The 131,956-nt window shown below is 46.8% G+C and overlaps 1 long non-coding RNA gene across 1 annotated transcript; it reads right to left on the bottom strand.

The window, feature by feature from the left end:
- Positions 1-25,419: 25,419 nt before the first annotated feature.
- On the bottom strand, positions 25,420-115,739 carry LOC137419181 (uncharacterized). Its single transcript, XR_013622026.1, has 3 exons — positions 115,690-115,739; positions 35,460-35,532; positions 25,420-25,488 (listed from the first exon to the last, which is right to left on the bottom strand). It is a non-coding gene; the product is annotated as an uncharacterized LOC137419181 (long non-coding RNA).
- Positions 115,740-131,956: the final 16,217 nt, after the last annotated feature.

The raw sequence follows: 131,956 nt of genomic DNA, 5'->3' as shown, positions 1-131,956 counted from the left end.
TACCCCACGCACGTGAAAAGCGGGGTTCAGCAATGGGTTCATGCCCATCAGTCCGTCTGTCCATCTGCAAACGTCAGTTTATGATCGAGGAAGAACATGAGTTTGAGATTGAATGTTTCATTTATAAAAACTAGAACGGTACTCAGTAGAAAGCATACCTCCACCTGGTTGGCCATATCACTCAATGGTGAAGAATCACTTTAAAAATTCTACTAGCTGGATCCGGATCTTCACCAAAATCGAATGGATTCTTCCTTGTCACACACACAACCTGTCCAACAAGTTTCGTCCAAATTCATCCATAACTTTTTGAGATATCCTGCTATGTATCGTTTTTGGCCCGATCTCCCAATGGTGAAGAATCACTTAAAAAATTAAATAATTCTCCGATCCGAATCCATATTCAGATCTTCACCAAAATCGAATGGATTCTTCCTTGTCACACACCCAACCTGTCCACCAAGTTTCGTCCAAATCCACATACAACTTTTTGAGACATCCTGCTATGCATAGTTTTTGGCCCGCTCTCCCAATGGTGAAGAATCACTTAAAATTCTACGAGCCGAATCCGAATCCTGATCTTCACCAACATCTAACCATTTCGTCCTTGTCACATGCGCTACATCTCTGCCAAATTTCGTATGAATCCGTCCACAACTTTTTGAGATATCTTGTTCACAAACAAACAAACAGACAGACAGGTGTGAAAACATAACATCCATCCACTTTTGGTGCGGAGGTAATGAATAGGAGCACGAATCGGAAAACAAACTGGCCATTGAACAGTATATTGTCTGAATTCATCCCGATCGCGCATGCGTAGACAGGAGTGAGATCACTGTTTTACTCTGTCTGGCAGTGAAACAAAATTGAAAATCATTCCAAACAGGAAACTTAATGTGTTTACGGATGTTATAAAGGACACAAAGAACAGGCACCAATAACTAATGTAATATGTTGTTGTTGTATATCCCCGGACAGTTCTCTCGAACAAGCCCGCGGCACGGAGACAGCCTATCGATCTCCCAGGAGCGAACCAGAGATCCCGCACATCCAGGATGCTGTACCCCCGCCTTCACGAAGTCAGGGCCACTACTTCGTGAAAGAGAGAAAGAGAGAGAGAGAGAACGAGACAACGAGAGAAAGAGAGAAAGAGAGAACGACAGAAAAAGAGAGAGAACGAGAGAGAACGAGAGAGAACGAGAGAGAACGAGAGAGAAAGAGAGAGAGAGACTTTGACTTTTAAGCTCTTTTTATTATAAAAGTATAAAACAAGAGTACCACCAAAAGCAATTCATCCAGGAAAATCAGTAAACTCATAGCAATCCCGGAAGGAAAAAACAATCGGTGCACTGCAAACCAAGCGACAGAAAAGGTGCAAATACCAAAAAAAACACACGAGGAGAAAATGTAGGCATAATTTCTAAACTAGGCATAATTATATATGTACAAATTTACAATCGCATCTGCAACCCTGAGGAGAGACTTAAGAAAGAAAGAGTAGGTCAAGACCAGGGGGGGGGGGGGGGGGGGGAAACGCCGGCAAGGAGAAGCATGGAACAGTGTATAAGAAACACCCGCACTGTATTATACAGAAATTAACAATTTGTTATCTTGGACCTCACAAATCCCTCCAACACACCAGGTCGCAACAAAATTTGCAAGGTCGTTTGCAGTTTGGACACAGCCAAATTCAAGCTTGAGCCTTGCTGACACCAACGAACTAAAAAACACCATAATACTGCATTCCTGCATGGGTCTGCCGCCCAGCTTCGCCTTCCGCGACAGGTATACGGCCAGTTTAGCAGTAGCGGTTAGGAACCCGAATACAATAGATGTGGTTCCCTTTTTGGGAGGAAAGCCAAAGATGTAAGCTTTCAAAGAAAAGGTAACCTGCAATCTATGGGAAATAAAATTTAACCAATGAAACAAAGGAGAAAGTCTTTCACAATTAATGAAAGCATGAAACAAATCTTCCCTCACCGGACAAAAGGGGCAACAGCCGGAAATGGGGGGAAAAAAAACGAATGACAGCATTGGAAGGAACAATCCAGTGGGCCAAACGCCACTGAAGGTCACCTGTTCTTTTAGAAATAAGTCCAGCATACATTGTATCCCATAAAGGCTCAGAGGGGGGACCGGGAGGCAAGAGTCCTTTCCACCGGGTAACCCCAGCTAGAGGTGGGTCCCCAAGAAGAAGTTTCACACAAGACCTATAAATACTCTTGCTGCTCATAACATGGAAGGGGGGTGACCCTGCGCTCATGGGGGGCAGCTCGTTTGGGGTAAAAGCGACACCTAATTTTGGGACTGTGGGCTCAACCTCTGCGTCCTGCGTCCAATGTAGGCCTAGCTGGTGGCCCCTTCGGATCACCGCTCTTAGTATGTTCCCGATTTGCCTCCTGGACCGAACACCTGTTAGGTCCGCCAGCTCGTTCGCAGGCTTCCATCCCTGTCCAGAGTCGTGTCGGAGATGACACACTTTCAGGATGTTGGCCACTATAAAATGCTGGCAGAAGTCGCGACTCCTCGGGATATCGGGGAAAAGTGGGTTGAAAAATAAAGGCTCGTGTGCATACATGTTAGTGCCATACGAGTCTGTTTGGCGACTTATCGAAACGCCCTGCCAGGCATTCAAGAGGCTCTGATAAAAGACTGGGAGCAGAGATGTATCGACGTGTTGAAGGTTGGTCAGGAAAAGTTCCTGTCCGTATCCGAGCCTCCCAGCTCGTTGAAGAATGGAGCAGGCTAAGGGCTTTCCTGGTAGGTGTTCTGCATAAAGCAAGCGTTGGATGGAGCGGAGCCGGAAGGCCAACAGGCTGCATTTCACATCGACTAGGCCATGACCACCCTCGGCCAAGGGACAACATATGGCGCTGGGTCGAAGCCAGTGGTAGCCTCCCCAAAAAAAATCCACCAGTTTCCTCTGGATAGCTTGGAGCAAAACCTCCGGTGGTTGCAGGCAGATGAACCGGTGCCACAAAAGGGTAGTGACGAGGTTGTTGACAACTAGCGTGCGACCCTTATAGGAAAGGTGGGGTAGAGCTCTTTTCCATCGGCTCAAACGCCCATCTACCTGGTCAATGATCCTGTCCCAATTGTTCTGGGCATACTGAGGAGGACCGAGGAAGACGCCCAAATACTTGATGCCATCGTTTGCCCATACTAGCTCTGCAGGAAGGGGAGGTGGTGGTAATAACGGTGGCATAGGTAAGTCATTTTTTGGAAAGGGGATCCACAGAGCCTTGCTTTTCCCCCAATTACACCTTAATGATGAGGCAAGGTTGAAGTCCGACAAACACTTTGCCATGGCGTCACTGTCGCATTTTCTTTTTATAATGACACAAAGGTCGTCGGCATAAGCTGACAGGGTCAAAGGTGGGTGTCCTGGAGAAAGGACAAGTCCAGGGATATCCTTTCTGAGGGCGATTAAGAGGGGCTCCAAGGCGAGGGCAAATAATAGACCTGAAAGTGGACAACCTTGCCTTACCCCTCTCTGAACCTTTATGGGTGGGCAAAATTCGTTGTTAACTTTGATCAAGCTGGAGATGTTTGCATATAACAAAGCTATGTAGGCTCTAAAATTAGTGCCAAGCCCGCAAGCTTGTAACACATGACACAAAAACTCATGATCAATGCTATCAAAGGCCTTTGCAAGGTCAAGAAACACCAATCCAAAATCCTCTTTGACACATTTACCAGTTAACAAATCTCTGACTAGGAATATGTTGTCATAGATGGATCTGCCAGGGATGCCGCAACTTTGATCAGGTGACACCAGGTCCCCAATAACTGTCTTCAACCGGTTCGCAAGGACCTTGGAAAACAGTTTGTAATCCGTGCACAACAAAGAGATCGGACGCCAGTTTGACAGGTGTCGGAGATCGCCAGTCTTGGGTAGCAGGCAGAGTACTGCTCTTCTAAAACTGAGCGGTAATTCTCTGGATAAAAGAGATGCATCCAGAACATTGAGCAGCTCTGGGCCCAAAATGTCCCAGAATGCCGAAAGAAATTCGGCCGGTAGGCCATCGATGCCAGGGGCTTTTCCCGACTCCATCTCAGCGAGTGCACCGGTTAGCTCTGGAAGGGTAATTGGAGCATCCAGTTCCAGACGTTGGGCCTCAGCCACGGAAGGAAGATGAGAGGTCAAAACATTCATCATTTCGTGAGAAACTGTTTTGGCCTTGAAAAGTTCAGAAAAGAAATCGATTACATTTAATCTTATATCACTCGGATTTGTTAGGATGTTCCCCCCTGGGTCCAAAACCGAAGATATAAGTCGTGCTGGTTTCTCTACAGTTTCTAGGTGAAAGAAAGCCTTAGTTGGGGTATCTGAAACCTTTATATTTTGTATTCTTAGCCGAACTAGTGTGCCCGCTGCTTTTTCATGGATCAAATCCCTTAATTGGGCCTTCTTCTCGAGTAGCAACCGATAGTTCACTGGGTTGCTCTCATTGGCCAACTTGCTCTCTAACCTTAAGATGTCTGCTTCCAAGCAAGCCATCGTGATATGTTTTACATTGGTACAGTGCGAATTAAATTGTTGACAAAATACTCGAATTTGGGCCTTTAGGTTATCCCACCAGAGACTAATTGAGGAGAAAGAAGATTTTTTAGTACTCATTTCAGCCCAGAAATCACGAAAGGAGTCTGTAAATAAACTATCTTCTAAAAGTTTAACGTTAAACTTCCAGTAACTATTTCTGCATGTGGGTCGAGGAAAAGAAAGATCTAAGGTTACCATATGGTGGTCTGAAAACAATGACGGAAAACAACCTGAAGAGGCCGCGACGTTCCTAAAGGGTACATTAATGTACCAGCGGTCGAGTCTTGCCGAAGACACCCGGCCATTGGCACATCGACACCAGGTAAACTGGACTATGTTGGGGTGATGCAATCGCCAAACATCCAGTAGACCGGCCGTCTTAAAGAAACGGGATAGGTCCGCTTGGGACTCGGGGTGGGGTTCTGCCGAGTTTCTATCCTTCGAAGGGTCAAAGGTGCAATTAAAGTCACCACCAATGCACACACATTGGTCGAGATCAACTGATTTCAGGTGGTTTACCATGGAGGTGAAGAAGGCCTTTCGGTCCCTGCTCTCACTAGGTGCGTACACATTGAAAATGGTACAGCGGAAGTTTTGATGTGCAAGCTGAAGGGAAATAAGCCGGCCTTTTATGACTTCCTGAAAATGACAAGACTCAAAAGCTAGACCTGGCTTTAGAAAAAACCCAACCCCAGCAGATGAGGCTGACAGATTGCTAAAATAGCATTGCCCTTTGAAAGTTTGGCACCAGTCATGTTCCACGTTAGGTGTGATGTGGGTCTCTTGTAGTAAAAGAACATTTGCCTTTTTACGGTCAAACAAGTTTTTGACTTGGGCCTGACGGAGGTGACTTGCACCCCCACCATTCATGTTTAAGGTCGCAAAGGAAATGTTTTTCATTCCGTGGTAATGAAATCGCCCTGTGCTTGGGAACACTCTGCACCTGCTCGGGTAACAAACTTTCTTAACCTGTGGAATTGAGATTTCGTCAGGTCAAAATCCTCACGCGCTTTGATTATTGACTTTGCGGTGCACATGAATGCAGCCAAGTCAGGGAAATAGTCTTTAATGACAATGTTGCGGTGACGATACGTTTCGTTAAGGAAGGTAAGAATGAGTTGAGGGGATACCTGCGAGTGACCTGTCATCGCTTGTGACAGCGCGGTTGCCTCAATGTCATCTTCGGACTCAGACATGTCAGATAACATGTCGTCAGGATCTGGGGTATTACCCGCTGCCCCCGCGGTCTTGTCTGGAGGCACCTTCACAAGTTTCCCAAGGTGTTCCCGAGAGCACTCGTTAACACTTTGGTGGATATTTGTATCTGGGGTCGGAGCTTGGGTTTGAGATCCCAGCAAACTCAGATTTGCTGGCCCCGTTTGTACAGTGGGAACGTTTATTGAATCCTTAGTCTGCTCGGTATTTAAAGGGGGGACAAGCGGAAAAACATTTCCCAGCTCGGAAATGGTAATACTTTCACTGGAGGTTTCGCACTCGGAAACTTCCAGGTGAGAGGTACAAATTTTATTTTTCGGCTCATTTACATAACTAGGGCGTGCCCGCACGTGGGTGCAAAAAAACATGCGTGCAAACAACAACAACAAAAAAAAACTTTGAAACCACGTGGCAGTAACGACCACAGAACCCCCCCCCCTCTATTTACATGAAATGGTTTGGTCCATTCGCAAAGCCAAAGCGAACGGCTTGCGAGTACGGTAGAACCCCCCCCCCCTCTATTTACATGAAATGGTTTGGTCCATTCGCAAAGCCAAAGCGAACGGCTTGCGTTACTTTTACTAATAGCTCGGTAACTACTTCTCCGATTAATATGAAACCTTGAAAAGGCACATCCTCAGGTCCCCAGCAATATACCTGGCAAGTTTCAAGTATATCGGACCCGTGGTTGTCGAGAAACAGCGGTCACAGACAAACAAACACACAGACACACACACAGAGATTACTGGAATTATAGATAGACTAGGGCGTGCCCGTACGTGGGTGCAAAAAAACATGCGTGCAAACAACAACAACAAAAAAAAAACTTTGAAACCACGTGGCAGTAACGACCACAGAACCCCCCCCCTCTATTTACATGAAATGGTTTGGTCCATTCGCAAAGCCAAAGCGAACGGCTTGCGAGTACGGTAGAACCCCCCCCCCCCCTCTATTTACATGAAATGGTTTGGTCCATTCGCAAAGCCAAAGCGAACGGCTTGCGAGTACGGTGACCATACCTTGGGAACCACTTGTCCGATTAATTTCAAACCTTGAAAAGGCACATCCTCGGGTCCCCAGCAATATACCTGGCAAGTTTCAAGTATATCGGACCCGTGGTTGTCGAGAAACAGCTGTCACAGACACACAGACATACACACAGAGATTACTGGAATTATAGATAGACTAGGGCGTGCCCGTACTATATATATATCTAAAATTATATCCCCCCCCTCTATTTACATGAAATGGTTTGGTTCATTCGCAAAGCCAAAGCGAACGGCTTGCGAGTACGGTGACAATCCCCCCCCCCCCCCCTCTATTTACATGAAATGGTTTGGTCCATTCGCAAAGCCAAAGCGAACGGCTTGCGAGTACGGTGACAATCCCCCCCCCTCTATTTACATGAAATGGTTTGGTCCAAAGCGAACGGCTTGCGGAGTTTGGTAAATAAATCGCCATAGCTCGGTAACTACTTCTCCGATTAATATGAAACCTTGAAAAGGCACATCCTCGGGTCCCCAGCAATATACCTGGCAAGTTTCAAGTATATCGGACCCGTGGTTGTCGAGAAACAGCGGTCACAGACAGACAAACACACACACACACACACACACACACACACACACACACACACACACACACACACACACACACACACACACACACACACACACACACACACACACACACACACACACACACACAGACATACACACAGAGATTACTGGAATTATAGATAGATGAGACTCACTGGTGTCATTTACAACGGTATTCATGTACTCAGTTAGTGAGGGAATGTCAGAGGGACACTCGGACACATGTGCACCGGAAATGGTGCCGCCCATGACCGCCTTCTTTGCAGCACCAGCGAAACTGCTTGGCGCTGGTGCTCTTCGCTTTTTAGCAAACACTATGGATTCTTCGTTCATGGGTTCGGGAAAGGGGGCAATGCTAGTTGTGTCAGTCACATCGGTGGGTGTCATCACATTGGAATAGAAAAGCACCGGTGTGACAGACGACTCAGTCGGGGTGTCAGAAGGTACGGTCGGGGTGTCAGAAGGTACGGTCGGGGTGTCAGAAGGTACGGTCGGGGTGTCAGAAGGTACGGTCGGGGAGTCAGAAGGTACGGTCGGGGTGTCAGAAGGTACGGTCGGGGTGTCAGAAGGTACGGTCTGGGTGTCAGAGGGTACGGTCGGGGGGTCAAAGAGTACGGTCGGGGTGTCAGAAAGTACGGTCGGGGTGTCAGAAGGTACGGTCGGGGTGTCAGAAGGTACGGTCGGGGTGTCAGAAGGTACGGTCGGGGTGTCAGAAGGTACGGTCGGGGCGTCCGAAGGTGCGGTCGGGGTGTCAGAGGGTACGGTCCGGGTGACGGAAGGTACGGTAGGGGTGACAGGAGATACGGTCCGGGTGACGGAAGGTACGGTAGGGGTAACAGGGGATACGGTCCGGGTGTCAGCGAGCATGGTCGGGGTGTCACAAGGCGCGGTGGTGGGATTGGCCTTTTTACAAACCCTTTCGTTATGTCCCGGTTCACCACACTTCGGACAAGAGGCCCTAGGACAGAATCTTTTAACGTGTCCGAATTCTCCACAATTAAAGCAAGTTAAGGAGGCTGAGGAAGCATACATGTGGTATTCCCGATCATCCAACGATACTTTAAAGGATATATTTAAACCTGTATCGGCTCCGCGATCCGGGAGAATCATGTACACCTGCCTCCTAAAGCTCATTACGTGTTTAACACGATCGCTGCGACACCCGAGCGGAATCATTGAGATTCGGGAAACAATTTTACCATAACGAGACAGAACGGATAGGAGTTTCTCGCCTGGCATAAACGGTGGTACGTTGGATATTGTTATCTTGGTCGCCGGCGTATCCATAGGGGATACCGTAATATAATGACCCCCTTTTATGGTTAGACCGGTACTAACGACGTCATGAACGAGTTTTTCTTCTGACACGAAGACAACAAATTTCTGGTTCATTCGTGACGCCGCTCAAACATTACCGTCTCCTATGATGGATCCCACGGCAAGGATAATGTCCTCAGCCGGAGCTCCTTCAGGCGGAACACATGCGAATGCAGGCTTACGCGTTAAATTTTCGAACGCCTCGTAACGAGAGCGTATATTCGCCATACCAGCGAAATCCCCCCCCCCCCCCCTTGTCCGAACCGGACAAGAAGGTATCAAACCTAAATAATCGAACTAAAGTAAATAATAAACGTGCATTATAAGCACAAAAAAGGCTTACAAAGCGTCGTCAAAGCCAGTAGGCCTAGGCCGCACCCAAAATGGGCTCGCTCTCAATCCTCTCTCTCTCGAAGACAAGGGTGCAGAACGGATGAAAACACAATGCCGAAGCACACAGGATGGAAAAGGAGAGGGAGGGGGGGCAGGGGAGGGCAGGAGAGGGGGGAAAACTCACAACGGACTCACCAAAACACCGAGCAGTTGCTCACAGCCGCCATGACGCTACACCCAACGCACCGACAGCCGATAGGTGGCGCCAGAGAGAGAGAGATAGAGAGAGAAGAAAGAAAGGGCCGGTACATGGGGACCGATCGGTACATGGGCACAGATTGGCTCTCAAACCATGACCACGTTGCCCTGACGAATCCAGGCAGCAGGGAAAAATGGGGACGATTTGGCCCCCTACTAGCATTGGGGGTACAACCAACGTGAAGAGGTGCCCCAATATTTGTCTGATGTAACATGTTAGATAGGGTGCTGTAATAGACACCGCATAAACAGCGGTAAATTCTGGAATATTATTTTTTTATACCGGTACGATTTTTACAATATTTATTTTAATTTAAATTTACTTGTATACTTTAACACTGTAGATACACAAATCACCTTGTTACATCACTTCTAAGAGACTCCAGTTTAGCAGTAATTTTACATGTTAAATAAGGTGGTGTATAAGACTGCCTCAATAATGCTAAACTTCAAGAATTTTCTTTAAATTATCTTTACAATCATTTTTCTAATTACTGCAGATTGAAGAATTGATTTGAACACTGCTTAGGGTAACGTGTTCTATGAACTCTCGAGTTAGAGCTGTAAACACTTCAGTTAACAACAATTTTTACTGCTGTACATAAACCACAACAGTGTAACTTAACCTATCGTAATTCTAAAGTTACCTTAAACTGCCAGGAAATGTATGAGAGCATAACTGCAGTTCTGACGACGCCATTTTTGCCTGTGCATGCTGCACACATTTGTTGATCAAATATCACGTGCTGTTTCATATTTGCATGCAAATCGTTTTTTTGCTGTTGCATAAAACATACATTGCATGCGATTCCTTTTAAATGTGCAGGTGGAAGCTCGTGTAGTTTCATGCTGTGAAGTTGGAGGAATCGAGGCCACAGCTTGGAAACTGCAGTTTTGAAATGAGTCTGTGTTATTCGTTTCATCGCACTTTTGTTTGAGCCACGTCTAATACGATTAAATAATAATGTTATTTAAATTGCAACAATTAATTTGCTCCCCGAGTGACAAGATTAAAATAGGCCCCTCTGTATTGTGTGCGTGCGAAAACACAGCTTCTCAGATTTGGCAGTAAATTCAAAGACTTGCAATGCGTGTTTGACTACTGTGTGTGTGTGTGTGTGTGTGTGTGTGTGTGTGTGTGTGTGTGTGTGTATGTGTGTGTGTATGTGTGTGTGTGTGTGTGTGTGTGTGTGTGTATATATATATATATATATATATATATATATATATATATATATATATATATATATATATATATATATATATATATATATATATATATATATATACATATATATATATATACAGACTTGGCATTTAATATGGAATATTTCTTTTTTCTTGACTTGGGTTTACTTTCTTAACTCAGTATATCAATCTGGTGAGTTTCTTTTACCCTTCGGTGATGTCTTTGTTGAAAGAACCATGTCACTGTCTTTCGCAGCAAGAAGTCAATAACAGGATTATATCACAGGTGGCGTGACAAAATGTAAGGACAGGTACATTTGACGATTGGCTTCACAATCGGGTATATAAGGGTTGTTGCGTTCTGTATTAGTGGAAAACAACTGCTGCACATCTAGAAAAGTTATTGCCGCTTCCTCTGGAGATGGTCCGTCAACTTGATAATGCTGTTTGTCATGGAGTGGTGGCATTACGAAATTCTGGCATGAAACAGCGTACTATTGCTCAGCAGTATGGCATCACTCAAGGTCAGGTGTCAAAGATCCTGAAACGAAATGCTCAGAGGGGTGTCCCTACTCCAATACCGAGGCCAGGACGTCCACGCAGAACCACAAGGAGAGATGATCGCCAGCTGCACCGGTTAGTCTGCAATGGCCGTACCAAGTCAGCTAATCGTCTTCGCGCTGAGTGGCAGCAACTGACAAATGTGCCTGTATCCAGAAGGCTAGTCAACCAACGACTGGTTCAAGCAGGCTATCGTGCCAGGCATCCCCTGAGAAAGCCACGCCTGACCAGACAACACAGCCAGCGCCGATTGCAGTGGGCCAGAGAGCACCGTCAATGGCAGCCAGGACACTGGAATCACGTTACCTTCAGTGACAAGTCTAGATTTCTGGTGTATCGTCAAGATGGCCATGTCCGAGTGCGCAGACAAGTGCATGAAGCCCACAACGAAGATTGTATAGTGCCAAGAGTCCAAGCTGGAGGTGGTCGGGTGACCGTTTGGGCTGCTTTTCATGCAGGGGGAAAAACTGACCTGGTTGTACTGCATGGAAACCTGAACCAGTTCAAGTACAGGGTCATTCTGGAAGAAACATTGCTTCCATTTGCTCGTGCAGCCTTTCGAGGAAACTTTGTCTTCCAAGATGACAATGCACGGCCTCATCGTGCTCGCATGATCCAACACTTTCTTGCTGACCGTGGTGTAGAGCATATGGAGTGGCCTGCCATGTCCCCGGATATGAATCCGATAGAGAACTTGTGGGCAGAATTAACGTGTCAAATCGACAACTTGGACCAGCAGCCTACCACTGTGCGTGAATTGCAGCAGATTATTGTCACTGCATGGCAAGCGATTCCTGTCCAAACCTTGGCAAATCTCGTGAACCGCATGCCTCGACGTGTACGTGCTCTCCTGAATGCTCGTGGGGGTTACACGAAGTACTGAACTGTAATTTTACTGTCTGTAATCCCAGTCATAATTTAGCTTTTGTTTTTGTTGAAATTTTTTTTGGCTAATGTGCAAAATAAAGAGATACTTCTGGAAAATGTACCGAAGTTTAACACACTACTGTCCGTGATTTGAGTTCGATATCAGTTTACATCACTTTCAAGGATCAATTTATTTGCTTCGAAATGTCAAATAATAATAATAATAATAATAATAATAATAATACATTTATTTTGAATAGCGCTTTTCAAGAAACCCAAAGACGCTTTGACATAGTACATAAAACAAAGACAAAAAAGACAAAAATACATAATTAAATAACCAAACAGAAAGGAAGGAGAAGGAGAAGAGACGGTCAGGGGTTGAATGTGTTGTTGAACAGGTGGGTCTTGAGTGATGATTTGAATGTGGTGAGTGAGGACGAGTCTCTGATGGTTTGAGGTAGTGAGTTCCAGAGTGTGGGAGCAGCGATGGAGAAGGCCCTGTCCCCCCAGGATCTGAGTTTGGTGCGGATGGAGGGGTGGGGGGGGGGGGGGGGGGGGGGACAGGAGGTTGGCAGCAGCAGAGCGGAGGGTGCGGGTGAGAGTGTGTCTGGGGAGGAGGTCAGTCAGGTAGGATGGGGCCAGGTTATGGAGGGCTTTGTAGGTCAGGAGGAGGATTTTGTACTGGATTCTCTGGGAGATGGGGAGCCAGTGGAGATTGTGAAGGACGGGGGTGATGTGGTCCCGGGCCCGGGAGTGGGTGAGTAGACGGGCAGCGGAGTTCTGAATGTATTGAAGTTTATTGATGATATTTGAGGGTGAACAATAGAGGAGGCTGTTGCAGTAGTCCAGACGGGAAGTGATGAAGGCGTGGATGAGGGTTTCTGCAGCTGCAGCAAGAGGGATGGACGGAGACGGGCGATGTTTTTCAGATGAAAGAAGGCTGTCTTGGTGATCTGTTTAGTGTGTTTGTCGAAGGAGAGGGTTTGGTCAAAGATGATGCCAAGATTCCGGATGTGAGGGGAGGTGGATACTGGGATACCGTCGATGTTGAGGGTCAAGTTGTGGGTGGATTTGGTGAGCGTTTTTGGTCCAATAATGATTATTTCGGATTTATCACAGTTTAGTTTGAGGAAGCTGATTTGAAGCCAGGATTTAATTTCAGTGATGCAGTTTATCAGGATAGAGTGGGTGACGGTGGAAATTGACTTGGCGGAAATGAAAAGCTGGATGTCATCGGCAAAGCAGTGGAATTCGAGACCATGATGACCAAATGTGGTTTTTGTTTCTTTTAAAGGTCACATTAACAAAATCTAGAATAATTTCAACATAATTCCAATGAACTTTTGGTTCTAAGTCATCTTGAAAAGTAAGTTCACCCCCACAAAAAAAAATCCATATTAAATGCCAAGTCTGTATATATATATATATATATATATATATATATATATATATATATATATATATTGTTACAGACGCGGTTTTTAGATGTTACGATGGGCCGAGCAGATGGTCCAACCGCGACCGAACAGTTACTCCCCGATTAGAACCCGATTCCACCCGACGTTGACCAGATCGCACCGCAGATATTCAATCGGGAAACCTCTAAAGCGACCGAAAGAGAAGGAAAAGAGAAGAAGACAGAGTACGGAGGAAGAACAGATTTATTATACACACACAAGCAAAAAGGAAGCGCGACCAAAATTATTTACAAGCAATGGATGGAGAAAGCAGTCACACAGTGCATCGTTAGCTTATTCTATTCAATTTACTTAACCCCAAGACAACGAGTAGGACAGACGACGTTCACACTTACACGGGGGATATTGCAGGCAGGTAGGGCTTGAGGTGGATTGCCGGAGAGGGAGGCAGGGTCGGAGGCAGCAGCTCTCAATTCCTCGCGGTTTTTGGCGGGAAAACCCTTCGTCGCGTATCCGCTGCCGATGCTGTAGACGTCACGCGCTGGCTCGGGCACACCTGCTCCTCTCCTTCTGGTGGAGCCGTCTCCCTCCTTTCAGCGCGTCTCTCCAAAGCTGGTTTCCTTTCCGAGTACCTCTCCTCTTTGGCTTGGAGCGTTTCGCATCTCACCGCTCCTCTTGGTGTCGCCTCTTCGCTCATCTCCCAGGTCATCTCTTGAAGCAGTCCCTTCCAGTCGCTTTTATAACTCGGGGCGGAATCAAGCCGCCGGCTGCGAGGGCACGCCTACAGGGTCGCTCACCGCGGTGCTGATTGGCCATGCGACCCTCTGGCTCACTCCTCCCCTCTATGACGAGGTGGAGACACGCCTTTCTTCTCCGAGATTAGCACATGGGCAATGGCGGCTTGCGGGATTGAACACCACTCGCACCGCTTTTGAAAGGAACCTTGGAGAGCGGAGATGATTGGGGAATTGAAAGGGCCTACGCTTATTTTGTTTGATACAATGCAAAGTCAATCTAGTGGGAAACACATATTTAGCCTACATAGAATAAGGAAATACACTATTTAAAAAGATATATCGTGGCCTGCGTGTAAGTTTCATGGAATTAACTAGGAGGACGGCTGCGACCATTATTTACATTACCAGGGTGTTACCATACTTTTGTAACGTTCACATTGTAACGTTTTCACATTCGTTACACTTCCTCCAAAATTGTTACACTTCTCAAAAACCGTTACCTTCTCAAAAAAACCGTTACACTTCTCAAAACCGTAACACTGCACCCTCCTTTCTTCAGGCCCGCGCTCGGGCCTACAAAACTTTAACTTAGTGTGACACGTAGGTGTAATTCCCTCTACAATTAACCTGACCCTGAGTGTGACAATCTTAAAACACAAATAAGTATGTCCCCCTATTGCATTGCACCCTGTCTAACAGACTCAAGCCCACAGCTAACCGAATTACGGAATTATTCTCAAACTATACATTTACGGTGGGGAGCATTATTTACAATGACGTGATTTCTTATTTACAATGCAACCCAGGACCTGTGTTTTTCTTTTTTCTTTTTAGGGAACAAGAAAAGGAAATTCCTGTTGGGAGGGAGGAGACAGCACGCATTGCATCGATGCACCAGTACCAATACCACCAAAGCACCCAAAAGCACCAAAAGCACCACAAAGCACCAAAAGCACCACAACGCATCAAAAGCACCACTCGGTGCACAGTCACCACGGTTTATAATAAACACAACAAAACAACTGGTGGTGGTCTTCTCTTTCTCTGCTGGGCCGATGTTCTTCCCGACGTCTTCTGGCTTCATGCGGCCTACTTGGAAATAAATAAAAAAAGCACAACTTGTGTTCATTTTTTATTTAGGGCCTCAGGGGCCAACTAAGGGTGGTCCACCTGTTTGGCATAGGTGCCACCTTACCGAGGTCCGCAAGCAAGATTCCCTGGCCACTATGGCCGGTCTCCAACAGAGGTGCCCTGCCCCAGAACCTGGGGTCCATCAAGTGGTACTTGGCCGCAGAACAGCGGTCCATAAAGTGGTACATCAACGCAATGCATGCTGGTTCTGGGAATCTCGTGCGCACAATGGCCACCTCACGCACGCTCCCCTCGGCACCCAATGGCGCACAGGTCCTCAAGTGGGAGACAAAAGGGGGGAAGACAATTGAGCGAGGGGTAAGGTCACAAGGGTACACATCAATAAGGTATTGCAAGGCGAAATGCGTACGGAGGGCGAAGTGAGAAAGCTCGTCCCTACCGTACGTCACCCCCCTGTCACCTACACTACCCTTGCCCTTACCCCATATGTACAAAATCTACCCATTTACAAATTCGTCACTACTGTCACGTCTTCCCCATATTTCCCCTATACCAAATTCGTCTCCACAATCCCTCGACTTCAAAATTTGCCATCACCAATTCATCATCAATCCTCATAAGGAGGGAGAGATGGAATTACGCACAATGTCACACCCACGTCATGATGCGTCTCACAATCCAAAACATTTGCATCAAAAATAATTAAACATGGCATGGTGCGGAGTACCTGTCACCTCAGGTGAGTGGATGCAGATGGTGCGAGGAGATCCTTCATCCTAACTATCCTCTAAATGACTTTAACACACTTTACACTACCCGGGGTCTTTCCCTGCCAATCCATTGGCCACTTACACTATGGGTTCTAAAAACCAATTCCCATTGACCAAACTGTGGTGCTTCTCAATTTGGGGTCTCACTCCCCCGATTCATCTCCCGGTGCCTTCGCACAATTTCTGGGCTGCGACGTGTAGCTCTCCCAGCAGGTCTACCCACCTGCACACCTCCACCACTGCAGTTGCCACCCGAGCTTACCTAGCTCCTCACCCTAACCTAACTAACTGGGGAAGGCCCTCTCCTGGCTCTGTCACCCCTTGGTGCCCTCTGGCACTGGGCTACCCGGGTCCGTCCTCCGGATCTTCGGGCCCCATCCACAACTACCGGCTCCCAGAGCCCACCTGCGGCCTCACCTGGCCGACATCCTCACAGTGGTGGAGTGCCCAACCAACTACACACACTAACAGGCTACACGCCCAGCCATTTCCACAACACTAATGCACCCATCCAAAGACCATTCTTTCACCCGCACCACAGATGCCAATATCCAACCACAATTTACCTGTACCCTCTACCTAACACTTACACTACCCGCCCCGGGTATCCGTGATGGGGGTCCACTCTTCCCCCATTCACACCTTCGCACCATCCACTCCACTCCACAATTTCCACCATACTCACTCCACGACCATCCATTCCAATACTCCATTTATTCCACACTACCATTCTCCATACCTGCTGTTGCACACCTGTGCCCTCACACCTGGTGCCACCTGCACCCTCCTTTCTTCCTGGACCATTTGGTCATCACAATACCCATCATCATCACTCACTCATACACTGCTCCATTCACCTGTTCAGTTGCACACCTGTGCAATCACACCTGTTCAATCCTCAAACACACGGCATCATCTCAGCTAACTACTCCCCTCTGAAACTTGCGCTTCCCAGTCGTCCCTTTAAACTATTGCGCTCCCACGTCATTATCATCCATACTAATCTACCTGCGTCCCCACTACAGGTATCAGTCACTAATTAAACTTAACGTTACCTAATGTCATCTTCGCTAGATCCCTACACACGATATATCCTAACCCACCCGGGCTAGTTTTCACTGCCATACACCCCATAATCTATAGCGCATTTGCCCCCACTCTGTGAGGGATGGTGGATTTGCCATCCCACCACATCGGGGGTCTCTCCACTATCAATTTTGCTCGTCCAAATTCCAACCAATTCAAAAATTTTCCATTTACTGCCAATTCTACCCACTATTATAAATTTCGTATCAAATCACGATCACTATCACTATCACCATCATCACAGTCCACTATATCCTAGCCTCGGTGCGTCGTGACATCATTAAACTCGGTTCGTAAAGCCGAGCAATGAATTCGGGTGGTTTGGTCGCCTGCAGGTTGAATCCGTCCGGCTTTCGGTTCAAGGGAGGTGGTTTGGTTGGGCCGAGATTCCACGCACCATCTCGGCGTGGCACCTTGCGGTCCCGGGCCCGATGGCTCAATCTCCCCCGGTCGGAACCCCGTCCCCACGAGGGGGCACCGTTCCGCTTCCTCCCACTCGCCCTTGAACCGGACCGGTCGCCTCGCCCGACAAAGCCCGGACTCGACCGTGCGGGGCGGGGCCAAGCCCGAATCGGCAATGACGCTTCGAAGAGAAGCGACGCAGCATCGATGCGCGCCGGGCCTCGCACCCAACAAAGCACCCCGCGCCCCGAGTGCTCGCATCGGCTATCCGTCGCCCTAACCGCTAACCCGGTTACCGTCGATGCTTCACTTGCATGCTCACACGCATACGCTACCCCTTTCACCCTCACAAAACCCGGCGTTCCAACGCCGTCCGTACAATCCACCAACGCTCTCCCTGTTACACACCACACCTCTCGCGCACACTCTTGCGCACACTTTGGTCCACACCTCTCCTCCGTTACGTCCTCCGTAACACTCACCATGGGCGTGCACTCTTGCATCCACCCACTAACGCGCTCACATGGGCTCTCCCACACCCGCGCTACCCCCAATTCAGGTGTGCTTTCTCGCACACGTTCCACCACCACCTTACTCTCCGTGTCACACTCCGTACACCCCGACGTGCATTCTCGCTCGCACTCGGTTTCACACTCGCGCTCCGATGTGCCCTCTCGCACCTGCGCCATCACCAACTCACTATTCGTGTCACACTCCGTACACCCCGACGTGTATTCTCGCTCGCACTCGGTTTCACACTCGCGCTCCGATGTGCCCTCTCGCACCTGCGCCATCACCAACTCACTATTCGTGTCACACTCCGTACACCCCGACGTGCATTGTCGCTCGCACTCGGGTTCACACTCGCGCTCCGATGTGCCCTCTCGCACCTGCGCCATCACCAACTCACTATTCGTGTCACACTCCGTACACCCCGACGTGCATTCTCGCTCGCACTCGGTTTCACACTCGCGCTCCGATGTACCCTCTCGCACCTGCGCCATCACCAACTCACTATTCGTGTCACACTCCGTACACACCGACGTGCATTCTCGCTCGCACTCGGTTTCACACTCGCGCTCCGATGTGCCCTCTCGCACCTGCGCCATCACCAACTCACTATTCGTGTCACACTCCGTACACCCCGACGTGCATTCTCGCTCGCACTCGGTTTCACACTCGCACTTTATAACACGCCCACTCGCCGACGCACACTTTTTCCTCACATGCGTGCCATTTCCACTCACACGGGACCCTTCACCAACGCCCGGATGCCTCCTCGATCCCAAGCGCGCGAAAATTCTTTTGTCGCCAAACATCCTCTTACAAAATCTCCCCGCACAATACACAACAGCACGACTCACCTGGGGGATCCTTTTCTCCACGCGAACCTGCAAACTTCCATTCGGGTTAAGCACAGCATCGTGATGTGAGCAGGGACTTTGTACATAATCCATTTCTCCCTGCAATTCCCGGGCTACCTCCGTCATCTCTTCAATTTTAATTCCCAGCACTGCTTTTTCTTTATTAATCTCGGCAACCGCTGGCTTTAATAAAACACCCTCCTCTACCTCAGCGGTCGCCGGCTTTTCCAAACCCCGTGTCGCGATTTCTACCCCCGTCATTGTACCCGTGCTTTCCTCCGCTTCGCTCAACCGGCGCTTCTCGACCCGCGTTACTTCCTTGTGCACCCCTGGGACCCTTTCGCCCAACTTGCGGTCTCTGTCCCTCTGCTCCCTTGCCTCTCTATCGGCCCTCATTCCGTTCGTTGTTTCTTCAGTTCTTTCTTTAAGTTCCTTAGTCATTTGAACACCCATGTTGTTAATTTCCCTGTTGGATATGAGCCCCTGGGCATACATTTTGTTTTCTTCATCCCACTGGGTCAAAAATTTCAACAAATTTGCAAGAAATGGATCCCAGGCCGTTGGCACCGCGGGCTCGGCTGCCGCGCGCTCGTACGAGGCGCCTTTTTGCGCGCCTGATACCTCGTGCGCGAGAGCGCCATTTTGTGCACCTGATACCCCCTCAACCACACCTTCTTTACTCTCCTCCACCATTTTCCCGAGGTCCTGGGTCGATCCCACCCTGTCTATCTCTCCCACCGACATCCGATCGCCTTGATTGTCCATGGCGCGATCTCAAAATTCGGTTTTGCTTTAAAACAACACAAATTTCCAGCAGCTCCAAATTTTGACCAAAATTTTTTTTCTACACGTTTTAAAAATTTGGTTCGGGCCTCGAATCCCACTCCCAGACACCAATTGTTACTTAATAACACAATTGGTGTTCCAAAATTTGGGCCTAACAAATTTAGTCCCAGGTCCGAATCCAACTCCTGACAACCAATTGTTACAGACGCGGTTTTGATGTTATTTTACCGAGCGGTTGGTATTACCGCGTCCGAACAGTTACTCCCCGATTAGAACCCGATTCCACCCTAAGTTGATCAGATCGCACCGCAGATATTCAATCGGGAAACCTCTAAAGCGACCGAAAGAGAAGGAAAAGAGAAGAAGACAGAGTACGGAGGAAGAACAGATTTATTATACACACACAAGCAAAAAGGAAGAGCGACCAAAATTATTTACAAGCAATGGATGGAGAAAGCAGTCACACAGTGCATCGTTAGCTTATTCTATTCAATTTACTTAACCCCAAGACAACGAGTAGGACAGACGACGTTCACACTTACACGGGGGATATTGCAGGCAGGTAGGGCTTGAGGTGGATTGCCGGAGAGGGAGGCAGGGTCGGAGGCAGCAGCTCTCAATTCCTCGCGGTTTTTGGCGGGAAAACCCTTCGTCGCGTATCCGCTGCCGATGCTGTAGATGTCACGCGCTGGCTCGGGCACACCTGCTCCTCTCCTTCTGGTGGAGCCGTCTCCCTCCTTTCAGCGCGTCTCTCCAAAGCTGGTTTCCTTTCCGAGTACCTCTCCTCTTTGGCTTGGAGCATTTCGCATCTCACCGCTCCTCTTGGTGTCGCCTCTTCGCTCATCTCCCAGGTCATCTCTTGAAGCAGTCCCTTCCAGTCGCTTTTATAACTCGGGGCGGAATCAAGCCGCCGGCTGCGAGGGCACGCCTACCGGGTCGCTCACCGCGGTGCTGATTGGCCATGCGACCCTCTGGCTCACTCCTCCCCTCTATGACGAGGTGGAGACACGCCTTTCTTCTCTGAGATTAGCACATGGGCAATGGCGGCTTGCGGGATTGAACACCACTCGCACCGCTTTTGAAAGGAACCTTGGAGAGCGGAGATGATTGGGGAATTGAAAGGGCCTACGCTTATTTTGTTTGATACAATGCAAAGTCAATCTAGTGGGAAACACATATTTAGCCTACATAGAATAAGGAAATACACTATTTAAAAAGATATATCGTGGCCTGCGTGTAAGTTTCATTGAATTAACTAGGAGGACGGCTGCGACCATTATTTACATTACCAGGGTGTTACCATACTTTTGTAACGTTCACATTGTAACGTTTTCACATTCGTTACACTTCCTCCAAAATTGTTACACTTCTCAAAAACCGTTACCTTCTCAAAAAAACCGTTACACTTCTCAAAACCGTTACAATATATATATATATATATATATATATATATATATATATATATATATATATATATATATATATATTGTAACGGATTTGAGAATCCTGTGATTTTTGTAAATACCAACCTTTGTAAATGGCATGATCTGTGTAAATACCTCCATAATTGTAAAGGTCAAAGGTCGTCCCCTTAGTTAAGTCATCGCATACACCTAGCCAATCTTAGAACCTCTAAATAGTTATTCTCTTATTCTATGTAGTTTAAGGCTCTGTTGCCCAGTAATTGACACTCCATTGCACCGAATCAAATAAGGATAGCTCCCCTTCAATAATTACATTTCCCAGCCAAACTCTCCCTCTCTGGGTAAAGCAGCTTGACAAGCGTGGGGTGCGCGCCCTCTCAACTGGCCTGGGTTTGGAAGCGGCGTTCGCTGCTATGATGAATATGTGCTCCATATTCTGTTTGGACAGGAAGGGTGGGGTCGCCGAAAAGAGGCAAGCCCAGGGCGTGCCACGAGGAGCGGGGCTGAACCGAGGTAAAGCGAGGTGAGGAGCATATGGAGAAAGAGGTGAGAAATAGGACGGCTATGTTACAGGGGGGCATAGAGGATCTGACGAGGGGAGTGGAACAGCTGACAGTGGGACAAAAGGAATTAGTGGAGCAAGTGGAGAAGAACACTGCGGTAATAGTGGGGTTAAAGGCGACACAGAAAGAGATAAAAAGAGAACTCGTAGCGACGAAGCGGGAATGTGTCAGATGGTACATGAGGGGTTGACAAAGAGGTGGGAAGAGGTGACAGAAGTAATGGAGACGAAAGAACGGGGGGGTGAGGACGCACATAGAAACGATCAAGGGTGGCCTTCGAGGACGAAATTGAGGGGGCGCACCGGGAAATGAAAGAGGTGAAGCAAAAGTTAGAGGAAGTGGAAGAGGGGGTGAGTGAAATTAAGAAGAGACAGAGGGAAACGAAGAGAGAGATAAAGGAGGAGGTGAAGGAATTGGTGCAAGGTCTGTGCTCAAATCGTGATGATGTGCTTACTAACCAAATAAAGGGTTTGCAGGTGGCGGAGGAGGAGCGAAGACGAGGTGCCGAGGTGAGTGGCGATATACTCGGAAATGTATATGGTGTGAGGGGAGATTCAGTCGGCTTGGGTGTTGGTTTAGACCCGGGTGTTTGTGAGAGGCCGCTGGTAAGGTGTGCGACAGGTACAGAGTGTGAAGGAGGAGGTGTGCGAGGATGTCCGACTATGGGGTGTGTGAGGAAAAAGTGCGCGCCGAGGAGTGAGTGTGCTGTCGAGAGTGAGTTGGTCGTGGCGCAGGTGCGGGGGAGGGCACATGGAAGCGCGTGATGGGGAGTGTTACAGGGGATGTAACGGAAGAGTGCACACCCGTGGTGAGTGTTACGGAGGACGTAACGGGAGAGTGTGCACAAGAGGATGCACGAGAAAGGTGTGTAACAGGCGGGTGCATGATTACAGAGTGTGCTGTCGAGAGTAAGGGTGAATGCGCGACCGAGTGTGGTGGGGAGAGTAATGAGAGTGACACGGAGCATGAGTTGGTTGTGGCAGGTGAGAGAGAATGTACACCTGGAATGGAAGGATGCACACCTGGAATGGTCGAGCGTGTGTGGGAATGCACCCTTGAGTTGGTAGTGAAGCACGTGATTGGGTGTGCAGGTGAGTGCACACCCGTGGTTGTCACAGAGGATGTGACCGAGGAGTGGGCGCGAAGAGGTGTGTTGGTGAGGTGTACGAACAACGAGTGTGTGCCAAGGTGTGTGGTGGTCAGGTGTGTGACGAAGTCTATGAGTGTACCTGGGGTGTGTGTAAGACAAGGTGCAATGACGAAGTGTATGGAGACACCTGGATGTGTGAGCAAGGAACGGAACGCGTGGTGTGAGCATGCAAGTGAAGCATCGACGTTAAACGGAGCAGCGGTTAGATCGACTTTTAGCCGAAGCGAGCCCTCGGTTCGTGCCGGGCTTTGTGTGCAGCGGGAACCAGCGGGGATCGTAACCACGGCGGTTTCGAAAGAACTGCCGTACGGGATCCCCGCTGGGCCTCGCTCTGCACGGTCGCATCCATGCTCCGCTAAGCGGGGCGGGCGGCCCGGTTCGAGGACAGGTGGGAAGGGTTGGCGCGGCGACCCCTTGTGGTCGCGGCATTCCGGCCGGCCAAGATTGGGGCATCGGACGGTTCCGTGCCGAGATGGTGCATGGAATCTCGGCCCGAGTAAACCTCCTTCCCCGCACCGAATGCCGGACGGACCCAACCGCCGGCAACAAACCACCCGCATTCATTGCTCGGCCCCGCGAAGCCGGGCTTTGAAAATGTAAAGACGCACCAAGGCTCAAGTTAATGGACATTTGGTAGGGATAGGGAATTTGTGATTTGCAAAATTTGATTGGCAGATTGATGATTGGTAAAATGATTGGCAGTGATTGGCAAAATTTTTGATTGGCTGGAATTGGATGGGCCAAATTGTTAGTGGGAGATTCCCGATGTGGTGGGATGGCAACTCTGCCATCCCTCACATAGGGGGCACATGAGCACTAGCTATGGGGTTTATGGCAGTGTAAGCTCGCCGAGGGAGGGTTAGGATAATGTGTAGGGACCGAGAGATGACCATAGGTAACTGTAGATTTAAGTAGCAACATTGGACAGGTAGTCAGGGACATAGAGAGGTTAGAATGGATGATAATGACGAGGGAGCGCAATAATGTAAGGGGCGACGGGGAAGCGCGTGTTTTAGCATGGCACCAGGTAGATAAGATGAGGCCGTGTGTTTGAGAATTGAAAGTGTATTTAGAAGTGTATTGTGGAAATTGTGAGGTGGTTGTGTATTGTATTGAATGAAGAAGCCTGGGAGGAAGGAGGGTGCAGGAAGCACCAGGTGTAGGAGTGATGGCACAGGTGTGCAAATACAGGTGTATGGAGAATGATTGTGTGGAATACATGGAGTATGGAATGGATGGTGTGGAGTGAGTATGGTGGAGACTGTGGAGTGGAGTGGATGGTGCGAAGGTGTGTATGGGGAGGATGGACCCCATCACGAATACCCGGGGAGGGTAGTTTAAGAGTTAGGTAGAGGGAGTAGGTAAATTGTGGTTGGATATTGGCATCTGTGGTGCGTGTGGAAGAATGGTGTTTGGATGGGTGAGTTAGTGTCATGAAAATGGCTGGGCGTGTGGCCTGTTAGTGTGTGTAGTTAAATGGGCACTCCGCCACTGTGAGGATGTCGGCCAGGTGAGGCCGCAGGTGGGCTCTGGGAGCCGTTAGAGTTGTGGATGGGGCCCGGGGATCCAGAGGACGGACCCGGGTAGCCCAGTGCCAGAGAGGGCACCGAGTGGGGAGAGCGCCAGAGGGCCTTCCCCAGGTAGATAGGTTAGGGTAAGGAGCAGGTAAGCTCGGAGGCAACTACAGTGGTGGAGGTGTGCAGGTGGGTAGACCTGCTGGGAGAGCCACACGACCCAGTCCTGAAATTGTGCAAAGGCACAGGGAGGTGAATCGGGGGAGTGAGACCCCAAATTGATGAAGCACCACAGCTTGGTCAATGGGAATTTGGTTCTTAAAACCGCATAGAGTGTAAGACGGCCAATGGATTGGCAGGGAAAGACCCCAGGTAGTGTAAAGTGTGTTAATGTCATTTAGGAAGTAGTTAGGATTGAAATCTCCTCGCACCATCTACATCCACTCACCTGAGGTGACAAAACTCCACACCATGCCATGTTTTTATTATTTTTGTGCAAATGTTTGGATTGTGAGACGCATAATGACGTGGGTGTGACATTGTGTTGATGTTCCATCTCTCCCTCCTTATGAGGATTGATGATGAATTTGGATGATGGCAAATTTGGTTCGACAATGGGATTGTGACGAATTTGGTATAGGGGAGATATGGGGAAGATGTGACGGTAGCGACGGATTTGTAAATTGTAGTGTAATGTGTAGATTTTGTAAATACGGGGGTAAGGGGCGAGGGTAGAACAGGTGACGGGTGGGGTGACGTACGATAGGGACGAGCCTTTCTCCGCTCAGTCTCCAGGCGCACCTCACCTTGCATTGCCTTCATTGATGTGTACCCTTGTGACCTTACCCCTCGCTCACCTGTCTTCTCTGTCTTCCTTACCCGACCCGAGGATCGTGCTCTCTGGGCATTGAGGGGGAGCGTGCGGGGGGCCGTGTCTGTGCGCCCGAAACTCTCGCAACCACACCTGCCTGCATACACGCACCACTTATGGACCACGGTCTGTGGCCAAGCACCACTTATGGACCCCACGGGTTGGGGCATGGCCCCTCTGCTGGGACCGGACACGATGGCCCAAGAAGATCACAAAGAATTGAAAGACAACATCAGGAAGAACAACGGCCAGCAGAGGGAGCCGAAGAACAAGACCACCAGTGTTGTTTTTATTTGAACTGTGATGACTGTGCACTGATTGGTGCTTTATGGTGCTTTGGTGTTTTGGTGCTCTTTATTGGTGCTGGTGCATCGATGCAGTGCATGCTGTCTCCTCCCCTCCCACAGGAATTTCTTTTTGTTTCCCTAAAAAAAAAAAATCACAGGTCCTGGGTTGCGTTTTGTAAATAGTCCAATTAACGTCACTTGTAAATAATGCTCCCCACCATTCATGTTTAGTTTGAAAATAATTCCGCAATTCGGTTATCCTGTGGGCGCGAATCTGTTAGGTAGGGTGCAATGCAGCAGAGGGACATACTTATTTGTGTTTTAAAATTGTCGCACTCAGGGTCAGGTTAATTGTAGAGGGAATTACACCTACGTGCCACATTAAGCTAAATTTTTATAGGCCCGGGCCGTGCCTGAAGGAAGGAGGGTGCAGTGTAACGGATTTGAGAATCCTGTGATTTTTGTAAATACCACCCTTTGTAAATGGCATGATCTGTGTAAATACCTCCATAATTGCAAAGGTCAAAGGTCGTCCCCTTAGTTAAGTCATCGCATACACCTAGCCAATCTTAGAACCTCTAAATAGTTATTCTCTTATTCTATGTAGTTTAAGGCTCTGTTGCCCAGTAATTGACACTCCATTGCACCGAATCAAATAAGGATAGCTCCCCTTCAATAATTACATTTCCCAGCCAAACTCTCCCTCTCTGGGTAAAGCAGCTTGACAAGCATGGGGTGCGCGCCCTCTCAACTGGCCTGGGTTTGGAAGCGGCGTTCGCTGCTATGATGAATATGTGCTCCGTGCTCTGTTTGGACAGGAAGGGCGGGGTCGCCGAAAAGAGGCAAGCCCAGGGTGCGCCACGAGGGGCGGGGCTGTTCAGCCCCATGCCCAAATAAGGATAAAAGCCCGTGGCTCGCCACGAGGGGCACGCTGTTCGACTCCATGCCCAAATAAGGTAGCAAGCCCGTGGCATTGCCATATAAGGTCACGAAACAGAGCACGGGGGAGGGCGGTACCCAAACGGACGAGGGCGTGACACACCCGCGCTTGATATATGCGTGCGACAAATCACGCAAGAAGAAGGAGAGCAAGAGAGGAGATACCAGAGCACATGAGAGAGGTACCAGAGAGGAAAACCAGAGGACACACGAGAAGAGAACGTGCTGCTGAACGGGTACGAGAGCTGGGTTCGAGGCTGGAGAGGAGAATCCCAGCACGACCGACAAAGAGAGAGAGAGAGAGAGTCGTGGGTCGGGACGCAACCTCTTATCATCATTCTTATCATCATTCCCCGTGTAAGTCTGATTGTCATCCGTCCTTGATGTTGTCTGGGTTATAAGTAAGACTGTATAGATAAGCTAGAAATTGCACTGTGTCCTTCTGATCCTTCCATTTCCCTGTAAATTACATTTCATTTCTTTTCTGCTTTGGTTGTGTGTAAATAATAATAAATCCTGTTCTTCCTACCTTGCCTTCTTTCCTTCACATCCGTTCGTCCTTGTCTTTTCCATCTTTGAATACCTGTGGCACGATTTGGCCAACGTTTCGGAATCGGGTTAGTAAATGCTAATGGTTCGTGCCGCGGCTGCTAATCCGCTCGGCAATTAACATCTTGTCGGCGGTCGCGAACGAGGTTGCTCACCTGCCTTCCCTGGAGGGAGCTGAGCAGCTTCAGGAGCGGAGACGGCCAGTGAAAATAGAAGGGGGACTAACCTCCCCCCCCCTAAGGGGAGTGCCCTACTCCATTTCCGCAACAATATATATATATATATATATATATATATATATATATATATATATATATATACATATATATATATATACATATATATATATATATACATATATATATATATATATATATATATATATATATATATATATATATATTGTTGTGGTTTTGTGTTTTACAAATAAAGGTTAATTTCCCCTCATAGTTTAGTCACACTACAACACGTAGCCTCGCGATAGTTCAGTTATTTCATAGTAAATGTAAGCGTAGTCCTTTTCCTGTGTTAGTTTTGCGTTGAGTAGAATAATGAGAGTTAGGTTTCCTTCCAATGCTTTATGCTGCCTCGATGCTTTGAGTTTTGGCACAAAGTACCACGAGGCCGGCCTGAACAAGTCGATCCAGGCCGAAGGAAGGCGGGGCAGGAGAAGTGGGAGTGACCGGTAAGCACGAGCCGCAAATCAGGGCTCGAGGGGAGTGGCTTAGCACTGCGGCAAAAGGCGTGGTTTGGAACATTCGATACAGGCCAGGGTGTGGCAATATAACCCTGTGCCCGAAGCCCCCACCTCAGTAGTTGTGAGAGTCGGTTCGTAGCGCCAAGTTGTGGGAAGGGGGGCAGACGAGTAACAAGTTGAGTTCGCGGTTGAGCTTGAGTGAGATCCTCCGTTGAGTTACGAGAGTGAAAGCGTGCCATTGTATTAATCGCGCTGTGAAGGACCGCCGTGCCAGGCGAGAGACGTGCATCTTTTCCTGCCTGCCTTGGTTCGAGATACGCGCTGCGAGGATCCCTCCCGCCGCCTGCCTGCCTTCGTCGGGGGACGTGCTGTGGCCGCAAGAGGGCCACGCTGGGTGAGCTGTTCCTGAACGACCAAGCCGGCATGTTCAGCGCATGAACATTTCCTTCCTTCATCCCCCTGTGAGTGTGAACGGGCCCATTGTCTGGGTAATAAGTTAAGACTGACTAAGTTCTGCCCTGTGTCTCTGCTTCTTCTACCAATTATTGTTTAAATAATAATTATTAAACCTGTTATTTCTTTGATTCGATCGCTTTTGTCTCTCCACCTCTCCGCCGTGTCGGAATTCACCACGGACATCCGGCACGTCGCCGGCAAAGACAACGCCGTGGCCGACTGTCTTTCTCGGGCCAGCGCGAACGCGGTCCACCTCGGCGTAGACTTCGTGCTCATGGCGGCCAACCAGACCACCGACGCCTCGGTGCAGGCCCTCCGGGCGGCGGACACGGGCCTCCGCCTGGCCGACATCCCCTTCGTGGGCACCGTCCTGCTCTACGACGTCTCCCAGGGCCAGCCTCGCCCCATCGTGCCCGTTTCCTGGCAGCGCCGCATCTTCGCCTCCATCCACGGCCTTTCTCACCCTGGCCGGAAAGCTTCTCAGAAGCTGGTGTCGGCGCGTTTCGTCTGGCACGGCCTTCGACGGAACGTCCGCGACTGGGCCAACGCCTGCATGGCCTGCCAGCGGGCCAAGGTCCACCGCCACACCCAGGCCCCGCTAGCACCTTTCACCGTGCCTGCACGGCATTTCGACCACGTCCACGTGGACCTGGTGGGTCCCCTGCCCCCATCGCGGGGGTTCACCCACCTGCTCACCATGGTGGACAGGACCACCAGGTGGCCGGAGGCCGTACCCCTCACCTCCACCACCACCGCCGACGTGGCGCAGGCGTTCATCGCCACCTGGGTCGCGCGCTTCGGCGCACCGGCGGACATCTCGTCTGACCGCGGCCCACAGTTCACGTCCGAACTTTGGGGCGCGGTCGCCCGCTCGTTGGGGGTCATGCTGCACCGCACCACGGCCTACCACCCCCAAGCCAACGGGTTGTGCGTGCGGTTTCACCGCTCCATGAAGGCCGCACTCATGGCCGGCCTTCAGGACGACGGTTGGACCGACCGGCTGCCGTGGGTCCTTTTGGGCCTCCGCACGGCCCCCAAGGAGGACCTCCAGGCGTCCGCCGCTGAGCTCGTCTAAGGCCAGCCGCTCCGCGTCCCGGGCGAGTTCGTGCCCGACGCTACCAGTCCCTGGTCCGCCGCACACCAGCGCTCGGACCTCCAGGAGGCCGCCCGACGATTTGCCCCCGTGCCAACGTCCCACCACGGTGGCCCCCAGTCCTACGTCCCCCCGGCGCTTCGCACAGCGGAGTACGTCTTTGTGCGTCATGACGCGCACCGGGGGCCACTCCGGCCACCATACGACGGGCCCTTCCGGGTCCTGTGACGAGGCGACAAGTCCTTCGTCGTCGACGTCGGCGGCCGGTCGGACCGGATCTCTGTGGACCGCCTCAAACCGGCGCACGTGGACGTCGACCGACCACCACGGTTGGCCCTTCCTCCGCGGCGAGGCCGCCCCCCCATCCACAGTTCCCCCCGCTCGACCACCCACCACCGGATCGCACCCCCCCCCCCCCCCCACGGCCCTCCAGGGGTCGCTTCGGCCGGGTCATCCGGACCCCCCTTAAATTGACCCTGCCAGTGCAGGTCGATTCTGGAGGGGCGTGTGTAGCGGTTCCCGCTGAATGCACACAATCGCCTTGCACCTGCCAGGACGCGGCCAGGGCGCGATCGCCATGCCGGGCTCGTCCGGACGGGCCCAGACGCGCCTCTCCTGGGCATGCCCGGACTCGCTGTTCCCGGGCACGCCCGAACCTCCCGGGCACGCCCGGTCTCGTCTTTCCCGGGCATGCCCGCTCTCGCCTTTCCAGGGCTCGCCCAGAGTGCCCGGGCACGCCCAGCCTCGACTTGCCAGGCCGCGTCCAGGATGCCCGGGCATGTCCAGACTCGCCTTTCCAGGGCTCGCCCAGAGCGTCCGGGCATGCCCGCTCTCGCCTTTCCAGGGCTCGCCCAGAGTGCTCGGGCACGCCCAGCCTCGACTTGCCAGGCCGCGTCCAGGACGCCCGGGCATGTCCAGACTCGCCTTTCCAGGACTCGCCCTTGACACCCGGGCATGCCCGGTCTCGGTTTTCCCGGGCATGCCCGTACTCGGTTTTCCCGGGCAAACGCCCCGGCATAAATGTGTATATATATTGCTGCCCGATAAACGGGCTTGGGAGAATACCTGAGCTGTTTTGTTTCAATAAAGCAACTCGGACGAATTCCGTCTTTGGTCGCGTCAATTCTTTCGACTCGCGTTGGAGCGCAGATCCTTCAATATATATATGTATATATATATATATATATATATATATATATATATATATATATATATATATACATATATATATATATATATATATATATATATATATATATATATATATATATATATATATATATATATATATATATATATATATATATATATAGATAGATATATATATATAGATAGATATATATATATATATATTCATGATAAACATTTGTCGACATCATTGTACTTTTACATGAATTACAAGGACATTAGTAGAAAATGGACAAACATATGGGATGTGGCATTTGAACCTGGTTTCCATGCATCATGATCCAGGTTCAGATGGGAATGATATTTTGCCAACTGGCGGTATTTTATTCAGACGATCAGGATCTTGGGCGAGACCGTTCCTCTGCCACCCAGGTAACTGTCACTACATGTCAGCACCTGATGTTTTGGATTGATTGATGTCCAGAAATTCTACTTTGGTGTTATGTCGTCAACGTCCGTGATCAGCACGACCGGCAGGTCGTATGATAAACATACAAAGCATGAATGGGAATGAACGAGGGCAGCTAAAGGAAATTGAAAGGATACGGAACATTGTCAAAAATCCATTCGAGAAAATGAATAATGGTGTTTTGAGAGCTTATCAAACCTCTATAATGGTGCGAAATGGTCTCATGTTGTTCGGGAGGGAGCCGAGAGCTGCCTCATCCTCCAGGCCTGGATTATTGATTCGCTGTATGTATCCCATAGCAACGGTTACCATGGCGACGATGCAATAAAACGAGGCTCAGATTGGAGAAAGAGAGGGTCATGAAGCTACCTTTTTCATGTGCCTTGACTCCGGAGCCTTGCGGTACCCCACTCTAAGGACACCTGTTTTCAGTGGAAATGGATGTTCTTGTTTGATTTACAGAAGCCAAGAAACAATGTGGACCTCGAATTATATAATATGTGCTCATTAACTAAGTTATAATATGCTTTGCTCCCTTAACGTGGAAACTACATTAACTGGCAATAATTGCTTTCAGGAGAGTCGATTCTTAACCCAGCATTGTCAGAGAAACGTCTGTGTGGTTTAATTGCGAAAGAAGAGAAAACTAGAGCTATTGTACATGAACACATTCATATAGGAGTCGTGTAGGACTGCAATACGATGGTATACAATGTCCATTTATGCTCGGATATTGAAAACGTGTTGTTTTATCAAATGTTGGAATAAGCTCGATGATGATCTGGTTCATCCTACGTTTTACCCACACATACTTGCCACCCATGGAGCCCAGCGGTACAGCTCATTGTTAAAGGGTTTCAAGTGCGCATGAACGGCCCGATGCACACAGTATGAATAACGATTGAACGAACCAAAGTGCTTTCACAAGAATGCTCAAGCGAGATGCTGGCCTCAGGAGTTGCGAGAAACTCGTTAAAATATCAGCTATCTTCTGGAGCATGGGCAACAAAATAAATATCTTCTGGAACATGGGCAACATCCTCATAGAATCACATATATATATATGTATAATGTATATACAGTATGTGTGTTGGTGTTGATACTTGATATAGGCTTATGCATGGTGAACGAGCTTTGTTGCAACTGGTCTCGTTGTCCGACCAGAAATGATACCACTGACTGAGTGAGCAGCACATTTCCATTGCCTTCACAGCCTGGTGTTGGCTTAGTGGTTAGGGTGCCGGCTTAGGATCCTGGGTTAGCATCCCGGTCGATCACTGAATTAACGCCAGGGGGGTTGACTTCGCCTGTCATCCTTCCGAGGTCCGCAAATTGAGTACCAGTTCACTGGTAATTCCTTTTCTATATATATATTTTATATAATGCGCACAGTATATAATATTATTATTTTTATTACGAGTACACCCGCACACTACGGGAGTAGCAAGAGTCATTCCTCTTTGGGGTATATAGATTACAGCCGACCTATGGTCGGGTCTCAAGAACATTGGGTGTGTTCATTTACCAAGTTTCTTGTGGAGAGATCGCCAAGTGGTTTAAGCATTCGAGCAAGCACTCCATTCAAAACAGTTAAGGAGCAGCTGGCTTGGCTGCTTGGTAAAGGAGCACAACCCAAGCTTCTCCCTTTCAGTTTTGTATTAAACAGCAGGAGCGAGTTTCAAAAGTTCGCTACAAAAAACGCCACAGTGGCAGCAGAAAGGGCCATGTTATTAACCCAAAATTTGTGGGTTATATAGAGTCCCGTAGATCTTGGCTCAGTTCTGTAAGTAAACCTTACTTCACGCATGTAGGGATTCCTCCACATTTCTTTATTTAGTGTTATAAAGAGCCTTAGCGACTGTTTAAAAAGCTAAGCATACGTGTTTGTGGTTTATAATATTTTTACTTCCTGTGGAAGCCGTTGCTCACACGGAAACGCCATTATAACTGTAAGCTATTTATACACGTTATCACTGCAGGAAACACGCTTTGGGGAAGCGGGACATTATTGATGTTAATATTGTTTTGCAATAACATTAATAATATGCGATTATCATTAATTTTGTTATTCAAAGCGTCTTTGGAAAAACGCCACAATAAATCTTCTTATTTGGACAAACGCCATGATAAAGCTAACTTAATATGGCTATACACCTCAACACGCAACGCCATTGACGGCAATGGTGGGGAAAACCCACTCAGGGGAGAAAACCCCCTTGGGGAGGGGGGCAAATGAATGCGCTACAACCTTCATTATGTGACCTTTGGTCATCGTGTCATGTTTGGTTGAGATTGGATAAGTGAGGACGGAATGTATTGGCGTCAGAAATTCATCAGACAGACGGACAGACACAAATGGCGTATTTTAGTGCGATTATTATTATACTAGCTGAAACTCGTGGAACATCCACGGAAGGGAGGATGTGGTGTATGGATAGAGTGTACCATTATGGATGGCATAGGGGATTTGCTTGTCCGAGTAAGAGTTAGGAAGAAAGATGAGAATGAAGAGTGCGTATATGAACAACGATCGCCGACACCGGCACAAATGCATGCTCTGGATTGTCCACTCAGTGGACGGCTTGCTTTCGCCTTCGCCTGTCCAATCAGTGGACGGCTTGCTTCGCCTTTGCCCAGCAGACGCCAATACGATGGCGTCGTAAGATGGCGTCGTATCGGCAGTTAATCGGATGCTTTTGGGCCCCAACATCGGCTAATTCAGATTTTTCGAGTAAGGCTGTACGTGATAAACAAAGAGCGCGGTTCGTATATCATAAATCCATTAGTGCCGTGGGCATCGGGTCCCTGGGTGCGGCATAAAAGGGATAACAAAGTCGAGTCCTTACGCTATTATTATATAGACTAGCCGAAACCCGTGGAACATCCACGGAAGGGAGGATGTGGTGTATGGATAGAGTGTACCATTATGGATGGCATAGGGTATTTGCTTGTCCGAGTAAGAGTTAGGAAGAAAGATGAGAATGAAGAGTGCGTATATGAACAACGATCGCCGACACCGGCACAAATGCATGCTCTGGATTGTCCACTAAGTGGACGGCTTGCTTCGCCTTCGCCCAGCAGACGCCAATACGATGGCGTCGTAAGATGGCGTCGTATCGGCAGTTAATCGGATGCTTTTGGGCCCCAACGTCAGCTAATTCAGATTTTTCGAGTAAGGCTGTACGTGATAAACAAAGAGCGCGGTTCGTATATCGTACATCCATTAGTGCCGTGGGCATCGGGTCCCTGGGTGCGGCATAAAAGGGATAACAAAGTCGAGTCCTTACGCTATTATTATATAGACTAGCCGAAACCCGTGGAACATCCACGGAAGGGAGGATGTGGTGTATGGATAGAGTGGACCATTATGGATGGCATAGGGGATTTGCTTGTCCGAGTAAGAGTTAGGAAGAAAGATGAGAATGAAGAGTGCGTATATGAACAACGTATTTATTGCAATCTACTTAAATGACAACGCTACGATATACTTTTGAAAATATCACGTACTGTCTCGAAGTCAATGGCATCCTTTTATCTCTTTGTATACAACTCTGATTTCTACCTTATCGTGAACAGGGTAAAGCCTAATTTGATAATCATGAACGGTGGCAGATGCAGGAGTTGGTGAAACGAAAGGGGGGGGGGGGGTGATCATGACCTACCCTATGCCAATATGACTCAGCCAGCTGATTCAGAGACAACGCAGGAATTGCAAAGTTACCATCATATTGAGTCAACTTACACACTGGCTAGCACGTAGCAGCCAGTCTTTGAGGAACAATAAACTGCTCTATTCACGGTGCTTAGGTTAATCCTTCAAATCATTTCAAAACAACCCAATGTTGACGAAGCATGGCATACGAGGCCCGTTCAAAAATCATGAACGGTGGCAGATGCAGGAGTTGGTGAGACGAAAGGGGGGGGAGGGGCTGATCATGACCTACCCGACGCCACATGGCCTACGCCATTTGTTGAGATCATGGCCACAACGGAAACACAACAACTGGATAGGTAGTGCCTCGGCCTACGCATACGTTTCGTCACTCGGCGAAGTACACTTTGTTTTAAGCTTTCAGAAGCTGAAGCCTTGGTGCGCCTTCGCCCAGCAGACGCCAATACGATGGAGTCGTAAGATGGCGTCGTATGGGCCGTTAATCGAATGCTTTTGGGCCCCAACGTCGGCTAATTCAGATTTTTCGAGTATGGCTGCAGGTGATAAACAAAGAGCGCGGTTCGTAGATCGTAAATCCATTAGTGCCGTGGGCATCGGGTCACTGGGTGCGGCGTAAAAGGGATAACAAAGTCGAGTCCTTACTGTATTATTATATAGACTAGCCGAAACCGGTGGAACATCCACGGGAGGATGTGGTGTATGGATAGAGTGTACCATTATGGATGGCATAGGGGATTTGCTTGTCCGAGTAAGAGTTAGGAAGAAAGATGAGAATGAAGAGTGCGTATATGAACAACGTATTTATTGCAATCTACATAAATGACAACGCTACGATATACTTTTGAAAAATGAATGGATTCGTAATAGGAATCGGCATAGCACCACTTTGGCCATTTTTTATGAGACTATATGGTGTGGGTTGGATTTGTGTGAACAAAATCAAGAAAAAGGCGACACTTTGTAGAATCCAACTTACACTGTGTATAAAGTGTCACCTCCTGACTTTGTATTTTATATTGTTAGAGACAAAACAAACACTAAATAACATAGCCACATACCAAAAACGTGTATTTTCAATTTTCACTTGTGCAAAAATGCTACTCACAATTACATCGCCTGTGCGTCGGCCTGTGATTGAGCCAGAGAGTTGGCCTGTGAGTCAACTTCCTTTCCAATGTCTGCAAGAGTTGAAATACTGATTGTGCATGTGTAAAATTATATGAAAGAAGAACATGCATATCAATAGACTTTGCCATTGAAAAGGAGCGCAGCTGTCAATAGAAAAGGATGTCTGACATCAATTTGACATTATTGCACAGGAAATGACAAACAAAGAAACAGTTCATTTCCATCGGGTAATATTACGATGAGAGATCAGCCGATACCTTTATTATTTCCATCAGCATCCATGGCACTTAGGGGAAAAAAAAACGTGGCATCAGCCAGCCGCAGCCAACTATCACGTACCGTCTCAAAGTCAATGCCATCCTTTTATCTCTTCGTATACACCTCACTGATTTCTACCTTATCGTGAACAGGGTAAAGCCTACTTTGATAATCATGAACGGTGGCAGATGCAGGAGCGAAACGTAAGCGTAGGCCTCGGCCCTACCTATCCAGTTGTTGTTTCCGTTGTGTAAGGGGGGAAAAAAACAAACATTTTGGCCTCAGACCTTTGAGAGTACGTCGTTCCGTGAACTTTTTGAACGGGCCTCGTATGCCATGCTTCATCAACGTTGGGTTGTTTTTAAATGATTTGAAGGATTAACTTAAGCACCGTGAATAGAGCAGATACTGATGGGCTGCTGATCGGTTTCACTTCGTTGTTATCACAGTATATGGAAGAAATTATGGTAAACCCACCTGATGAGGTTAGCGTACACCGCCATCGATGACACCGGCACAAATGACGGAACAGATGGATTCTTCTTCATCGCATTGCATCGCATTCTCTTCCTGTGAAACTGTTTCATAGAACTGTGTCGTTTATGTACATTTTTAGCCGCGTCGCAGACGCTGCTCATAGAGTGCACTCTGCTGTTGTTGTTGTTACCACGTCTTCTTCTTCTTCTTCTTCTTCTTCTTCTTGTTGTTGTTCTTGCAGAGAAGACAAAACCTCAAAGCTCCACCCATTCTGGGAACCATAGCTCCACCCATTCTGGGAGAGCCTTCATATAAACAAATATCCACCATTTTATTAACTCGCATAGCTTTGAGGCCTGTTTTGTAGGCCCGTGGTGTCTTCCTCTCTCACACAGTTTTCTTTCAAATCAAATTCGATATATCATTTCATTTTTCACAGTCGCTAACATAGTTTTAGACTCGGTTGAAAAAAAACGGGAAGAAAATGCGATGAAAGTTGCCCTTTATAGAACGAAATGAATTCTCAAAGGCCTGTAACTTCAAGTCCATTGACATATTATTTTTTTTAATCGCGGCATGCTCAGTCATACACCGCCCGAAATAAGAGACGGGAAATTGCCGAGATATATATTTTTTTACATCGCGGCATGGTCAGTCATACACCGCCTGAAATAACAGACGGGAAAATGCCGAGATATATTAAAAATTCGTCCATTTGATGACAATCGTCACGATGAAATATTTAATTTATACGTCGTCACAATAATGTGGAGAGAGGAGCATAGCTTCGTTCACGTGTCGCCACACACGGGAAATTGCCGAGATATATATTTTTTTCAATCGCGGCATGGTCAGTCATACACCGCCTGAAATAACAGACGGGAAAATGCCGAGATATATTAAAAATTCGTCGCCACACACGGGAAATTGCCGAGATATATTTTCACTTTGCACAAAAATAACATCAAGTAATCGAATCAATAGGAATGTCCTGTGCTTATAACATCGACGTTATAGGCACAGCTGCATCTAGGCATTGTGTAACATCGACGTTATAGGCACAGCTGCATCTAGGCATTGTGTAACATCGACGCGGCTTTTGTTTTAATTAAAACTTTTTGTACTTGTTATTTTATTACATTCACGTAGTTTCACTTTCTTGACTTCGTGGAGCTTCAATCTTTTGTGGTTCAAAAAAATAAAATAAAGATGGATTCTTCTTCATCGCATCTAGTGTATGCGGTTATGTTGCAATTAACAGGGGAGTGAAACTTTCATATAGAATCTTGAAACTGGTACTTATTGACTTCTTTAGATCACATAGGACTCAAAACCACCTGTTTCCAATTTTTTCCAGCATGGATACGCACTAAATCCAAGATGGCGGCCATTTAACACGATAATCGCTTAATTGCCAACTATTTTGGACATTTGTAATGGATATAGTTGTCCAGTATATCGTTTTATAGGTTTTTTTGGTCACTGAATTCATTGAAGTACTTCTATTGTAGCGGCTACCGCTGGGTTTTCACAATCGCCTTGCACCTATCAAGGACGCGGAGCGATCACCATGCCGGGCTCGTCCAGGACGCCCAGGCAGGCCCGCGCTCAACTTGCCAGGCCTCGGTCGGGACGCCCGGGCAGGCTCGCCCTCAACTTGCCAGGCCGCAGCCAGGACGCTGGGCCACGCCCCCTCTCGCCTTTCCTGGGCAAACGCTCCGGGATAATATGTATATATTGTTGCGGATATGGGACTTGGCCTCAATATCCGCTTGTAAATACTCCCCTATTTCCCCAATACTCCCCAACTATCCCCAATCCCCCATTCCCTAGTCCCATTGCCTGTAAATAACACTCTGTAGAACCGACCTTCCCCTTTTTCCCCCATTAAATGTCGTGCCCAGGTCCACCGCATCTCACGTAGACAACTTTCGGACATCTTGCTAGTTATTCTTAGTCTATGTCAGTTAAGGACTCGTTTCCATTAATTCTGACTCTTCGTTGCACCAGAATGTGATTATATGGCACCAGTAGTGAGTTTAGGACCTTCCCATACCTCCTCCCATCTTCTTCCCCAAACAACAACTACAACAACAACTACAACAACAACTACAACAACTACAACAACGGCGCGCGGGGAGTGTGCGTCCTCACTCCGGCTCGGTTAGCCGCCATTACCCATGCGCTCCGACGGGGTTACCACGAAGGGGCTCCTTGTCAGCCCCTCGTCAAGGGCGGAGCCGGTAACCCCCCCGCACGCACCCAATGAGAAGCAACGGGCCGATTCCATCTGGGGTGGAGCTAACGAGCCGAGGGCGTGTCACTCCCCACCGGATATACGCAGCGACTTACCGGATGTGAGGTCAGATGCGCCCCGAGCTTGAAGAAGAGACAAGTCGCGACCTCCAAGCGCTGAGCGAGCTCCACGCATCGACCCGGTATTGCAGTACCTCCGAGAACGGTGCACCTTGAGCCATCGACTGCCCGCTTTCCTTGCCATCAATCCCCGTGTGAGTCAGCCTTTGTCCTGTTTATCTGTCGTCTGTCGGGGCTAATATGAGAGTGTGTCTAAGTGCCTGCCTTTCTATGCTGTCCCTCTTGTCGTTGTAATCTGACCTTCCGCCATAATATAACCTCCTCCGGAGGTCTTGAGAACCGTATCCCTGGTGTCGTGTCATTTTAATCCCAGCCGTTGTGTCCTTTTCCTTCATTGAATTAGCGTAGCGCGACTCGGCAACGTTCGAGTATAATCGGGTAACTTGTGCAGACACGGCGGCCATTCCGCTCGGCCCACCATAACATCAAAGTCGTGTCTGTAACAATTGGTGTCAGGAGTGTCGGATTCGGACCTGGGACTAAATTTGTTAGGCCCAAATTTTGGGAAGTAGAATTCGATCCGGAGCGCGTTTTACGCGCTCGACATTATAACAGCGAAATTTGATTTGTTTTACGGAAATAAAAACCCGAATTTTGAAAGTCGCGCTATGGCGGATCAAGACAGCTGGGGTCCGGTAGAGGAGAGTGAGGCAGGGTCGGTCCAGGACCAAATTGAGGGACGCGAGGAGAGCGAAGCAGCGAGGGTAGCAGACGCACAAAATGGAGCCTCGCTGGTCACGGCGACCGCGCCCGCGACCGTGGTAGCGCCGCCGATGGATTGGGGCCTATTTATGGAACAAATAAAGGCCTTTATGGTTAAGTCGGGTGAAGAAATGAAGGACGAGATGAGGGCTAATAGTCAGCAATTGGGAAACCAAATTGTGGGATTGAGGGCTGATAGTGAGCGATTAGAGGGCCAAATGGGGGCAATGAGGGACGAAGCGAGGGGTACCGGTGAGGGGTTAGACAATAATTTTAAGGGATTAGACAAGAAATTTGAGGGGTTAGACAATAATTTTAAGGGATTAGACAAGAAATTTGGGAAGTTAGACAATAATTTTGAGGAGTTAGACAAGAAATTTGGGAAGTTAGACAATAATTTTGAGGAGTTAGACAAGAAATTTGGGAAGTTAGATAATAATTTTGAGGAGTTAGACAAGAAATTTGGGAAGTTAGACAATAATTTTGAGGGGTTAGACAACGGGATAAAAGAGGTGAGAAATGGGTTAATGGGGGTAGAAAACAGAATGGCCGCTCAAGAGAATCAAATGGAAGGGATGCAAAAAGGGTTAGAGGGGTTAGAAAACACCATGGAAGGCAAATTGAGGGACATGAGGGACCAAGCGGAAAGGGAAGTTAAACAAATGGGGCAGCAGATAGAGGGGGTCAGAATGGGGGTAGAAACCAAACTGGATGCTCACAGGGAGGAAATGGAGCAGGTGAAGGTGGCATCTGGGCAGGAGATGCAAGTGATGGGAGAGGAGATCAGAAGAGGAGTGAGTGAGGAGGTCGGAGGAGTGCGCGAGGAGGTGAGGCACTGTAAGGAGCACATGGAGAAGGAGGTGAGAAAGGGGACTGTAAAGTTACAAGGGGGCATAGAGGACCTGACGCAGGAGGTGGAGCAGCTGACGGTGGGACAGACGGAGTTAGTGGAGCAGGTTCAAAGGAACACTGCGGTATTAGGAGGTTTAAAAGCGACACAGAAAGAACTAAAAGATGACTTGGTAGCGACGAAGAGGGAATGTCAGATGGTACGTGAGGGACTGACAACGAGGCTGGACGAGGTGATAGAGGTAATGGAGACGAAGGACCGGCAGGTGAGGACGCACATGGAAACGGTCAAGGTAGCCTTGGAGGACGAGCTTGAGGAGACGTACCGGGGAATAAAAGAGGTGAAGCAGAAATTAGAAGAAGTGGAAGAAGGGGTGAGCGAAATTAAGAAGCGACGGAGAGGGGATAAGAAAGAGATAAAAGAGGAAGTAAAAGAATTGGTCCAAAGTCTGTGTTTGGATCGTGATGATGTGCTCATTAACCGGATGAGGGATTCGCAGGTGATGGAGGAGAAGCGAAGAGGAAGAGGACCCGGTGTAAGTGGTGACCAATATGGTCGTGCGTATGATGCGCCAGGGGATTTAAGAAGCTTGGGGGTCGAGATGGACCCGGGTGTTCGTGAGAGGCCATTGGTGAAGTGTGCGACAGGTCTGGTGTGCGAAAAAGAAGGTGTGCGAGAAAGTCCGACTCTGGGGTGTGTGAGGAAAAAGTGCGTGCCAAGGAGTGAGGGTGCTGGCGAGAGTGAGTCGGTCATAGCGCGTGTGCGAGGGGGCACATGGAAGCGCGGTGTGGTAAGTGTTACAGAGGGTGTAACGGGAGAGTGTGCGCGAGAAAGGTGTGTGACGGACAGGTGCATGAGGAAAGAGTGCGCTGTCAAGAGTAAGGGTGAGTGCGCTGTCAAGAATGGAGGTGAGAGTGGTGAGAGTGACACGGAGCGTGAGTTGGTGGTGACAGGTGAGAAAGGAAGCACACCTGGAATGGTAGAGCGTGAGTGGGAATGCACGCTGGAGTTGGTGGTGAGGCACGTGGTTGGGTGTGCGAATGAGAGCACACCTGTGATTGTCACAGAGGAGGGGGTGCGAAGAGGTGTGTTGGTGAGGTGTGCGACCAACGAATGTGTGCCAAAGTGTTCGGTGGTCAGGTGTGTGACCAAGGCTGTGAGTGGAATGAGCGTACCTGGGTGTGTTAGAGAAGGTATGACGAGGAGCATGGAAACGGCTGCATGTATGAGCAAGAAAGGGGTAGCGTATGCGTATAAGCATGCAGGGAAGGCATCGACGTTAAACGGAGCAGCGGTTAGGTCGACTTTTAGCCGAAGCGGGCCCTCGGTGCGTGCCGGGCCTCGCTTTGAACGGCCGCGTCCGTGCTCCACTAGGCGGAGCTGGCAGCCCGATAGAAAGGGTCGTCATGGCGACCACTTTTTGGTGAGACGTGTCGGCAGGTCGAGAGCGGGACATTGGATGGCTCCGTGCCGAGATGGTGCGTGGGATCTCGGCACGGGTAAGCCCCCGTCCCTGCACCGAATGCCGGACGCATCCAGCCGCTGCCACGAAACAACCCGCATTCATTGCTCGGCTTTACGAAGCCGGGCTTTGGACAGGAATTGGTGCACCGAGAGGCATTAGTGAGTAGACTGGGTGATGAGGTTAGTGTTTTGGACCCAAAATTAGAGAAAAACAAAATTTGATGATTGGCAAAGGATTGGCAGTAGTGATTGGCAGATGATGGGTAGTGATTGGCAAATTTTTGATTTGTGGAAATTTGATGTGCAAAATTGGTAGTGAGCGATGGGCCCGGTGGGTAAGGCTGGCATCCCTGCCGCCCTTCCCATGTGGGGCAAATGCGCAATAGCTTATGGGGTGTATGGCAGTGAAAACTAGCCCGGGTGGGTTAGGATATATCGTGGATAGGGCCCTAGAAGATGACATTAGGTGACGTTAAGATTAGATAGTGACTGATACCTGTAGTGGGGACGCAGGTAGATTAGTGTGGATGATAATGACGAGGGAGCGCAATAGTTTAAAGGGACGACTGGGAAGCGCAAGTTTCAGAAGGGAGTAGTTAGCTGAGATGATGCCGTGTGTGTGAGGATGGAACAGGTGTGATTGCACAGGTGTGCAACTGGACAGGTGTGGGGAGCAGTGTATGAGTAGTGAGTGTTGTGGATCAGCGCGAATGCGCTTGGGGAGAGAAGGGTGCAGGTGGCACCAGGTGTGAGAGCACAGGCGTGCAAGTACAGGTGTGTGGAGAGAGTTGGAGTAAGTGGTACGGAGTGGTGTGCATGGTGCGAAGGTGTGGATGGGGGAAGAGTGGACCCCTTTCACGAGTACCCGGGGCGGGTAGTGTAAGTGTTAGGTAGAGGGTATAGGTAAATTGTGGGTGGATATTGGCATCTGTGGTGCGGTTGCAGAATGGTGTTGTGAATGGGTGCATTAGTGTTGTGGAAATGGCTGGGCGTGTAGCCTGTTAGTGTGTGTAGTTGGTTGGGCACTCCACCACTGTGAGGATGTCGGCCAGGTGAGGCCGCAGGTGGGCTCTGGGAGCCGGTAGTTGTGAGTGGGTGCCTGAGGATCCCGGGTGTGGATCGGGCAGCCCAGTGCCAGAGAGGGCACCGAGTGGGGAGAGCGCCAGAGGGCCTTCCCCAGGTAGTTAGGTTAGGGTAAGGAGCAGGTAAGCTCGGAGGCAACTGCAGTGGTGGAGGTGTGCAGGTGGGTAGACCCGCTGGGAGAGGTACACGCCACAGCCCAGAAATTGTGCGAGGGCACCGGGAGATGAATCGGGGGAGTGAGACCCCAAATTGAAAAGCACCACAGTTTGGCCAATGGGAATTGGTTTTTAGAACCCATAGTGTAAGAGGGCCAATGGTTTGGCAGGAGAAAGACCCCGGGTAGTGTAAAGTTGTTAAAGTCATTTAGGAAATAGTTAGGATTGATGAACCTGTCGCACCATACGCAGCCACTTACCTGAGGTGATGATGATGACTCCACACCTGTGTTTTCTTTGTTCTGTTGCAGGAAGTAAGGACTGCTGTTGGATTGGTGAGACGCATCACGACGTGGATGAGACATTGGGGTGATTCCATCTCTCCCTCCTTAGGAGGGACTGATGATGAATTGGTAATGGCAAATTTTGATGTTCAGTTGGAGATGGCAAATTTTGATGTTGAGTTGAAAATGGCAAATTTGATTGGTTAGGAGGGAGAGAAGACGAATTTGGTTTATGGGATGAACGGGGAAGACAGTAGGGACATTTGTTGATTGGTAAAATAGATGTTTATGGGTAGTGTTGTGTTTTGTGGATACAGTAAGGGGTAAGGGAGGGGCCATGTAGGTTACCTGGTGGGGGGGGGGGCGTACGGTAGGAACGTACCTGTCTCACCTGGTTCCCATGTGCCCCCAGTGTGCATCATCTTATATTGCATGCACTTTTGCGCCCTTACCACCTTACTCACTTGTCTGCTTCTTTTGTCTCCCACCTCCGAGGATCTGGCTTTGGGGCAGAGAGAGAGGAGAGAGAGGTGCTGGCTACGCAGTTGTGGGCCTGCACTTTCGCTGCTTGCTGCCTGGATCGATACACCATATGGACCGCAATGTTGTGGCCACCCACAATGGACCGCAGTTCTTTTGCGGCCAAGCACCACCCATGGATGGACCTATGGGTCAACGTGGCACCTATGCCATACAAGGTGAACCACTAACAGTTGGCCCCCTGACGGCCACAATAGAGAAATGGACGCGGTTGGCGCCTTTCTTTATTTTTTTTGAAAGAGGCAAGAACACCAAGTGCACCACATGAAGGCAAGACCAGCGGCAGAACATCGGCCGGCTGCGACACCACCGGTGATTTATAAACACTTTATTGGTGCACCGGATGGTGCTGACTGTGTGATGGGGTGGTGCTTTTGGTGCTGGGAAGGGGTGCTCTGCACATTATTAAAGGCCGTAAGGCCACAGAGCACTCGTGGGTTGGTGTATCGATGCTGGCATGCGTGCTCTCTCTATGCATAACATCTGCATGTGTTCCTCCAAAAACAGGTCCTGGATCGTAGTGTAAATAGCAGCGTAGTCTTGTAAATAATGCTCCCTACCGGCTGTATGTTTAGTTTGCGAATTCTTTCCGGATTCGGTTATCCTGTGGGTGTGTTTCCGTGAGGAGAAGGGTGCAACGTCGCAGGGGGACATATTTACTCATTTGTGAATATCTGTAAAACTGTCGCACTCAGGGTAGAGTTAATAGTAGAGGGAACTACATCTGAGTGCAAACTAAAATAGGTAAAAATTTATCGGGTCGGGATGCCCCGAGGGTAGAGAAGGGTGCAATGTTGCGGATATGGGACTTGGCCTCAATATCCGCTTGTAAATACTCCCCTATTTCCCCAATACTCCCCAACTATCCCCAATCCCCCATTCCCTAGTCCCATTGCCTGTAAATAACACTCTGTAGAACCGACCTTCCCCTTTTTCCCCCATTAAATGTCGTGCCCAGGTCCACCGCATCTCACGTAGACAACTTTCGGACATCTTGCTAGTTATTCTTAGTCTATGTCAGTTAAGGACTCGTTTCCATTAATTCTGACTCTTCGTTGCACCAGAATGTGATTATATGGCACCAGTAGTGAGTTTAGGACCTTCCCATACCTCCTCCCATCTTCTTCCCCAAACAACAACTACAACAACAACTACAACAACAACTACAACAACAACTACAACAATGGCGCGCGGGGAGTGTGCGTCCTCACTCCGGCTCGGTTAGCCGCCATTACCCATGCGCTCCGACGGGGTTACCACGAAGGGGCTCCTTGTCAGCCCCTCGTCAAGGGCGGAGCCGGTAACCCCCCCGCACGCACCCAATGAGAAGCAACGGGCCGATTCCATCTGGGGCAGAGCTAACGAGCCGAGGGCGTGTCACTCCCCGCCGGATATACGCAGCGACTTACCGGATGTGAGGTCAGATGCGCCCCGAGCTTGAAGAAGAGACAAGTCGCGACCTCCAAGCGCTGAGCGAGCTCCACGCATCGACCCGATATTGCAGTACCTCCGAGAACGGTGCACCTTGAGCCATCGACTGCCCGCTTTCCTTGCCATCAATCCCCGTGTGAGTCAGCCTTTGTCCTGTTTATCTGTCGTCTGTCGGGGCTAATATAAGAGTGTGTCTAAGTGCCTGCCTTTCTATGCTGTCCCTCTTGTCGTTGTAATCTGACCTTCCGCCCTAATATAACCTCCTCCGGAGGTCTTGAGAACCGTATCCCTGGTGTCGTGTCATTTTAATCCCAGCCGTTGTGTCCTTTTCCTTCATTGAATTAGCGTAGCGCGACTCGGCAACGTTCGAGTATAATCGGGTAACTTGTGCGGACACAGCGGCCATTCCGCTCGGCCCACCATAACATCAAAGTCGTGTCTGTAACAATATATTGCTGCCCGATAAACGGGCTTTTCAGAGTGCCTGAGTGTTTGGTTTGATTAAAGCAACTCGGATGAATTCCAGCTTTTTGTTGCGTCCATTCTTCCGATCGACGTGGGAGCCCCAGCTCCTTCATTGGTGACCTACCGACATGGACACGGCAGTCGCCCTTAAACTGCCTACCTTCTGGGAGGCTCACGCGGCGGTTTGGTTCGCACAGGCGGATTCCCTGTTCGCCCTGCGAGGCATCACGGCCGACGACACCCGCTTCCACCATGTGGTAGCAGCGCTCGGTTCGGCCACCGCGGCCCGCGCCCTGAGCCTCCTCGAGAGCCCGCCAGCCGCTGACAAATACGGCGCGATTAAGAAGCTTCTCCTCGACGCTTTCGCCCTCCCATCGGCGGAACGCGCACGGCGCCTGCTCGACCTGCCCGAGCTCGGTGACACGCGCCCTTCCGAGCGAATGGACTACATGCTTTCACTGCTTGGCGAGCACTCTCCGGCATTCCTGTTCCGGGAGCTGTTCCTCCGTCAGCTGCCTAACCCGGTACGCCTCGCCCTGGCAAGCACGACGATCACAGATCCCCGGGCCCTTGCCAGAGAAGCCGACAAGATCTCCGCCGCAGGTCAGCGCATCGCAGCGGCGACATGGGACCCACCGCCGTCCGACGCAACACCCATGGCGCCCGAGCACCCGGCACGGTCGACGACCGAACTGCCGACGCAATTGGCGGCCGCTACACCGAGCCGACCACCTCCAGCACGACGACCGGGGCCTCCACCTGACCAAGCGTGGTGTTACTATCATGCCAGGTTCGGACAGAAGGCCCGGACATGCCGACCCCCGTGCACCTTCGGCAGGCCGGGAAACGGCCGGGCCGGCGTTCATTACCAGCCATGAGCGCCGGCCACACGGGCAACTTACTGTTCATCACGGATAAAGCGTCCGGACGGCGCTTCCTGTGCGACACCGGCGCCCAACTGAGCGTCATACCCGCCTCTGACCAGGACAGGCAGTCCGCGGTTTGCGGCCCCTCCTTGGTTGCGGCCAACGGATCGACCATCCGCACCTTCGGCCCGCGCAACGTCACCCTCTGCTTCGGCGGCCAATGCTTTGCTTGGACATTTGTAACCGCAAACGTGCCCATGGCTCTGCTGGGCGCCGACTTCCTCTGCGCACACGGACTGCTGGTGGACGTCCAACGGCGTCGTTTAATCAACGCTGAAACCTTCAGCTCCCTGGTATGCACATTGAGCAGCTCCGCGCCGACCGAGCTGGCATGCGCCGTCCCGGCGGCGAACGAGTTTGCTCGCCTGCTCACGGAGTTCCCGGCCCTCACGCGGCCGACGTTTTCGGCCGTCGCAGTACGGCATGGGATCGAGCACCACATACCAACCACGGGCCCGCCGGTCTACGCCAGGGCCTGCCGCCTCGACCCAGCCAAGCTCGCCGTGGCGAAGGCCGAATTCGACGCGTTGGAGCACCTCGGCATCGTGCGGCGCTCCGATAGCGCGTGGGCCTCGCCACTGCACATCGTGCCAAAGCCGGGGGGTGGATGGCGCCCGTGTGGCGACTACCGCCGTCTCAATGACGCTACCACCCCCGACAGGTACCCGATCCCGCATATCCAAGACTTCTCCGCCCGTCTGGCGGGACGGGTCATTTTTTCGAAAATTGATCTCATACGGGGATATCACCAGGTACCTGTCAGGGCGGCCGACGTCCCTAAAACGGCAGTCATCACGTCGTTTGGCTTATTCGAATTCTTGCGGATGCCGTTTGGTCTCAAGAACGCGGCTCAGGCGTTCCAGCGCTTGATGGATGGCGTGCTGCGTGACCTGCCGTTCCTTTTCGTTTACCTGGACGACATCCTCGTCGCCAGCACGTCCCGGGCCGAGCACCTCCTCCACCTCCGAACACTGTTCGGGCGCCTCAGCGAGCACGGCCTCATCGTCAACCCGGCCAAATGCCACTTCGGCACGACGGCCGTTGATTTTTTGGGCCACCACATCACCAAGAACGGGGCCGTGCCGCTGCCAACCAAGGTCGAGGCCATCACCACGTTCCCGCGTCCCCGCACCATAAAGGCCCTGCAGGAATTCCTGGGAATGGTGAATTTTTATCACCGCTTCGTGCCCCGCGCTGCTCAACTCATGCGGCCCCTCTACGAAGCCCTCCGGGGCAAGCCGGCCAAGCACGACATCGCCTGGTCCGCAGCAATGGATGCGGCCTTCCAAAGCTCAAAGCGCGCCCTCGCCGACACAACACTGCTCGCTCACCCGGTGCTCAACGCTCCCATCGCCCTCACCACGGATGCCTCCGACTACGCGGTGGGCGCCGTACATGAGCAATGGGTGAACAGGGTTTGGCAGCCACTCGCTTTTTTCAGCCGGCAGCTCCGGCCGAACGAGCTCAAATACAGCACTTTGACCGGGAGCTCCTCGGTCTACACCTGGCCGTCCGCCATTTCCGCCACCTCCTGGAGGGCCGACCTTTCACAGCGTTCGTCGACCACAAGCCGTTGGTTTACGCCATGGCCAAGGTCACGGAGCCGTGGTCGGCCCGCCAACAGCGCCACCTCTCCGCCGTGTCGGAGTTTACCACAGACATCCGGCACGTCGCCGGCAAAAACAACGCCGTGGCCGACTGTCTTTCCCGGGCCAGCGCGAACGCGGTCCACCTGGGCGTGGACTTTGCGCTTATGGCGGCGGACCAAACCACCAACACCACGGTGCAAGCCCTCCGGGCGGCGGACACGGGCCTCCGCCTGGCCGACATCCCCTTCGCGGACACTGTCCTGCTCTGCGACGTCTCCCAAGGCCAGCCTCGCCCCATCGTGCCCGTCACCTGGCAACGCCGCATCTTCGCCTCCCTCCACGGCCTTTCCCACCCGGGCCGGAAAGCTTCCCAGAAGCTGGTGTCGGCGCGATTCGTCTGGCACGGCCTTCGTCGGGACGTCCGCGATTGGACCAGCACCTGCACGGCCTGCCAACGGGCCAAGGTCCACCGACACACCCAGGCCCCGCTGGCACCTTTCACCGTGCCCGAACGACGTTTCGACCACGTCAACGTGGATCTGGTGGGCCACCTCCCCCTGTCACGGGGGTTCACACACCTGCTCACCATGGTGGACAGGACCACCAGGTGGCCGGAGGCCGTTCCCCTCGTCTCCACCACCACCGCCGACGTGGCGCAGGCTTTCATCGCCACCTGGGTCGCCCGCTTCGGCGCACCGGCGGACATCTCGTCAGACCGCGGACCACAGTTCACCTCCGAGCTGTGGGGCACGGTCGCCCGCAACCTGGGGGTCAAGCTCCACCGTACTACGGCCTACCACCCCCAAGCAAACGGGTTGTGCGAGCGATTCCACCGCTCCATGAAGGCCGCGCTCATGGCCGGCCTTCAAGACGGCGGTTGGGCCGACCGGCTGCCGTGGGTCCTTTTGGGCCTCCGCACGGCCCCCAAGGAGGACCTCCAGGCATCCACCGCCGAACTGGTCTATGGCCAGGCGCTACGCGTCCCGGGCGAATTCGTGCCTGACGCTACCAGTCCCTGGTCCGCAGCTCACCAGCGCTCGGAACTCCAGGAGGCCGCCTGACGGTTTGCCCCCGTGCCAACATCCCACCACGGTGACCCCCAGTCCTACGTCCCCCCAGCACTTCGCACAGCGGAGTATGTTTTTGTGCATCACGACGCACATCGGGGGCCACTCCGGCCGCCGTACGACGGGCCCTTCCGGGTGCTGCGACGGGACGACAAGTCGTTCGTCATCGACATCGGCGGCAGGTCGGACCGGATTGCGGTGGACCGCCTCAAGCCGGCGCACGTGGACGTCGACCACCCACCACGGGTGGCCCTTCCGCCGTGGCGAGACCGCCCCCCGTCCACGGTGCCCCCCACTCGACCGCCCACCACCACACCGGACCCCCTCCCACGACCCGCCAGGGGTCGCTTCGGCCGGGTCATCAGGACCCCCCTCAAATTGACCCTGCCGGTGCAAGTCGATTCTGGGGGGACGTGTGTAGCGGCTACCGCTGGGTTTTCACAATCGCCTTGCACCTATCAAGGACGCGGAGCGATCACCATGCCGGGCTCGTCCAGGACGCCCGGGCAGGCCCGCGCTCAACTTGCCAGGCCTCGGTCGGGACGCCCGGGCATGCCCGGGCATGCCCGGGCAGGCTCGCCCTCAACTTGCCAGGCCGCAGCCAGGACGCTGGGCCACGCCCCCTCTCGCCTTTCCTGGGCAAACGCTCCGGGATAATATGTATATATATTGCTGCCCGATAAACAAGCTTTTCAGAGTGCCTGAGTGTTTGGTTTGATTAAAGCAACTCGGATGAATTCCAGCTTTTTGTCGCGTCCATTCTTCCGATCGACGTGGGAGCCCCAGCTCCTTCAGTGCCACAGGAGCTCCACAGCATGGTGCTTTGGATCATGAAAGGTACAACTACAGTTAAAACTGAAGCTCGTGCACAAGAGTTTAATAGATCTGCGTCAATCGTCTCTCGGCAAATAGTACAAGCCCACAAATCTAATCGGCAACTCCTGTATGACCCAAAATCACCAGTGGCTGCGTCGTAATAGATGGCATGGCTCTCGTGCAGGAGATGGTTGTTCGGAAGGATGGTATAAAGTGTTGCCGAGACCCGTCAGGCTGTTATTCATTCAACATTCGAAGTGTTGACAACAAGTCGCGAGGCTACAGTGACATACGTAGTATACTTATTATTCGATAACTACACTGTTACAAACTCCATGAAGGACAGAACGAGACAGCTCCGAACAGCAGGAAGAGCACAAGACAAGGGATACAAAATAGAAGATTCCACACCGATCAAAGACTTTAAGGTATTCCAAGGAACCAAGGAAACCAAAGCCAACCTCGTGCTATACCTTGCACAAAAATCTGTCCAGCTGTGCAAACTGCCGATCACTACCCACACACACAAAGGTGTTATGTCTTCCCAATCAAACATGGTGAACATCACAAGTACACAGGAGGAAGCCGACACGTTACTGGTCATGTATGCAGTAGCAGTGAGTAGTTTGGGTAATACACCACATATATACTCCTCTGACACAGATGTGTTGGTGCTCGCTCTGCGCAGGGTCCCAAACCTCAACACAGAGAGTCTCATCATCATGGGCTCTGGTGATCGACGACGGAAGATTAAACTCAAACCTATCTACATGGCCATCGGCGCAGAACGTGCAGCAGCTTTGCCAGGATTCCACGCGCTCACTGGATGTGATACCACTGGCCACATCCAGGGAAAGGGAAAGCCTACTTGCTTCAAATCCTTCATGAAGGCTAGTGATGACGTAATCCATGCACTAGCTGGGCTTGGTGTTGGTGTGTATCCATCTCCGGAGGTGTTGGCTGGTTGTGAAAAGTTCGTGTGTCAGCTCTTCAAACCTGGTTATGAATCAGCTAAAGCACTCCGATGGCATATGTTCAAGCAACTCAAGGGCAACCAGGGTGTAGAGAAACTACCTCCAACTCAAGGATCCATAACTGAACACATTCTGCGAGCACACTTCCAAGCTAACATTTGGGTGCAGGACACAGTAGCTGTTCCAAGTCTTCTAGATCCAGTATCGTTGGGATGGAAACAACTAGATGACGGACGTTGTGTTCCTGTGACGTCGAAAGTTCCACCGGTACCAGAGGCTGTCGTCGGCCTCGTGAAGTGTTCATGTATTGCCAGCAAATGCAGTGGACGGTGTTCTTGCAAGACCAATAATCTGTCATGCACAGAGCTTTGCAAGTGTGAAGGTGCTGAAGGATCATGCACTAATGTTGCAAATGAGGAGACAGAGAGTGATGATGATGATGACAGCGACAGTGATGACTAATAACGTGGCAGTAATAACTAGCATCCGGATACATGTATAATTGAGCATCCAATTTGATATGTGTATGAACACCATTTTGTTTTCCCCATGATTGTTAGATACATAACATGCCTAGGTAAATTTCCATAACACAAGTATGTTGATAAATGGTTTGATTTTTCTGTATATGGTGGCCACCATCTTGGACTTATTCTACGACATTAATGAAAACATTGAAAACTTCTTAAAGAAGTAACATACTTGGTAGAAAATAATATATTGTAATCACAAAAATGTCCTCAGCTTATCATTATACATGTACGTAAATAAATGGTTCAGATATAAAAATATCGTATTTTTTCGAAATTTGGTGGACGCCATCTTGGATGTTGTCAATGGATATGAATGAAAACATTGAAGACAGTCTATTTCATACAACCATATGTAGATACAAATATATTGTAATCAAAAGCATGTCCATAATAAACTTATCATTGTGCATATATTGAATACGTTGGTTCAAATATAACGATTTATTGCTTTTTCGGTATATGCTGGCGGCCATCTTGAATTTTGCCACTGGACATAAATTAAAAAATTGGAAACAGGTTGTTTTGTGTTCAGTGTGATCATAGAAAGTAAAAAATCACAAGTTTGCAGATTCTATATGAACCGTTCACTAAATAACACAACGACCTACACTAATCGCATTCTCTTCCTGTGAAACTGTTTCTCCATTTAACGTTTCCAAAATCAAAACTTCAAAAACTTCTTCACTTCGATTCGAAAAAACTTCAAACTTCAAAAAACGTTTCCAAAACGTCACTCCATTTAACTTTATTAAAATGACGATAAAGACCATTTGACCATCGCCTTCGCCCAGCAGACGCCAATACGATGGTGTCGTAAGATGGCGTCGTATCGGCCGATAATCGGATGCTTTTGGGTCCCAAAGTCGGCGAATTCAGATTTTTCGAGTATGGCTGTACGTGATAAACAAAGAGCGCGGTTCGTGGATGGAAAATGCATTAGTGCCGTGGGCATCGGGTCACTGGGTGCGGCGTAAAAGGGATAACAAAGTCGAGTCCTTACGGTATTATTATATAGATATTGATATATATGTATATATATAGGTATGTATGTATATAGCTACTAGTGTGGTATGTATTGCGTAGGCAATAACAAACCGTGCTTCATACGTAGGTACATAAAACGAGCAAATGAAAGCTTTATGCTTATACTTATCGGCAAGCATCACCGACCTCCTGATGCACATCAATTTAGTTGTATTTATTTTAGAGACGCATTTACGGTTTTAACGTAAATTTTAAATGAGGTTTTTATTTCACAGCTTACAGTTACAGAAATTACAATTTTCAAATGCTCGATATTGATTGAGGTTTTTCTTTTTTTTTAAGGACGCGTTTGCGGTTTTATACATAAATTTTATTTTATGGACGCTTTTCTTTTTTTCGTTTACAGACATTATTATCATGTTTATTTCACAGTTTTAGTTAAATAACTTACAATTTTCAAATGCTCGATTTTAATTGAGGTTTTTTTTAACGTAAATTTGCAATTTACAGACGCTTTCCGACATTTCTGTGATGTTTCTTGATGTCCATCAGCACGCTACATTTCAGCTTTCCACTACACCCGGAAGGTACCAAACATTAATACAGTATGCATACTGTTGTATCCTGCTGGAAAAAAATCCTTCTGGAAAAATCCATCAGTCAGTGGTTAGAAAGAGCTTTATATATTTTTCATACACACACACATATATATATATATATATTATTATTATTATTATTATTATTGTTATTTACTAAATATATACACACTAGCAAGTGTGTGAGTGTGTCCCTGTGTGTGTGTGTGTGTGCCCGTGTGTGTGTGTGTGTGTGTGTGTGTGTGTGTGTGTGTGTGTCCGTGTGTGTGTGGTTTTTTAGATCTAAAGCTCAAAGGTCAAGGCTGCATAAAATCATCAATTTTCATTTTGTATTTTTTAAAAACTATTTTCGTTATTTTGACCACATGGAAGAAGAAGAAGAAGATCTCTGAATACAAACGGACGCGGACCGACTTTGCATTTTGAGACACTTTCTGGTTTAGCAGTTGCGACTGGTATTGTGATACTGATATAGTGCGACCCCCACAATGTGATAAGCCACAATGTGATACATATACCACACTGTGATAAGCTCCACAATGCCACAAAGTTGGAAGCACACAATTATTGTCAATAATTATTTCATTGTATGCTGTAGCATCAAGATTTCCCTTCACTGGAACTAAGGGGCCTAGCCCAAACCATGAAAAACAGCCCCAGACCATTATTCCTCCTCCACCAAATTTTACAGTTGGCACTATGCATTTGGGCAGGTAGCGTTCCCTGGCATCCGCCAAACCCAGATTCGTCCGTCGAACTGCCAGATGGTGAAGCGTGATTCATTAATCCAGAGAACGTGATTCCACTGCTCCAGAGTCCAATGGCGGCGAGCTTTACACCACTCCAGCTGACGCCTGGCATTGCTCATGGTGATCATAGGCTTGTATGCAGCTGCTTGGCTATAGAAACCCATTTCATGAAGCTCCAGACGAACAGTTGTTGTGCTGTCGTTGCTTCCAGAGGCAGTTTGGAACTCGACAGTGAGTGATGCAACCAAGGACAGATGATTTTTATGCATTAAGCGCTTCAGCACTCGGCGGTCTTGTTCTGTGTGCTAGTGTGGCCTACCACTTCGTGGCTGAGCTGTTGTTGCTCCTAGACGTTTCCACTTCACAATAGCCAAACTTACAGTTCACAGGGGCTGCTCTAGCAGGGCAGAAATTTGTTGAACTGACTTGTTGGAAAGGTGGCATCCTATGACGGTGCCACATTGAAAGTCACTGAGCTCTTCAGTACGACCCGTTCTAATGCCATAGTTTGTCTATGGAGATTGCATGGCTGTGTGCTTGATTATATATACCTGTCAGCAATGGGTGTGGCTGAAATAGGCGAATCCACGAATTAGAAGGGGTGTCCACATACTTTTGGGCATGTAGTGTATATACAGTCATGTGAAAAAGTAAGTACACCCCATAGTCAGGTTCACTATGTAATTTCGCTGGAATTTTTGGGGGATTTGGAAAACTATATATTTTTGGAAACTATATTGTACAATCAGTCAGAAAACCAATGTTGCTATTTGCACAGACTCCTGTATGGCGGCCATCTTGGATTTTCAAAATTGCTGCCGTAGAACTAATTTTTCTCAATATCTCAGCTTCTAAATAACATAGAGCTTTGATTCTAATGGCTAAACATACATTTTCAAGGGCCCCGAATCCAATGGTAACAAGTTCGATAAGCTAGACATGACCATAGATCTCCTATGTGGCGGCCATCTTGGATTTTTCAAACTGACCGCCATAAACTTGATGTTTCTCAATATCTCAGCTTCTAAACAACATAAAGCTTTGATTCTAACGGCTAAACATACATTTTCAAGGGCCCCGAATCCAATGGTAACAAGTTCGATAAGCTAGACATGACCATAGAGCTCCTATGTGGCGGCCATCTTGGATTTTTCAAACTGGCCGCCGTAAAACTTATGTAACTCACCTTCTAAAGAGCACAGAGCTTTGATTCATCATTGAGTAAAGTCATCATCATCCTCATCATCGCTTTCGTTCATCACATCTTGAGAGTCCTCATCATTTTGGCACTGGATGTCACACTGACAAAGGTCTGTACAAGCCAAGTTGTTTGTTCTGCAGGAACATCTAGATGAAGAACAGTCTGTTTTGCACTGACATCTAACCATTTGAATGATGGCCTTGGGGGCTGGAGGCTCCTCAGTTGTCGTTGGTTTCACTTGTCCATCCGTGTCTTTGTAAAAGCCGTTTTGCAGGGGATTCAGCTGAGGATCCTGTTGAGCAATGCTTGCCTGACCCCACACTCTGGCTTGGATATGGACTCTAAGGATGTGCTGCTTGAGAGCTCCAAGAGTATGAGGAAGCCTGTCACTTTCTGCCATGTGTTTGCAAAAGAGATACCATCGTAGTTCGGGGATGCTGTCGATGTGGATGCCATTTGGAGAGTAAGCAGCGCATACAAAGTTAGCTAGTGTGGACAACATGTCCTCCATCACTTCAGTTGCATCTGAAAGCATTCGCACGGTGTCTATGACATCTTCACTTGCTTTGAGGTAGACATGCAGCCAGGTTGCTTTGCCTATTCGAGAGAACCTCCCAGTGTTGTCTGCCCCTGTGAAAGCATGAAAGGCTGGCAACGCCTTTGCTCTTTCGACCCCTAGAGCAGTCCACAGTGGCTCTATTTGAAGTATTCCAGAGGCCATGGAAATGGATGTATTCCTCAGCAGTAGGTCATAGTTTGCTATGACTAGTACCAGGACATCTGTGTCGGGAGAGAAGAACACAAACTGCGCATCATGTGGGTTTCGCTGGGATGCCAGCACGGCCTGGTGGATCAACAGGGTGTCAGCTTCTTCATGGTTGTTGTCCTCGAAGAGCAGGTCACTGTTGCTCCTAGTACGCCCTGAAGCAGACGTGATGATCAACTTGGATGAGTGACTGTTGTATTCTAGAGTTTTCGCTGCCAGATAGTCAGTCAGATCAGCCTTTGTTTTGTCATGAGAAAGGAATCTGCTCATTGGGATGTGTTTGATGTTGGTGTCATCTCTGACTTGATACTGTACTGCATCCTTTCCTTGCCTTCTTTTAGCCCTGGTAGCACTCTTCAGAGAATCGTTTTTGTATGTGTCAAAGACCAGTATGATCTCATCACAATCTTTTGTTAGAGACATGAGTCTGTCATTGAAGCATTCACCCAGATCGTTGACTTTCACTACAGTGGCTGGTTTCTTTGTCAGCTTATGCACAAGTACCATCCCATCCACCAGTGCAATCTTCCGACTTGTAGGTTTACTAGATGTGGATGCCATAGTTCTTGTGTCCATTGGATCTTCTTGTAGAACACTTGCAGCTGGTGTCTGCTGCTGATCTTCGGGGTGAATTTCTGCTCTTGCTAACTTGTCGAGGAGATGAATTAACTTCGACTTGTCAGTGCATGGAAGAATTGTCCCATCTGGAGCGAACAGTGCTCTTGGTGTCACAGTGAACTCGTAATTTCCGATGGCATATTTCTGGTTGACGTCTCTGTTTGACTTGGCAAGGACCATGAGCCTTCCGTACAGTTCCTTAGTCTCCTTCAGATCCACCGTCCTGTCTCTGAGTTTCACTGTGGTTCTCTTGTTCCCAGACGTGAACATCTTGTTGTTCTCCTTCTTGACTGGTGCCCAGAGGCTAACATCTCCATCTCCATTGTGGTGGTGGACGACACGTAGTCTTCATACAACTTCTGACCAGTGACATCAATGTTCAAGATCTGTGGTACATACTCGTCTGGGATGAAAGCATTCGTTATCACATTGTGCAGCTTGTCACCTTCAGTGTCAAATGGATTCCTGTGACTCAGTATCGCAGCCTTGATCTTGTTGATTGCTTCATGCTCCCTCTTGACTGCACTTGGACCAAGGTCATGATGTTCTGTGATCTTGTCACCTTCCAGGCCAAACTGACTCTTGAAGTCTTTTGACAGGCGTGATAATTCTGGTGTAACCATGAAGAATCTCTGTCTAGCATTGGCATTGTTAGAGATGCCAATCAGTCCAGAGTGAATCTTCATCAGCTTATTCAGATGTTCACATGCATGATCTGGTCCAATGGATACAAATGGGATGTCATTCTTGGTTACTGATAGATTGCCAGCTCCTAGTTCTTCCCAGGTCCTAGGGTGATTGGTTCTTAGGTCATACATGTCTGCGATGTATCGGGGCCAGAGCCGCTTGTATTTGATCCGGTCCATGGCAAAGAATAACTTGATCAGTTCTTCTCCAGCTTGGAGGTGAAGCACCAGGTCAGCACTCCGTGATGCTGCCATGAATAACAGGATTGTCTCCACCCGATGTAGATAGTTCATCATTGACTTGAACATTGCATTCTTGGATCTCCGTGCTTCCCACTCCTCGAGTGCCGTCACCACCCCATCAGATGTCAAGACTTGAAGGAGTTTGGTGTTTGCTTGTTTTACAGATTCAGCTTTCGTGCACTTGTTCGTCTCAGCACAGGCCGCTTCTACTCCCTCTGTTGCCTCGAAACACACATCCTTTACTTGTGGGTTGTCTTTCAAGAACTCCTCCAGAACCATTTCATAAAGTGCTACATATGAATATATATGGGCACGGAGAGACCGCTTGTAGTGGGTACATTTCAGGATTTGCCGCGTCGTGGCTGGACCATAGACATCAGCTTCTACCCAAGCATCATCAATGCCTGAGTTCTCCATGGAGGCTCCGAGGGCTCGGAGAGCCGCCATGACAACATGCAGCTCACCCAGTCTGGGGACGACTGTGCGTTTCAAGACAGGTCTTGCATCCAGCAGTTGCACCACCGTTTCGTAGAGGGCCATGTCAAATGAAATTACAGTGGGATGATCTTCACCAACTGCCAACATCTGCCAACAACATAGTATTTCTCATTACAGTCAACACAGTCAGGTTCAGCATGTCCAGATTTTAGATTTCGTTGGATTGTTTTTGGGATTTAGAAAAATCAAAGCTCCGTCTTATTTAGAAGATGAGATCCTGAGAAACATCAATTTTACGGCGGCCAGTTTGAAAAGTCCAAGATGGCCGCCACATAGGAGCTCTATGGTCATGTCTAGCTTATCGAACTTGTTACCATTGGATTCGGGGCCCTTGAAAATGTATGTTTAGCCGTTAGAATCAAAGCTTTATGTTGTTTAGAAGGTGAGATATTGAGAAACATCAATTTTACGGCGGCCAGTTTGAAAAATCCAAGATGGCCGCCACATAGGAGCTCTATGGTCATGTCTAGCTTATCGAACTTGTTACCATTGGATTCGGGGCCCTTGAAAATGTATGTTTAGCCGTTAGAATCAAAGCTATATGTTATTTAGAAGCTGAGATATTGAGAAAAATTAGTTCTACGGCGGCAATTTTGAAAATCCAAGATGGCCGCCATACAGGAGTCTGTGCAAATAGCAACATTGGTTTTCTGAGTGACTATACAATATAGTTTCCAAAAATATATAGTTTTCCAAATCCCCCAAAACATCCAACGAAACTTTAAATCTGGACATGCTGAACCTGACTACCATGTAAAGTTTTGACTTTTTCAACATATTTCAACATACAGCTATTTGATCTTCATTGTAACAATATTGATAGATAAAGGTGATATAATATAACAAATATCATGAAACATTTACATTTTTTCGTCCATTGTATAATTTAAATAAACATAAAGGCAAATTTCACATGTGGAAAAAGTAAGTGCACCCCTAAATTTATCACTACTTCAAATACATAAAATTATAATCAGGTGCACCAGCTCAGGTGCAAATGATTAGAACATCGTTAGAGAGGATCTTGGAGGAACCTGTCTTATTTAAACCTCAGACATTTAGTTTGGTTTGCTCTTTGTTGTTGAAGTGTGCGGCGTCACCATGCCTAGATCAAAAGAGCTCTCTGAGGCCTTCAGAAAGAAGGTTATAGATGCCTACGAGTCTGGGAAGGGATTTAAAAAGATCTCCAAACAATTTGAAATCAATCATTCGACTGTCCGGAAGCTCATCTACAAGTGGAGAGGATTCCAAACAACTGCCAACTTGTTCAGGCCAGGCCACCCCAGCAAGTTCAGCCCGAGAGCAGATCGCAAGATGCTGAAAGAGGTCTTTAAGAACCCCAAAATGTCATCACGGGACCTACAGGTAGCTCTTGCCACTGTTGATGTCAAAGAGCACGAGTCTACCATTAGAAAGAGGCTGCACAAATTTGATCTACATGGGAGGTGTGCCAGGAGGAAACCTTTGCTGTCCAGAAAGAACATCAGGGCAAGACTAAAGTTTGCCAATGAACACCTCGGCAAAGTCCAGCACTTCTGGAACAATGTGCTCTGGACAAATGAGTCAAAGGTAGAGCTATTTAGCCACAGTACCAGAAGACATGTTTGGCGAAAACCAAAGACAGCATTTGACCACAAGAACCTGATACCAACTGTAAAATATGGTGGTGGAAATATTATGGTTTGGGGCAGGGCCTGGGCAGCTCACCATCATAGAATCCACGATGAATTATTCATTGTACCAGAGGGTGCTTGAGGATAATGTGAGGCCATCTGTCGGAAAGTTGAAGCTCAACCGAAGGTGGACCTTGCAGCATGACAATGACCCTAAACATACCAGTAAATCCACCAAGGAATGGCTGAAAAGAAAGAAATGGAGGGATCTGGAATGGCCAAGTCAAAGCCCGGATCTAAATCTCATCGAGATGTTGTGGGGGGATTTGAAACGAGCTGTGCATGCAAGAAACCCCTCAAACATCGCACAGCTGAAAGAATTCTGCATGGAGGATTGGGCAAAAACTTATCCCAGTCGATGTCAGAGACTGGTAGACAGTTATAAGAAACCCCTACTTGAGGTTGTTTCTGCCAAAGGGGGCAATACCACCTATTAGAGCCAAGGGTGTACTTACTTTTTCTACATGCGAAATTTGCATTTATGTTTATTTAAATTACACAATGGACACAAAATGTAAATGTTTCATGATATTTGTTGTATTATATCACCTTTATCTATCAATATTGTTGAAATGAAGATCAAATAGCTGTATGTTGAAATATATTGAAAAAGTCAAAACTTTTCCTGGGGTGTACTTAGGGTTGCAAAATTCCCGGGAATTTTGAATGCGGTAAATTTCCACTGGGAATATTTGGAATTTTGCGGGAATATTGGGAATTTTCGGAAACTTTCGGAAACTTTGAGAATTTTCACACAATTTGAAATTTTGATGTGAGAAAAAGATGAGGGATATTGGATTAAGGTTCTCTGGTTAACTCAATAATGTTTTAAGAAAAAAGAAACATGCTTCAATAGTTTTATCACTAAAACCACTGATTGTAAGTGATCTAAACATTTTTATTACTTACTGAACTGTGGAACATATCATTACACATTTTTTACGACATGTGTAAAAACAACACACATAATGCCCATGAGTCAACAAGCACTGGAATAGTATTATACCCCAAATCACATGTGATTAAATCTTTTTCTTGAAGATCACATTTGTTAAAAGTTACAAACATTTTGAAGTCTTATTCTTGAAAGTTTTTATCAGTGTTACAAACATTTTTATCTCAACTGTTTGGGTAAAATGTTCACCTACACAAACAAGGTTAAAATTTGATTGGTCAGTAGAATAATAGATGTTGTTTTCAAAATTACCCAGGGTAAATTATTGGCATTCATTAATATATATTAAATAGTTAAAGAGCATATGTTTTGTTTTGCAATAATTAGCAGCAAGATTCTTGAATAAAGAATTAGCTGACATAATGAACAACTTGTGAACATGTATCATGGATACATACTTTATATGTGCAATAGATTTACTTGATATATGAAACAACCATGTCCATGAATTGCATCTAATACTATCACGATGGAAACTTGTTTAACACAAACATTGTTAACACAAAATTCCTGATAACACAACATATTTTAAAAGTCCCATGCATGTATCGTTATGCATTGTAATAACCTGATAACACAAATTTCTGTTAATACAAACTAAAATTGGTGACCCTGCCAACTTTGATAGAACTTACAAAATGATAGATGAGAAGGGGGTATACCAAAATGACACATTCATATTCTTTAAGACAGAGACTTTCCAGACAAATCACAAAGTAAATTTTGGAGCAGGTCACATTACCAGTCATGACATCATCATTTGAAACAAATGTTACCCTGTATACATTGTGTATATAGTGGTACATCATTCGCACATATCCTATATTTGAGCCAATTAAGCTATATGATTAAGCTATATTCTCTAGCCAGCCCACAAAGCATGTGAAAACTCTTTTATTTATGTGAAGAGTAGTATAGAACACAATAATGTTGTTGCTTTCTAACAAAAATAACATTATTTTTCCATTTCTAAGATAAAATGAAAATTCCCAAAATTCCAAAAATTTCCAACCCATTCAAAATTCCCGAAACTTTCCATGGAATTTTCCAAAATTTCCGGAAAGTTTCCGACCCTTTGCAACCCTAGGTGTACTTACTTTTTCACGTGATTGTATATATGTATTGTTACGGATTTGTCACTTCCGCCTTTGTTGTTATTATATACTTGTAAGATTTTTTTTCGTTTCAGGTAATATTCTTGTTAAGATTTTTGTGTGAAATGGAGATGATTTTAGTAAAAGGTAAAAATAAATGTTTGTGAAGGAAAAAGGAAAACGTGGCAAAGAAACCGGAAGGGGAGAGAGGAGGAGATCAGCAGGGAGATGAGTCGGCCATGAGAGAGACAGCCGTGAGTCGCATCGAAGCTGCGAGCGGACTTTTTTTAAATATTGGACGCAATGAGTTGAGGCTACCCGTGAAAGGGATTGCCCACGACATTGTCCTATATTGCGATTGCAATTAAACCTGCATCTCAGGTTTTATTACCAAGCGTGAGCTATTGATGGTGGGAAAGCAAGAGCCTCCATTACAGGCCGATTGGCCATTTTTTCCTCGAAGAGGCCGTCTGCCTGGTGCTTTGTGTTTTGTCATTGGGATTCCCATATCAACATCATCGCGTGGATCGCTGTTGACTCCCATATCGGGTCAAATCCCATTTCGACCTCTCACCTCGTAACTCGTCGTTTACAGCCACGCAGATAACTGCCTGTTTTTGTCGTTCTGCACGACTTCGACCTTCACCCCGCATGGGGATTCATGCACGGACTTTGGGGAATGTTACATTCTACTCACGTTTGGTGTATTGTGAGTTTATTGCTTTGATAGCATTGGGGAATGATAGTACCATCATATGGATTGTTCATTTTATGCAAGTGTTATTTTTATGGTACTTTCTTTAAGAGTGTTATTATTGTGTATGTGAGAGTTCTTAATACAATTATTTGTTTTGTTCTGCAATTGCATTGGTGTGCTTTTACCATGGTTTATTAGAACACTCAAAATAACTAATCTTTCTGCCGCGTTCCCTCTCGAGACTCTGAGGGGCACCGTAACCGGGGTTTTGGGAGGTAACACATAACATAAATTGGGGGATCGACTGAGATTTAATCCCATGACATTCCCAAATTTGACATTCCCAAAATTGAATTCCCTAACATTCCCAAATTTGATAATTTTTGTGTGAAGGTTAACAGGCTTGCTAACTAATAGTCACAATGGTATTTGACGTGGAAAATTTTGTGACGTCCCTTAACGAGGCACAGTTCCAGGTGTTAAAATGATCGGAACTTCGGTCGTTGGCCAAATACTGTAACTTGGAGGTCTGAGTCAATATTAAGAAGACAGAGATTCAGACGTTGGTGGTAGAATCTTTAGTGGGGAGAGAAAATGGGAAGAGGTAGCATTGGATTGGTTACCAGAGGAAAAAGGAAATATGGAGCTCTGGAAAATGGAGATGCAACTGCAGAGCCAGGAAAGATGAAAAGAGTTGGAATTTGAAGAGAGGAGTCAGCAACAAGAGGAAAGAAAAGCAGAAAAGGAACGAGAACTCGAGGAGAAAAGTGCAGAAAAGGAATGATAACTTGAGAAAAGAGCAGAGGATAGGAAAGCTGAAAGGGACTTAAAGGAATGGGACATGGAGTATCAGAGGGAAATTAAACTCAAGGAGCTTGAATTACTGGGAGGATGGAGAGAAATCTTATCCGTGCCGGCTAGTTCGACAACAAGTCAGAATTCTTGGGATATTGGTCGGCATGTAAGACTGGTTCCACCCTTCAATGAAAAGGAGGTAGGCAAGTTATTTTTGTCCCCCGTCGCACCGCGGAGCGAAAGGGGGACTATGGTTTTCCCCTCCGTCTGTGTGTCCATCCGTCCATCCATACGTCTGTCCGTCCGTCCGTGCATGCGGGCGTGCGTGTGGGCGTGCGTGCGTGCGTACATGCGTGAGCGAAGGACCGAATTCTAATTTGGTGTGTGGGTGCAACCTACGTCAAAATCAAAGATGGCCGCCGCCAGTTATGTCTGACGCCATGTATGTCTTATCCTTGTGAGCAGAATATCTTGAAAAATAAGCGAAGTACCAACTTCTAATCTGGTGTGTGGGTGTATATAGGCATAAGGAAGAAAGCTATTGAAAATTGGGTCGCCACGTCAAAATCCAAGATGGCCGCCTTGCGTCTTCCACTTTGTCAACTCGCATCACTTCACCGATGAGGGCCTAGGCGTAACGCTTGTTACACTTTGAAAAGGTGGCTCAGATGTTAAAATGGCCTGTGGAGTCATGGACTATGTTAGTACAAATTGTTCTGGTGGGTAAAGCTCAAGATATCTATTCGGCTTTACCGATTGACCAATGTGCAGATGATGAGACAGTTAAGAAAGCCATTCTCAAAGCTGATGAATTGGTCACTGAAGCTTACCGACAAAAATTTAGGAGTACCAGGAAGCGGGACAATGACACCCATGTGGAGTTTGCCAGAGAGAGGGAAACTATGTTTGATAGGTGGTGTGACTCGAAAGAGATTGGGGAAGACTTTTACTGTTTACGACAATTGATATTGGTGGAAGAATTTAAACAGTGTGTCCACGCGGACATTAAAGCTCATTTGCAAGTAAATAAAAGTACCTGAGTTGTATGAGGCAGCAACAGTGGCAGATGACTGTGCCTTGACACACAGGATGGGGTTTCACAAACCTAACTTCCCACCTAGAGTTAGCCAGGGGAGTTACATGAAATCAGGTTTGGAGAGCAAATTCTCATGGAGGCGGCCCAGAGAGGAGTATCGGGAAAACTCTGGTACCTCAAATTTTAGTAATCAAAAGACTGACTGTCCAAGTCAGACCAACCTTCCAGGGGGGCCGAGGCAGACAATGGGATTTTCCTCCGGGCCTACTTGCGCTTTTTGTAAGAAACCTGGGCATTTGATGTCCCAATGTTACGCTCTGAAAAGGATAAATCAGCATCGGAGTCAGGCTAGTTCAACTCCGAATGCATTGGCCAGTGTGAGAAATCGTCCTTGGAGGACAGTGACTTGTGAAGGTCTCCATGCCAAACTTACTGCATCAGAGAATGACCTTGTCCAAGAGGGTTACAAACCTTTCATTTCTGAGGGGTTTATGTCACTGGATGGGGGATTATCTAACGGATTCTAACCAGAGACCTATTAGGGTATTGAGGGACACGGGAGCACATCAATCTTTGATGCTCGAGGGCATTTTACCATTGTCTGAAAAAACTGCAACTGGGGTTAGTGTCCTCTTAGAGGGGGTTGGTGGCTTCGTTAAAGCTCCTCTTCATGTGATCCATTTGATGTCTGAGTTGGTGTCAGGACCAGTCACCGTAGGTTTACAAGCCACTCTTCATGTGGAGGGAATTTTTTTTTATTATCGGGAACGATTTGGCTGGTGGTCGAGTTTCAGGTAACCCGATGTTGGTTGAAAAGCCCAGTATGGAAGATAACACAGCACAGATAGAACAGGAGTTTCTGGGTATCTTTCCATCATGTGCAGTGACTCATGTTATTGTAGTGCAGCGGCATAGCAAACCAATTGTGCATTTTGTGATGGAAGCACCAAATTTGGCAGAATGATAGAATATTATATGGAGAACATTTTCAGATATGGAACCACTTTGTAATTCACCCCAATGTGGCCGCCATATTGGATTTCAAAATGGCGGCTTAAAAATCTTTAATTACAAATATTTCTGGTTCTATACCAGCTACAGCCTTGATTTTAGTGTCTGGATGTACAAACTTGAGGTCAAGGAATTGAATGGTTCTACTTAGAAGTTGATTTACTGACGCCATATTGGATTCCAAGATGGCGGCTTCCGAAAATCTGCTGACCGATATCTCTGGTTCTATGCCAGCTAGATACTTGATTCTGGTGTCTAGATGTACATTTCTGAGGTCAATGAATTGAATGGTTGTATTGAAATATGTTTTAATGCACATAAGCAACTGATAATCCCATATTACGTACATTGTATACACACGTTCAGCAAGAGAACTAGCGAGCGTATTGCATCAAGCCATGCCAAGTGTCACAGTTCCAACTCAATGTGAGCAGTCACCATCACAGGCACACAGTGCTGTGCATTTCAGAGCCGCTTTCTTGCACTTGCATCTCCCACTGCAACCGTTTTCGCACCCACAACAGATGAGTTCATAGCAGGATTTGGCAGCTTCTGGTAGTGTTGTCCACAGAGGATCGAACTGTCCGTCATTGTCCACCCACCCCCAGTCGCATGGTGATGGGAGATAGCAGTGTGGGACAAGAGACTGTCCCCAACAATGTCCACCCTGGTAAGTTGCTCTCTTCACATGTTGTACTAGGGCGGCCTGTGTTGGAGGTATTGCTTCAATGGATCGAGATTTCTTTGCAAAGAGTTTCTTTCTTGCCAGATTCACCTCAGAACATGTGCATGTGCGGTCGTACAGAAGCACTACGTATCTCTCCAGGGTTGCCAGTGTATCCTCAGAGATCTCACTTGGTGCAGATGCCAGGTCCAGGAATGCATTGGTCACTTCTGGAAAAGTTTCCCATACTGCCCATGCTGTTTTCTTGCCACGACCTGCAAAGTTCGAGACGGTATCACACCCTGTGATTGCATGGAAGATTGGCAGTGCCTTGGCTTTGTCTGGTCCCAGGGTAGCAGACAGCTCGTGTGCTGCTATGTAGCGGAAGTTCTTTCCGGTTCCAAGCGCTAACCAGAGTTCGTCCACTACCTCATTAAGCTCCTGGGCCATCCACACAGCGAGAACCACCACATCTGTGTCCACGGTGCGGATGAGTACTCTGCGGTGTCCAGATTTCATAGCAGCTGCTGCGTGGAGCATCATGCGCGTGTCTGCTTCCTCGTGATTGCACGGGGCCAAAGCGGCTGTGTCTGCACATGGTGGTACAGCAATGACCTGTTGGTGTAAGCATGAACAATACCGTGATGTAAATTAAATGTGAATTCCTTTGGTGTAGGTGGTCACGAATAAAACTTTCACTAACACACACTAACATACATCATGCACATTACCCGTTCACCGTCAGTAGCAATCAGCTGTTTGTCTGGCACATTGATGGACTCCGTGACCTGCTTAGACAGAAAGCTGAAGAGTTCCTCCTTGTTCTCGTCGACACGGAGGAAACTGTGCCAGTTGCCTGGTAGGAGGGCAGAGCCAGTGACACGTCTGCGTATTCCCTTGCCTCTGTTGGTCCTTGCAGTTGCCTTCAGGCTGCCTGACTTTGCATAGCGGTCCCACACTAGATCGAGACGAGATCGATGTTGAAGCTGTGACATAATGTATGGAACGAATACTTTTGTGGCATAGTCAAGAAATGTTTTGGTCTGGCCTGGGCTCAGCATTTGAACTATTACAGCTCCATCGAGGATCACAGAAGATACTTGTGGTGGGTCCGACTTTGTTTCGACAAGCTGTTCTAAGGGCTGCAACAAGTCAGCTTTGGAACCAAAGCGGAGCTGTCCATTTTGCGAGAGTGCTGGCGGATGTGCGCTGTTCTCATGTTTGAAGAACTGCTCGAGACCCCCATCTCTGGTTTGGCATGCGATGTATAGTCTGGAGAAGAGCTCTGAATCACACTTTGCAGAGGCTACTTGTTGTTTGCTCTTCTGGGCAGCTTTGACCTTGATGGATGAAAACAACGGGAGTTTGTTGCGTTTGATGACATCATTGAGTGGCTTGGATCTGTCTGCCAGACGTTCCTTCTCAAATGAATGGAACTGATCTCTCCCAATCTGTACAGCTGTACGCACAGTATCTACAACAGCTGGGCCCAAGATCTCCAGTGTGCCCAGGACCAGCAAATCTGTGCTTTCTTCTTCAAAGGGGCTGCCCATCTCTTCGATGACTGTTGTCAGTGCACGGACATCTTGGACGAACTTCTTCTGCACACTGTCGGTTTGCTCATGGTGGTGGGTGTGCTCTCCCCTTTGGCGCAGTTGCTGTGAGGTCTCAAATTCTGTGATGACCCGAGCAACTTCGGGGCCAGCCACCATCCACCGTCGAAGGGCACTTGGATTTTCAGTTAGGCCCACTGCCCCGCCATCGCCTTTGACCGTGGCATTGTTTTGTTCATGAGCCTGGTCTAGGGAGATGGCGGAGAAAGCATGCCTAGTCTTCTTGGATGTGAAGTGCCCCGCATGGAACTTGGCAGCAACATCTGGGTGTTTCTCTGCAATGCCAACCATGTCCCTGATGTGGACTGGTAACCAGCGAGCATAGTGGATATGGTCCAATGCAGCGAACCATGTAGCTAGCTCTGGTAGGGTGTCCATGTACAGCGTGAAGTTGGACTCTCTCAGTGAACGTATGTAGAGGAATATACAGAGCTCCAGGTTAAGTACAGTGGCCCAGTACTGAAACTGTGGACATGCTGCTGCTCTCTGGTCACACCATGCCTCGAACTCCAATGGTTCCTCATCTCTTGCAGTTGCTCTTTCGTTGTATATGTCATATGCACGATGCTGCAGTATGTGTAGGGCAGCAACAGTTACTTGGTGGGCGCGTCTTGTACGGCTGACGTGAGCTGCACGCAAGAAGGAGTCTGCTGTGCCAGCTGTTGCTATCTCTGCCTGAACCAATGCCTGTGTCCAACCGCTGTCTTGCAGCCAGTCTCCTGCTGTCTTCAAAGCTGCCATCTCTGTGTGTAGACCACCCAGCATGACCACAAAGAGATCTTCACCATGTGTGTCTGGCCAGTTCCATTGCACCTGCTTGGCGATCGCATAAAGTGGTTGGTCCAGTGTGACGACGGGTATCTGTCCAGGGTTTAGCTCATTGATCGCTGCTTTCACGACATCCATGGCATGGCGGATCATTGGCACTGAGTGGGCTTGGTCATGGAAGAGGGGAAGCAAGGCAGTGGGTGTGATTGTGATACTAGTATCCTTGGCCGATTGGTTCTCTGCGTGATGTGCAGCCCAAGAAATGTTTCCTGGATTCTGTGTGTCACCACTGTCACATGCATCCTTCACAGTCTGGAGCCACCTCTTCTCTTTATCCAGTTCAGCTTGTGCAGGATTCCTCTGCAGCGACGCCTGGGTTCCAGCTGGTACAGGGTGGCTTTTGGCAAGTGAACTAACTGGTTGTACATCTGTGTAATACCGTGGAAGGTCCTCCACAGTCTTGACATTTGAGACACCCCCGATGATGACAATACCTCGGTCTGTGCCTTGATTGTCATAGTCTGGATGTTGTATCAATGAAATACCAGTTCCGTGGAAGGAGTCGTGTGCTGTCGTGGAACTGGGATTGTGGTCTATATTATCCACAGCTGATGTGGTGAACACTCCACCGCGGAGCTTTGGGGGACAGACCACCTTCTCCGCCCGAAAGCGCTGACAGACCCCGTTCCCCAGCTCTGCAGAGATCCGTAGCACTCTATCATAGGCAATGCTGATCCCTAGTCCAGATAATGTGTCAACCAGTTCCCTCTTTCTCGTATGGGCTTGAAGCATCAAGCCAAGATATTGTCGCGCAACCGTGATTAACACCACAGTTACGGATGACCGATTTGCGAGACTTTAACTCCCGAGGCGGAAACTCAATGGTGGATTCAAGCTCAACACGAAGTTAAACGCGCGGGATGGCGGACGCGGCGAAGCTCCCCCTCCGCCGCCTTATCTATTAAAATCAAACACCCAGGAAAACTGCGTTCAGATATTATGTACAAAAAGTAATATAAGGGTTTATTAAGAAAAGTAAAGACAGTGAAAAAGCCCGCCGGTAAATCTAATAACTCTAATCGGGACGTCCCCACACGACAGATATCAAACACAAACGAGGGAGATTAATCACGAAAATAACACGGCTCGTCGTTCAAAATGTACGCGGAGATCGGGCTTATCTGGCTCCTGTCGTCTTTGTGTCGGCCGTCCAACACCGCTCCTTCCGGCCCGATCGCACACCACGAGGTCCCTCGCTCCAAGCACCACGCGTCCGACGCAGGCCAGCGGCTCCACTTGACCAGGGACAGGAAGGACTCCTTTTAACTCCACTCGACTCGACGCGGGAGTGCTGGCAGCCAAGTGCCAACGAACTGCTGCCTCTGCTGAGTGCCAACTGTTCAGTCCAACTGTTCAACGAACTGCTCAGTGCCAACTGGGTGTGCTCTCGTGTGTCTCCTGCGACTCTCTACAACCCGAACTGCACTCGAACCGCGACTGGAACTGCACTCTCAACTCCACCACGAACTGCACTGCGACTGCCCGAAATGGCGTGTCCTCTCCAACTCGTACTGGCGAACTGCCGAAATGGCGTCCGACCGTCGCCTATATTGGTGGCCGATGACGTCACATTGGCGCACTCCTCAGCCAATCAAAGCCTCCCGCGACTCCTGACATCTCCCCCCTCCGCCACCCTGCGGTCCCGGCATAACACGTGCCGGCCAGGTTTGTAGGCCTTTGGAGGTGTACACGGTGGCGGCCAATTGTGGCGGTGTTTTTGACCTGGTTTCCTGTCAATTTATTACGAAGTCCTTGTCAGGGAAAGGGGGATTATTTAATGTTGCGCTAAGGACCTAACTAATGTTTATGTGGTTTGCAGTGCCATAATGGACAAAGGTTTGATTACTAGGTGATACTCACAGGGGCGTTACCTTTAATCCCTCACTATTTAACACTCGAATCTCCAGGTAGATCCACACTCATACATCTTACCCCGACAACGCCTGAACATCAAGAACTTATTACATGTAGAGTCCCTGTCACGACAGCCGAATACCTACCTATTCAGATCTACCTAGCTCTAGATGTTGCTCTACCAAATTCATAACAATATATTGGTAAAGGAGTCTCTTGACTAATGCTGTGTCGTACGTCTGTGCCTGCACCTCTCCTCTCATGCTTCACACTGTTGTATTTGAGAAGTTGAGCTATTGTCACAGATGCCGATGCCGATGACTGACATGCCTGATCTTTGATGCCTGCGCCCTCTAAAATCATGGAGACCATTGTCAGCAGCAGTTGTGGCACAGACTCTTCTTGACATTTGTTTGAGAAGGACCCATTGAAAGGCTGAGATGACTGGAACATATCCTTCCTTATAATCCCTGCAGCTCGTGCCAGGTGCACAACATCACTGTCAATATCATGTTGACATGCCTTGGCTAATGCACTGCCAATGTCTTCCTGAAACACCAGCAGGACATCTCTTCCCTGCCTGTGCTCCTGCAGATCAGGGAAGTGTGCCAGGATACGCTCCTTGAGTCTGGTTGTATGGACTCGTGTTTCCAGCACAACTCCGAACTGTTCCATTCTCATTGTGTAGAGCTTGGTGAGGTCTGCCATCTTGAATACAGGAGCAGTGTCTTCTTCTTTAGCAGTTTCCTCTATGTACGTTACCAGTTCAGCAAGGACTATTGCTGAAATGACATGACATCTACCGTGCTCTGGCTTTGCTCAGCAAGCTTTTTTGCTGCCCTCACGCGGTTGTATAGGGATGTCAAACATTTCTTATGGTACTTGGCCTCTCTTGCGACCATGTCCCCGGCACTCAGTTGGGCTAACAAAGTGGTATCCTGAAGAAACTCTGCAGCCTTGCGAACGTGTTTATCTCGTTCCAATGTCGCTGCTTGATGAAACTCCAAACCAAGCTCTTGCTGGCAGAAGAAGCACAAATTGTCGCATATGCTATCAACATAAGCTGCCTGAGACCTAGTAAGCTTGTACTTATCTGTGATTGTACTGGGGATAGGGCTTCCCTCTGAATGACTTCTCTTCTGTACCCGCTGTAGCTTGGTAGTGTTATATTTCACCCTGCATGACTTGTGCCACTTGGCTTGGTGGGCAGCTAGAGTGGCAGCTATCCCTTGGCCTTCATCCAGTCGTTGCAAGTCCACGTCTTGTGGCAGCTTGCCTAGTTTATTGAATGCTGATAGATTGTCTTCAAGTGTCTTGTATCCAGCACCTGCATCAGTTCTTTTCGTGACAGCAGGACACTGTAGGGACTCTCCTATATCAACTTGACACAGAACACAGAGTTCCCAGTCCAGTGGCGTCTTTGGCGTTGAAGTTACATGCTTGGTAACATGAACTAACTTGAACTGCTTCGACATGATTGAAACCTGGATGGAGCAAACAAACAAAAAAGTCGTTTAATTAGGGGTTAATCAACGGACCAGCATGTTTTATCTACAGGACAATACACGACCCCCCCCTGATTTTTTTTTTTTTTTTTTTTTTTTTGTATACAAGATCGAGGCTCGTGAAAGAGCGAACATTAATCACACAGAAAGACAAACAGACACATAAAACAAATAACATCGGGAGCGGTAGACAAGATGGGGAGAGAGGGGGAAGGACACAAACACAACATTTGAGAGCAGGCACCGAGAGACATGGAGACATCGAGAGATCTGTGGGAGGGAGAGGGCTTTGGGGGGGAGGCATGTGAAGGGGGGGGAAGCATGTGAAGGCGGGGGGGGGGGGGGGTGGGAGAGGTATAAACATATGGACACTGCCAGGATTTCCAGGAAAGAAGTTGGAATTTCAAACAAGGTGGATCTGGGGTGAATTAGTGGGGGTAGAAAAGATCAAGGTTATGGATCGGGGAAGATAAGAGATGGTGGTGAACAGCTGTTTTAAAGACCTGGAGGGAGGAGAGGGATTGAAGGGAGTGTGGGAGTTTGTTCCACAGGCGGGAGAAAAGAGGAATGAAAGAGTGAAGGTGAGCAGAGAGCCGAGATTTCGGCAGTTTAACCATCAGAGGGTTGCTGGCAGATCTTGTGCGACCTGTAGGAATATTTGGGGGACAGAGCACAGAGAGAGCTGGGGGAGCAAGGCCGGAGAGGAGTCGGCAGAAGACAGAAAGGCCACCTACCTGCCTGCGGTGAGTGAGTGAAAGGCCCTCAGAGATAGCTTCATCGCGGGAGATTCCAATGATTTTGAAAGCTTTGGATTCAACAGCGTGAAGCCGAGCCAGGTGTGAGGCAGGAGCACCAGCCCATAGGGGAGAACAGTATTCCATTGAGCTGCGGATGAAAGCCTTGTATGTGGTGAGGAGCTCAGGTGTGCCGAGGAAGGACTTCGCACGACGGAGGATGCCCAGTCGGCGACTGGCTTTGGAGGCCAGCTTGGAAATGTGGTTTTCCCAAGAAAGATCATGGCAGATAGTGAGACCCAAAAGCTTGAGTGACAGAACTTCTTGGAGAGGATTGTTGAGAAAGTAGATGGGAGGGTTGTCCAGTCGATCTTTTCGGAGAGACATAGTAAGAGAGTGAGATTTGTCAGGATTGAAAGACATGTTCCACTTGTTTGACCAGTCTGTGATTTTGTCCAGGTCTTCAGAGAGTGAGGAGGCTGCAGACTGCCGATCTGAGGGAAGAGGAATGGAGCGGCAGAGAGTGGAGTCATCAGCAAAGAGATAGAGAGGATTTTCCAGAGAGTCAGAGAGATCATTGATAAAGACCAGAAAAAGCACAGGGCCCAGCACACTTCCTTGGGGAACTCCAGCCTGAACAGGAAGGGGAGATGAGAGAAATCCATTCAGGGCCACACGTTGACTACGACCAGAGAGGAAGTCCGCAAGCCATGCATGGAGATTTCCATGGATACCATAGGAGGAGAGTTTGGTGAGCAGAGCTGGGTGCCAGACCGTATCAAAGGCCCTTGATATGTCAAGGGAGACAGCTCTGATTTCCTGTTTGGCATTGAGGACCTCCATCCATTGTTGAGACAGCAGAAGCAGCATGTCCAGAGTAGAGTGACCTGGTCTGAAACCAAATTGATGATCAGAGATCAAGCCATTGGAGAAGAGGAAAGATTTCATATCCGAAGCAATGATGGATTCCATGACTTTGCTGATAATTGGGAGCAGGCTGATTGGTCTGTAGTTGCAAGGATCTGTTTTTGCACCTTTTTTGTGTAAAGCGGTAATGTTAGCTGATTTCCAGGATGCTGGCAGATGACCTTGAGCAAAAGATAGGGTGAAAAGAACAGAGAGAGGGCGAGATAGAGCGGCAGAGCAGGATTTTAGGACCCGTGGGCTGATGCCGTCTGGTCCAGTTGCAGAATCAGAGTCGAGGTTTGACAAAAACTCCTCCACCTTGTCAGGAGAGAAGGACACAGAGTCCAGGAGCAGTTGGGTTCGACTGGGAAAGGTGGGAACAGAGAGAGATGGGTTTGGGACTAAGGATTTCGAGGCGAACACAGAGTTGAGGCATTCGGCTTTGTCACGTGCGATGTCAACTGTGTGGCCATATCTGAAAATGTTCTAAATATAACATTCTATCATTGTGCCAAATTTGGTGCTTCCATCACAAATTTGACACCAAATGACCTCTTTTAGGGGTATTTTTGGCCGAAATTTTCAAATTTTTCACTCCGCAGACCCCTAGATGTTCCCTTGAGCTCAGAATCGCCGCTGTAATGTGTCTACTGATGTTAGAAAAGATATAGGGTGAATGGGGCAATAATTGTGCCTGTAGGATTTGTTTCCGCCACCCCCCCGAAGGGTTACAGATTTTTAAAGCCGCCATTTTGAAATCCAATATGGCGGCGACCTTGGGTGAATTTCAAAGTGGTTCCATATCTGAAAATGTTCTAAATATAACATTCTATCATTGTGCCAAATTTGGTGCTTCCATCACAAAATGCACAATTCTTCTTAAATTTTTGCTATGCCGCTGCACTATTGGTAGGAAGCGCTCTGAAGAGAATGAGAAGGAAGGTGATGTGGATTTGGGTTCCATAGATATATTGGGGGAAAGGTCTGGGAGACATGGTAGGAAAGGGAGTGACACCAAGGAACCTAATGATAAGGTTTCATCTGGACCAGGGGATAAAATGGAGTGTCCGTCGGAGACATCTGGGAACAAGGTTGAACAAACGGTGCTTGTCCGAAAGAGACTTGATGAAGAGCAACACAGAGATTCTGAACTCCGGAGTCTGATTGGTAAAGCCATTACAGAGGAAGAGGCGATGAAGGTACCTGTTGGTTACTTCATGAAAGGAGAAATACTTATGAGAAAATGGAGACCACCAGAGGTACCAGCGAATATCGAGTGGAAAGTCCATTACCAAATTGTGGTGCCACAACCGTACCGGAAGGAGATATTGAGTTTGGAACATGAAACACCTTTGGCTGTGCATCTTGGAGTGAACAAGACGTGTGAAAGAATTCTGGCGCATTTTTTCTGGCTAGGATTGCGACGTGATGTGGCGGAATTCTGTAAATCTCGTCATTCTTGTCAGCTGGTTGGCAAACCTAATCAAAAAACCCCTTCAGTGCCTTTAAAACCGATTACAGCTTTTGGAGAACCATTCAGCCACGTCATTATTGACTTTGTAGGTCCTTTACCTAAAACTAAGGCTGGACATCAGTATCTGCTGACCATCATGTGCACTTCCACCAGGTTCCCAAAAGGGATGCCTCTTAGGAAATTACTGCGACAGTTATTGCAAAGGCCTTGATTAACCTACCTAAGGTCATCTAGTCTGATCAGGGTTCCAACTTCATGTCAAAGCTTTTTCAGCAAGTGATACACCTGTTGGGAGTGGAGCAAGTGAGGTCAAGTACTTATCATCCCGAGAGCCAAGGGGCCTTGGAAAGATTTCACCAGACATTAAAGAATATGATCAGAACTTACTGCTTTTAAAGAGACAAGGATTGGGACGAGGGAATACCCTTATTGCTGTTTGCTACGAGGGAGTCTGTTCAGGAGTCATCGGGATATGGGTATGGCTGTCCTTTTGAACTCGTGTTTGGACACACAGTTCGAGGACCGTTGAAACTGGTGAAGGAACAGTGGCTACAGGAGGAGCCGCAGTCAACAGTGTTGGGGTATGTGACAACTGTTAGGCACATATTGGCTAAGGCCTGTGAAGTAGCTAGAGGAAACTTGAAAGTAGCACAGGACAAAATGAACGTGAGACATGACAAGACTTCTCAGATAAGAAATTTCAGTCCTGAGGACCGAGTGTTAGTGTTGCTTCCAGATCCATGTCAGCCACTACAGGCGAGGTATTTTTGTCCCTGTGCCATCGAAAGGAGGGTCAATGAAACGGATTATGTGGTGACAACTTCCTACCGAAGGAAAAAGCGGCAGCTGTGTCACGTGAACCGACTCAATAAATATTATGAGAGGAAGCCTGTGGAAAAAATGGCTCCTGTCTCAGCTGTCGTACCTGTAGTTGGTGTGCAAGAGAATCGAGATTTTGAGGCCAGTGTGAAGTTCGATAGCATTGATGACCAGGCTGGCCCCAGATTGACGAACACTGAAGTGTTAAGGAACCTAGACCAGAAATTAGGTCATTTGATGAGGGAACAACAAGGACAATTATTGAACCTCATTTCTGAGTTTGCACATTTGTTCACAGATGTACCTAGTTGTACCGACCTGGTATATCATGATATTGCTGTGGGGGGAGGCCATTCCCATGCAACAACACCCCTACTGGATGAACCCTGTTAAGATGGATTATCTCCAGAAGGAGGTTCAGCATATGTTGAGGAACGACATCATCGAACCAAGCAGCAGTGAATGGAGCTCCCCATGTGTGTTGGTTCCAAAACGCGATGGCAGTTTTTGCTGTTGTACAGATTTTAAAAGGGTTAATGCAGTGACCAAGACCGACTCGTATCCCATCCATAGGATTGATGACTGTATTGATAGAATAGGCCCAGCTAAATTTGTAAGCAAATTTGACTTGCTAAGGTGTAATGGCAGATTGCTCTTACCGATTGGGCAAATAAAATTTCGGCCTTAGTCACACCAAATGGATTGTATCAGTACAAGGTTCTTCCCTTCGGATTGAAAAACGGGCCTGCTACATTTCAACGGCTGATGAATAAGCTTATTGCAGACCTTGAGGGGGTGGCGGCTTATTTGGATGATGTTAGCATCCACACCATGACAATGGAAGATCATCTTAAACAAATTCATGCATTCTTCAATAAATTGACCGAGGCAAGGTTGACCATCAACTTACCTAAGAGTGAGCTTGTAAAAGCACAGGTGGTGTTCCTGGGCCATGTAGTTGGTCAGGGTCAGGTGCAACCAATGACAGCCAAGATAGAAGCCATTGATCGCTTCCAAATTCCAAAATGAAAAAAGGAGTTTATGAGATTCTTGGTTATGGCTGGTTGGTGCTGGCGGTTCTGTATGAATTTTTCTGACGTGGGAATTTTGCGCAAAAATTTTGTGGACAACATAGCCCTTTAATGAATTTGCTGAGGAAAGAGACCAAGTTTGTTTGGGATGACCAATGCCAGGCTGCCTGTGCCCAAGTCAAAGCGACATTGATGAGCTCTCCTGTCCTAGCAGCGCCGGATTTTCGAAAACCTTTCAAGTTGGCCATCGATTCAACTGATGTGGGGGCTGCGGAAGTTCTAATGCAGGAAGGTGATGATGGCATTGATTAAAGATGATTCAATTGATGATGATTGATTTCAATTGATGAGGATTGATTTCAATTGATTCAATTGATTGATGATGGCATTGAAGGAGTGTTACTATTCGAGGAAGTTTGACAGACATCAGAAAAATGATGCCACTGTGGAAAAAGAGACCCTTGCTCTCCTCCTAGCTCTACAGCATTATGAGGTGTATCTGGGAACTACTACCTCTCCGATAAAGGTTTTCACTGATCACAACCCCTTAACCTTCATGCAAAAAATGAAAAATAAAAATCAGAGGTTGATGAGATAGAGCTTGTCTTTGCAAGAGTTCAACTTGGAAATTAGGCATGTAAAGGGCAGAGACAATGTAGTCGCCGATGCTTTAACCAGAGTGAATTAACCTTGAGGATTCCTGTGCGTTGTTTGGAATTTTTGTTGCGTACGGGTCTTTATCAGCCATAGTTTTGATTTGTAGCTTTATGGGGGTGAGTGTTGCTTCTGGTTGTTAAAGATACTTTTTGTATGGAAAGAAAGTTTTCACCGTGTTCAATCTTTCTTCCTTGAAGGTGGGGAGTGTTATGGATTCGTCACTTCTGCCTTTGTTGTTATTATATACTTGTAGGATTTGTTTTAGTTTCAGGTAATATTGTTAAGATTTTTGTGTGAAATGGAGATGACTTTAGTAAAAGGTAAAAATAAATGTTTGTAAAGGAAAAAGGAAAACGTGGCAAAGAATCCAGAAGAGGAGAGAGGAGGAGATCGGCAGGGAGAGGAAACGGCCATGAGAGAGACAGCCATGAGTCTCATCGAGGCTGCGAGCGAACCTTTTTGATATTAGTCGCAAATGAGTTGAGGTTTCCAGTGAAATGGATTGCCCACGACATCGTCCGAAATTGCGATTGCAATTGCAATTCAACCTGCGTCTCAGGTTTTATTACAGAGCATGAGCTATTGTTGGCGGGAAAGCAAGAGCCTCCATTGCAGGCCAATCGGCCATTTTTCCCTGGAGAGGCCGTCCACCTGGTGCTTTGTGTTTTGTCATTGGGATTCCCATATCGACATCATCGTGTGGACCACCATTGGTTCCCATATCGGCTCAGTTCCCATATCAACCTCGTAACTCCTCATCGCAGCCACGCCGATAACTGCCTGTTCTTGTCGTTCTTCATGACTTCGACCTTCACTTTGCATGGGGATTCATGCACGGACTTTGGGGAATGTTACATTCCACTCACGTTTGGTGTATCATGAGTTTATTGCTTTGAGAGCATTGGGGAATGATGGTACTATCATATGGATTGTTCATTTTATGCAAGTGATATTTTTATGGTACTTTCTTTAAGAGTGTTATTATTGTGTATGAGAGAGTTTTTAATGCAATTACTTGTTTTGTTCTACACAATTGCATTGGTGTGGTTTTACCATGGTTTATTAGAACACTCAAAATAACAAATCGTTCTGCTGCGTTCCCTCTCGAGACTCTGAGGGGCACGGTAACCGGGGTTTGGGGAGGTAACACGTAACAATATATATTGTGGATATGAGAATGTTTTTTTTTTGTTGTTGTTATTGTGTAAATTGTTGTTAAAATATCGCCCTCCTTACTCCAGTGTTGTATAAAGGTCAAAGGGCGTTCCCGTAGTTAGTTCCATAAAGCATACATGAAGGACACCATAATATCCCTGTTCAGTAGTTTATTTCCTTATTATGTGTATTAGGGTAAGGCCTTGTCTTCCATTAAGATGACACTCCATTGCACCAAGTGAAATAAGCGTAGATTCCGTTCACATTCCCCTATAGTCAATTGCCAACTACAATTGCCGCCATTAAGCATGTGCTCAGCTCGGGGAAGAAGGGCGTGCCCGCCCATCGTCATCAAGGGTGGAGTCAGAGGGCCTGTGCCCACCAATCAGGGCCGAAGTGAGCTCACCGAGGGGCGTGTCCTGAAGGCCGGCGGCTTGATCGCCTGAGGTGCTATAAAAGCGCGCGCGCAAGAGCCGAGTGTGTGGTTGGACCAAGAGAGACGTGCAAAGAGAGGTGCGTCAGAGAGTTGGCAGTACACAAGCAAGCATTGAGAGAGAGTCCTGAGAGCAAGCAAGAGGAGTACCACGAGCAGTACCAGCAGCTTTAAACTCCACCAAGCAGCGTTGGCTCCACCAGGCAGCTTTAACTCGACCGGTGGAGCTCGTCCCGCGGCAGCTCGCACGACCGCAGCTTGGGCGTTGACGGCGGTGCCGACCGTGGCCGCGGAGGAACGGAGCTGCCGCTCCCGGCCCGACCGTGACCCAGTTCCAGTGGACCTTCCTCTCCCTCCAGCCATCCACCTCCTGCCATTCCTATCATCATTCCCCGCGTGAGTCTGTCTTTTGTTTGTTCTGTCCTGGGTTTAATTAAGACTGTAGGTAAGCTAGCGTTGCACTGTCTCTTATATCTTTTGTAAATTGTTTTATTATCCTTCCTTCTCCTTGGTTACTTTGGGCCTGTAAATAGCAAATAAATTATATTCGTATTCCCTATTTCTCCTTCTTCTTCTTCGCATCCGTGTCGCCTTAGTCTTTTCCCCATTGAATATCTGTGGCGCGATTCGGCCAATGTTCAGGAATCGGGTTAGTCGGGGTAACTCTTAGGGCCGCGGTGCCATCCGCTCGGCAAACCAACATCTTATCCGCGGTCCGTAACAATTGGTGTCAGGAGTGGGATTCGAACCCACGCCTCCAATGGGGGAGCAGATAGACAGCAAACATGAGGGGTTGACAACGAGGTTGGACGAGGTGACAGAAGTAATGGAGACAAAGGACCGTGAGGTGAGGACGCACATAGAAACGGTTAAAGTGGCATTGGAGGAAGAGATAGAGGGGGCGCACCGGGAGATGAAGGAGGTAAAGGAAAAATTAGAGGAGGTGGAAGAAGGGGTGATTGAAATTAAGAAGAGACGAAGGGAAGCTGAGAAATAGATAAAGGAGGAAGTAATGGAATTGGTACAAGGTCTGTGCTCTAATCATGATGGTGTGCTCGCTAACCAAATAAAGAGTTTGCAGGTGGCAGAGGAGGTGCGACGACGAGGTACCGAGGTGAGTGGCGATATACGTGGAAATGTATATGATGTTAGGGGAGCTTCAGTCGGCTTGGGGGTTGATTTGGATCTGGGTGTTCGTGAGAGGCCGTTGGTGAAGTGTGCGACAGGTACGGAGTGCGAAGGAGGAGGTGTGCGAGAATGTCCGACTCTGGGGTGTGTGAGGAAAAAGTGCGCGCCGAGGAGTGAGTGTGCTGTCGAGAGTGAGTTGGTCGTAGCGCGTGTGCGAGGGGGCACATGGAAGCGCAGAGTGCGGAGTGTTACAGAGGATGTAACGAGAGAGTGTACACCTGTGGTGAGTGTTACGGAGGGAGTAACGAGAGAGTGTGCGCAAGAGGATGCATGAGAAATGTGTGTAACGGATGGGTGCATGAGGAAAGAGTGCGCTGTCAAAAGTAAGGGTGAGTGCGTGACCGAGTGTGGAGGTGAGAGTAGTGAGAGTGACACGGAGCGTGAGTTGGTTGTGGCAGGTGAGAGAGGATGTACACCTGGAATGGAAGGATGCACACCTGGAATGGTAGAGCGTGTGTGGGAATGCACACTTGAATTGGTAGTGAGGCACGTGATTGGCTGTGCAAGTGAGAGCACACCTGTGGTTGTCACAGAGGAGGTGACCGAGGAGGGGGCGCGAAGAGGTGTGTTGGTGAGGTGTGCGAACGATGAGTGTGTGCAAAGGTGTGCGGTGGTTAGGTGTGTGACCAAGTCTGTAAGCAGATTTAAGTGTACCTGGGTGTGTCAGGGAAGGTGCAATGACAAAGAGCATGGAGACAGTTGGATGTATGAGCAAGGAACGGGCTGCGGGGTGTGAGCATGCAAGTGGAGCATCGACGGTGACCGGGTTAGCGGTTAGAGCAACGTATAGCCGAATCGGGCCTTCGGTGCGAACCGGGCAGCTTTGCGTGCCGCGGGGATCCGCGGCGGTTTCAAAAGAACCGCCGTGCGGGATTCACGCCGGGCCGCGCTTTGAACGGCCGCGTCCGTGCTCCACTAGGCGGAGCGGGCAGCCCGATAGGAAGGGTCGTCATGGCGACCCCTTTTGGTTGAGGCGTTCCAGCAGGTCGAGATCGGGCCATTGGATGGCTCTGTGCCGAGATGGTGCGTGGGATCTCGGCCCGGGTAAGCGTCCTTCCCTGCACCGAATGCCGGACGTATCCAACCGCCGGCACCAAGCAACCCGCATTCATTGCTCGGCTTTACGAAGCCGGGCTTTGGAGATGAATTGGCGCACCGAGAGGCTCTAGTGAGTAGACTGTGGTGATGAGGATAGTGTTTTGGACCCGAAATTGAAAAGCAAAATTTGATGATTGGCAAAGGATTGGCAGAGTGATGATTGGCAGATGATTGGTAGTGATTGGCAAATTTTTGATTGACTGAAATTTGGTGTGCAAAATTGGTAGTGGAAGATGCCCGATGTGGTGGGATGGCAACTCTGCCATCTCTCACAACGGGGGCAAAGGAGCACTAGTTTATGGGGTTTGGCAGTGAAAACTAGCCCGGGAGGGTTAGGATATAATGATAGGGATCTAGAGAAGATGACAATAGGTAACGTTAAGATTAGGTAGTGACAATGATACCTGTAGTGGGGACGCAGGTAGATTAGTGTGGATGATAATGACGTGGTATGTGCTTAGTTTAAAGGGAAGACGGGGAGCACTAAGTTAGCAGGGCAACAGGTAGATTAGATGATGCCGTGTGAGTGTTGGAGGTGTATTCAGAAGTGTATTGTGAAAAGTGTGTGAGGAACAGGTGTGATTGCACAGGTGTGCAACTGGACAGGTGGATGGAGCAGTGTATGAGAGTGATAGTGATGCGTTGTGCTGACCAAATGGTCCAGGAAGGAAGGAGGGTGCAGGTGGCACCAGGTGTGGTTGCACAGGTGTGCAACGACAGGTGTATGGAGAATGGTTGTATGGAATAAATGGTCTGGTATATGGAGTATTGGAATGGATGGTCGTGGAGTGAGTATGGTGGAAACTGTGGAGTGGAGTGAATGGTGCGAAGGTGTGAATGGGGGAAGGATGGACCCCCATCACGAATACCCGGGGAGGGTAGTGTAAGTGTTAGGTAGAGGGTACAGGTAAATTGTGGTTGGATATTGGCATCTGTGGTGCGAGGTGAAAGAATGGTATTTGGATGGGTGCATTAGTGTTGTGGAAATGGCTGGGCGTGTAGCCTGTTAGTGTGTGTAGTTGGTTTGGGCACTCCACCACTGTGAGGATGTCGGCCAGGTGAGGCCGCAGGTGGGCTCTGGGAGCCCGTAGAGTTGTTGTGGATGGGGCCCGAGGATCCGGAGGACGGACCCGGGTAGCCCAGTGCCAGAGGGCACCAAGGGGTGACAGAGCCAGGAGGGGCCTTCCCCAATTAGATAGGTTAGGGTGAGGAGCTAGGTAAGCTCGGGTGGCAACTGCAGTGGTGGAGGTGTGCAGGTGGGTAGGCCTGCTGGGAGAGCTACACGCCCCAGTCCTGAAATTGTGCAAGGGCACAGGGAGTTGCATCGGGGGAGTGAGACCCCAAATTAAGGAAGCACCACAGTTTGGTCAATGGGAATTGGTTTTTAGAACCCATAGTGTAAGTTGGCCAATGGATTGGCAGGGAAAGACCCCGGGTAGTGTAAAGTGTGTTAATGTCATTTAGAGGATAGTTAGGATTAGGAATCTCCTCGCACCATCTACATCCACTCACCTGAGGTGACGTATCTCCACACCATGCCATGTTTTATTATTTTTATGATGCAAATGTTTGGAATGTGAGACGCATCATGACGTGGGTGTGACATTGTGTTGATGTTCCATCTCTTCCTCCTTATGAGGATTGATGATGAATTGGGTGATGGCAAATTTTGGTTAGAGGGATTGTGGAGACGAATTTGGTATAGGGGAAATATGGGGAAGACGTGACATTAGCGACGAATTTGTAAAGGTGTAGATTTTGTAAATATGGGGTAAGGGCAAGGGTAGGGGTAGAGTAGGTGATGGGGGGGGGGGGGTGACGTAGGGTAGGGACGAGCTTTCTCACTTCGCTCTCCGTACGCACTTCGCCTTGCATTGCCTTGATTGATGTGTACCCTTGAGACCTTACCCCTCGCTCATCTGTCTTTCCCCCCCTTTGTCTCCCACCTGAGGACCTGTGCGCCACTGGGCGCCGAGGGGAGCGTGCGTGAGTCCGCCATTGGGCGCCCGGAACTCCCAGAACCAGCTGTCTGCATCGATGCACCACATTATGGACCACATGTCTGTGGCTGAGCACCACTTATGGACCCCATGGGTTGGGGCATGGCCCCTCTGCTGGAACCGGCCATGAAGGCCCGAGATCTTGCTGGCGGACCTTGGCCACAGTGCACTGATGCCCCACAGGTGAACCACACTAGTCGGCCCTGTGGGCCATAAATAAATAAAAATGGACTCGTTGGGTGCAGGTTTTATTGCAAATAGGCCGCCAGCAAAGAAGATGACAACATCTGGAAGAAAGCAAATAGCCAGCAGAGGGAGCCGAAGAGCAAGAGACCACCAGCAGGATTAGGGGTTGTTGGTTTATTTTTATTGATGAACAGTGATGACTGTGCACCGATTGGTGCTTGAGGGTGTGTTGGTGCGTTTTGGGTGCTTTCATGGTGTGTCGATGCAGAGCAGACCGTCTCCCCCCCCCAGAAAGAACAATCACAGGTCCTGGGTTAGTTTTGTAAATAAAGTAACGTCATTGTAAATAATGCTCCCCACCGTCAATGTGTAGTTTGAAGACCAATCCGCAATTCAGTTAGCTGTGGGCGTGATTCTGTTAGGCATGGTGCAATGGAGCAGCGGGACATAGTTATTTATGTTTTAAAACTGTCGCACTCAGGGTCAGGTTAAATGTAGAGGGAACTACACCTACGTGCCACACTAAAAGTTAATATTATAGGCCCGGGATGTGCCTAAGAGGAGGAGGGTGCAGTGTTGTGGATATGAGAATGGTTTTTTTTTGTTTTGTTGTTATTGTGTAAATTGTTGTTAAAATATCGCCCTCCTTACTCCAGTGTTGTATAAAGGTCAAAGGGCATTCCCATAGTTAGTTCCATAAAGCATACATGAAGGACACCATAATATCCCTGTTCAGTAGTTTATTTCCTTATTATGTGTATAAGGGTAAGGCCTTGTCTTCCATTAAGATGACACTCCATTGCACCAAGTGAAATAAGAGTAGATTCCGTTCACATTCCCCTATAGTCAATTGCCAACTACAATTGCCGCCATTAAGCATGTGCTCAGCTCGGGGAATAAGGGCGTGCCTGCCCATCGTCATCAAGGGTGGAGTCAGAGGGCCTGTGCCCACCAATCAGGGCCGAAGCGAGCTCACCGAGGGGCGTGTCCTGAAGGCCGGCGGCTTGATCGCCTGAGGCGCTATAAAAGCGCGCGCGCAAGAGCCGAGTGTGTGGTTGGACCAAGAGAGATGTGCAGAGAGACGTGCAGAGAGACGTGCAGAGAGACGTGCAAAGAGAGGTGCATCAGAGAGTTGGCAGTACACAAGCAAGCATTGAGAGAGAGTCCTGAGAGCAAGCAAGAGGAGTACCACGAGCAGTACCAGCAGCTTTAAACTCCACCAAGCAGCGTTGGCTCCACCAGGCAGCTTTAACTCGACCGGTGGAGCTCGTCCCGCAGCAGCTCGCACGACCGCAGCTTGGGCGTTGACGGCGGTGCCAACCGTGGCCGCGGAGGAACGGAGCTGCCGCTCCCGGCCCGACCGTGACCCAGTTCCAGTGGAGCTTCCTCTCCCTCCAGCCATCCACCTCCTGCCATTCCTATCATCATTCCCCGCGTGAGTCTGTCTTTTGTTTGTTCTGTCCTGGGTTTAATTAAGACTGTAGGTAAGCTAGCATTGCACTGTGCCTCTAATATCTTCTGTAAATTGTTTTATTATCCTTCCTTCTCCTTGGTTACTTTGGGCCTGTAAATAGCAAATAAATTTTATTCGTATTCCCTATTTCTCCTTCTTCTTCTTCACATCCGTGTCGCCTTAGTCTTTTCCCCATTGAATATCTGTGGCGCGATTCGGCCAACGTTCAGGAATCGGGTTAGTCGGGGTAACTGTTAGGGTCGCGGTGCCATCCGCTCGGCAAACCAACATCTTATCCGCGGTCCGTAACAATATATATATATATATATATATATATATATATATATGTATATGTATGTATATATATATATATATATATATATATATATATATATATATATATATATATATATTGTTGCGGTTGTGCCATATAGGCAAACCCCCTATGGTTCATCACACGACAGCATGTAGCTTGCATTAGTCAATTATGTCTTATTGAATGTAAAGATTAGCCCTTTCCATTGTATCGTAAAAAAGATCAAATATGAGTTAGGCAGGATGGGCCAAATGGCCTCTTGTGAAAGTTTAATAATCGGGCGTGGCCAGAAGCACAGGCCCACGTGACCAGTGAGGGGGCGGCAACCCGTCGCCATGATGCGACAAGCGTCAGCCAATGGGAGGCTGTGGAACATTTTGAGGGGCATGGGCGGATCTGGTAAAAGCCACGCGGATTGCAATTTCACTCTCTTTTGCCTTGGATTTCGCCACGCCATGACCTCTCTTGTTATTACGCCGCGCACACGAGGATAGTGCTCTTACCTTGGATTTCGCAACGTGGACGACACCCTGCTCTGAACTCTTGTTTTGGCTCTACCAGACGACACGTGTTTTGGCTTTGTTCAACGCCCGACACCCATCGCGCTTTGCCGATCTTTTGCGCCAGCTGGCTGACCCGCAAGCATTGGCAATTTCAGCTCATCCCACCTGCGCTGAATTTACCTCATCCAGGCTGCACGTCTCATGATCGAACTACGAGCCACGCACACCCAGACCACGTGGGCACCAGCGAGGAATCTCAGCACGTACATCGGTATGCCCTTAACCAGAGTGTTATTCCCAGTGTGTGTGTGTGTGTGTGTGTGTGTGCCAGTGTGTGTGTGTGCCAGAGTGTGAAGGCGCCAAGTCGGGGTTATTATTAGGTAATATTTGGTAAGCTGAATCTTAGTCTCTGTTTCTCTGTGCCTTCTGAACAAAAGGCTGTACATTTTGTTTCTTTCCAACCTGTTCGGTATGTCCTTTCACCAATTGGCCAAGCATCATCCGAGACCAAATTTGGCTAGATTCAGGTCCATAAATTTCGTGGGGGTAACACTGCTTTCCACACTGTGGGCAAAACCGCTCGGCATTCCATAAGGTGTGGGAAAGTGAAGGTTCGATTGCGCGGAGGGTTCGGCACGCGCGTGCACCTTGACATGTGCTCTGCACCTTGAATTTGGAACCCTCCCGGTCCGGTCGACGTACGACTGTAACAAATTGTTGTCAGGAGTGGGATTCGTACCACTTCAACCTGGCCCCTGTAACAATATATATATATATATATATATATATATATATATATATATATATATATATATATATATATATATATATATATATATATATATACATACACACACACACACACACACACACACACACACACACACAGTCATGTGAAAAAGTAAGTACACCCCATGTAAAGTTTTGACTTTTTCAACATATTTCAAAATACAGCCATTTGATCTTCATTTCAACAATATTGATAGATAAAGGTGATATAATATAACAAATATCATGAAACATTTACATTTTGTCATCCATTGTATAATTTAAATAAACATAAATGCAAATTTCGCATGTGGAAAAAGTAAGTACACCCCTACATTTATCACTACTTCAAATACCTAAAATTAGAATCAGGTGCACCAGCTCACGTGCAAATGATTAGAACATCGTTAGAGAGGATCTTGGAGGAACCTGTCTTATTTAAACCACAGACTTTTAGTTTGGTTTGCTCTTTGTTGTTGAAGTGTGCGGCATCACCATGCCTAGATCAAAAGAGCTCTCTGAGGCCTTCAGAAAGAAGGTTATAGATGCCTACGAGTCTGGGAAGGGATTTTAAAAGATCTCCAAACAATTTGAAATCAATCATTCGACTGTCCGGAAGATCATATCTACAAGTGGAGAACATTCCAAACAACTGCCAACGTGTTCAGGCCAGGCCACCCCAGCAAGTTCAGCCTGAGAGCAGATCGCAAGATGCTGAAAGAAGTCTCGAAGAACCCCAGAATGTCATCACGGGACCTACAGGTAGCTCTTGCCACTGTTGATGTCAAAGTGCACGAGTCTGCGATTAGAAAGAGGCTGCACAAATTTGATCTACATGGGAGGTGTGCCAGGAGGAAACATTTGCTGTCCAGAAAGAACATCAGGGCAAGACTAAAGTTTGCCAATGAACACCAAGGCAAAGACCAGCACTTCTGGAACAATGTGCTCTGGACAGATGAGTCAAAGGTAGAGCTATTTGGCCACAGTACCAGAAGACATGTTTGGTGAAACCCAAAGACAGCATTTGACCACAAGAACCTGATACCAACTGTAAAGCATGGTGGTGGAAATATTATGGTTTGGGGCAGCTTTGCTGCATCAGGGCCTGGGCAGCTCACCATCATAGAATCCACAATGAATTCTTCATTGTACCAGAGGGTGCTTGAGGATAATGTGAGGCCATCTGTCGGAAAGTTGAAGCTCAACTGAAGGTGGACCTTGCAACATGACAACGACCCTAAACATACCAGTAAATCCACCAAGGAATGGCTGAAAAGAAAGAAATGGAGGGTTCTGGAATGGCCAAGTCAAAGCCCGGATCTAAATCCCATCGAGATGTTGTGGGGGGATTTGAAACGAGCTGTGCATGCAAGAAACCCCTCAAACATCGCACAGCTGAAATAATTCTGCATGGAGGAGTGGGCAAAAATTTCTCCCAGTCGATGTCTGAGACTGGTAGACAGTTATAAGAAATGCCTACTTGAGGTTGTTTCTGCCAAAAGGGGACAATACCACCTATTAGAGCCAAGGGTGTACTTACTTTTTCCACATGTGAAATTTGCATTTATGTTTATTTAAATTATTCAATGGACTACAAAATGTAAATGTTTCATGATATTTGTTATATTATATCACCTTTATATATCAATATTGTTGAAATGATGATCAAATAGCTGTATGTTGAAATATGTTGAAAAAGTCAAAACTTTACATGGGGTGTACTTACTTTTTCACGTGACTGTATATATATATATATATATATATATATATATATATATATATATATATATATATATATTGTTACGGGTCGCGGACAGATGTTATATTGACCGAGCGGTGGTGTATTACCGCGACCTAACAGGATCCCCGACTCACCCGATTCCACCCAAACGTTGGCCGGATCGCACCGCAGCTAGTCAATAGGGAAAAGACAAAGGTGACACGGATGTGAAGAAGAAGAAGAAGACAAAAAGGTTGGAAATACTACTGAATTTATTTACTATTTACACACATAAGCAAAAAGAAAGCAGTCACGTTTATTTACAAGCACATAAGACGCAGGTGACACAGTGAAAATACTAGCTTACCTACACAAGCTTAATTAACCCAGGACAGAACAAACAGAACAAACTCACGTACACAAGAAGGATGGAAAGGCAGGAGGTGGATGGCTGGAGGGAGAGGAAGGTCCAAGGGGGTCCTGCAGCACGATCGGCGCGTTTAGCAGCCGCCGTTCCTTCACGGCCTTGCTCAAAACCGCCGTCCAGGCCCCAAGTGGCTGTGGGGTGTTGTTGCTGCTGTGGCCTCCGCTGCTTTCCCAGGACTTGTCTGACGCATCTGGTCCAAACCCTCAACTCTTTCTTGGTTCACTCACTCCTCACCACCGACTCCTCACCGCAACCAACGCAACCAACTGACCGCCACCACCGACTCCTCACCGCAACCAACTGACCACCGACTCCACTGACTGACTCTTCACGACTCTCTCTCTTGACGACCAACTCTCTCTGGCAACCGACTCACTTGCATCCGCCCTTTTATAGCGCCTCCGGCGATTAAGCCGCCGGCCTTTTGGACACGCCCATCGGGGTGCTCACCTCGGCCCTGGTTGGTCGCGTGACCCTCTGGCTCCGCCCTTGATGACGACGGGCGGGCACGCCTTTCTTCTCCGATTCGAGCACATGTTCAATGGCGGTTATTGGAGGGGAGGTAATTCAGCAATCGAGGCCCGGCAATGACGGAAGGGGGTGTGAAAGGAAATGGAGATTTTGGGGATGGGAAGGAAAGGGGATCTATTCTCTTTCACTGGTGCAATGGAGTACTTCAATTAATGGGAGACACAGCCTTACTCTAAAACACAGAATAAGAGATAACTATCAAACAGGAGTATTCTATTACTTGGCTGACGTGTATGCTTGTGGACTAATTATGGGATGCCCTTTCACCTTTACACAGCTCCGGATGTAGGGGGGCGCAGAATAAACAATAATAATAATAATACAGCACACAATCAAAAAAATACAGTCCTCATCTCCGCAACACTGCACCCTCCTCCTCTTAGGCACGTCCCGGGCCTACAACTTTTATTTTTAGTGTGACACGTAGGTGTAGTTCCCTCTACTTTTAACCTGACCCTGAGTGCGACAGTTTTAAAACATAAATAAATGTGTCCCGCTGCTCCATTGCACCCTGCCTAACAGACTTACGCCCACAGTTAACCGAATTGCGGAATGGTCTTCAAACTATACACTGACAGTGGGAAGCATTATTTACACTTGACGCTACTTTTATTTACAAGACTAACCCAGGACCTGTAATTGTTCTTTCTGGGGGGGAGACAGTCTGCTCTGCATCGACGCACCATGAAAGCACCCAAAAACGCACCAATACAAGCACCCTCAAGCACCAATCGGTGCAGTCACCATTGTTCATCAATAAAAATAAACCAACAACCCCTAACCCTGCAGGTGATCTCTGGCTCTTCGGCTCCCTCTGCTGGTTATTATTATTTCTTCCAGTTGTTGTCATTCTTTTGCTTTGCTTACTGGCGGCCTATTTGCAATAAAGTGTGCCCAATGTGTCCTTTTTATTTTCTTTATTTATGGCCCACAGGGCCGACTACGTGTGGTTCACCTGTGGGGCATCGGTGCCCTGTGGCCCAGGTCCGCCAGCAAGATTTCGGGCCCTCATGGCCGGTTCCAGCAGAGGGGCCATGCCCCAACCCATGGGGTCCATAAGTGGTGCTCGGCCACAGACCTGTGGTCCATAATGTGGTGCATCGATGCAGACAGCTGGTTCTGGGAATTTCGGGCACACAATGGCCGACCCACGAACGCTCCCCTCGGCACCCAGTGGCGCACAGGTCATGTGGGAGACAAAAGGGGAAAGACAATTGAGCGAGGGGTAAGGTCACAAGGGTACACATCAAAAAGGCAATGCAAGGCGAAATGCGTACGGAGAGCGAAATGAGAAAGCTCGTCCCTACCGTACGTCACCCCCCTGTCACCTACACTACCCTTGCCCTTACCCCATATGTACAAAAATCTACACATTACCAATCCGTCGCTACTGTCATGTCTTCCCCATATTTCCCCTATACCAAATTCGTTACCACAATCCCTCTATCCAAAATTTGCCATCACCCAATTCGTCATCAATCCTCATAAGGAGGAAGAGATGGAACAACAAAGCACAATGTCACACCCACGTCATGATGCGTCTCACAATCCAAACATTTGCATCATAAAATAACAAAACATGGCATGGTGTGGAGTACCTGTCACCTCAGGTGAGTGGATGCAGATGGTGCGAGGAGATCCTTCATCCTAACTATTTTCTAAATGACTTTAACACACTTTACACTACCCGGGGTCTTTCCCTGCCAATCCATTGGCCAACTTACACTATGGGTTCTAATAACCAATTCCCATTGACCAAACTGTGGTGCTTCTCAATTTGGGGTCTCACTCCCCCGATTCATCTCCCGGTGCCCTCGCACAATTTCTGGGCTGCGACGTGTAGCTCTCCCAGCAGGTCTACCCACCTGCACACCTCCACCACTGTAGTTGCCACCCGAGCTTACCTGCTCCTCACCTTAACCTATCTAACTGGGGAAGGCCCTCTCCTGGCTCTGTCACCCCTTGGTGCCCTCTGGCACTGGGCTACCCGGGTCCGTCCTCCGGATCCTCGGGCCCCATCCACAACAACTACTACCGGCTCCCAGAGCCCACCTGCGGCCTCACCTGGCCGACATCCTCAGTGGTGGAGCGCCCAACCAACTACACACACTAACAGGCTACACGCCCAGCCATTTCCACAACACTAATGCACCCATCCAAAGACCATTCTTTCACCCGCACCACAGATGCCAATATCCAACCACAATTTACCTGTACCCTCTACCTAACACTTACACTACCCGCCCCGGGTATCCGTGATGGGGGTCCACTCTTCCCCCATTCACACCTTCGCACCATCCACTCCACTCCACAATTTCCACCATACTCACTCCACGACCATCCATTCCAATACTCCAGATATTCCACACTACCATTTATTCCACACAGCCACATACACCTGTTGTTGCACACCTGTGCCCTCACACCTGGTGCCACCTGCACCCTCCTTTCTTCCTGGACCATTTGGTCAACACAACACGCAATCACCACTACTCCCTCATACACTGCTCCACACACCTGTTCAGTTGCACACCTGTGCAATCACACCTGTTCAATCACACCTGTTCAATCTTCAAACACACGGCATCATCTCAGCGAACTACTCCCCTCTGAAACTTGCGCTTCCCAGTCGTCCCTTTAAACTATTGCGCTCCCACGTCATTATCATCCACACTAAACTACCTGCGTCCCCACTACAGGTATCAGTCACTAACTAATCTTAACGTCACCTAATGTCATCTTCGCTAAATCCCTACACACGATATATCCTAACCCACCCGGGCTAGTTTTCACTGCCATCAACCCCATAACCTATAGCGCATTTGCCCCACCTGTGAGGGATGGTGGATTTGCCATCCCACCACATCGGGGGTCTCTCACTATAAATTTTGCTCGTCCAAATTCCAACCAATTCAAAAATTTTCCATTTGCTGCCAATTCTACCCACTATTATAAATTTCGTATCAAATCACTATCACTATCACTATCACCATCATCACAGTCCACTATATCCTAGCCTCGGTGCGTCGTGACATCATTAAACTCGGTTCGTAAAGCCGAGCAATGAATTCGGGTGGTTTGGTCGCCTGCAGGTTGAATCCGTCCGGCTTTCGGTTCAAGGGAGGTGGTTTGGTTGGGCCGAGATTCCACGCACCGTCTCGGCGCGGCACCTTGCGGTCCCGGGCCCGATGGCTCAATCTCCCCTGGTCGGAACCCCGTCCCCACGTGGGGGCACCGTTCCGCCTCCTCCCACTCGCCCTTGAACCGGACCGGTCGCCTGGCCCGACAAGGCCCGGACTCGACCGTGCGGGGCGGGGCCAAGCCCGAATCGGCAACGACGCTTCGAAGAGAAGCGACGCAGCATCGATCCGCGCCGGGCCTCGCACCCAACAAATCACACCGCGCCCCGAGTGCTCGCATCGGCTATCCGTCGCCCTAACCACTAACCCGGTTACCGTCGATGCTTTACTTGCATGCTCACACGCATACGCTACCCCTTTCACCCTCACAAAACCTGGCGTTCCAACGCCGTCCGTACAATCCACCAACGCTCTCCCTGTTACACACCACACCTCTCGCGCACACTCTTGCGCACACTTTGGTCCACACCTCTCCTCCGTTACGTCCTCCGTAACACTCACCATGGGCGTGCACTCTTGCATCCACCCACTAACGTGCTCACACGGGCTCTCCCACACCCGCGCTACCACCAATTCAGGTGTGCTTTCTCGCACACGTTCCACCACCACCTTACTCTCCGTGTCACACTCCGTACACCCCGACGTGCATTCTCGCTCGCACTCGGTTTCACACCCACACTTTATAACACGCCCACTCGCCGACGCACACTTTTTCCTCACACGCGTGCCATTTCCACTCACACGGGACCCTTCACCAACGCCCGGATGCTTCCTCGATCCCTCGATCCCAATTATTTTGTCACCAAACATCCTCTTACAAAATCTACCCGCACAATATACAGCACGTCTCACCTTCGGGGTTCTTCTTCCTCCCTGCACCAAAACCTGCAAACTTCCATTTGGATTAGCGAGTACAGCATCAGGATGTGCATTTAGACTTTGAGCAATTTCCCTTCCTTCCTCCGATTGTTGCTCTTTTAACTTTAAGTCCCCGGTCTCTCCAATTTCAACTATACCCATAATTTCTTTGTTCACCTCGACGACCGTTGGCTTTAATAAAATTCCCTCTACCTCATCGGTCGCCGGCTTTTCCAAACCCCGGGTCGCGATTTCTACCCCCGTCATTGTACCCGTGCTTTTCTCCGCTTCGCTCAACCGGCGCTTCTCGTCCCGCGTTAACTCCTCGTGCACCCCTGGGACCCTTTCGCCCAACTTGCGGTCTCTGTTCCTCTGCTCCCTTTCCTCCCTATCGGCCCTCATTCCGTTCGTTGTTGCTTCAATTTGGTTTCCCCATTGTTCCATTCGCTCACCATGAGCATCCATTTGGTTCCCCATTACCCCCATTTGGTTTTCCAATCGTTCCATAATGTCGTTTTCTCTCTGCATTTCCACCATGAATTGGGCCATGAAGGCTTGCATTTGGGCCACCGTTGGTAGTACCAAGGGTGCGGCCGCAGCTGCCCCAACCTCGTGCACAAGAGCGCCATTTTGTGCGTCTGAAACCTCCGCAACCACATTGCCATTTTTCTCCTCCTTTCTTTCCTCCACATACATTTCCCCGAGGTCCTGGGTCGATTCCACCCCGTCTATCTCTCCCACCGACATCCGATCGCCTTGATTGTCCATGGCGCGATCTCAAAATTCGGGTTTTATAAAACAAAATAAATTTCGGCAGCTTGTAATTTTGAGCGTGTTAAGCGCGCTTCGGGTCCGATCTCACTCCTCGACACCAATTGTTACTGATAACACAATTGGTGTTCCAAAATTTGGGCCTAACAAATTTAGTCCCAGGTCCGAATCCAACTCCTGACAACCAATTGTTACGGGTCACGGACAGATGTTATATTGACCGAGCGGTGGTGTATTACCGCGACCTAACAGGATCCCCGACTCACCCGATTCCACCCAAACGTTGGCCGGATCGCACCGCAGCTAGTCAATAGGGAAAAGACAAAGGCGACACGGATGTGAAGAAGAAGAAGAAGACAAAAAGGTTGGAAATACTACTGAATTTATTTACTATTTACACACATAAGCAAAAAGAAAGCAGTCACGTTTATTTACAAGCACATAAGACGCAGGTGACACAGTGAAAATACTAGCTTACCTACACAAGCTTAATTAACCCAGGACAGAACAAACAGAACAAACTCACGTACACAAGAAGGATGGAAAGGCAGGAGGTGGATGGCTGGAGGGAGAGCAAGGTCCAAGGGGGTCCTGCAGCACGATCGGCGCGTTTAGCAGCCGCCGTTCCTTCACGGCCTTGCTCAAAACCGCCGTCCAGGCCCCAAGTGGCTGTGGGGTGTTGTTGCTGCTGTGGCCTCCGCTGCTTTCCCAGGACTTGTCTGACGCGTCTGGTCCAAACCCTCAACTCTTTCTTGGTTCACTCACTCCTCACCACCGACTCCTCACCGCAACCAACTGACCACCGACTCCACTGACTGACTCTTCACGACTCTCTCTCTTGACGACCAACTCTCTCTGGCAACCGACTCACTTGCGTCCGCCCTTTTATAGCGCCTCCGGCGATTAAGCCGCCGGCCTTTTGGACACGCCTATCGGGGTGCTCACCTCGGCCCTGGTTGGTCGCGCGACCCTCTGGCTCCGCCCTTGATGACGACGGGCGGGCACGCCTTTCTTCTCCGATTCGAGCACATGTTCAATGGCGGTTATTGGAGGGGAGGTAATTCAGCAATCGAGGCCCGGCAATGACGGAAGGGGGTGTAAAAGGAAATGGAGATTTTGGGGATGGGAAGGAAAGGGGATCTATTCTCTTTCACTGGTGCAATGGAGTACTTCAATTAATGGGAGACACAGCCTTACTCTAAAACACAGAATAAGAGATAACTATCAAACAGGAGTATTCTATTACTTGGCTGACGTGTATGCTTGTGGACTAATTATGGGATGCCCTTTCACCTTTACACAGCTCCGGAGGTAGGGGGGCGCAGAATAAACAATAATAATAATAATAATACAGCACACAATCAAAAAAATACAGTCCTCATCTCCGCAACAATATATATATATATATATATATATATATATATATATATATATATATATATATATATATATATATATATATATATATATATATCCAGATCTACTCTGCAAATTTGAGCAAAAATGCAAGAGCAGAGCTGGTCTCAAGCAAAGTTCACCCGCTTCACAACAGGCTTCCTCCGGCCAATGGACCCCAAGTCTTGGTTTTTATTCACCATGTCACTGCTTCCGGTCACGAGCTGGTGCTCAAGGTTAGATGGAGGTTTTTTTTTTTTAAATTCCTCCGCCCCCGACTGTGTCCGGGGACATTATGTTTTCAGGCTGTCCATCCGTCCTTCCATATGTCTGTCCATCCGTCCGTCCGTCTGTATGGGCGAAGCCTCGTTTTTCTCAGCAACCACATGTCCGATTGAGACGAAACTTTCAGGGTAGGAGTGACACCCATGCAGAATGTTTTTATCATAATTTTTATGTCATAGGTCACGTGCTATGGCAGCCATCTTGGAATAAATGCAAATAATTTATAAATCATTTTTTGGAAACCGTTGAATGGAAAAAATTGAAACTTGGCACATTGTCAAGTCCTCCCAATTGGGAAGAAAAACATGATAATGATGACATCATACGTGAAGTGGTGTTCCAGCTGGCAGATCTTGTGCGACCTGTAGGAATATCTGGGGGACAGAGCACAGACAGAGCTGTGGGAGCTAGGCCGGAGAGGAGTCGGTATAAGACAGAAAGTCCACCAACCTGCCTGCGGTGAGTGAGTGAAAGGCCCTCGGAGTTAGCTTCATCGCGGGAGATTCCAATGATTCTGAAAGCTTTGGTTTCAACAATGTGAAGCCGAGCTAGGTGTGAGGCAGGAGCACCAGCCCAGAGGGGAGAACAGTATTCCATTGAGCTGCAGTTGAAAGCCTTGTATGTGGTGAGGAGCTCAGGTGTGCCAAGGAAGGACTTCGCATGACGGAGGATGCCCAGTCGGCGACTGGCTTTGAAGGCCAGCTTGGAAATGTGTTTTTTCCAGGAAAGATCGTGGCAGATAGTGAGACCCAAAAGCTTCAGTGACAGAACTTATTGGAGAGGATTGTTGAGAAAGTAGATGGGAAGGGTGTCCAAACGGTCTTTTCGGAGAGACATAGTGTGAGTGTGAGATTTGTCAGGATTGAAAGACATGTTCCCTTTGTTTGACCAATCTGCGATTTTGTCCAGGTCTGCAGAGAGTGAGGAGGCTGCAGACTGCCGATCTGAGGGATGAGGTATGGAGCGGCAGAGAGTGGAGTCATCAGCAAAGAGATAGAGAGGTTTTTCCAGAGAGTCGGAGAGATCATTGATGAAGACCAGAAAAAGCACAGTGCCCAGAACACTGCCTTGGGGAACTCCAGCCTGAACAGGAAGGGGAGATGAGAGAAATCTATTCAGGGCCACACGTTGACTACGACCAGAGAGGAAGTCTGCAAGCCATGTGTGGAGATTTCCATGGATACCATCGGAGGAGAGTTTGGTGAGCAGAGCTGGGTGCCAGACCGTATCGAAGGCACGTGATATGTCAAGAGAGACGGCTCTGATTTCCTGTTTGGCATTGAGGACCTCCATCCATTGTTGAGACAGCAAAAGCAGCATGTCCAGAGTAGAATGACCTGGTCTGAATCCAAATTAATGATCCGAGATCAAGCCATTGGAGAAGAGGAAGGATTTGATATCCGAGGCAATGATGATTTTGCTCAAACTCAAATTTTCAAATTTAAATTAAATTTCAAAAAAATTCAAAATTCAAATTTTGCTTAAATGAATATGATTTTGCTCAAACTTGGCACAAGTACAGCACATGACAGCATATACGTAAACCTCACTTTATTTTGCGATTTGATCCATGGTGGCCGACTGGTATACTGGTGGCCATTTTAGTTGCAAAAAGAAATCGATATTGAACATATCCTCAATGATTTCTCGGACATGCATTTACCGATCTTGTTCGAACTTGGCACACAGATAAAGAATGTTGGCTTACATAGGTAGAAGATTCTGTTTTGTAATCCAACGTAAAATGGCCGACTGGCGGCCTTTAACCCCATAGAGCATAATGACTAAAACCACGGGGGCTATGACATTTTATGTCCTTTTCTCCTTATTCATTTGAGACCAAGGAACACGAATCCAAAGGTGGCTCAAACATTTGAGCCCTCTGAGGGTCAGAGGAGGTTCTATATTCGTTGCTCAACCAGTGCGTGACATTTCAAATCACTATAAACCTCGTCATGTTTGTTATCAAAATAAACACTGTGAGAAGACAAACACTTTAGTCCCATTTTGACTCGTTTTACTCAAATTTGACCTCATTTTAAGATCGAAAAATGTACCGGTAACTAGGAAAATTATTCAACATCATGAAACCTAGGTATGTTGGGTATCAAAATTAATGTTTAGATAAGACAAATACTTTTGACACACTAGAAACACCCACTCCCTTCAAGCGCATTGGCAAGTCATTACCCTGGGTACTACCAACATGTATGCAAAATTTGGTGGAAGCCAGGCCAGCCCTGTTTTTTTTTTTCTATGATTTTCAAATGTGCAGTGCATATACACACATACATACAGTGCATGCATAAAAACAGTAAATACATACACACACAGAGAATTGCCTTGTTGATATTGTCGGATAACTAGATATTTTATTATGTTACACAATAAAATGAATCTGATATGATTAAACATACTAATATAAACTATGAAGAAATGCCACTTCTTTGTAAAGCAATTTTGTGCAAAGTCCATTATCCCTCATGTGTATTTCTCCATTTTCAGATAATAGACTGGACCATGTTTGAGATGCAGGGGAGAAAGTCAACTACCCCCTCTCAAACAATGATTCCACTCACAAATCTACATGTCAGGACTTTTTGACCCAGGCCTAGCAATTAAACGAGTTGGGTGAAATGCAAAATAAATTTGACACCGAATATCCTGAATTGTGGAAAGAGAAATGGGTATCATGGAGCGCATCATGTCGGAGGCAATTCTCGGCCGACAAGTGACAAAGGGCAGAAGCTAAAAGCAAGACAAAAAAGCTGGTTCTCTAAAAACATCCTCTTGACAAGCTGACCAATTCCAAAAGGAAAAGGGCTTGTTATGACAAAGCAAAATATATCCATAAATTCTCCACGATGGATATGGACGAGTTAATGAGAGAGATGACCTTTACAATGAACGATGAGCGCTTGATCAGTATCCTGGCAGAGGGTGATGCCATTGCTCTGGACCAACGGATGTCTGAAATTCAACAGGAGATAGCAAACGGGATAACCGTCTTCTCCATGCATGAATTGGTGGATAGGTATCAAGATGAAGATACTACTCTACTGATCAATGCAACTCCTCCCAAGAATGAAATTCTAGGAAGCTTTCCTGACTTTGAAGAATGAAGCCATGAAACTGCACTTCTATCCTGGCAATAAGGATCATGTCATGCACATTGGGCCTGGAAATGAAGTGATGGAACTGTCAAATCACGAAGAGGCAGTTACAAGAACAATTCTGCAGTTGGTAAATGCACTTCAAACTTGTGACTCCATTGTCTTCCGAACAGGAGATACTGATGTCATTGTCATTATCATGGGGACAGTTCCATCATTGTACGATCACGAAATCCTGATGTCTGGATCGTATTTGGAAGTGTTAGAAATCACCGATTCCTCACTCTTGTCGAGCAACTGCATCCGGAGAGATGCACTGGCATAATCATGTTCCATGCTGTGTCCGAATGTGACACAACCACCAAATTGAAGAAAAAAAGGCAAATGACTTTGGTGGACAATGTGGAAGAAATATCCTGAAGTGACAAAGCTATTGGCAAAAGCACACCGATGCCCCTTCCAGTCTTTAGAGGAAGATTGACTACATATGATGGAATACTTCCTGCACCGCCTCTTTGATCCAATGTTGGATCCTGTGAAAGTTAACATTCTGCACACGAACATGTTCAGCCAGAACAGCGAGGATGTGGAGCGGATTCCAGCAATACAGGACGCATGGCATCTTCATGTTTGATGGGCACTCTACAAGGCATCAATCGGGACCACAGGCCATCTGGCATCTCCTCTAGATAAAGACTCCTGTTCTTTTGGATAGTGTGTAGAAAACGGATGCCTTATCCCAATTTGGACATTCGAGGGCACAGTCCGTGAAGGGTTTCAGCTGAAGATCAAGTGTGCCTGTCAAAAGCTACGCAAAGTTCCGTGCAAAAGTAAGGAGGACGATTTGGTGTGTAATAAACTATAAGTGTCACTGCATAGATTAATGACTCATCTGAACTTGCGAAGCCCAATTTTCCACTTTGTTGTACTTCTACAATTTTTTATTATTTTATGATCATGTATTTCTGCTAGAAATGCAATGTTGTGATTTTTCTAATCAGGTATTTGTCTTTTAAACCTCTATATTTTGCCGAGTAATGTAATAAAACATTTAGTTGTGTGTCTAAATAATTTGACTTTATCAAATCATTCATTTTGATACCCAACATAGCGCAGTTTCCGGAAGTTGAATAATTGACTTAATTACACTTTCTGACCTTAAAATTAGGTCAAATCTGAGTAAAACTAGTCAAAAATGGGACTAAAAATAGACTTTGTCAACTCACACTGTTTATTTTGATACCAAAATGACTACAATTTTAGCAATTTCAAATTTAACCCGATGGTTGGCCAGCTAGTTGACCTCACCTGACCTTTGGAGAGGTCAGCTTTTTGGGGTCTTGTTCCTTGGGTCCAAATTCATCGGAAAATGTTGAAAAGTCGATTTTCCCAAACGTCGTACCAAACTCTGAATGATTCAGTGGGTCCTCATCTCCACTAAAGGAAACGTCTTTTCAAAACCACCTGCAAAAGAAAATTCCGTCAATCTATTGGAGACAAAAGATCTGATTCAGTTGAGGACATTATCTCTGAAGCTTAATTAATGCAACCTGTACATGAGCCCGTCCCTTCATAATGTATCTGCTGTGCCTAACAACCTTAACCCTAACCCTAACCCTTAATCATGTCCATTATATCGGTTATCTCGAGACAAAATGGCAAGGTTCCAAAAACCAGTACAGACATCGTAAAGAAAACATTAACTCACAGCACTGACGTAACATGCCAGTGTGTGGACATAACATTCCCCCTTCCTCTTCCCCTTTGGGAGGTTCAGGTATGGAAGCAGGATACATAGTCCCATAAGTAACCTGGACAGGCCCAGATCTGGGCAGGATGACGTTGAGGCTGCGGCCCAGGCAATGGGGAAGCAGGCATGTTCAGTGGTGCAGCAGTCGGCAGGTTGATAGGCACGTCTAGCAGGGCCATAGTTGCATCCAGCGACGCTGCAGGTATAGCCAGAGGAGCAGGCATGTCTGCATCAAAGTCGAGGAAGCTGGCACCTTCCGTAGCTGCGTAATAATACCAACGGGAGCCGTCATTCAGCTCAAATGTAGCTGGGCCAAGCTGACGGCTGACCGAAAGGGGTGAGGACCAGAAGGAGCGCAGTTGGTTGTCACGATAAGGATGACGGGTTCTGACCCAATCCAAGACCTTTATGGTGGGCGTCCTAACCCTGTGCGCCACGTAAAAATGCTGCTTCTTCTGGTGTTGACACTTGCTAACCGCAGCCTGAGTGCTGCCAGCAGGAGCCTGAGCTGCTAAGTGCCGTAGCCTATCCAGAGGCAACTGCAGCTCACGGCCACCTATCAATAATACCATTGAGACCCTGGTGGTAGAGTTTTGTGTTGTTCTCTAGTGTAGCCATGTCTGAAGTAAGGCCATTTGAAAAGTCCAGCCCTGGGACAGGTCTGCTTGGATACCATTATTCAGCATTTGATTGAGGAGCTCTACCCCCCTCTCTTCCCTTCCCCAGTTAGTCTGGGGATGGTAGAATGCTATGCAAATGTGGTGAACCCCACGGCTCTCCAGGAATTGAGAAAACTCTGCTGAAGCGAATTGAGGCCCATTGTCAGTGGTGATTGCTTGAAGCAGCTGCCAGAATGTAAAGAGCATGTCAAAGATGTTCACCATTGCTCTCATAGTGACTGTCCCCATGGGGGTTACCTTTGGCCATTTGGAGAGCTGGTCATTGGCCACCACCTGTAAGCACTAGTGATAAGGATTTCACCACAAATGTCTAATTACCATCACCAGAGGAGAGGGTATTGCATTTGGGTCAGTTTGTTTATGTGTTTGTTTGTCCGCACAGAACGTGAGTATGTTTATAAATTACATTAGACCCTTTAAAACTAGACTATGATCCCATGGCGTTTACATACGTATGACGTGTGACTACATCAACTATGTCTGTTACACTCTTGTTTACTACACACACCTGGCATGACTACCCATTAGTCACCTAGATGTACATACCCATTTCCTCAATGGCGGGTTCACCATGCAACATGGGTCTCAGAATCCTTGTGGAAAAATCCTTGCAGATCAAGTGATATAAGAAACTGTGGACAAGGACACAGACACCTGGTAGTACCAAGAGGTTTAGACAAAAACCCGCATCCCTTAACCATTACTATATGACCGCAGAGTACCGAAACAGATCTCTGCGACAGTTGCGAGATATGGTAAGCCAACACAATTCCAAGTTCATCCATGCAGATTTTCATGTAACCAGGATCTGCAATGATCATGTTACTGAAGCCTTAATTGATATTCTAGAGTATGGATGGATAAATCCCATGAGTGGGGAACAACTCCAACTTGTTAACATCTCAAGAGTGTGAGTAGCTCCACAAACATCACAAAATCCCTCAACAAAGCACATGAAGTATGGGACAAAGCATTCCAAAACTTCAACTTGAATCACCTTGAGACTGATCCTCATGCAGAGACATTCCATGGCAAGTTCACCAAACAGGGGCTGAAACCCTTCTCTGATTTGACCAAGAAGAAGCTGGTGGTAAAAGACAATGGCAAGAAAACAATTCTACAAGCTGAGAGAATTGCTGCTTGTTTGCGCACATGATAATTGCTCCCTGAAGCTGAGAGGTGGATCTATGATAAGTGCAAGCACATCAACTACCGTAGGACCTATTCCCTGGGCTCTGGTGACTCCAGATGGACCTCTGTGAAGGACCAACAAAGCAGCCTTTGCGATAGTGCTAGTTCAGAATATAGGCACAGCCGAAACAATCCCTATGCACATCGCCTGCATCATCGATTGGATGGGTCTGGTAAAGCGACTTGAGGGAGAGAATCATACATTTGACCAGCTTGCAAGACAGACTCATGTGGGTGCAGATAGGCAGAACATTAATGTAGTGTTTGACATCGACCCAGAAGTGTCCATAAAAAATGCAGAGAGATTCAACTGTGGAGCAAACTTCAAAAACATAGCCGTGGGTCATGCAATTGGTGAGTGGAGAATTTTTTTTGCACATTCCATCGAACGGAACCAGCCTCATCAAATTAGTGGTCAACGAATGGAAGAAGCCAATACACAAAGGCAGGCTGGGAAATAAGATTATATATGCCACAACACTGCTTTATATAGTGAGGAGCACTGCTTGAAGTTTGCAAAAGACAACTGGCAAGGGACCCGTCAGCTAAAGTTTCACGCATGAGGATGTTGACTCGCATATTCTACGACATAAAGCAAAATGCAACAAGCGATGAGAAATTCAAGAGAAATTAAAGCAGAGGATACGGACATCCTTGTTTTTGCCCTTGCCTTCAATCACGAAATACCTTTCCTGCTCTTCCAGAAAGTGGTGACTCAAACTCGACAAAAATACAACGAGACGGCATCTGAAAATGCAAAGCCCGTCCGCGTCCGTTTGTATTCAGACATCTTCTTCTTCCGTATGCTCAAAATAACGAAAACAGTATAAACAAAAAATACAAAATGAAAATTGATCATTTTATGCAGCCTTGACCTTTGAGCTTTAGATCTAAAAACTAATCAGCTTCTAGCTTTTGATTGGTGGACCAATTCTGCGACCCAATATGCAAATTCTTTCAATTTCAGGTCAATTGGGTGAAAGTTGGCAATTTTACGCAGACTTGACCTTTGACCTTTTGATCTAAAAAAAAAACAATCAGCTTCTAGCTTTTGATTGGTGAACTAATTCAGTTACCCAATGTGCAAATTCTTAAAATTTCAGGTCAATCGGATGAAAATTGGCGATTTTATGTGACGCTGATCTTTGACCTTTTGACCAAATTTTTAATTTGCCTTCTCCGTATTATCATAATAAACTTTGTTGAAAATTTGATGACAAAACTCAAACTCCTCAACTACTGACATATCACGTGCCTTCGGTATGGTCTGGCACCCCGCTCTGCTCACCAAACTCTCCTCCTATGGTATCCATGGAAATATCCACACATGGCTTGCGGACTTCCTCTCTGATCCTCTGGTCGTAGTCAACGTGTGGCCATAAATGGTTTTCTCTCATCTCCCCCTTCCTGTTCAGGCTGGAGTTCCCCAAGGCTGGAGTTCCCCATCTCCCCCTTCTGGGCCCTGTACTTTTTCTGGTCTTCATCAATGATCTCTCCGACTCCCTGGAAAATCCTCTCTATCTCTTTGCTGACTGACTCCACTCTGCTGCTCCATTCCTCATCCCTCAGATCGGCAGTCTGCAGCCTCCTCACTCTCTGCAGACCTGGACAAAATCACAGAATGGTCAAACAAGTGGACCATGTCTTTCAATCCTGACAAATCTCACACTCTTACTATGTCTCCGAAAAGACCGACTGGACAACCCTCCCATCTACTTTCTGAATAATCCTCTCCAAGAAGTTCTGTTCCTCAAGCTTTTGGGTTTCACTATCTGCCATGATCTTTCCTGGGAAAACCACATTTCAAATCTGGCCTCCAAAGCCAGTCGCCGACTGGGCATTCTCCGTCGTGCGAAGTCCTTCCTTGGCACACCTGAGCTCCTCACCACTTACAAGGCTTTCATCCGCAGCTCAATGGAATACTGTTCTCCCCTCTGGGCCGGTGCTCCTGCCTCACACCTAGCTCGGCTTCACGCTGTTGAAACCAAAGCTTTCAGAATCATTGGAATCTCCTGCGATGAAGCTATCTCCGAGGGCCTTTCATTCACTCACCGCAGGCAGGTTGGTGGTCTTTGTCTTCTACCGACTCCTCTCCGGCCTAGCTCCCCCAACTCTGTCTGTGCTCTGTCCCCCAAATATTCCTGCAGGTCGCACAAGATCTGCCTGCAACCCTCTTATGGTTAAACTGCCAAAATCAAGACTCTCTATTCACCTTCACTTCTTCATTCCTTTTTCCTCCCGCCTCTGGAACAAACTCCCTCACTCTCTTCAATCACACTCCTCCCTCCAGGTCTTTAAAACAGCTGTTCACCACCATCTCTTATCTTCCCCCATCCAAAACCTTGATCTTTTCCACCCCCGTTAATTCACCCCAGATCCACTTTTTTGAAATTCCGACTTCTTTCCTGGAAGTCCTTGCAGTGTCCATGTGTTTTTTTTTTACCTCTCTCACCCCCTCCCCTTCCCATGCCCCTTCCCCAAGCCCTCTCCCTCCCACAGATCTCCCGACGTCCCTGCTCTCTAGTGTTGTACTTGTGTGCTTCCCTCTCTCTCCCCATCTTGTCTCCCGCTCCCTTTATCATGTTTTATGTGTCAGTTTGTTTTTATGTGATTAATGTTAGCTCTTACATGAGCGTCGATCTTGTTCACAAAAAAAAGGTAAATTCAAATTCCAGGTCAATTGGATGAAAATTGATAATTTTAGTCGATGCTGACCTTTGACCTTTTGACAAAATTATTAATATGCTTTCTCTGTATTGTTATAATAAAGCTTTGGTGAAAATTTGATGACAATAGCTCAAATGGTAAGAAAAAGTTACAACCTAGAAAGACACACACACACACACACACACACACACACACACACACACACACACACACACACACACACACACACACAAGTGATTGCAAAACCCCGTCTCCTGGACGGGATAATGATGTCGATAACGTAGTATAAGCAACGTGGGTACTGGGGTATGTTCCAGGCAATGGATAGATAGTCGCACTGAAACTCACAAAGAAAGGGAAGGCATACCGAGTGTGTCAGTACGTTTGGGCAATCATGGGAGCTTTCATTGGAACTCCTTGGCAAAATCGAAGTCTTCCCTTGCCATGTATATATCTCCAAGGGAAGTTAATGAATGCCTGTACCAGCTCTCCTGTGCCAAGACTGCATGTGCCACGAACTCCGCGCAGCTGCCCCATGTATGGATTGTTTATCTCTGCATGCCCAGGCAATAGCCTCATGGTATGTGATTACTCCTGTCCCTGGGATGCCAAGAGCCGCCAATGTATTGGCAACAGCCTTAAGGACACACAGATGTGTCGGTTGCAAACCTGCACCAAGCAGAGGGAAGAGATGGGGGGTGACGAAGCCCTTCCAGATCTCGAGCTCGATGGCGATGATGATGAAGATGCGCCATTGAATAAACACAGGAAATCACAGTGTTTCATATGATTGTCAGTTCACATTGACGTTGTTAAAAGACACAGCATAGTTTGTCAGGAAATTAGACTAAAAATAATTTTGTGCTGTGACATCATCATTTGACACTTCCTCAATAGTGAATGACCTAAATAAATAGTGTGTAAAGTTTCTGCTCTCGAGAAATGAGCTACGTATAGTTTTAAGCACAGTGTCATTTTTACAGACATCTCCTGTCTGGTGGAAATAGATGAAGTAACCATCTGCATTCATCTCAAGGATACATTGCTAAGTGTTATTAACATTTAGTATAACAGATGGAACCTGATTCATCATTTGGCTTATGAGCCCGTGATCCTTTATGGGGTTCTGATTCTGATGTACCATACTCTGTTATAGAGTTTCGGTATTACCAAAGCAGTTTACTGGTGAGGATTATGCAAAGTGGTTTGCTTTTTCTGTTTTCTTTTTTTTTAAACAAGGTCAAGGCCTAACCCTAACCCTAATAGTGGGGCGGCTTAGCCCAAATATTCAAAAGAATTGTGCATTTTGTGATACAAGCACCAAATTTGGCACAAATGTACATTAATATGTTGCGAACATTTTCAGATATTGGGCCACTTGAAATTCCGTAATGTTTTTTTTCAAATTTTTTCAAATTTCGTAATTTCAAATTTTTCGGGTGACACCGTCACAATTTCGGTCTTCGAGGCCGGCCGATAGGCAAAGTGTGACCGGAAGGGATGAGGTTCTGACCACGTGGCCCTCGATCTGGGAAGCGAGAGGCGTTCCATTAGTGGACGCGCCCCTCACGCCCGACTTTTGGGCGGCCCCGGCAGGCCGTTTGTTTTGACGTTCCGTGACAGGCCCCGCACCCCCACCTCCGGCCGACCGGAAGCTTGTGCTGAGTACATCATACCTGAACAACTCAGTGAGGCAGAACACAGCAGTGCACACCAGGGTGACCCCTTCAGTGCATAAACCAATTAACCTGTCCACTGCAGGGCATATAGAAATGAAGTTATTTTCTGCATATAATAATAATATAAGTTCAGTTCTATATAACAATTTCTGTTATCACCACTACCACTACAACTACCACTACTACAAGCTTTGTCTGGAATTTTGTGGACTAACAGACAAACAGACATACAGACAAGCTGGGATCAAAACATTACCTCCTTCCACCATTGAGTGTAGAGGTAAACATCATGGAAATTATATCATGCCCTAGATTTAATTCATGCTTACCCGTGTATTTGCTTCACTGGTTCACAAGGTCTTTTGCATACATGTAATTCAGACTCTCGTCTTCATTGCTGACCACACAATGTTCGCAACATATTAATGTACATTTGTGCCAAATTTGGTGCTTGTATCACAAAATGCACAATTCTTTTGAATATTTGGGCTAAGCCGCCCCACTATATCGGCCGGCCTCGAAGACCGAAATTGTGACGGTGTCACCCGAAAAATTTGAAATTACGAAATTTGAAAAAAAAAATTACGGAATTTCAAGTGGCCCAATATCTGAAAATGTTCGCAACATATTAATGTACATTTGTGCCAAATTTGGTGCTTGTATCACAAAATGCACAACAGGTTTGCTATGCTGCTACACTATAACCCTCCTGCAAGAGCTAGAACAGATAATGGTTCAGGACGCAACAGAACAAAAGAAACAGTAGGGGGTACAACAGCAGCAGGGTTGAAGGACTAAATAGAAGAGGAATGAATGAATGAATGATCGCTTTAAGGCCATGTTCCCCGCTGGAGCAGGGGTTAGCCTTGCGGGTCCCATGACAATCATGGTTCCCTGTTTGAGGCAGTGTTTTTGTGCCAAATTTTGAGGCTTACGATGCGCAGGGATACGGTGTACCTATTCTAAGCCGGGGTACACACCAGGATCATTCATCCCAGCAAGCTGGTACTCAATTTGCCGACCTCGGAAGGATGAACATGCTGAGTTAACCCCCCCCCCCCCCCATGTTAATTCAGCAATCGACTGGGATTCGAACTCAGGATCCTAGTATCCCAAGCCAGCACCCTAACCGCTAAGCCAACACCAGGCTTGCTAAATAGAAGAAGACTTGGACAAATAATGGGTGTGGGGAGAATGAGGGTCGGGAAGATCGCATGAGGTGGACAAGATGGATATGGAAGAAAACTCTTCTTGATAAGGTTTTGCACCTTTTTATGTAATGTGGTGATGTTGGCTGACTTCAAGCAAATGAAAGATGACCTAGAGGAAAAATGGGAGTTTGGAAGGAGATGAGCTTGGGATGGGCAGTTACTGGGGTAGAAAAGGTCATCGTTTTGGATGGGGGTGATCTGAGATGATGGTGAAGAGCTGTCTTGAAGACCTGATCGAAGGAAAGAATGAGATTGAAGAGGATGTGGAAGTTTGGTTCCACAGGTGGGAAAAAAATAGGAACAAATGAGTGGAGGTGATCAGTGATTCTGGATTTCGGTAGTTTCCCCAGAAGAGGGTTGATGGTCGACCATGTATGCCTTGCAGAAACCTTTGAGGGGAGAGGGAGACAGACCATGGAAAGAGCAGAAGAGGGTGAAAGACCAAAAAGGTCTGAAAAGAGGGAAGAGGCTGCAGCCTGGCAATCTGAAGGATGAGGGATGTCACGTTAGAGTTGAGGGGGTGGTTAGGGGGGCAGGTTCTTCAGCGCATAGATGAAGGGGATTTTCCAGAGAGTCAGAAAAAGATTGATGATGAAGATTCGGCATAAGACTATGCCCGTGGAGCACGCCAACCTTGACAGGGAGAGGAGATTTAAGAATTCTGTTGAGAGCCACACGTTGGCTACGAGAGTAGAAGAAGTCAGTCATCCATGTGTGGAGGTGGTCATGGATGCCATAAGCAGACAGTCTGGAGCGCCAGACTGTATCAAAAGCACAAGATATGTAAGGATGGTTTCACATGATGCATGATCATTTGTAACCATCTCCACATCCTTTTGCATTAAAAATGTAGTGTTACGTTTTTTCGTTAGATTGTCCTTAAAAGTGTCCATGTGCAAAAAAATTCTTATGTTGAGAGAAGCAAATAATGAGTTTGCTCGTCCTGGTGGAATTCAAGAGGAGCGAGGACGTGATGTTTTTGGATTTGGAGGAGGGCCTCGTCAAAGAGTGAATCTCGTCGGTGTTTATTCATCCATCATCTTAGAATATTCCTGATGCACAACCCCAATCACCCCCTCCAACCTCCTGCCCGACAATCAGTCGAGTGATGTCCCAGTTCTCCTGTCCCCTTCCACTCCCCAGTGAAACTTGGGAAATGGAAAAGATTGGACGTGGACGTGTCTCATCGACAAGGAATAATAGACTAAGAAATTGAATGTTTGGGGTGTGGATGTAGCACAGGCATGATAGGCCAAATGACCTCCTCCTCCTTTGTCCAACCTCCTCGTGTTTCCTTATTACATCAGTAATGAAAGGGGAACACAAAACTAGACCAAAAAGTAAGCGTTTACATTTCTGTTCATCGACTACTTGTACTCGCAGAGCCTGAACAAATATTTGTACGATGTCATTATATTCCACCACTTTTGGAAGCCTTTCTCATCAATGACAGATGGTATTCGTCAAGAGATGGAAAACTCAGAGGATATCAGGGTTTTTGTTCCAAAACCTTTCACCATGATAGCGCAGTGTGGGCCTCAGGTCCATTAGGAAATTACACAAACCTGATCAATCTTCTGATGATAGTTGCTGGGCATTTGTTTCGACAGTTCATGTTAAAAATCACAAGTAATTTGTTAGGAAATCCAGATGGCCTATTGACTGTACAGTCTCTTTTCACGGGCTGCACCAGAGTGTGAGCTGAGAAATATGGTAGGACAGAGCATTTTTTCAACATAGTGACTGGGCGACATTATTGTTTGTGACATTATTGTTGCCCAGCCCAAAAAAGTGGTCGTCCATTGAATGGGATTTCAGACTACTGGGTGACAAGATTTCCCAGCTAACGCAACAACATTGGGCCAACGTTGGAAAATACACGTCGCGTTTACAACCAATAAAGAACGTTGGGCCAACGTTGGGAAATATACGTTGCGTTTACAACCAATAAACAACTTTGGGCCAACGTTGGGAAATAGACGTTGTGTTTGCAACCAATAAACAACGATGGGCCAACGTTGGGAAATATACGTTGCGTTTACAACCAATAAACAACGTTGGGCCAACGTTGGAAAATAGACGTTGTGTTTACAACCAATAAACAACTTTGGGCCAACGTTGGGAAATATACGTTGCGTTTACAACCAATAAACAACTTTGGGCCAACGTTGAAAAATAGACGTTGTGTTTGCAACCAATAAACAACATTGGGCCAACGTTGGAAAATACACGTCGCGTTTACAACCAATAAACAACGATGGAAAATACACGTCGCGTTTACAACCAATAAACAACGTTGGGCCAACGTTGGGAAATATACGTTGCGTTTACAACCAATAAACAACTTTGGGCCAACGTTGGGAAATATACGTTGCGTTTACAACCAATAAACAACTTTGCACCAACGTTGGGAAATATACGTTGCGTTTACAACCAATAAACAACTTTGGGCCAACGTTGAAAAATAGACGTTGTGTTTGCAACCAATAAACAACATTGGGCCAACGTTGGAAAATACACGTCGCGTTTACAACCAATAAACAACGTTGGGAAATATACGTTGCGTTTACAACCAATAAACAACGTTGGGCAAACGTTGGGAAATATACGTTGCGTTTACAACCAATAAACAACTTTGGGCCAACGTTGGGAAATATACGTTGCGTTTACAACCAATAAACAACTTTGGGCCAACGTTGGGAAATATACGTTGCGTTTACAACCAATAAACAACTTTGGGCCAACGTTGAAAAATAGACGTTGTGTTTGCAACCAATAAACAACATTGGGCCAACGTTGGAAAATACACGTCGCGTTTACAACCAATAAACAACGTTGGGAAATATACGTTGCGTTTACAACCAATAAACAACGTTGGGCAAACGTTGGGAAATATACGTTGCGTTTACAACCAATAAACAACTTTGGGCCAACGTTGGGAAATATACGTTGTGTTTACAACCAATAAACAACTTTGGGCCAACGTTGGGAAATATACGTTGCGTTTACAACCAATAAACAACGTTGGGCCAACGTTGGGAAATATACGTTGCGTTTACAACCAATAAACAACTTTAGGCCAACGTTGAAAAATAGACGTGTTTGCAACCAATAAACAACATTGGGCCAACGTTGGAAAATACACGTCGCGTTTACAACCAATAAACAACGTTGGGAAATATACGTTGCATTTACAACCAATAAACAACGTTGGGCAAACGTTGGAAAATAGACGTGTTTGGAACCAATAAACAACGTTGGGAAATATACGTCGCGTTTACAACCAATAAACAACGTTGGGAAATACACGTCGCGTTTACAACCAATAAACAACGTTGGGCCAACGTTGGGAAATATACGTTGCGTTTACAACCAATAAACAACTTTGGGCCAACGTTGGGAAATATACGTTGCGTTTACAACCAATAAACAACTTTGCGCCAACGTTGGGAAATATACGTTGCGTTTACAACCAATAAACAACTTTGGGCCAACGTTGAAAAATAGACGTTGTGTTTGCAACCAATAAACAACATTGGGCCAACGTTGGAAAATACACGTCGCGTTTACAACCAATAAACAACGTTGGGAAATATACGTTGCGTTTACAACCAATAAACAACGTTGGGCAAACGTTGGGAAATATACGTTGCGTTTACAACCAATAAACAACTTTGGGCCAACGTTGGGAAATATACGTTGCGTTTACAACCAATAAACAACTTTGGGCCAACGTTGGGAAATATACGTTGCGTTTACAACCAATAAACAACTTTGGGCCAACGTTGAAAAATAGACGTTGTGTTTGCAACCAATAAACAACATTGGGCCAACGTTGGAAAATACACGTCGCGTTTACAACCAATAAACAACGTTGGGAAATATACGTTGCGTTTACAACCAATAAACAACGTTGGGCAAACGTTGGGAAATATACGTTGCGTTTACAACCAATAAACAACTTTGGGCCAACGTTGGGAAATATACGTTGTGTTTACAACCAATAAACAACTTTGGGCCAACGTTGGGAAATATACGTTGCGTTTACAACCAATAAACAACTTTGGGCCAACGTTGGAAAATAGACGTGTTTGGAACCAATAAACAACGTTGGGAAATATACGTCGCGTTTACAACCAATAAACAACGTTGGGAAATATACGTTGCGTTTACAACCAATAAACAACGTTGGGAAATATACGTTGCGTTTACAACCAATAAACAACGTTGGGAAATATACGTTGCGTTTACAACCAATAAACAACGTTGGGCAAACGTTGGAAAATAGACGTGTTTGGAACCAATAAACAACGTTGGGAAATATACGTTGCGTTTACAACCAATAAACAACGTTGGGAAATATACGTTGCGTTTACAACCAATAAACAACGTTGGGCAAACGTTGGAAAATAGACGTGTTTACAACCAATAAACAACGTTGGGCCAACGTTGGGAAATAGACGCGTTTACCCAACGTTGGAAAATAGACATTGCGTTTACAACCAATAAACAACGCTGCGGCAACGTTGGAAAATAGACGTCGCGTTTACAACCAAAAACAACGTTGGGCCTACGTTGGGCCAACGTTGGGAAATAGACGCGTTTGCAACCAATAAACAACTTCACCCTGACGCCAACAATGCGTTTGCGACCAATCGACCAGATTCCAACGTTAGCCCCAAATTGTTGTATTAGCTGGGTCTTAAGCTTTAAAGTTGTTTCTCGAGGCACGAAGTATGAAACAGATGATTGACTGGACACGAGTTTTTTGTTTTGTTTGTTTGTTTGTATACAAGACCGAGGCTCGTGAAAGAGCTAACATTAATCACACAAAAAGTCAAACCGACACAAACCGACACATAAAACACAAAATAAGGGGAGCGGTAGACAAGATGGGAGAGAGGGGGAAGGACACAAACACAACATTTGAGAGCAAGGGCATCGAGAGAACTGTGGGAGGGAGAGGGCTTGGGGGGAGGTGGGAGAGGTAAAAAAAACATATGGACACTGACTGCAAGGACTTCCAGGAAAGAAGTTGGAATTTCGAAAAAGTGTATCTGGGGTGAAATAGCGGGGGTAGAAAAGATCAAGGTTTTGGATGGGGAAAGAGAAGAGATGGTGGTGAACAGCTGTTTTATAGACCTGGAGGGTGGAGTGGGATTGAAGAGAGTGAGGGAGTTTGTTCCAGAGGCGGGAGAAAAGGGGAATTGAAGGAGTGAAGGTGAGCAGAGAGCCTAGATTTTTGCAGTTTAACCATAAGAGGGTTGCAGGCAGATCTTGTGCGACCTGTAGGAATATTTGGGGGACAGAGCACAGAGAGAGCTTGGGGAGCAAGGCCGGAGAGGAGTCGGTAGAAGACGGAAAGACCACCAACCTGCCTGCGGTGAGTGAGTGAAAGGCCCTTGGAGTTAGCTTCATCGCGGGAGATTCCAATGATTCTGAAAGCTTTGGTTTCAATAGCGTGAAGCCGAGCTAGGTGTGAGGCAGGAGCACCAGCCCAGAGGGGAGAGCAGTATTCCATTGAGCTGCGGATGAAAGCCTTGTATGTGGTGAGGAGCTCAGGTGTCCCAAGGAAAGACTTCGCACGACGGAGGATGCCCAGTCGGCGACTGGCTTTGGAGGCCAGCTTGTTTTCCCTAGAAAGGTCATGGCAGATAGTGAGACCCAAAAGCTTGAGCGACAGAACTTCTTGGAGAGGATCGTTGAGAAAGTAGATGGGAGGGATGTCCAGTCGGTCTTTTCGGAGAAACAGTAAGAGTGTGTGATTTGTTAGCATTGAAAGACATGTTCCACTTGTTTGACCAGTCTGTGATTTTGTCCAGGTCTGCAGAGAGTGAGGAGGCTGCAGACTGCCGATCTGAGGGATGACGTATGGAGCGGCAGAGAGTGGAGTCATCAGCAAAGAGATGGAGAGGATTTTCCAGAGAGTCGGAGAGATCGTTGATGAAGACCAGAAAAAGCACAAGGCCAAGAACACTGCCTGCCAGAACAGGCAGGGGCGATGAGAGAAATCCATTCAGGGCCGTACGTTGACTACGACCAGAGAGGAAGTCCGCAAGCCAAGCGTGGAGATTTCCATGGATACCATAGGAGGAGAGTTTGGTGAGCAGAGCTGGTTGCCAGACCTGTACGTCACTGGTGCCAGTGGTTTTTTGGGGGAGACCTCTGTCACATAATTCTGTGACGAAGTCATCGGACACTTTCTCTTGTGGAAACCTTCCTGTATCACGTGATGTTACAGATGGCACTGAGAAACTGTATTCAGAGAAGGTACAAACGTATCTGCCAACGACTCCTCACGGTAATGGACCTGAACATGCTGTTTCATGTCACACTATCCTGAAGGGCCCCAAACAGTCTAGCTACACGAGAGAAGCCATCAACAGTCACATCACACTCAACACAAATGCACATCACACTCAACAGTTATGGGAGGCACACTTTGATGATCCACAACCGGCAGTGGCGAAATTTTTACAGACGAAAGAGCGCCATTTTCTTTGCCGATGACAGCACCTTTTAACGATTATTCAGATAATTATTCGTCTCTGTGTTGATCGTTGTTGGTTCTCAGGAATCCTTTAATAAATATTTTTTGTTCAAATCACCACTTTTCTTCACTCTTGTCGCCCAGTGAATCTACTATGAATGGATGAGGTGTGTGTGTGTGTGTGTGTGTGTGTGTGTGCGTAAGGCATCCTTATTGTGTCAATTAATTACATATGTCTATTAATTCATTACGTACAATGTACTATTGAAATGTATCTCCTCTTTAAAATGCTGAGACCCCTTTGACCTTTTAAGACCCTTTTAGACACCTAAGATCCTGAAGACCTCAAAGACCCCTAAAGACCCACAGGACCCAAAAGACCCAGAAGAACCAAAAGTCCCCAAGAACCCATAAGACCAAGGTGACCCAAAAGGCCCTGAAGACCCAGAAGACCCAAAAGACTCTGAAGACCCAAAAGACTCTGAAGACCCAAAAGACTCAAAAATCCCCTAGCACCCAAAAGACTCCGAGGACCTAAAAGACCCCCGACTCCGGCAGGCAGGCTCTCTAAATTTGAAAAGACAAAAGATAAATGATAAGACAAAGATCAATCAATCAAAGAAATGATCAATTTGAAAAGACAAATGAAAATTTGGTCCAATGGATCTTCAGCAAACTGGGGGCCAAATTTGGCTCTCTAGATTGCTTAAACAAATGCTCTGTGATAGGAGGCCGCACTCAAAACACCGACATCGCCCGAAGGTGTGCAGCAGAAGCGCTTTCTTTGTATAGCCCCATATTTTACATGCAGTGTGTGTGTGGCTTTCTTTATGAAACAAAACAAGTGAATCCTCTTGGATTGCGCTGAGGTTCGGGCATGGAATTTCTAGGAGGAAGTATAATTTGTATGCAATGAAAGTACATGTAATATGGGATCGAGTAAGATCGAGTAAGCTTCACCAGTGCGCGTGCGCGAATTTACGTCACGTCGGCAGCGAGAAGGCGTTCCCCAACACGAACCAATCAGGAACTGCCACGCCCACTTATATGATCTCTGAATTCCTGTGACAGGAATTAGCGTTATACTGGCTGGAAGTCAATCGCTAAAGGCGCTTCCTCAGCGCCAATCACCAGTGCGCGTGCGCGAATTTACGTCACGTCGGCAGCGAGAAGGCGTTCCCCAACACGAACCAATCAGGAACTGCCACGCCCACTTATATGATCTCTGAATTCCTGTGACAGGAATTAGCGTTACACTGGCTGGAAGTCAATCGCTAAAGGCGCTTCCTCAGCGCCAATCACCAGTGCGCGTGCGCGAATTTACGTCACGTCGGCAGCGAGAAGGCGTTCCCCAACACGAACCAATCAGGAACTGCCACGCCCACTTATATGATCTCTGAATTCCTGTGACAGGAATTAGCGTTACACTGGCTGGAAGTCAATCGCTAAAGGCGCTTCCTCAGCGCCAATAAAAAAGGTACGGATAATGAAGTTTTAAATATTTAGCATTTAATTTACTCACCAGATACTCTATTGTGTTTTTTGTGCCTCAAAGGTACGAGAGCAAAAGGAAATGAAAGTAATCTTGTTGCAAGGCAGTAGAGGACCCATGGAGTCAATATCAAAGAGTGATGCGATGGTGTTCATCCTGGAAGGAAGGAGAAAAGTTATTTATGATTAAAAAATAAATAAACTTAACTTGAAGAAACACTTGGACAGTGGCTCTGGCCTCCGGGAACATCATATTGGACAATGCATCATTTAGAGAGAGGTTTTAAAATTGGACAGCAATGCGACATCCGGTAACAAAACGCTCAAAACAAATTACCCTTTAAATTCGTAATATCTGCTGCTTGATGTCTGCTGCTTGCACACTTCCAATCTCAACACTTGTCAATTGCTTTTACCAGCTTGTCTGCCGCGGTGCATCATGGGTGAAGATTATTTTTCATGAAAACACGTTTCAAAACGACCGACGTCACAAGGTGATGAAGGCACAGGTAAAGGTCATTTGGCCCAGCATGCCTGCGCCATATTCCAGCCGCAGATCTCCCAAGGCTCAAGGCCCTAAGATCTTAACCCAGCCACCTTAACCGTTAAGCCAACACTGGGCTGAAACACACACTAATCACAGGTAAACAGGCTGATGCAATAACCAGGAGGTTGTGCACACAAACCTTATACAGATACCAAGGATTTCGCAACTTATTAGCCCCCGTTGGACTTAGTCTGAAATGGATTATGGATTAGGTCTCATCCGTCCGTGCGTCCGTGCATCAACAGCGTGCATCAACATATCTCGGACATGTACGGACTGATTTTGTTCAAACTTGGCACAAACACAATACATGATGGTATACATATGCACATCATTTTGTTTCACAACGATGGCGATATTATTTGTAAAAAGATGATGTTGAATACATCATCAACCGTTTCTTGGACATGCATTTACAGATCTTGCTCAAACTTGGCACACATATAATGAATGATGGCTTCCATGTGCACGTTATTGTTTTTCGAGATCAGATCCAAGATGGCCGACTGGTGGCCATTTCATTACTTAAATGTGGACCCAATCATTTATCGGACATGCATGGACCGATTCTGTTCAAACTTGGCACAAGCACAGTACATGATGGCATACATGTGCATCTTACTTTATTTTGCGATCTGGTCAAAGATGGCCGACTGGTACATTGGCGGCCATTTAAGTTGTAAAAAAAAATCGATATTGAACACGACCTCAATCGCTTCTCAGACATGCATTTACCGATCTTGCTCAAACTTGGGACACATAGAATGAATGACGGCTTACATATGCAAGTTGTTGTCTTTCCGAGATCAGATCCAAGGTGACCGACTGGTGGCCATTTTGTTACTTTAACATGTTCCCAATAATTTCTCAGACATGCATGGTCCGATTTTCTTCAAACATACTACTCTCAATACATGAGACTATACAAATGCAGAAGATTTTGTTTTGTGGTCCGACCAAAGATGTCCAACCTGCGGCCATTGCAGTTCATTGTTTTGCAATATGATCAAAGATGGCCGAATGGTGGCCATTTTGTACACCATTCCTTTCCCATTCCATCTCCAGGCGCTCCATGACGTCATCGCCGAGCACCAAAGGGGGCCCTGAAATGATGCACACTGAAAGGGAGGAGCCAGTTTTCACTCCGGTTTCTTTTTTTATTTCTTGTTTTCTTGTGTGTTTGTCTGGGCGATATCTCAGCCATACTTTAAGCAAGAAAGCTGAAATTTGGGCACAATAGTGAGCAAGTGCTTGGGCAAAACGATATTTTTTGTTTTTTTGATGAATCAATTAGTTGATCAATTACACAATTATCATCTATTATATTCATCACTTATTTATTTTCTTTCTCTTCTAGGCATTATCTCAGGCACCTTTTGAGCTCGGAAGCTGATATTTGGACATGACAATGACCAAGTGATTTGGCTATAAAGGATATTTTTACTTTATTGTTTAATCAATTAATCAATTAATTATTTATTGATTAATCAATGAATCATTTTATTTTTGAATGATTAATTAATTAATTACTTTTCAAAAAGTTAAAGCTTCAGATGAAACACTGCTGGTTTAGGTATGCTATTCTCCAATTAATGAAGAAATTAATTATTTTACGATTATTATTTATTTATTTAATTACACAATTAATGAATCAATTATTGTACATCTCTCCCTTCCAATACTACAGCCTGGTGTCGGCTTAGCGGTTAGGGTGCAGCTGCGGATCCTAGGATCCTGGGTTCGAATCCCGGTCGATTGCTGAATTAATGGCAGGGGGGGATAACTCGGCCTGTCATCCTTCCAAGGTCGGCAGTTCACTGGTATTGTGACAATAACCCCTGTGCTTTACAAGGGGCGACCAACAGGGTTGGCGGCAGGAAGGGCATCTGGCTGTAAAACATTGCTTCAAAAAGGGGACCACGGTGCCCAAAAAAGGTGGGAAAAATGGCCTCTAAAGGTGGTTCTACTTCTCCCTTCCAATGCTTTCTCTATGTGCTGCATGGACGGCAATCCACTTGAATAACAGGGCTTATAGTTGACCGGGGCAGCTCCAGCAGGGCAGAAATTTGATGAACTGACTTGTTGGAAAGGTGACGGTACCATGTTGAAAGTCACTGAGCTCTTCAGGACGGCCCATTCTACTGCTAATGTTTGTCTATGTAGATTGCATGGCTGTGCGCTTGATTATATATACCTGTCAGCAATAGGTGTGGCTGAAACAGCTAAATCCACTAATTAGAAGTGGTGTCCGCATACTTTTGTTCATGTAGTGTATAAAATAACCACGGGGGCTGTGACAATTTTACGTCTTCTTCTCCTTGCTGCTTTTAATGTTTCAGCTCAGCCTTACATGCTTTCTATGCACATATATTTATTTTTATTATGGATTTTGTACATGAGCATAAATCATACATTTTACTTGCGGTGCTAAAGCTCAATTCAGCGTTGCCGCTTAACAAAAACAACCGAGGTTAGTTCAAGGGTAAGAGGAAGTGCGGCGAACGGCAAAGGAGAAATTGAACCAGATGATGGAAATTCTTGCAAAAACCCCAAGACTGACTGATTTTTCTTAGACTCAACTTAGCAGATCAGCAGATGAGCCATGATGTATGATCCTGATCAGTCACCTGATCCCAATCATGAATCTCACAAAGTGGTTGAAGGGAAAGATGGTTGTGAGCCCAAGGCTGCTGATATAGCTGAGGATAGTGAATCGGTCTTGAACGGCCATTGATTGCAAAGAGAAGGTGAAGGCCCAATCGATAGATTCTGGTCTTCTTGATATTTTACATCCCAAACTTCAAACCATGGAGGAATCTTGCATTGACTATTGGTCAAACTTGGGCCCTGAAATGGGCAGAATAAAGCACCTACTGGGAAATCATCTGAATCAAAACGGTTTTACCCACCGACCCCAAATAAGCCCAAGGGGCACTAAAGATTTTTCCCAAACAAATATGGTTTATCCTTTTCCGTAAAATGCAGAAAGTCACAAACGAAATTGGCTTCTGTACAATCCATCCAATGGTTTTGGATGTTGCTTTTATTGCACTTTGATATATCATCAATCATCATGCACTGACATGTTTCTGTTCACTTCACTCCATTTCAGGAAAATATCGTCCGGACTCATGGACATTGTGGTTTGAGCATCCCCTCTGAGTCTGGAAGCTCGGAGTTCGATTCCGACCCCGAGTGAATCAAACTAAAGACGTTTTTATCTCTGCTACCGGAGGTGGACGGAGGTTATGTTTTCATCCATGTCTGTCTGTCTGTCTATGTCTGTCATTCAGACGAAATTTGGTGGCGAGGTTGGGTATGTGCCAAGGGCTAATTGATTCCATTTTGGTGAAGATCCAGTTCCGGATCCGGTTCAGAGAATTTTTAAGTGATTCTTCACCATTGAGAGATAGTGCAAAAAAAGATATAGAGCATGACATCTCAAAAAGTTTTGCACGAGTTATGACAAAACTTGGTGGATGAGTTGGTAAGGAGACAAGAACAAGCCGATTCGATTTTGGTTCAGGTCCGGATCCAGATCTGGCCAATCAGTGGGATATAAAACGTAACCTGTTCAGCCTCGTGGAGGTATGCGCTCTACCGAGTTCCGATCTAGTTGGTAAATGTAATGTGCTGCTTCCTTGCATGGTCCTCAGCATTCAGAGTATAGAGCAGGACAAACCCTGTGGATTCTGCTCATGTTCTGAGCTGCTAAAACTGATCTGCTCGTATTCTTTCAACTTTCCTTTTGAATGAATCTCTACCCTGGTTTTATTTATTATTATTCTTTAATTCTAAATACTTTACATTTAAATTATTCCCCAAGGCTAATTCCACGATTAATTTGTAATTGGTCACTGGCCTTGACACCAACAGAAAAGACGCGAGGCATCAAAAAACTCCATATATCAAACAAATACTTTCAAATGGAACTCCTCGCCGCCATTAAAGTATTTCCTGTAAATTGCATCCGATGTGCTAACAAATGTGAATTATTGCTCCCAGCTTTCCGGCTTGATGACAGAAGAGGCCATTTGTATTTTTCCGCCTGCATCCATACACCAATTGGAATGGTGTGCGGGCACAGACAACTTGCTAGTCATTCCATATATTCGAGAATACAATTGTTTTTTCAGATTCTGATGCTTCAAATGTGCTGTATAAGTGATAAAATTTAATCGATTCTTCCTTGTCACACACACAACCTGTCCAACAAGTTTCGTTCAAATCCATCCATAACTTTTTGAGATATCCTGCTATGTATATATATATATATATATATATATATATATATATATATATATATATATATATATATATATATATATATATATATATATATATATATACAGAATTCGCATTTAATATGGAATATTTTTTTGTGGGGATGAAATTACTTTTCAAGATGTCTTAGAACCAAAAGTACATTGGAATTATGTTGAAACTATTCTAGATTTTGTTAATGTGACCTTTAGAAGAAACAAAAACCACATTTGACATTTCGAAACAAATAAATTGATCCTTGAAAGTGATGTAAACTGATATCGAACTCAATTCATGGACAGTACTGTGTTAAACTTCTGTACGTTTTCCAGAAGTATCTCTTTATTTTGCACATCAGCCAAAAATTTTTTTTAACAAAAACAAAAGTTAAATTACGACTGGGATTACGGACAGTAAAATTACAGTTCAGTACTTCGTGTAACCCCCACGAGCATTCAGGAGAGCACGTACACGTTGAGGCATGCTGTTCACGAGATTTGCCAAGGTTTGGACAGGAATCGCTTGCCATGCAGTGACAATAGCCTGCTGCAATTCACGCACAGAGGTCGGCTGCTGGTCCAAGTGGTCGATTTGACGCGTTAATTCTGCCCACAAGTTCTCTATCGGATTCATCTCCGGGGACATGGCAGGCCACTCCATATGCTCTACACCACGGTCAGCAAGAAAGTGTTGGATCATGCGAGCACGATGAGGCCGTGCATTGTCATCTTGGAAGACAAAGTTTCCTCGAAATGCTGCACGAGCAAATGGAAGCAATGTTTCTTCCAGAATGGCCCTGTACTTGAACTGGTTCAGGTTTCCATTCAGAACAACCAGGTCAGTTTTGCCCCCTGCATGAAAAGCAGCCCAAACCGTCACCCCACCACCTCCAGCTTGGACTCTTGGCACTATTCAATCTTTGTTGTAGGCTTCATGCATTTGTCTGCGCACTCGGACGCAGCCATCTTGACGATAGACCAGAAATCTAGACTTGTCACTGAAGATCACGTGATTCCAGTGTCCTGGCTGCCATTGACGGTGCTCTCTGGCCCAATGCAATCGGCGCTGGCGGTGTTGTCTGGTCAGGCGTGGCTTTCTCAGGGGACGCCTGGCACGATAGCCTGCTTGAACCAGTCGTTGGTTGACTAGCCTTTTGGATACAGGCACATTTGTCAGTTGCTGCCACTCAGCCCTATGCCGATTAGCTGACTTGGTACGGCCATTGCGGACTAACCGGTGCAGCTGGCGATCATCCCTCCTTGTGGTTCTGCAGGGACGTCCTGGCCTCGGGATTAGAGGAGTATGGACACCCCTCTGAGCATTTTGTTTCAGGATCTTTGACACCTGACCTTGAGTGATGCCATACTGCCGAGCAATAGCACGCTGTTTCATGCCGTAATTTCGTAAAGCCACCACTCCATGACAAACAGCATTGTCGAGTTGACGGACCATCTCCAGAGGAAGCGGCAATAACTTTTGGAGACGTGCAGCAGTTGTTTTCCACTAATACAGAATGCAACAACCCTTGTATACCCGACTGTGAAGCCAATCATCAAATGCACCTGTCCGTACATTTTGCCACGCCACCTGTGATATAATCCTGTTGTTGACTTCTTGCTGCGACAGACAATCAGTGACATGGTTATTTTAACAAATAAATCACCAAAGTGTAAAAGAAACTCACCAGATTGATATACTGAGTTAAGAAAGTAAACCCAAGTCAAGAAAAAAAAAAAATTCCATATTAAATGCCAAGTCTGTGTATATATATATATATATATATATATATATATATATATATATATATATATATATATATATATATATATATATATATATATATACATACATACACACACACACACACACATATGGTAATGTTATCAATATGTTGACGCTCTAGGCGGTCACCATGTCCTCAGAACGTGGCAATAAAGCTGCTATCCATCTTTCCAGTCGATCTATTTTTGTTGTACGCTGTAAGTTCAAACCACTCGTGCTTGACGGGATTTAATTCATTAATCATCAGCTTTCGATGTCGATGTATTCTACTTTTCAGAACATGTCCAGAGTAACAATGACGTTAACTTCATCGAACATGAGGCAGAAGGTGAAAGAGTGAAAAGGTCGTTCTTTGTAAGCCAGATCATAATTTCCCATGGCAGCCTGTCAGGTAAACACCACTTTTACATTAATGTAATTGACTTGATTCTTGGAATGGAGTACAGCTCGACATAATGCACCCAACTAAATTACATATTCAAGTTGAATGACATAAATCTGGAATGTGTTGTATGAGTGATAAATTTCATTACATCCTACAGGGGATGAGTGCCCCTCACCTGGCCCCCTTCTCCCCAAAGCTTAAGCAAGCCTTACCTGTACAAATATGGCCGACTGGTACATTGGCGGCCATCTTTGTCTTGATGGCGGCCATGATGGTACATCTGCCACATGTTGGACGTGTTCAAATATATTCATTTGGATCCTGATACGTTTCCCTATAAATTGACGTGCCCGGGTTCATTATCAAGCTAAACATTTATAAAGTCCACAGGTATACATAATAACAATAATATATGGTAGTACCACATACTGGCAGGTGCTGCATTCCAGAGCACGCATTCTCATTCTCTCCGCTACCGAATGTGGATGGAAGTTACGTTTTCACCCTTGTATATTTGTCTGTATCCTTCATTTGCCAAATTCTTTCCCGGATTTGAACCATTACCCGAGTCCCTAATTTACTTCATGTATTACGCACCCCCTTTTTGCAATGGCACAATCCACAACTCCCCCCATTTTTGTAATGGTACAACCCTAACTTTGAATTCGGTAAAGGGTGCTAACTTCACTGACTGATATTTCAAAAATTTGTGAACGGATTATGGCAAAACTTCGTCGACAGGTTGAGTAAGTGACAGTGAAGATTTGATGCGATTTTGGTTCAGGTCCGAATCCAGATCCGACCTATCAGTGGATACAAAACGTAAACTGTTCATCCTGTCGGAGGTTTGCCCTCTACCGAGTGCCATTCCAGTTATATTTGTTTCCTCGTGTGAATGAATGAAAAACCATTTACATATACGTTTCTCTTTCAGCAATTGCCACATATGTAGCTATCTATTTATTACATACACACATGGGTGCTGGTTAAATTTAGAAAAATTAAACTGAAAAAAGGGAAGAGTAGTGCAGATGATAACTGAATTTCTTCTTCCTGTCTGACAACCAGCCTTACTGGAGGAGGTAAGCTGTTGTGCAGCATGATCAGCAAGAAAATGGCTATTACTAAAAGAAGGTAAATTTGTGTCTGTTTAATCACAAGGATTCCTGTTTTAAAATCCACTCTCTCCGGGATTGAGGAAGAAAACGCAGAAATGGGAGCTTCATCTGGCGGTTCCAATGGTAACACTTTTTTTTTTAATGTTGGAGGCTCCACGCACGGACTAATTATTAATACGGATATGATATGGACTAATAACTACCTACAATGGCACTGAGTAGAGAGCATACCTCCACCTGGTTGGCCATATCACTCAATTGGGAAGAATCACTTTAAAAATTCTGCTACCTGGACCCGGATTCAGAACTTTACCAACAATTGAATAGATTCTTCCTTGTCACACACCCAACCTGTCCACCAAGTTTTGTTCAAATACGTCCATAACTTTTTGAGATATCCTGCCATGTATCGTTTTTGGCCCAATCTCCCAATGTTGAAGAATCGCTGAAAAAATTCTAGTAGCCGGATCCGAATCCTGATCTTCACCAAAATCTAATCATTTCATCCTTGTCACATACGCTACATGTCTGTCAAATTTCGTCCGAATCCGTCCACAACTTTGACATTTTGTTCACAAACGGACAGACAAACGGACTTCCTGCTATATATCGAATGTGACAAACAGACAGACAGGGGTGAAAACATAACCTCCATCCACCTTTGGTGGCGGAAGTAATTATTAATTTATTATCTTAGCATCGTATCTATTATAATCTATCATATTATCTTAGTACGATATCTATTAAAATAGCATGGACTAATAACTAATTATTTATTATCTTATAACAACAGGAACCCTTTTGAAGGATATGTGGAGAACATACCAAATTATGTACAATAATACTTCTCAGACCATGAGAAATATATATATATATATATATATATATATATATATATATATATATATATATATATATATATATATATATATATATATATATATATATATATATACATATCCACAGAAGGGGCACACAAACAATTGTAACGGCACTTGATAGAGAGCATACCTCTGCCAGGATGAAGAGTTTACATTTCTTATCCCACAGATAGGCCGGATCTGCATCTGGACATTCACCAAATAGAACTGGCTTGTTCTCGTCACCGAGCCAACTCGTCCACCAACTTTTGCCATAAACCGTCCACAACGTTTTCAAACAATGTGCTATCTATCCTTTTTGGTCATATTGATCTCTCAATGGCGAAGAATCATGAAAATAAAATTCTCGTACCTGGATCTGGATCCGGATCTTCACCAAAATGGAATCGATTCGTCCTTGTTACCCACCCAACCTCTCCACCAAATTTCGTATAAAGCCGTCTATAACTTTTTGAGATATCCTCCTCAAAGTCAGAATATTCTCACAATTTTGAGATATCCTCACCCAGAAGTTCATCTTTCAGCACCAAAATCGAATCATTTCGTCTTTGTCTTGGGAAACTTGGGAAACCACACAACCTCTCCACCAAATTTCGTCTGAATCCATCCACAACATTTTGAGATATCTTGTTCACAAACAAACAGACAGACAGACAGAAAAACAGACAGAAGTGAAAAAATTACCTGCATCCTCCACCTTTGGTGACATAAGGAAAACAGAAAAGTACAGGACAGTCTGTCATTTCATATACCAGTCAAATACCACACTTACACACATACACTTATCTTATTTTAAAACAAACAAAAGTACTGTAACAACCTCATTATATTTTAGTAAAATATTTATTTTATTCTGATTCTGATGTTCCATACTCTGTTACAGGTTGTCGGTGTCACTGAAACAATTTCTTGGCAAGAATTATATTGGGTGGTTTGCCATTGCCTTCCCAGCAGTTGGTCGGGCAGGAATTTTGAATTTGTTCAGAATAGCTCGCCTACACTTCGTGAAGGACACCATGGAGATCTTGAAGCTCCACTAGCTAATGCTGACGGATGTAACGTCCAGTGTAACATCCATCCGAGGGGACGGTACACACACTGATGAATCACTCAGCCGGTGAAACATCTGGATGACAGTTTACAGCTGGCTCGATATTCCATCCCAGGCTAGACTGCTTGGAGGCCATTATACGTACCTCCAAGGCACCCTGCCAGCCCATTAAAGGTTTCATTAGGTAAGCTCTACATTGAATACCTATTGCTTTTCTGAGAATTTATTATTATTCTTCCGCCTGATTTTTCACCGCCGATTTTTTTTGAAATTAACGTTCTCAGCAACTGCTGGTCCGATTGAGAAAAAAATTTCACCATGTGATTGGCTAGACATGTAGAACTTTTTACTGCTAATTATGACGTCATAGGTCACGTGGTATTGGCGCCATATTGGAAAACACCTTCAACTTTGCCCCTCTATATCTCCAAAACGGCGCAATGGAAAAAATTGAGTCATGGCTCATGCTAAGAAACTCTGCAATGGGACTAAAAAACATGTTTATTTCGGTCTTAGGATATTAAAAGTGCTAACGTTACAAGGTGATAATTCGACATATAGATCCCTTGCTCCCACGAATATGATTTTTTTTTACATGACCGTAGTGAAAAAATTAAAAATGCAAAACATTTTGACGTCATACGTCACACGGTTCGGCCGCCATATTGTTTTTCGTGAAAAACGCTAAAAAAAACCTTTTTCTCTGCAATGGCTCAACAGATCGAGCCCAATAATTGTATGCAAAATCGCATGCCCATGACGAACAAAAAGTTCCCACATGGTGATGTCATACGTGACATCGTTTATGAGTTATGACGTTTTTAAGCATAGACCTGAAATCCTATCTCCTCCCTAAATTTTGAAGATATCAGGTGGAAACTTTACACAAATGTTCTCCATGTGGGGAAGTTAAAACGTTACTTGGGAAGTTTTGATACGTCACATGGTTTGGCCACAATGAATAATTGAACAAAATTTTTAAAAGCTTCTATCTCTTGAATCGCTGCATTTATCGACTTGAAATTTGAATGCAATGTAGCTCTCATCAAGGGGAATAAGTGTTTAAAATTTTAACATGATTGTTTGTACGGTGTGGTAGCTAGAAGTCGTCATTGTTGAAAGAAGAAGAAACACAACACTTTTTCTTCACAGGCCATCTAACTGATTGTGGCACTGACATTTTTCGGATTTATTTCCTTTAAAAATAATTTTCTCTGCAATAGTTTGACTTTCCTGTCAATTTGTCGTTCGCTGCAATGACTCCGATTGACAGGAAATTTTCACCAAAGGAGCGTTTTGGCATCTCATCTGTCGGCATTAGTTGATGGACATTAAGCTGGCCGTCCTGCCAGTCGGCATTCGTTGATTGACGTTAAGCTGGCCGTCCCAGCTGTCGGCATTAGTTGATTGAGGTTAAGCTGGCCGTCCAATCTGTCAGCATTAGCTGATAGACGTTAAGCTGGCCGTCCATTGTCGGCATTAGTTGATGGACGTTAAGCTGGCCGTCGATTCTGTCGGCATTAGTTGGACGTTAAGCTTGCCGTCCCATCTGTCGGCATTAGTTGATGGACGTTAAAGCTGGCCGTCCTGTCTGTCGGCGTTAGTTGGTGGACGTTAAGCTGGCCGTCTCTTCTGTCAGCATTAGTTTCATCAGGATGAAATTTCTTGAGCATCATCCAGCGATAAATTGATGGAGAAAAAATAATAATGTGAAAGCGGGGTTGTATGAAAGCGGGAAGGCGGAGGAAACCGGTCATCATGCCAGCAGTTATAAAGTGGCAGTTCTAGTTATGTTTGTTTTTGAAGTGTACTCATACATTGTGCCACAAAACAGGGTCTGTTAGTTCCAAAACGTTGTTGAAAAAGATGGATGGGTGCTTTTGGTGTCGTTTCTGTAATTGTCATTTTAATTTCCCAATTGGGCAATCATCATCAACAACAACAACAACAACAACAACAACAACAACAATGGCCGAATCAATGCTATGGTGTTGTTGTATGTGTACACAGATATTGAGTTCGACACTGAGAGGGTAGTGCACATGTATGCAAAAATTCTCAAGAATTCTGTTATTAATGAATCCTCTGTCTGAGGATTTCATCAGACAATCGCAATGACATCACACGTTGATCAACTTTATTGTCCTAATTATCGTTGCAGTTTACATAGAAACAATTGATTTGTTTTGATCATTGCATAATTTGTTTCATTATACAGTGCCCTCAGAAAGTATTCACACCCCTTGAATTTTACCACATTTTGTTGTTACAGCCTGAACTTAAAATGTATTAAATTGAGATATTTTTGTCACCGATCTACACAAAATACCCCATAATGTCAAAGTGAAATATTGATTTTTGATTTTTTTTTTACAAATCTATTGAAGATGAAATACAGAAATATGTAATTTACAGTATTCCGACCCCTGAGTTAATACTTCGTAGAAGCACCTTTCACAGTGATTGCAGCTTTGAGTCTTCTTCGGTATGTCTGTATCAGCTTTGTACATCTGGATTTGGAGAGTTTCCCCCATTCTTCCTTGAAGATTTGCTCAAGCTCTGTCAAGTTGGATGGAGGGTGTCGGTGACCACCAATCTTTAAGTCTTTCCACAGATTATATCAATGGTATTCAAGTCTGGGCTTTGGGTGGGCTACTCAAGGGCTTTCACATTCTTGTTCTGAAACAATTCCAGTGTTGCTTTGGCTGTATGCTTGTGGTCATTTTCCTGTGTTCGAACATAAATCTTCACCACAGTATAAGGTCTGTTGCACTCAGAAGCAGGTTCTCCTCAAGTATTTGCCTATATTTTGCTGCACTCATTATTCCCGATATTCTTACAAGTCTCCCAGTACGTGCCACTGAAAAACATCCCCGTAGCATGATGGTGCCACCACTATGCTTCATGGTAGGGATGGTGGTAGATGGGTGATGAGCTGTGCTCGATTTCTGCCAGACATAGTGCTTTTCATTCAGGCCAAAGAGTTGAATTTTCATCTCGTCAGACCAGAGAATCGTTGCCTCCTGCTCTGAGTCTTTCATGTGCCTTTTTGCAAACTCCAGGCGTGCTGTCATGTGCCTTTTTCTCAGGAGTGGCTTCCGTCTGGCTACTCTCCAATAAAGCCTAGATTTGTGAAGTTCTGCAACGACCATTGTCATTCTGGAAGGTTCTCCCATTTCAGCCAAGGAACTCTGTAGTTCTGTCAGAGTGGTCATTGAGTTCTTGGTCACCTCCCTGACCAATGTCCTTCTTACCAGTTTGCTTAGTTTAGTTGTACAGCCAGCTCTAGGAAAAGTCTGGGTAGTTCCATTTCATTGTGCTCTTGGGAACTTTCGGCATTCTCGATATACCCTTCCCCAAATCTATACCAACACACAATTATATCTCCGAATTCTACGGACAGTTCCTTGGACTTCATGGTAAAGTTTCTGCTCTGACATGTACTGTCAACTGTGGGACCTTATATAAGAAAGGTGTATTTCTTTCTAAATTATGTCGTCATTGAATTGGCCACAGGTGGACTTCAATCAAGTTGTAGAGACATCTTAACAATGATCAAAGGAAATTGGATGCACATGAGCTCAATTTGGAGAATCATAGCAAAGGGATTGAATACTTATTGACTCACGACATTTCAGTTTTTAATTATTTTGTTTAAAAATCCTAATTAAAAACAATCCGCTTTCACATTATGGGGTATTATGTGCAGATCAGTGACAAAAACCATCAAAAGTCCTTCAGCACCTCACCGAACATGAGACGACCAGACTTTCATGTTGAAAAAAATGAATATAGTGTCTGGAGATAAATGGGAAGAATCTGCATTTGCAGAAGGATCTTATCTCAAACTGTATCATGTGTTGAATAAGAACTAACGCTTTGATACAGTTCACACCAGAGCAGTGTGAGGCTTGTGCCATCAACAGAGATCTGGGAATGACTTCCCTGATTTATGTTCGAAGGGACATGCAAAGCATTTTGTTTGTGCTCAAATTATGTTCATTGAGATTTGCCAGACAAGCCCAGCTGCATATCCTAGGTCGAGTCTCATTGCCATGCCTGTGGTGGAGATTTCGTGGCCCCATGTGAATGCAAAAGATTCTTGGCTATCCAGACCGGCTCTCATCCCTTCGCCCAGTGCACTGACTGGCTAACGAGGTTACATCTCTGCCCCCGCCCAGGACAGGAGGAACGAGACACGCTTGTGGCTTAAATCAAGGTCACTTCATGTTTGTTCAAAACTATTTTCACAGTGATAAAAATAATTACACCGTGGTATAAAAATATAGGATTACAATAGAACATGTGAAACCGCAAAAAAAAAAAGAAGATAAACACAGAGCGACAAGAACAAGCATTAAACTGCTCGTGATGAGTTATGTATTGTGACCTTATGTATGAGTGACCGCAAGGCTTGAATTCTGTACTTAATCATGGGAAGTTTCAGCTTCTCACATAGCATCAATCTTTAATATCCTTCATAAGGAAAGATCAGGAATCACAATGTTGGGAGCCATTTACCGATTCCAAACCTCGAACCAGACAACGGCCTGCCTTAAATCATAAGGAAGTTAGTTAGTTAGCATGCTTGCCAAGTCCTGTGAGCTCCTTCTCAGTTCTCACTCGTCCGGAGTGTATCCTTCTCAACCGTCCGTCTGGAGACTCGGCGAACACAGGACGCAGAATCTTAGCTTAACTCTGCCACAATGACTCGGCCCATCCACCCAGCTGGGCTACACCAGACACCTTTACCCGAACATATATACCATAGCACAAAAGTCCTATTACTGTTCATGAAACACATGCAGTGCTAAAGCCTTAACTACAGACTTCCATCCCCTCACCTAAAAACGTAACAGTTTTATGTTAAAGCATTTTCTTAAATGTAATAGTTGCAGATTTTACGTTTACATTTTTGAAACGCTATACAATGTCAGGTAGACTTTTTTTTTTTTTTTGTATACTGAATCGAGGCTGGTGAAAGAGCTAACATTTATTTCACAAACAAATCAACCAGACAAACAAAATATACAAAAAGAGGGAGCGGAAGACAAGATGGGGAGAGAAGGGGAAGCACACAACCACAACATTTGAGAGCAGGGAGAAGTGTGGGAGGGAGAGGGCTTGGGGGCAGGAGGCATGGGAAGGAGGGGTGGGGGGGGGGGGTGGGAGAAGTATAAAACACAAGGGGACTTACCTACCTTAATATATATTTGGCCTTTACAGTGGAAATTTTAAGAAAACCCCCTGGGAGTTTGGGGAGTGACTCCTGCACCCTTTGCCCCCCACCCCCTCCATCGGAGCCCCCATGATCTAAAATCGAAAAATCGAAGTCCGAGTGATTGTGTGGGCTACTGTCTCTTAACCACCTGCCAAGTTTCAGAATAATCAGCCGTGTGATAATGGAGGAGTAGCAAAAATAGCAAAAAGTTAATGGACGGACGGACGACTGGCCATCACGCCCATTATATAAGTTCATCTCTTCGATAAAATAGAGATCAGATTATCTGATAATGTAGATTTCGTACAGGTAAACGCAACAGAGATTTAAAACATGTGGTCATTTCTTGCATTAGATCCCCTCAGACATCGTTCCATTGGTCTATCAAAAGACAGACCCTAAACGTCCGCTTGCCTACACTACATAGGATGCTGTTTTCTCTGCACAAACCTGGTTCGCATCAAAATGCTCATTGAGTGTCAGCACAAGACAGGTGGAAACAGTAATGAGACAAACACCTCCATCACCTCAAGAGATTGAATGGAACAAGCTCTTCTTTAAACCACGAGCAACGGAATCCGCCCTATGGGGGTGGGGAGTCAGGGGGCTTCAATTGGGAGGCCCAAATGAAAAGGCAAAATATCAGAAATTGAAGGGTTTTATTTTTAACGATTTATATAAACATCTGTTAAATCATGACACACACAAATCATCAAAATCTAAACAGTATTTGTAGAATCTCACTAAAAGCCACATCACTGTTCATATCGGTAAATATTATTCCATTGTGTTTGTAAAAACTGGAAAACTGGAAAATTTGGAAAAGATTGGAAAAACAATATAGCGTATTTTACTCCAGGGGGTCCCAGGATTACCCACCCAAAATTTCGTTGCGATCGGTTCAGCCGTTTTTGCGGTACCTGGGAACAGACAGACAGACAGACATTTGGTGAATTATAGTAAGATGATCATTTCACCAAAGATATGCAGCAATATATTCCTTATTTGAAGAGGTGCTCGGTTCTGGTTAAGTTTCCATTGGGTCGTGAC

Source organism: Myxine glutinosa, chromosome 1 (genome assembly GCF_964187855.1).
Source record: "Myxine glutinosa chromosome 1, kmMyxGlut1.1, whole genome shotgun sequence".
Classification (NCBI taxonomy): domain Eukaryota; kingdom Metazoa; phylum Chordata; class Myxini; order Myxiniformes; family Myxinidae; genus Myxine; species Myxine glutinosa.
Note: the sequence above shows the minus strand (reverse complement) of the source record. Positions and strands in the feature narration are given on the sequence as shown.